At 41.4% G+C, this 129213-nt stretch overlaps 12 protein-coding genes and 1 long non-coding RNA gene across 20 annotated transcripts in view; 10 read left to right on the plus strand and 3 right to left on the minus strand.

The window, feature by feature from the left end:
* The window catches only part of znf385c (zinc finger protein 385C), a 142859-nt gene extending 141499 nt beyond the window's left edge, over nucleotides 1–1360 (plus strand). For all 3 annotated transcript variants that reach the window (XM_034711044.1, XM_034711047.1, XM_034711045.1), the window contains one exon: nucleotides 1–1360. This exon is cut by the window's left edge and continues 2130 nt beyond it. The gene's annotated coding sequence lies outside the window, so the exon portion shown is untranslated.
* A 5306-nt stretch (nucleotides 1361–6666) lies between these two features.
* nkiras2 (NFKB inhibitor interacting Ras-like 2) lies at nucleotides 6667–10559 on the minus strand. Of its 2 annotated transcripts, none has more exons than XM_034711082.1 (4): nucleotides 10062–10559; nucleotides 9542–9658; nucleotides 8378–8619; nucleotides 6667–8135 (listed from the first exon to the last, which is right to left on the minus strand). In XM_034711082.1, exons 2-4 carry the CDS (start codon nucleotides 9633–9635, stop codon nucleotides 7893–7895), a joined length of 579 nt encoding a protein of 192 aa, XP_034566973.1. In that variant the 5' UTR covers nucleotides 9636–9658; nucleotides 10062–10559; the 3' UTR covers nucleotides 6667–7892. The 2 variants fall into 2 exon arrangements, with proteins under 2 accessions (XP_034566973.1, XP_034566974.1); XM_034711083.1 differs by lacking the exon at nucleotides 10062–10559 and adding an exon at nucleotides 9833–9959.
* On the plus strand, nucleotides 10087–20292 carry dnajc7 (DnaJ (Hsp40) homolog, subfamily C, member 7). 2 transcript variants are annotated; one of them, XM_034711078.1, is made up of 14 exons: nucleotides 10087–10211; nucleotides 14816–14904; nucleotides 15023–15147; nucleotides 15269–15382; nucleotides 15634–15708; nucleotides 15815–15933; nucleotides 16354–16507; nucleotides 16703–16867; nucleotides 17830–17921; nucleotides 18077–18150; nucleotides 18246–18392; nucleotides 18503–18655; nucleotides 18793–18864; nucleotides 18963–20292. In XM_034711078.1, exons 1-14 carry the CDS (start codon nucleotides 10138–10140, stop codon nucleotides 18998–19000), a joined length of 1491 nt encoding a protein of 496 aa, XP_034566969.1. In that variant the 5' UTR covers nucleotides 10087–10137; the 3' UTR covers nucleotides 19001–20292. The 2 variants fall into 2 exon arrangements, with proteins under 2 accessions (XP_034566969.1, XP_034566970.1); XM_034711079.1 differs by having other exon boundaries at nucleotides 18793–18855.
* Nucleotides 20293–20431: 139 nt separating this feature from the next.
* ttc25 (tetratricopeptide repeat domain 25) lies at nucleotides 20432–25788 on the plus strand. The gene is made up of 11 exons (XM_034711081.1): nucleotides 20432–20642; nucleotides 20774–20905; nucleotides 23416–23569; nucleotides 23675–23736; nucleotides 23884–24034; nucleotides 24241–24456; nucleotides 24542–24749; nucleotides 24826–24912; nucleotides 25044–25240; nucleotides 25386–25486; nucleotides 25576–25788. Exons 1-11 carry the CDS (start codon nucleotides 20517–20519, stop codon nucleotides 25609–25611), a joined length of 1470 nt encoding a protein of 489 aa, XP_034566972.1. The 5' UTR covers nucleotides 20432–20516; the 3' UTR covers nucleotides 25612–25788.
* A 3129-nt stretch (nucleotides 25789–28917) lies between these two features.
* Nucleotides 28918–34504, plus strand: cnp (2',3'-cyclic nucleotide 3' phosphodiesterase). Its single transcript, XM_034710700.1, has 4 exons — nucleotides 28918–29046; nucleotides 30833–32812; nucleotides 32893–33020; nucleotides 33119–34504. The coding sequence occupies exons 2-4, from the start codon at nucleotides 30871–30873 to the stop codon at nucleotides 33575–33577; spliced, it is 2529 nt and encodes an 842-aa protein (XP_034566591.1). The 5' UTR covers nucleotides 28918–29046; nucleotides 30833–30870; the 3' UTR covers nucleotides 33578–34504.
* A 1715-nt stretch (nucleotides 34505–36219) lies between these two features.
* Nucleotides 36220–53512, plus strand: aclya (ATP citrate lyase a). Of its 2 annotated transcripts, none has more exons than XM_034711566.1 (28): nucleotides 36220–36451; nucleotides 39106–39285; nucleotides 40467–40589; nucleotides 43241–43303; nucleotides 43447–43637; nucleotides 44829–44908; nucleotides 45481–45611; nucleotides 46366–46484; nucleotides 46945–47081; nucleotides 47166–47227; nucleotides 47323–47440; nucleotides 47564–47718; nucleotides 48578–48671; nucleotides 49349–49490; nucleotides 49609–49777; nucleotides 49878–49982; nucleotides 50086–50282; nucleotides 50363–50444; nucleotides 50540–50650; nucleotides 50748–50875; nucleotides 50970–51063; nucleotides 51181–51335; nucleotides 51436–51586; nucleotides 51681–51824; nucleotides 52004–52117; nucleotides 52215–52297; nucleotides 52422–52498; nucleotides 52619–53512. In XM_034711566.1, the coding sequence occupies exons 2-28, from the start codon at nucleotides 39127–39129 to the stop codon at nucleotides 52711–52713; spliced, it is 3279 nt and encodes a 1092-aa protein (XP_034567457.1). In that variant the 5' UTR covers nucleotides 36220–36451; nucleotides 39106–39126; the 3' UTR covers nucleotides 52714–53512. The 2 variants fall into 2 exon arrangements, with proteins under 2 accessions (XP_034567457.1, XP_034567458.1); XM_034711567.1 differs by having other exon boundaries at nucleotides 36310–36451; nucleotides 39111–39285.
* Nucleotides 53513–57948: 4436 nt separating this feature from the next.
* Nucleotides 57949–63157, plus strand: LOC117832538 (kelch-like protein 11). Its single transcript, XM_034711709.1, has 2 exons — nucleotides 57949–58555; nucleotides 59973–63157. The coding sequence occupies exons 1-2, from the start codon at nucleotides 57996–57998 to the stop codon at nucleotides 61555–61557; spliced, it is 2145 nt and encodes a 714-aa protein (XP_034567600.1). The 5' UTR covers nucleotides 57949–57995; the 3' UTR covers nucleotides 61558–63157.
* Nucleotides 63158–64765: 1608 nt separating this feature from the next.
* Nucleotides 64766–69451, plus strand: LOC117831935 (cytosolic 5'-nucleotidase 3-like). The gene is made up of 9 exons (XM_034710844.1): nucleotides 64766–64916; nucleotides 65348–65446; nucleotides 66820–66889; nucleotides 67001–67047; nucleotides 68011–68096; nucleotides 68183–68272; nucleotides 68374–68536; nucleotides 68620–68820; nucleotides 68942–69451. The coding sequence occupies exons 1-9, from the start codon at nucleotides 64914–64916 to the stop codon at nucleotides 69050–69052; spliced, it is 870 nt and encodes a 289-aa protein (XP_034566735.1). The 5' UTR covers nucleotides 64766–64913; the 3' UTR covers nucleotides 69053–69451.
* Nucleotides 69452–69836: 385 nt separating this feature from the next.
* Nucleotides 69837–75244, minus strand: fkbp10a (FKBP prolyl isomerase 10a). The gene is made up of 10 exons (XM_034710843.1): nucleotides 74926–75244; nucleotides 74124–74269; nucleotides 73846–74035; nucleotides 73607–73752; nucleotides 71896–72085; nucleotides 71670–71815; nucleotides 71396–71585; nucleotides 71041–71183; nucleotides 70781–70944; nucleotides 69837–70668 (listed from the first exon to the last, which is right to left on the minus strand). Exons 1-10 carry the CDS (start codon nucleotides 75120–75122, stop codon nucleotides 70483–70485), a joined length of 1698 nt encoding a protein of 565 aa, XP_034566734.1. The 5' UTR covers nucleotides 75123–75244; the 3' UTR covers nucleotides 69837–70482.
* Nucleotides 74569–75651, plus strand: LOC117831937. Its single transcript, XR_004635108.1, has 2 exons — nucleotides 74569–74809; nucleotides 74917–75651. It is a non-coding gene; the product is annotated as an uncharacterized LOC117831937 (long non-coding RNA).
* Nucleotides 75652–77470: 1819 nt separating this feature from the next.
* On the plus strand, nucleotides 77471–82777 carry p3h4 (prolyl 3-hydroxylase family member 4 (inactive)). The gene is made up of 7 exons (XM_034710870.1): nucleotides 77471–78058; nucleotides 79072–79221; nucleotides 79314–79485; nucleotides 79560–79688; nucleotides 79784–79929; nucleotides 80347–80430; nucleotides 82234–82777. The coding sequence occupies exons 1-7, from the start codon at nucleotides 77615–77617 to the stop codon at nucleotides 82378–82380; spliced, it is 1272 nt and encodes a 423-aa protein (XP_034566761.1). The 5' UTR covers nucleotides 77471–77614; the 3' UTR covers nucleotides 82381–82777.
* A 782-nt stretch (nucleotides 82778–83559) lies between these two features.
* LOC117831960 (disintegrin and metalloproteinase domain-containing protein 11-like) lies at nucleotides 83560–103754 on the minus strand. Of its 2 annotated transcripts, none has more exons than XM_034710869.1 (24): nucleotides 103378–103754; nucleotides 102483–102673; nucleotides 99745–99821; nucleotides 99211–99277; nucleotides 97468–97550; nucleotides 97239–97302; nucleotides 97064–97124; nucleotides 96525–96724; nucleotides 94895–94966; nucleotides 94501–94667; nucleotides 94306–94390; nucleotides 93276–93366; nucleotides 92823–92874; nucleotides 91979–92078; nucleotides 91636–91707; nucleotides 91425–91517; nucleotides 91021–91101; nucleotides 90886–90936; nucleotides 90744–90807; nucleotides 90529–90634; nucleotides 89915–90034; nucleotides 89635–89803; nucleotides 87990–88101; nucleotides 83560–85380 (listed from the first exon to the last, which is right to left on the minus strand). In XM_034710869.1, exons 1-24 carry the CDS (start codon nucleotides 103436–103438, stop codon nucleotides 85271–85273), a joined length of 2349 nt encoding a protein of 782 aa, XP_034566760.1. In that variant the 5' UTR covers nucleotides 103439–103754; the 3' UTR covers nucleotides 83560–85270. The 2 variants fall into 2 exon arrangements, with proteins under 2 accessions (XP_034566760.1, XP_034566759.1); XM_034710868.1 differs by having other exon boundaries at nucleotides 83560–85574.
* Nucleotides 103755–107355: 3601 nt separating this feature from the next.
* On the plus strand, nucleotides 107356–110891 carry si:dkey-208k4.2 (uncharacterized protein LOC570186 homolog). 2 transcript variants are annotated; one of them, XM_034710872.1, is made up of 9 exons: nucleotides 107356–107617; nucleotides 108442–108542; nucleotides 108611–108707; nucleotides 108814–108902; nucleotides 109059–109132; nucleotides 109332–109421; nucleotides 109494–109723; nucleotides 110002–110055; nucleotides 110329–110891. In XM_034710872.1, the coding sequence occupies exons 1-9, from the start codon at nucleotides 107483–107485 to the stop codon at nucleotides 110590–110592; spliced, it is 1134 nt and encodes a 377-aa protein (XP_034566763.1). In that variant the 5' UTR covers nucleotides 107356–107482; the 3' UTR covers nucleotides 110593–110891. The 2 variants fall into 2 exon arrangements, with proteins under 2 accessions (XP_034566763.1, XP_034566764.1); XM_034710873.1 differs by having other exon boundaries at nucleotides 107359–107617; nucleotides 109332–109412.
* The last annotated feature ends 18322 nt before the right edge of the window (nucleotides 110892–129213 follow it).

Raw genomic sequence — 129213 nt, forward strand, 5'->3', positions numbered from 1 at the left:
GATGATCACTTTAAGACAAGTCTGACATTTAAAGCAATACATTCAATATGTTTTATTTATAACGTGTTTTCAGTGTGTCGTTGGCTTTATCTACTCTATACTGTACACACCTGTAACAATGTACGATGTACTTACACACAGCCAAGGGCCATTCTGAACAGTCAGCAGGAGGTCGTTTGAGATGTCCCTTGATGCTCGATGCTCACGGTCAGTCTCGGCGTGCTGGGACTCCAGCCGAGCTGTTTCCATTCATAGCTGCTCTCAGAAAGGGTGCTTCAGCGCCGTGTGACATTGCTCTTTCACTCTCAAGTAGAGCCGGGGAAAAAGAAAACTTTTGTATGACTTCCACTGAGCAAAACATTGTTATGTCAGAAACAAGTGTTTAGGATGAGTGTCACAAGTGCAACATCGACTGTCATATCGCTGTTCATGCTGTGAGCTGTCTCCCCCTCCTCCCTCCCACACAGGATATCGACTGACACGCAGTCCTCCCTCTGCCAAAAAGGACTCTTGGCAAGGTTTCATAAGGACTTGAAGCGTTACACATCATCCTCCCTTCATACCAAATCATGTTCTCTTGAATTACAGAGACGGAGCCAACCCTATACATCTTTCATTGTGCAATATGTATAGTCGTCTGTGATGCAGCAGTGCCATCTGTCGTAAAAACCCTTTTATTGCCATCCAGTGCTCGTGCTTGGATAAAATCATCATATCTATATTTCTGTTTTAAGGACCTCCAAGTGTTTCTGGGTAATCAAAGCCACCGGGTCCCCCCGCCATATCGATGTGACCTCCCCCCCCTCCCCAGTCGCACTACTCAGTGAACCAGCCAGCCTTTAATCTTCACTGTGTGTTTGTTTCTGTCGCTCAGTGGGAACTCTGACCTGAAGAAGTGAAACTTTGTTAAGATAAAGAATCTAGAGAAGGCAAAATTATATGTAGAAACCATAGAGTAACTATAGAGATTTATCAGAGTTGCTATTGTTATCTGTATCATAAAGATCATAGCAGAGGGTAGATTATGTTATTGTAGGCTCCGTGCAGCATACATGAGGAGGAAAAAAGCTTTCTTTATCTTTGTTTATTTACGTGGTTTTACAAACATGTTTTTTTAAAGTTCAAGAGAAAATATGTAAAAGCTTTTCTTTTCTCTCCTTGTTGATTAATAATATTATTCAAGGCCTTTTTTAAGACAATATCCTAAAGTCACATTTAGCCAGGCCTTCTCAGGGGTGACAGGTTGAGCAAAAGCTAACATGACCATCCATTCAGGGTATCCCTCCACAGCTCGGGAGAGCAGGAAACACTGTACGCATGGATGGAGTGACAAAATAAAAACTTACAGTGCTGTACCATAGAGAGTCAAAGTGGTGGATTTTGGAAAATAAAGCTTTTAGAACTTGTAAAAAAAAAAAATAATGATGTTTTTTGTGTGTGTTTCTCTGCATTATAAGTGAAAAAGAAAAACAGTTACATCCCAGAAGGCACTGCTTTGATTCAGATTGACATTTTTTGCAGTAACAATATGTGTGTGGGTGTGTGTAAAAAAAAGGATTCAGGCAGATGATTGCTGATGAATAAACAGCGACAACATGAATGCTCACATTTACAAAGATGCTCTAAACTGTAGTCTCTCTCAGTCTTTGATTAAATCATGTTTGGTAGGAGAATCACAGGAAGAAACAAGGGAAAAAATCTGTTTCAAAATCCTATTTAAATCAGATGAAATCTACTCTATATGTGAATGTTCTGGCTCCACACAGCACGTGTTTGTGTGGCGACCCACAGCCAATCCTTTCAGTGATTTAAGGAAACAACATGTGACAGCAGGACTGAAGTTTAGCATGGATACAACAAGCTGAAGCTGCTGTGTTTGAGCTCTGTTGAATGTGTGGCACACAGAGGACTGATAGACTAATACACCTGATTGGCTGCTGTTTATCTGCAGATTATTCCCCACATTAAGCCTTTCCAGGGTGCATTGTGCTCAGGATTGGATTTTGCTTCAGCAGACAGATTTTAGAAGGAACAATGCAGAGGAGCGTCTTGCTGTGTGATAAACGGTGACTTCATGCTTTTGTCTACCTCTCAGGATAATCATGTATTTTTCTCTGTCAGCTCTGTAATCATTTCCTTGTTTTCCCTTGGATTATTTATTGTCCTGTGCACCTCAGGCCAACACTCCCACCCGCTCTTTGTGGAAACAGCAGATAAGCACAGATCAAGTCCCGCCCCTCCTGCAGTGCCAATCAAAGGAAGGCAATTGGATCCTACAGCGCTCTGAAAGTGTGCGATGTGGCAGAAGGACACGATGACCTCGCTGAGCTGTGACAGCCGAGTATCCGCTGTATTGATCCATCATTTTATCAGGCTAAGTGATACCCTTATCTCCTCTGTGGTGGTCATCCCCACTCTAACCTGTAAGGGTGACCCCTCACACACACACTATGTGTGGATCTGTGTGGCAAAAAGGGAGTAGAGGCTGCTTTTAAAGTGAAAACAAATGAATTGCTTTCAATTAAAGGCCCTTAATTAATCAGCTAATTAGGTCTGCAAAAGATGTTACCTATCACGTATGCATGTTAAACTATATCAGTGCCAATATTCACATCATTAACATCACATTAACATGTTTAATAGATGATGTGACATCATGATTGATTGTCCTCAGTTACCCCTTTCCACTAAAGTGACTCAGGTGCTAGTACTGGTTCAGAGTTCTACTTGTGAACCCTCTAAGAACCAGCTTGCTTTTCCACAGGCCACAAAAGAGCCACATCATGACGTCAATGAATACATCTCGTATTCTCTGACACACTTACCCAAAAAACACCATGTTTATTTATTTTATTATTCTTAAATAAATGATTTATTTAAACAATCTTTGTTTAAACTTTAATAATATAAAATAAACATGTTTATGATGCTGCTGTTACCTGTAATTTAGTCATATTAACTCATAATATCTCGTACAAACTTAAACAAGTCTAATTACTTATTAACTCATGTTCGTTACGAGGTCACTAAGCTATATTGTTACTAATGCAGGTGATTATAAAATATTTGATGATAAAAAAAAATCGTCCTTATAAAACAGTTTATGTGATGTCACATTTAGCTTAATGTTGTGATTACATTAGCTATCTTGACTAATAGTGTAACATAAGGGATTCTGGGAAATTGAATATTGAATGAAAATAAAATAGTAGCACTGAGTGCAGCTGAATTACTTCTTATCTGAAATGTGTAATTAGAGGAAGCATCAGAGTAATTGTGCTCAGTATAACAAACTAACGTTGACTTTTAAAGCTCCTGTAAGGGGTTTTTAGCAGCTTATTTAATAGACTAAATTAACAATGATGACTCTTAATGATGCACAGAAGACCATCAGGGACTAGATTAATTATTTCTTTATGGTTGTTTTTAATGCCCGAAAAACTGTCGCCTAGGAGGCATCAAAGAAAGTGGTTCACAGCACGCTGCAGAGACAGACTGTGGTTACATTTCCCTCCGCACAGATTCACAGTGAGGGATACATTTGACTTTTCAAAGATGAGATCTTTCATCAAAGAACATTATTTACACAGAATAAGATCAGCAGAAAGATAAGCCAAACACCAATATGTCCTCACAGGAGCTTTAAAACCACGTGACAGATCGCTGCAACCATGTACAGTTATTACCAAGTATTTATTTCTATATTTCTAACTATTTTAGGGCAAAAGTAATTCAAAAAGTTCTAACTGTGGGTATAATAAGATAATAACCTCCTGCAATTTGCAGTCAAGTAAGATATCTCACTGCTAGGGATTATCTATGAAGTGTAATTTGTATAAAAAAAATACAAAAATAAAAAAGATGAGTGCACTGCAACTATATCCTTGATTGTTCAGGAAAAATGGCACAACAAGGATGACAGAAGGAGATGAAAGGATTGCAGTAGTTGAGCAGTAAATCAAATCAATTTATTTTTGTTGTTGATGTTTTTAACTTCCACCATAATGTTTGTCCTTATTTAGTCTTTTCACTGAACTTAAATTTTCTCATCCTCGACTGGTAGGAGACAATGTGTCAGCACGTCCCCCTGGATTACGACAAAGGTGACACTCGATCAGCACACTCACTGGATGCACAAACTGTAAGAAAGATCCAATTTGTGCCGGCTTCAGGATGTTTTCAGCCTGATTTATTCCAGATTCAATCATCCTGAGCTTTCAGGACGAATGAGCTGAGTCACAGGCTCGTGGGAAGCAGCATGACAACTAACATTTTACAGAAATGATGGCTTAAGGGTAGCTGATATATCAAGCCAAGAAGAAAAAAAGTGGCAGTGCCTGTAACACTACTGCGTGGGATAGTTTTGTTAATGTGGTGCTTCATGGCTGTGAAAAAGAAGGTCAGTGCAGCAGCTTTTATTTCTCCTCCAAGAAAAAAAATAACAAGTGGGGATGAACTGTTATCTGTGTTATGGATCCCTTGGGAGCGCCGGATGCTCGGTAGCAGTCATGACACACTGTCATGCAACAGTAAAAGAGCATTACTGGTGGCAACACAAGGGCGTCACCTTGTTGGGTCGTGACTGTGACTAGGAGAGAGAATTTCTCCTCTGTGGGGAGTGTAATTTGAAGACAGAGGAAGGATCATAAATCACACAGACGGTTATAAATCGATCCTTCACTCTTGCCCTCTCACTTTCTGTATTTCACATTTAGTATTGTGGATCTTCTGATTCTTGAGTAGATCAATACAGAAACAGAATATTGGCAACTTACACTAGAATCTTTATCCCTGTCAGACCATTGGGAGGTGGAACCAACACCACTGTGCGCTGTGATAGTCCAAACGTTTGATACAATAACTGAGTGAAGTAACAGCAGGCCCTGGCTCAGTTCTAGTCATTAAAGAGAGCATGATTGAAATGAGATGGTACATGATAGCACCCGCAGGGGAAACTAAGGTGAATGTAATATCATTTCAGTCGTGTTCCACTTGAGGTTTTCTCATTATCTTGCATTAACCTCCCAAATTAACGTGCCCACGTGGAGCTATAACATCATTTTCTGTGCCTAAATATATCTGACTTTGTCTGACACTGTTTTCACTACCTCTATCTAACATGCACCTGGCACATCTGATCAATCTGACCTTTTCAGTACAAATAGAAACTCCAACAAATTACATTTACAATGGAGTCTTTGTGCAGTTCTTACCCAATTATAGTTTCATTATCAGTAAATCAATAACACTGATTTTTTTTCTTTCAGGGAGATAACCACTCAATATTCAGTTAAGAATTATTTGTGCATTTTTATTAACATTTCCTACCATGACAAAAGGTGTTGATATAGCAGAGCAAATGTGCATTTGGTTTCCAATTAAACAAACATTATATGTCATCAGTACTATATCCAATCAAACCTAAGTTCAACATGAGGCTATAATATATACATGTGAAAATTATATTCTTATGGCGTTGTTTTTGATTAAATAGTAGAATAAAAACACTATTTTTAGCTGAGGTAAAATAATTGACATATACTACCAGTCAAAAGCTTGGAAACACCGTCTCATTCAACGTTTTTTATTTATTTTGATTAATTGAAACACTGTAGATTAATACTGAAGACATCAAAACTATGGAAGAACATATATGGAATTATTGAATTCACAGAAAAGTGTTAAACAAACCAGAATATGTTTTATATTTTAGATTATTTAAAGTAGCCCCCTTTTGCCTTGATGACACCTTTGCACACTCTTGGTATTCTCTGCTTCTGTTTGTCTGCCTTTACATACATATGTGCAACTCAATTATTAGTAAAAGACAGGAGGGTCACACTGGAAACAAGCAAAGTGTTAGGTCAGACTTGATGTGACTTATAGGGTTGCAGTTCAAAGTGTGGCCACTGGAGGGCAGTAAACGCATAATCTTCAGTACACTCTAAAATATAAATGTGCTTTTATCAATAAGTCGTTTGATAAACAACCTGACAGTTTTATTTATTTATTGATTTATCACTGACACCAACAACCAGTATTTGACTTAATGTAACACAGGCGTTTACATGACCGCTTCTTTGTAGAGACAGACGGTTATCCCAGTGTCAACTTTGTAAACAATTTCAAGGTAATTGTTGCATGATTAATAAATGTATCATGTTTTTAAAAATGTCCTATTTTCCAACATTTTTCAGAATAACCTTTAAATTAAAGGTTACTGTCTCATATATGTTTGTAGACTGATATAGTTAATGGCTTGTGTGGCAAACACATTTATTGCTGAGATAAGATGCAAGAGAGCTTCTCGCTAGATTTTTATAGTATTTAGTGTCTTTTGCAGAGATCCAAAACATACATTTTTTTAAGTTTCCTACAAAATAAAACAGGATGAAAACATTTGGTTTGGGTTAGTGGACAGTCAGAGACATCTAACCACTAAACACACCATTAACTAAAGTTTTTTATCAGCTGTTTTAGGAGGGCTCAGTTTGAATTTGTCATTCTTTAAAAACTATAACTTACCCCTCACATTGAATGGTTGGAAGTTATACAGCCCCCAAATTGTCAGTGCATAGATTTCTGGTGTAGCGTTGACTACATTCTGTTAACACACTACGCTTCTGTAGTTTTTACTGTATTTGTTTTCCAAAAATAAGAACTCTGTTTAGGCACAGAAACAATCACTTTATTTGTTTACAAGTCATGCAAACAAAAATCAAGTGAATAATATTCGATGATATGCATACATAAAAGCTTTTTTACAACAAAAATAGTTTGCATGTACGATACACAAGTCTGATCAACTCTGGTACAAACTCTTGATACTCCAGACAATAACAACACATTTCCCTTTCAATAAAACAAACAACAAAAGCTGCTCATGCCTTTAAGAGTGTTGCACCCCTGAATAGCGATCAGATTTGATTTTGCCTCTTCAAAAAAAAAGAGAAAATAGGAAAAGACTCAGCCTTGACCTCATCAGACATGTATCTAAATATATGATGAGCTGTGTTGTTAAAGCCAGAACATTTGACTATAATGATTTATGTCTTCAATGTGTCATAACCAGAAAAAGTAGCACCTGAGCCAGCAGAAACAATGATTCATCAGAACATCTTTTATATCACATATGACATTTTAAAGCCTGTAAAGATATACAGTTGATATGTGTAGAAGGAATGTCAATCATTTACTTTCAGTAAAGAATATATAAAGTGTAACAAACAGGTTCAACAAACAGCAAAGTTACTGTACATATTATAATCATTGATGAATCAATAAAATCCCTTCACCTGTTGTAACTTTTAAAACATGTAAAGTCCAGCATTTGTGAGATGTAATCATCAGGTGACATGAGTGATGTCAGTCTGTGTGTACTCATAGTGTTCATGTCAATAAAACTATCCAGTGTTCATGTGGGCAGGTCCTGATTGATCTTTACTGTCAGCACTACGAGTCTGTTTCTTTAAAACTGACTGTTAAAGTTGAATCCAAGATCAGAATGCTGACGGTCAGTAGTTAAAGAACTTCACTGTCATGGTCCAACATGATAAAGTCAACAACAATACGTAACTGCAAAGAATATGGATGAAACCTTTGACGGTCATAAAAGTTAATACAAAGGGAATAACAAACAGAGACACCTTGTATTCTTCAGTGTGTAGCTGATGCACCAAGAGATCAGAACCCTCACTCAGTTATGATAAAGTTGTATCAAGTTCAGATGCTGCAGCAATACCAAAAACACTCTCTATAAATGTTTCCATACAATCATCCTGCTTTCTCTCCATAACCAACTCCTGCTACCTCAAACCTTCACTATATCAAAATAGGTTGTTCCCTCTCCTGTCGCCCTCTCTTTCCTCTACACAGCACCCGGCTCTGCTCATTTAGCTGTCTGTAGAACCGCTTCCCTTGTTCTTATTGCGACTGAGAGGGAAGGTGGACTTGCTCTGGGGCTGGGTCATTTTGCTGGCCAGATAGACGAAGGGTTCAATGAGTGTGCGCCGATCCACCACTGACACCTCCCACAGACGCACCTTCTCGTTCTTCGCCCAGTTCTGGGCTATGTTAGCATCGACTCTCCTCTCGTCCTGCCTGTCCAGCTTGTTCCCCAACACAACAATGGTCACCTGTGGATCAGAATGAATAGGTTAGTCCAACATCAGTGTTGTCTCTAGTTCACATCTAAGCGTTACTGCTGCTTGGGGCGTAAAGAGAATCCGAAGGAACGACATACAAATAAATATTCTAAAGATCTTATTCTAAAAATAGAAAAAAGGAACTAGATATTAATTGTGTTCTCTAGACCGACACCCTCTTTATCAACCCAGCTTATTGAAGAACCTCCTAAACATGACGATTAAGTCCTCACCTCTTTCTTGTCTCTGTGACGGTCAATTTCCTTCTTCAGGGCCTCCATCCGCTTGAAAGACTCTTTACTGTCAACGCTGTACACAAGTACAAAGCCATCGGCAAAGGTGAAGTAATGTCGAGGAAACTCGATCCCATCCCGAAGCCCACGGGTGTCATAGAAGCGCACCTGCTCTCGTGTGCCACGGTCAGTTTCTATGGAGCCAATGTAGATATCCTCCAGGGTCTCCATGGGCTCTGAACCTAAAAGGGGACACACAATTACAGACACACATGTTGTCACAAAAGTATATACTTTATACATGTAACTAAGAAGTTAAATATAAATTGTCAGATTTGTGCAAAAAAAGCCAGTAAAAAATAATTGTGTGCATTACATGAGCTCAAAATTACACAAGGAGTCTGGGTTACAAACCTTATCATGCATTCTCCTAATGAAATTGTTATTACTAGCAAGAAGGTGTATTTTGTTTCAATGGATGAAAGTCAAACCACCAACAGTAACACAGTGGTACAGAGAACTATACAAGCTTATACCAATGGAAAGCCTCTCTGCGAAGTTAAAAAGGAACAACAGATATATTTTTTTTTATTTGGCAACCAGTCTTAGTTTATTTACCTTGTGAAATTACAGACTTGTTACAAAATGGTGGAGTGCCTCCCAATTTAAACCTTATTTCATAAATAAGAATTGAATTTTCCTATCTCCTTTTCCTGCTTTTGGCTGGATGTTGTTTGCCCTCTCCTTCTCTTAGGAGGGTTTGTGGCATGGTGCCATATGTCTGTTGACCTCTTTACCAATGTGTGTTTTACTACTTAAGCAGCATATGCTATGAGATATTACTATCTGGTTGTGAGTCTCGATCTCGGGGCTGTCAGGTCATTATCTTCTTGTTTTGTTTTGTTGTAATGTTATTTTTTTGTTGATGTCCACTTTGAAAATTAATAAAATATATACAAATAAGCTCAAAATTACACAAAGAGTCTGGGCTACAAACCTTATCATGCATGCACCAGATAACAGTTTATTTAAATATATAAACAAACTGTAGTAAAAAGGAATTGTATGCATATGCTGGCATATTCATGCCCTCTCCTTTTTAAGAACAATTAATGATTCAGTTGTAATGCATTTGTTAAATACAGTGCACGGGATGAGAGATACCTGCAACATGATTGGCATACAGCAGTTGTTCCAGTACTGCTGTTTTACCCACTGCAGCCTGACCACACACGACCACTTTGCAGCTTTTTCCCATGACCCTCTCTCTGGTTTACGAATCTGTTTTTGGACGCAGAGATGAGAAACTATTGAGTCAACACTTTAAACTTCACAGTGCAATTACAACGCAACGCATTATGGAACACACAGGCTCTGATTGGCAGCAGTGTTTATAATTAATCTGATGTAGACAGCTGTTAGTTCATTACAATCACGAATAAATAGGAAGCTCACATGAAAAAATGAGGATGACAGCAATCATAGCTCAATGCTAACGTCTTTAGCTTAGCCTTAGCTTTCAGTTGAGATATCGATATAACAAAGAAGTTAATTAAAATGAATCTGGCTGACTTGAACACAAATGTCATCTTCAAAACTAAATACACTGAAAATGGTGACTAATTAATAAAGGTTTATTTGCTATGAGAGTAATTTTAACATGTAAGCAAACCGCTTTCCTTACCAGGCGGACTACTTCCTGTTTACAGTGTACGTCACTGCTGCAGTATGAGGCCCCGCCCACACCCGTCCACGGCAAAATGGCGATGGAGAACTGTGATGCTGTGAACATGGACCCTGATATGGACCTGCTCAGTGACGAAGAATTAGAAAGGTATGGCAATTTCGGGCGCTGTTGACAGTAGCTCTAACACACCTGTATCGAAGTGTTATACTGACATGTTTCCTCTAAGGCTCCTGGGGTGTTAAATTCATCATCGCATCAAACGGTACCCGCTCACTGTTTGGCTGAATTCTCCCCCTGGTTAGCGTTTAGCCTGCTCGTCCTTCACTTAGCTAGCTTCAAGATTTTGGGGGATTTTTTTGTCAGCTTTATTGAAAGATGTCGTTGGCCGTGAAGTTAAACTATGGGGTCAAAAAGAAATGCTTTCACATCACTATGACATTCCAAGTATGGTAACCCTCCTGGCTGGCACCCCTCACTCACTCACTCCCTGTGTGGTCGTGATGTAAAACATGAACGCTGTCCAAAAAAAGTCATGGCAGGAGCCCACAGCATGGTGTCATATATTCCTGGCTCAGCCCCCTGGCTGCTTCATAAAATAGCACCGTGTCTGATTGGAGTAGACACTCCTGCTCTGACTCTTTCTATGTTTAGTAACTCAGGCCAGGAAGCTCCCTGTTACACCCCCCTGTCAGTCACAGTTTTGGACATGCCCTCTTTTCCATCAGATTGAATGTGAGGCTCAGACTTAAAGCTACTGTTGGGAGGAATGGTGTAAAAAAAAAGTTGCTTTTTTTCTGCTGGGTTTAGAGAAAAGGTCATAATGCCCATCGATACTCATCGGTAAGTGGAGTAATTTGAGACTATTGCGAAATCTCTGCATTTTCCAATGACTTTCTATCAAGCACTGTTATTATTCCCCTCGTTCCCGTTATGACGGACCAATCATAGCTAGTCTCTGATCCTCTGTCCTGATTGGTTAAGGTACGGCGCCTACTACGTCCTCCGATAGGTTATGAGTAAGGTTGCAAAATTCTGGGAATTTTCAAAGTTGGAAACTTTCCATGGGAATAAACAGGAATAAACCAGGAATTTACTAAATTGAAGGTTGGCTCTTAAAGGTGATATGTCATGCAAAATCAACTTTTTAATGGTTCTCTACCTGAAATATGTTTCCCTGGCATGTCTACAAACCCCCCGAAAATGAAAAAAATCCATTCTGCCCCTGTTCTGATTTCTCCACCTTTCTGTAAATGTGTGTGAAACGAGCCGTTTCAGTTTTCAGTGTTTTTCATACGTCATAACGACATCCGGTCTGTAACGGTCTAAGTCAGAGCTCGGAGCTTGTTCAGCCCATAGACTGTATAAAATACAACTAAACCCCTCCTCCATTTTTCATTCCCTGCACACATGTGTGCTAACAAGGAGCTTAGGAGGGAGGCATGCTAGTTGTAAGGTGTCTTAATAAACACAAAGGTCGGTTTTACTCCCCACGTCTGCAGATTTGAAGATCTAGTGGATGATTTTTATTTTTCATGGAAAAGTTCTAGCGCTAGTTAGCATAGCCACATAGCTACAAGTTAGTAGCTGTGTACCAAGACACACGTCGACATGCTGACAAATAAAACAACAAGAAACACAAAATCTGTGACCAATGGTTCAGAAAGATCCCGCTGCAGGCGCCTCTCCGTCAGGATCAGATTCTGGATCAGACTCAGAGGGTTGAAGTAACGCGGGTCTGTGAGCAGCAGTGTATATTCAGCCAACATGTAAACATTAGATCAATGTGCTGGAGAGCCGAGGGAACATCCACTTCCCGAGGGGGCGTGGTCAGAGAGCTCATTCTCATTTAAAGGCACAGACACAGAAAACAGCCTGTTCTGAGCTGAACTTAAAGAGGGGTTTACAGGCATGCCAAAATCTGATTTCAAAGTAGGTTTTTTTAGCAATAAACTTTAAAGACATGTTTTGGGGACCTCTTAGACCAATATATTTTGATGAAAAAGAGCGTAATATGTCACCTTTAAGATAAGATAAGATAAGATACTCCTTTATTCGTCACACAACGGGGGAAATTCATGGAGTTACAGCAGCAAACAAGAAGGTGTACAGTACAAGAATTTCAACAAGAATATATATAGAAAAAAAATGTTCATCAAAGATGACAGCTTGGCCATAATTCTCCTGTCAGCCACCACCTCCACAGGGTCCAGGACTGAGCTGGCCTTCTTCCCCAGTTAGTTCAGTCTTGCTCTCCTGTATCCTGTCCGCCCACAGCAGGTGAAATCCTTCCAATGTGGCGTTCGTGTCCGGTGCTAGCTCTGTTAGCATGATGCTACTCTGCCAGTATTCCCTCTGGTGCTGGGTTAGCTCGTTCACCTTATCTCTTAATAGGGAACTTAAATATAGTTGGGGAAAATATATTGTAGCATAATCCTGACTAAAACAACCAGATTTCATGCAAGTACAGTTGAATATGCTATTCCTCAATCACATGCACATAGCACACTGCTTACTGCAGGGCTATTGAGACCACGCCCCCTACATGCACTGTGCATTCCTCCATCCAGTTTGCCAACTTAGTGACTTTGTCGCTATATTCAACGAGTTTTCAGACCCCTCTAGTGACTCTTTTTCAAAAAAGCGACAAGTGACAAATCTAGCCACTTGTTCTAGTGTGTTAATGGAGACTTTTGGAAACCTACGTGTAAGCATGTATTGTTCTGAGTCCCTCCGAGCTGCATTCAGAGCAGGAGGCGTTCATCCCTCAGCATCCAGACTGCAAATGTATCAGGCATGTACGAAGACACCGCTGGCTGATCCCGCCCTATGTCTCTTTTTGTTCCATTCAGATAGTTAATGTAGGTTGTATACAATAAACATCTTGCACATGTTATGGTTGGAAAATGTAATGTTTAAGTATAGTTATATTTAGGGTGATTTTTAACCTCTTTTTGTCTCCCCCTCAACATTACACGTCTCTCTTGCAGCGTCCATTATAATTCAGATTATGCAAATTAAGTGATGACGTCATTTAGCGACTTCTAGCGACTTTTAGGACAGCCATTAGCTACTTCTTCAATGAGGAGTTGGCAACACTGCCTCCATCACGTGCACAGATTACTTTTAGAATCCTGCTGAGGCAAGGCTTGAGAAGCTTGAGGGAGGAACCTCTTTTATTTGCATGTTGAATGGGACTTTGTTGGAGGGAGAGGTGCTCTTTCCATTTAACATTTTGAATGGGACTTTGTTGGGATTGCATTTTTGTTAATTTTGGAATGGGTTGGGTCGGTGAGATGAGTAATATTTAACTCAACATTCATGTTTTTGTTCTTCAATAAAATAATTGATTTTTCAATAAAATATTTAACACTTAATAAAGTTCTACTTACAAATAAAACTGTCTAAAACTGTATAATTTTGGATGGATGTCTGCTTATAACAAAACAAATATTGAGTATTGGATTTGATACCTTTCCATTGAATTACCCTCAATTCCCACTTAATTCCCATAAATTCCCATGGAAAGTTTCCAATTTGGAATATTTCCAAAATTCCCAAGCTTAACTTCTTATGGAAATTTACCAGAAACTTTCCAACCCTTTTGCAACCCTAGTTATGAGTCCGGCACTATCATGACTGCACACGCCGATCTGTGTTGGGGGGCTAAGGGGAAATCTGGTTGGGAAGGATAGTGTTGACATTAGGGATGTACATTTGAAGTATTTTCCGTGATCGATTTTTGGAAATGCTAACGATCAATTATCGATTAATTGATAAGAAAAAACATTATTATTCTTACGTCAAAAACGATGCCAAATAGGTTGTTTTCCTCCTAAATTGTATTTTCTACAGCAACAAAATGCATATAACTGACGGGATTGAATACGGGCACACGTTTGACACGCAGAATATCAATGATCAGGCTCATTAAAATATTCTCCGCGGACATAATCTTATAAAGTGAAGGCTCATAATACTAACAGAAAAGTACTCAGACTCACAGTGTCCAGTTTTCCGTCTACTCGTTCTTATTGAGAAAAATAAACATGTGTATTCAATCAGGTGTCAGCCGGGAGCGCAACCGGGTCATAATCAGTCCCGCTGGAGAAAAGCCCAGACGGATCTGATGTTGCTGGTCTGTAAACGTAGCGTACCAGAATTTCCCACCGGTCTTTTGCCTTCGTATCCAAAGGTGGAAATATCCTGTTTAAAGTTGTCAACCTTCGTGTCCGTGTTGTTGTTGGCAGCAGTTTTGTATTGATCCTCTTTTAAAAAGCGCACAGGGAGACCTGACGCACAGCCGCAGCCGCCAGCTGAGCGTCTCCGCTGTGCGCAACACCTTTAACTGCTGATTCACATCGAAACATGCTTTAAACTTAAAACACCTCCCTGATAGATGAGTGTAATATACGACCACATGATGTTTGTTCCACGTGACGGAAAATTGATAACAAAAATGTGTGTTTCGAGTAATTTCTTAACAATCAATTAATCGATAATCGATTAATTGTGGTCATCCCTAGTTGACATTCAAAGTCCCTCTCTCTGAACAGATGTTTACTCTGTGACTACCAACAGCAGCTTTAATGATCTTACAGTGAATCAAGTTTGCCATTGAGTAGTCTAAGTGTGTAAAATAAAAGCAGCCTGTTGCCTTTCTGTGACTTTACAATTACTGTCATATCCTTTCTTAAATCTATTTCTTGTCTACTGAGCTGCTGCGTTCAACCTTTGCTCTTTCTGCCCACCAGGGAGGCTGAAGGCTTCAAAGAACAAGGCAATGCCTTTTATATCAAGAAGGACTACGCTGAAGCGTTCAATTACTACACCAAGGCCATAGGTAGTCACCCCGAAAGAGTTTTGGTGTCTTCCTGTGATTTAAAGGTTGTTTTTGTGTCTGATAAGGATTGAAAATTTAAATTCTGTCCATCCTTAACCTCTGTTTTCTGTTTTTACAGACATGTGTCCAAAGAATGCAAGCTACTATGGAAACCGGGCAGCCACGCTTATGATGTTATGTCGGTACAGAGAGGGTTTAGAAGACTCCCAGCAAGCGGTCAGACTAGATAACAGCTTCATGAAGGTAGGTCATGGCAAACAAAACAATGTCTTCTATTACAGGGACAACCCAAGCAATTGGTTACTCATGCAGTTTATTATAGGCTAAGCATGCACAACCTTAATCTCTGACCTTTAATACTCAGGGCCACCTGCGAGAGGGCAAGTGCCACCTTTCCCTCGGCAATGCTATGGCTGCCAGTCGTTGTTTCCAGAGGGTTCTCGAGCTGGAGTCTGACAACAGCCAAGCCCAGCAGGAGGTGAGATAGCCTCACTCTGACAAAGAGTGATCTGACAGCATGGACATGATTATCCACTATCAGATTAGCTTGATCCAAATTAGGTGAAAAGATCTGAGCGCTTTAAGAGGAGATCAGCTGAAGTCACTGCTAATTCCATATGAGGTTATTCATAGAGGCCTTGTGTTTATGTTATAATCATTACAACTGAAACAGAGGAGGATTTAAATGACTAATACATTGTCTCTCCACACCTCCTTTTCCTTTCTCAGCTGAAGAATGCAGAATCAATCCTTGAATACGAGAGGATGGCAGAGATTGGATTTGACAAGAGAGACTTTAGGATGGTGAGCTACACAGCAGTTCTACTTTGTGCTTCATTTTCTGACTTTGTGGTGTTTCTTACTAGGTCTGTGAATCAGCAGACCTCACGTGTGCTGTGGTTGTCCCCAGGTTGTTTTTTGTATGGATCGTGCCTTGGAGTCAGCCGCAGCCTGTCACAGGTTCAAGATATTGAAAGCAGAGTGCTTAGCTCTGCTAGGACGCTACCCTGAGGCCCAGTCTGTTGCCAGGTAGGAAGTGAAAAATGTGTCGATTAACTTAGATTTTAACATCATTGGAATTTGTCAAAATGAGTGAGAGGTGTAAACGGAGAGAGAAACACAGGCAGAGACAGAGTGAGTTAATTTAAGCACTCAGTTCACCTGTGTGTGTGTGTGTGTGTGTGTGTGTGTGTGTGGGCTGCAGAGAGTGGCAAAGTGGGCTGCCAAATATATTTTTGCTTCCACTTTCTTTTATTCTCGACTGTTTTTATTAGTCCATGATTAATCGTATTGACATTTTCATTGTTTAGATGAGTTAAACAAAGCGTAGTGTTTTGACAGGGCTTCAGGAAATCAAGTCCAGCCCAACATCATCCTCTCACAGACTTTTGGTGCTCTGTCCTGAAGTTGCTTGTTTGGCATTAACATGAACTATCTGCTCCTGTTAAGTGATATCCTGCGAATGGACTCCACCAATGCAGACGCCCTGTATGTGCGTGGGCTCTGCCTGTACTACGAGGACTGCATTGACAAGGCGGTGCAGTTCTTCATCCAGGCCCTGCGTATGGCTCCTGACCATGAAAAGGCTCGGCTTGCGTGCAGAGTGAGTACCTCACTGTACAAGTATGTCTGAATGGAGGCTTTGTCCTCCAGTGGTAGTTGTAAAATGAAATAGAAATAAAATATAATACAGTGTTGTGGTGTTGTCTCCCCCATTTTGAGTCTCTTTAATCCAGCTGTTAAGGCAGGCCGAGGTTCCTCTCATGGGTTTCCTAATTCCTACTCATTGTCTTCCCAGAATGCCAAAGCACTGAAAGCGAAGAAGGAGGAAGGGAACAAGTCCTTCAAGGAAGGAAACTTTGATGCAGCCTATGAGCTGTACTCTGAGGCACTAACAATAGACCCCAACAACATCAAGACCAACGCCAAGCTGTTCTGTAACAGGGCCACTGTTGGATCCAAGGTGAGCATGTGCAGAAGAGAAACGTCAACAAATGAACATCCTATGTGACTATTTGCAAAAAGATCCTCGGTGTAAATATGATGCATCTTGAGTTGACATCAAGCGACAACCTCAGGTCTAAAAATATGAGTCCAATGCGGAAGTGCTAAAAACTGCAGTTCATCAAGGATCTGCTTGAGGCCGGTTCCAGAAGTACCGGAAACCACATATACACCAATTCAAAAAGGCGATCTTTACAGCAGAATTAAACATGTTTACAGCCTGGTTCAAAAGCCCAGTGTAGTCTGGATAGCTCATTTCTCGATCGGCACACATTGTACCGGGGTGATTTTTTTTCTAACTTGGCAATTTCAAAGATACTGAGATTACGAGTCTTCCAATGAGAGGCACAGGTGACTTGATTGACAGGCGGGAACACTGTAGCCGTTGGCTAGGAGGCTCAAAGCCCGCCTCTTTACGTCACAATCGCTCAATATGGCTCCCGCCGACGATTGGCTTCAAAACAGAGCTTCAGAAACAGAACATACAGTCTATGGTTGACGTATTGAAAATTTTTATATTTTTTTGCACATATGAATGAAGCTAATTTATCATTAAAAGACAAGGCAATAAATCTGCCAAAATACAGAGAAGAAGAAAGGAAAGGTTACTGGAAACAATGAATTCAACATCATGAAGCACAAAGATAGTCTTGATAATTTTAGATCATTCCTCAGCTTGTTGTCTAATAATAATAATAATTAACTTAAAGACAGGTATTGTACACACACACACTCACTCAGACACCTCACTTAGTAATTCCTAAGTCAGCATACACAGCCTGGTAAAAGTGCTTCGTCTGTACCTCTGACAGTGTACAGTTTTTGATATCTCCCCCCATGCTGTTCTTTCTACTGCCATGTCAGGAGCTTCAGGCCTCGACTCGTCTCTCTCTCTGACCTTTTTTTCTTTTTCTTTGAAAGCTGAAGAAACTAGAACAGGCCATTGAAGACTGCACAAAGGCCATTAAACTGGATGAGACTTACATCAAGGCCTATTTGAGGAGAGCGCAGTGGTAAGTCCCGGTTATCCAGCTCGGTTCTTAACATAGATAGTTGGACACCTTGTATTTTGGTGAGTTGAAATAGTGATTACTATCATCTGTGAATATGATGCATTGGTAGACCTGGATTAAGAGACAAATACAAACATGTGCTTTCTGTGCTGCAGCTTCATGGACACAGAGCTGTATGAAGAGGCAGTGCGGGACTATGAGAAGGTTTACCAGACAGAGAAGACAAAAGGTGAGAAGTGCAGTCTTGTGCTGTGGCTCTTACAAATATTTCACCCTATATTCTGTTTAAAGTGTGAATAACTTTGTATGTTTTGTATTCCCTAGAACACAAGCACCTCCTGAAAAACGCCCAGCTGGAGTTGAAGAAAAGCAAGCGGAAAGATTACTACAAAGTGCTCGGAGTGGACAAGAACGCCACAGAAGAGGAGATCAAGAAAGCTTACCGCAAACGCGCACTTCTACATCATCCAGGTGACGAGATAATAACTGTGTCAGTCTACATAATTATATGTACAGCTGTCCTTCAGTCCAAATAAATCCTGTGGTGTTCTGTGTTTTGTTCTCCTCCCTTTTGCCTTCAGACCGTCACAGCAGCTCCAGTCCTGAGGTTCAAAAGGAAGAGGAGAAGAAGTTTAAGGAGGTGGGCGAGGCGTTCAGCGTACTCTCAGACGCAAAGAAGAAGGCTCGCTACGACAGCGGTCAGGATCTTGAGGATGATGGCATGAACATGGGAGGTGAGCACATGGGCAAGCCTTGGGGTGGGAAGTCTTCAGGGTGAAAGTATATGACATGTCTAAGCCTGTTTAATGTGACAGGCATGGCTTTAAAGTGTTCTATGTTAACAGTGATTCTTATTTTCTGTCTTCACCAGATTTTGATGCCAACAACATATTCAAGGCCTTCTTTGGAGGCCCTGGAGGCTTCAGCTTTGAAGGTAACAAATGTATGGACAAACTTCCCATTTTTTCTATCAGATATTTGAAAAACATCCACTCTTGGTGAATAAATTGGTTATTGATTTGTATTTTTTTTCCTTTTCAGCATCTGGACCAGGAAATTTCTTCTTCCAGTTTGGTTAATTTGAGGACTTATCTTCCTAAAAGTTACAACATCAGGACTTTTCAACAATGTCAACCCCCTGACCCACCATCCATATTTAATGACTGACTGATTGCAAGTCAGACTTGTCTATGCCATTGACTGAATGAATGCAACCCAATGACCACACGCAGCAAATCTCACATAGCTATGGCACCAAGACGGCTCTGAGTTGATAGCGGTTACTGGTTTTGGTTTTGGTTTTCTTCTTTGCAGGATTAAACAAACTACCGAAAGTCGGTAATGGCTAACAACTGCTCCAAATTTCCTCTTCTGTTTGAGATAGGAGAGATTGTGCAGCTATTGCATCAGAGCTTATAGGGATCCATGCAGGAAGTGACATCCTGGGAAGCTCTTGAGATGCAAATTCAGCAACCTGTTACCCAGCTTGTCTCAACTTGATGCTGAGGAGGTTTTTCTCTGCATGAAAGTTGGTCACTTGCTTAATGATTTCTGAAGAAAATCACTCAGCAAGCAGCTTCCCACTCATTCTGAAGAATCTATCAGACCGGCTGCTATGAATTAGCATTGCACACTACAACCTTAAAAGTTAGCCAGTAGGATGATTTTTAATTTACAGTTAAAACCTAAACCTACACGATCAGTCCGGCTGAAGCACATGAGAAAGACGTCAGTGGAGACTGCTGTGCTGGCTTTAACGTCAGCCGAATCCACTTTCCTCTTATTGTCACAAGTTTTATGTTTGATGTTGCCATTCACGGATTGCTGCATTGTACATTTTACTGGAATGTAAAGTGTTGATTTGTGATGATAGTTAAATATTTTTGTCCATTTTTTTTATTTTGATATGTATTTTTATTGTACATTTGCTGTCTGATAGAACTGTCGGTCTGAGATGAGGACACTTTTCTGTCATGAAAAGGTTATGAAGGAAGAGGCGCTGACACAGATTAAGGGAGGTCATTTGTTTTTTTGCACAGAAGCAGATATACTAAGCGTGTGTGTGACTGTGATTCCAGCAGTCTAATTTTATTCAATGCAACAGATGGACAAATGAAGAGAAACAAAGTGGACACATGATACGTGTTGGCTTGTTAACAAAGAAGGTGAAGCACTGTGCGATGATGAAAACTTTAAATGTTCTGTTACTTCTTGATGAGAGTTGTTCTCCGTGCACTTATAATGAAGAAAGGAGAAGTGTCCTCATCTTTTTGCTCATCGTTTTTAACCTTCTGGTGAAACATCTTCTCTTTACCCCTGAAAAGTACCAGCCCTGTCAATAAAGTTGACCTCCTCTGGGTTTCCCCTTAAACTGTTCGTGTGCTGTTTCTGTTGAATAATGTCAGCATGAGAGAAAAATTATAAAAACTTTCCCAAATGTTGTTTTTATGAGTAGATATAGGATACGACCAGAGGGGGGCGCTGTTTCTCACTCATGGTTTGTTAGTGTGGTTGCTATGATACCAGCAGACTGAAGAAGCTCGTTTCTTTGAGTTAAACTCTTAAAACAGTTTAAGAAGTAAAGTTTGATTAAAAATGTCGGACACCACCATGGACCAGGAAAGTGAAAAGTCAAAGGGTGTTTTCTCCACATTAGTGGCTGTTGGAGATTCCTTGTACCTTAAAGGAGTGAATAACAAAGCTATAGACAGTTACACCACGGTGAGTTCAGCGCTTCAGTCACCTCTGCGTAATGCCTTCACTGAAGTTTATTATCCCATGGTGATAAAACAGAACATATTTCAATATGTTGCTGATGCATGTAGAAATGTTCTACTTTGGCTCTTTTGCAGGCACTGTCCATAAAGCCCGATGATAAGACATGCTTGGTGGGTCGATCCAAATGTTACCTGAAGATGGGACAGTTTGGAAACGCTTTGTCTGACGCAGAGGCTTCACTTCAAGAAGACAAGACATTTTTTAAGGTATATAACAAGTTACAAAAATGTTGGTGACACTGCTCAGAATTAAAATAAATTCCTTGTCTTACTAAATAATTCTTACTAATATAAAAAATATATAATATAGAGCCTCTGATTTGATTGCAGTGGTGGACAAAGTACACAGCTTCATTACTTAAGTCAAAGTATAGATACTCCTGATCAAATATTATCAATACAAGTGAAAGTTGCTTTGTCAGATTATTACTTGAGTTAAACGCCTGAAGTAGGGGAGAACGGGGTCGGTTGTCACACGGGTTGGTTGGCACCAGGGGCGTTGCTAGCTATAAAGCTCTACTTGGGCACAGGGCCCTTACTATTTCCCCTTCCTCACGCACGCACGCACACGCACACACACATACACTTTTTATGGGCAGGTGTTTTTTGTGCCCTCTAAAGAGATCCAGGGCTTTTTGAAACCAGTGCTCACAAATGTGTCATGTTTCATGTGTTTACCAAACATCCTACATGAGAAACAAAAAGCTGCATCTCTATTTACAGAATATTATAACCAGGGAAAGCTTTCAAATCATTGTGAATTTAATGATGATTTCTTTTAACCCAAAGCAGTGCTGGGGATAGTGGGACTTCACTTGTTTAGGAATTAATGAATGTATGGGAAACACTGCGGTGGATGCAACACATTAACAACTGCGCCTTAAGTCTTTTCCTTTACTTCCCATGGCCAGTCCGCCCCTGATACTGGGGCACAGCTCATTTATACTGAGGCATATGCCCCAGTAAAGGGGGTCTGGCGACGCCCCTGGTTGACACTCGTTATATCTCGCCACCAGAGGACACTATCGCTCAAATTGGGGTATGGACATTTCCAGAATTAGGATCAAAGCTCACCTACATAGTCTTCTCTGGAGTAAGACAGCTGAACTTGAGGTGAGACGACTTTGTGTGTTTTTCATGTCAAATATAGAAATATTCAGCTCCTCAGTATTTTTCTTCTAGGCTTTTAAACGATGGGTTTATAGCAAAACAAGTGTTACCCTTACAAAGTGTGAGGGGAAAGCTATAGTTTAGATTTTTATTAAGTAGCTAAGTAGTTGTTAGATGGTTGTTAGCCTTGATGCTAGCAAACAATTCCAGTTGGGGTTGGTTGTCACATGTAACAACCTGAGCCCCTATGTTGGCAAAATCATGCATGGTGAAATGAGTTGGAGTGCACAGACCCTACATTTGCCATCACTGTAACTCAGGCAGTGACTGCATGTAGCCTAGTTGAGTAGACCTTTATTGTTGGGCCTATTTGTTTTGTTCTTTATGTTGTTTTATAGGCTGGCCTAAAGATGTGTTTCCTGTTCATGCATTAAGTTATGTAGGCCTATCACCTGTCAATTAAATTAAACTTTCAAATTTAGTTCTGCCTTCTTGCCTTTTTTAAAAGATTTTTCCCATTGAAATACCATTGTGTCAACCAACCCCATAGTGTGTGACAACCTACCCCATAGTGTGTGACAACCAACCCCATAGAGTGTGACAACCATCCCCGTGATGGGGTTGACTGTCACAATGTGTCTGAGTGTCTTTGATAGTTAATTGCCTCTTTGTTACATTGAGTTGGAAAAGGTGAGGGATACACATTTCAAGCCAACACCTTAAGCTTCAATTTAATGTAGGAATGACTATTGAAAGATGTTTTGATGATGAGCAATCATCAAAACAGTAAAAAGTGTGACAACCAACCCCGTTCTCCCCTACTTGCTTTTAAAAATACTTAAGTATTCAAAGTACTTCTTAAAAAATATTAAAACATTGTATTTTCACAATACATAAATACAGGCAAGAATACATAGGAGTACATTCTGTTACATTCTGTTTATTTAGAAACCATTACTTGAAATCTCTAAAAACTATACCATGGAATAGAAACAGAAACTAAGTTACTCCAAGCACAGACAACTTAGTTTGAAATGTTCATCTGGAATGAAACATGTTAAGTAGCTCAACACGCTTTCTCAGGTTGGACAGTGAATTTTTGTACGTTTGAGCAGAGTGGAACATTTCAAACAATAGGTATCATTCTTCATTTCAAAAACCTCCAACACGGGCTGAAGATATGGCCATGAGTGCTCAGGAGGAGAATTATAGCCATCATTACCACCTCTAAATGAACTGCCTGATCTGAGTGAAGTTTGCTCTGTGTTTGCTCCCCGTGGAGACGCACAACATACAGGTATGGCTAAACAACCAAACTGAACTACACAAACACATTTTACTGTCTTTGGGATCAGATTTCAGAAAAGAGAAAGAAATTCATGAGCTGACTTCAAAGCAGAAGTAGTGAGTAACTAGAGCACTGATATTAATGTAGTGGAGTAATAAGTACAATAATTGTCTTCTGAATGTAGTGGAGTAAAAGTAATAAGTTCCCCCCAAAAATAATACACAAGTTAAGTACAGATACTCAAAAAATGTACTTAAGTACAGTATTCAAGTAAATTTACTCTGTCACTGTCCACCACTGTTTGATTGTGACCTCTCAGGGATTGTACCAGAAGGCAGAGGCCTTGTACTACTTGGGGGAGTTTGAATTCGCACTGGTATTTTACCACAGAGGACAGAAGCTACGTCCCCTAATGCAAGAGTTCAAACTGGGGATTCAGAAAGCAGAAGCAGCTATAGAAAATTCTGTTGGCAGTAAGTATATAAATCTAATATTATATTTACACTTGAGTCCAAGCAAATTAAAACCCTCCTAACAGTTCAACTCTTCACAATCTGTTGTTCTCTGGTGTCCTCCAGGCCCTTTATCTGTAACGCTGGAAATAAAAGGAGACCTAACATTTTTCCAAAAAGATGAAGAGGTGAGTTTATATACATTACAGTGTTAAACAGGAGTGTTATATTCTAATGGAGGTATACAACATTCAAGATTTTGCAGTCATCTTAATTTCAACTCAAGCCACCATCTGATGTTTGATATTATGTTTCTGATTGGCTGACCTGCAAAGAGGGAACAGCCGATCACTGCTATTCAGCACCTGACCAAGGGGAAAAAACAGCAAACCCAGAAAATCCCTAAGAGTGAGAAGACAACCAAACAACTGCTGGGAGAGTTTTACAGTGACAGGAAATTTCTGGAGAACCTGCTTGATAATAAAGGTAATGTGCTACTTCACTTTTTTCAAAGTTCCCTATGCTTTTGTTTCTCTGTATCTTTCATTCACTTGTAGATTTAGAACAGAAACCATTTTCTTGCCTCTCTGTTTACTGCCTTTCTTTTTTACATGTTTACATAGGCTTCAACATTGTGTTTTCCCTCTTCCTGACTCACTGTGTATTCTTAACCGTTGAAAAATGACCCACAGACTTGTCGAAAGGTAAGACAAAGGGCGGAGAACGAGTGCAAGACGTCATTCAAAGCTGTCTCTCATCCCTTGACACTTGCACTAAGTTCTTAAGTAAGGAGAAACCGATTAGTGCATCAGGAAGGAAGCATCAGATGAAACATAACAGGCCCTATCATAGCCCTCTATCTGACCCGGCTCAGTTTCTGTTGAAGAGCCTGGATGAGATCGATGCAGGTAAGGCAGACCTCTGGCTGAACTCATCACTTGTTTTTTTTATTCTAGCCTTAAAGATGCTCACTGGATGTTTTTTTTGTCATAGAGTTGACATCTGGAAATGCAGAGGGTAGTCTCAGGAAGGCGTTCGAAGTAATGAAGACTGTGCAGGCATGGTCTGAGAAAGATGTGCCCAAAAAGAAAGAGGTTTTGGGAAGCCTGCACAGTTGCATTGGAAATGCTTTGACAGAACTGGGAGATATAGACAAAGCGATGGAGCATCATCAAAAAGACCTGGAGCTGTCCACACAGTGGTAAGAATGAAGAGGATAGGGTGAATGCATTTTTAGAGTAATAGATGAAGTGTTCAGTAATCTCTCTTTTCAACAGTAATCTCCCAGATGCAATGTCACGGGCTCTGGACAACATAGGGGGGCTTTATGCTCAGGTTGGACAGTACACACAGGCCATTGAGTTGTAAGTAAATAATGAGGAAATGGCTGCAATTATGTTATGGTTGTCCCGTGTAGTCTCACTTCTCATCACGAGCTTTGGCTTATTTGTGATTGGCTGATGCCGGTTCCTCTCCCTGTTTGTTTTCTGTTCAGCTGGGAGAAGAAGATCCCCCTGGTCTGTGGTGGTTTGGAGAAGTCCTGGTTGTTCCATGAGATCGGTTGGTGTCACCTGGAGCTCGATCACCACAAAGAATCCAGAGACTATGGCGTCCGTTCTCTCGCTGCAGCTGATGAGATTGCTGATTGGAAATGGCAGATTAATGCCAGTGTTTTGGTGGCACAATCAGAATGTAATCATATATCCTAGATTGATTGAAGAAAATGATGAATTATAACTGATCTGGTCAGTTTATTGGTGTGATACTTCTGAGAACGTTTGAGCACTGCTGCTGTAACAGTTTCGACTTTGTCCACTTTCTTTCTGTTACACTTCAGTGAAACTCGGAAACTTTCAATCCTGTGTCTCACACTTCGAGAGAGCCTTGACACTGGCCAAACTGGAAGAGGATCACTCTGCCACGAGTGCCATTCAGAAGGTTCCATCATGTTTTATTAATTTCTTCCCTGAGGAATTGGCTTCTAAGAAAACATTTTTGATTAATGGTATTTTTAATTCTGGTTTCAGGCGCTTGATGAAGCGAAGCAGCATCTACAGCAGTGAGGACGTCCTGCACAAAACCACGATCATTAAATTTAAGTTAACAGAATAAAAGATGAAAGTCTACTCCTTCAACAATAAGCATTTTAAATAGTTTTTTTTCACATATAGAGGTGCTACAAATGTGTGATTGTGACATTTATCTTAGGCTCACAGTAACAATAAAAAAATACACCCTGATGTAGTCTAGTATGGAGTCTTGTTTTTTTTACTTAAACTGGAGCGTTTGGACAATTCATTCTAATTACATTTTTTACACTCAAATTTTAATTTCTCTGCTCCTAAGTTGATGTAAATAATCAATAAATGATAGACTTATTTTCCCCTTTAAATCAGATGATGTATAAGACACAGTTAATGCTTATAAGCTTGCAGCACAGATGCATGTTTTTCATTGTAATCGCCTGAAGGTAAAGATATAAACCGTCCACTATGAAACACATTACAAGGATAGACACAAGATCGCCGGGTGATTCACTATGAGATCATACCGTGAATTTCACATCAGAGGCATTAGTCTCAGAGTATTATGGACAGTGGTGAATTGTTCAAATAAGTTCACTTTTCCCTGAACAGTAAAAATATGTATGAAGGGATCTGTCTTACGTCATTGCAGAATAACCTTTGAACAACAAATGCTACTATTTTCACTTTTGTAATATTATTAGTTACACTCTTGTATATCTTTGCAGATTTCTACAAAATACTGAATCATCTATTACAAAGAAAATGAGTCACTCTGCATTCAAAGTACAGAGGAATCTTATCACGCATTTTTAATACATACTGCATCTGCCAAACATGAAGCCGTCCTCTCTTTTAATAATCCAAAAATCCCCAATAAGGGGCTCTACAAGCTGCAGGGGAGTCCCCAATGTCACACCTTCACACTTGTCACATGGCATGGCCTCAACATTAACTGCTACCTGCAGCACACAACCACAGTGTGGTACACTTTTATCAGTTCTTGTGTGTTATTTGTGTGATTTAAGAGATTAAAAGCCGCAAGACATGAGAATGAAAGTAAACAGTATGCATGTTGACCTTATGTTTGGGGACAATATCTGCAAGGGGGCCTTCGTGGATGAGCGGATGGTCAGTGAAGTGAGAAAGTGTGATGTGGTGATGCACTCTAGCAGAACCTTCCAGCTGAAAAAAACACAACACTGCTCTAATTTGTGCCCTCAAATGGGGAAAACAGAAGTACTTTCCATATGGTTGATAATAAGGTAGTTTCCTGCACGTTGTTATCAGAGGTGTAGTGATTATACTTAAAAGGTGAGTTACAAAATAAAACAAATCTTAGCCATATTTTTTTTTTTTAAAGTTATGTTTTTGGCCTTTTTGCCTTTATTAGATAGTACAGCTGAAGAGAGACAGGAAATGTGGGGAGTAGAGAGTGGGGGAAGACATGCAGGAAATGGTCAACTGGCTGGGAATCGAACCGGCGACCCCTGCGATGAGGACTGCAGCCTCTGTACATGGGGTGCTTAGACCGCTAGGCCACCAGCAACCCCATCTTAGCCATATTTGTTTCAAACACTAACACTTTTTTTGTTAATTAAATAATTCCATATATGTTCTTTTATAGTTTTGATGTCTTCGAGTGAACCTGTATCGTGTCTGTATTGGTGCTGTATTGTGTATTTCTAGCTTTGTTTCAGGATTACATTATTGATTATCAAAAGATAGAATAAAACTGCAGTTTACAGATACTCAGAATAAGAATCACAAATCATCATATAGAAAATGTGCACAGATATGAAGAGATGTTAAAAAATGTTACAAGTGAAGGTTGTGAAGGATTTTATCAGAATTGATTTGTTGATTGATATGTTCTGTAAAAAAAAAGTTGTTATAATTGTGATCAAACCTGTCTCATAGGGGAGGGCAGATGTGTGTTTGTTCGTTTAAAAACAGAAAAAGACTGTTAACTATTATACTGTATTGGCTGTACTGGAATGATTCTGCAAAACAAAATAAAAAACAAACAAACAAAAAAACTCTCATAGGTGCACAATGTTAATTGGCACGCCATCAAGTAGTGTATGATCAGCCTAATATTCTAACCATGATGATCATTGATAGTACTTTATTAATCCCATAAATTCAGTTGTCTGGTAGATAAAATTATAAAAATCACATAAAACAAGTAATTCAGGTGTCAGCTCATCTCCCATTGGCTAGAGAGTTATGAAGCCTAATGTCTGCAGGGATTAATTATTTTCTGTATCTCTCAGTCCTGAAGCGCAGAGAGATGAGCCGTCCACTGTCGCTGTTTCTCTGGTCCACAAAGAAGTTGTGAAGTGGATGATCTGTGTAATTTAGAATGGCCTCTAGCTTCTTCTGTGTGCATCTCTCCACCACAGCCTCCAGTGAGTCCAACCTGGTTCCAATCACAGTGCCAGCTCCTTGTGTTTTATACTGCTTCCCCAGCAGACTGCAGCATAGAATATCACACTTGCCGCCACAGACTGATAAAACATCTGCAGCATCTTACTGCAGATGTCTAAGGATCTGAGCCTCCTTAAGAAAAACAGACGGCTCTGCCCCATCCTGTAGAGCAGGGGTACTCAAACTTTTTGGAGCCAGGGACCCCTTACAGATGAGAAAATCTTCCAAGGACCCCCTCAATTACAATTATAAGCACATGCTTACTACCATTTGCACTCTTAGATGCCCTTGGAACTATTTGTATTGTAAAACCTATGAATCTAAATACGTCAGACCTGTTCCATAGTGATAAACAGATAAAACTTCAATTTGAATCATGTAAATACCACTTGTATACCTTAAAACAGAGGGTCATTTCATTCCTTGTGGACTCAACATGACAGCATTTATACTTAAATTAACAGTAGCAAGACTCACATATCCCTTCGAGCCACTAAATGGTATCCTAACATTGGTGTATATGCTGTTTTTAATGACACAGCACAATTTTATAATTTATTAGAAATGTATTCTAATTATTTCATGGACCCCCAAGCTATGGTACATGGACCCCCAGGGGTCACAGGACCCCACTTTGAGAACCACTGCTGTAGAGTGCATCTGTGTTAAGGGACCAGTCCAACTTATTGTCCAGGTGTACGCCTAGATATGTGTAGTTTGTCATCAGAGCTGCAGGGTTTGCTGAATTTTAAGGTGATGTGAATTTTAATTTCCTTCCTCATACTTCCCTTTTTTTTTTTTAAATCATTCATAAATGTACTTGAACTTGTACTGAGCTTAAAAGCCTGGTGTCTGGTCCACACTCCAGAGCAGCAGGTGGCGGTAATGCACCAACAAGCTTGATGGCACCACTGTAATAAAGAAGAAGAAGAAGATTTCCTTTTGAAGCGGGTGTGTATCTGTGCCAAGGATTGCCTTGTCATTGTATTCAGAAAGAAACGCGTGGTCAGCGGCACCACCGACAGCTCTTCTGCAGCCTCACTGGTAAGCTCTCTCTTAACAAAAGCGCTCCACACAGCATGCTGCAGCTCCTGCTTATTCTCTTCTTCACACACTAACTTCAATTAATTTTCTTCTAGAAAATATTATTTCATCTAATTATTACAGAAAAAAACAGCTAACTTCCAAAGTGATGTGTTTAAATCTCCTTCACAGACTGCTTTATGAAATGTTTTTGTCTGGCGTGCTGCGCGTTAGGTGCACGCCACTCCCCGTCGTGCCACATTGTGTTGTTAATACAACAGAAATATTCCCACAGTGGGGACTTTGTGGTTAAAACAACAATCTGAGCTCACTTGGACGCGAATGTCTGGCTTCATAGAATAAATCTTTGTCAAAGTGGAATGTATGGGTGATACATGAAGTACAAACTATACCATTAAACCATAAAATAACCCTTTAAATCCATGCGTCATGCGCAAAAACTGCGCATTGTGTGCGTAAAGTATAGGATTAAGTTCAATACTGTAAGGAAAAGGGGAACTGGTCATTTAGTTTGGTCTCTGGTACTGTCTCTTCATTGCTGTATAAGTACAGTGCTTTATGGTTCGCCTGTTTTCTTTGTTGCTTCCGCGGGTTGACTTGTTATTGAGAGCTTCCCCTTCTGTCTCATGACACGTTGTAGTTTCACTCATGTTTTCTCATGTATCACACATCAAATCTCACATTGACATTTAAAAACTGCTTCACAGTCCAGGTCTGAATCCTGTAAAGTTGACTGTTCTCCGTGGAGCCCCTGTTTACTGCTCATCCCTTTGTCTACACGTAGTGCTGAGGGTTTGACGCAGTTACTTTCACAGAGGGCAGACACTACTCTGGAGTCATGCTTGTGTGCCTTTTGTTGTTTTTCAAGAATGGAAACTGAAATTTGGAAAAACAATAGTGCCAAAATGTTGCCATCAGCTCTTCGGTGTGGGCAAAATGGACAATATACAAAGCAGACTACTTGCTGAGCAATATAATCTCTCCACCTCCTGAACACCCAGGAGGTTTTCATAAATGGCACTGTGTACTAAATAAAAAAAGATCTACCCTCTTATCATTCACCTCTCTTTCCTGGATATTAAGTAACATCCTGTTCGAGACATCATGACCGCAATCCACATAAAAGTATTTGAACTTGCCCTGCAGCAGGGTGTGTGGTCTGTGCACAAATACTTCACTAGTGATACTTTTCAGGAGCATAGTTAATTGGTTTTCCCACAAAAAACTGAGTGTTTGTTCACTTTTCATGATGTATTACATGCACGTCTACAGAAGCTGGCCCTAGAGTCTGATGTGATCTAAGCTTTCCTTCAGTTCCAAGAAACGGAATAATGACTCGACAATGTTAGAGATGTTAATTTAACTGTACATGTACTGTAGAGGTTTTAGTAATACAAGATTTATTGGTATTTGTCAGGAATGGAAATTAATACACTTGTAATTTATAGGCGGAGCAAAGCATTGAAGATATTAAAACGTCATGCATTCCAGTTCAACCCCACCCACTTAAACCTTTTATAAGCAACATAAAGTCACTGTTGTTTAATGCTTATAAGATAGATTTCTTCTTTTATGTGCTGGAGCAGGGCATCTTTAAATAAAAAATGAAAATTACCCTTCACCAGCTTTGGTATTCATCCAAACTTTCTGACTTCATTTTATGAGTGTTGAAATACCAGATAAAGCTTTTATGGATACATTGCCAAGGGTTGTTTGTGTTCAGAGGTTTTCCACCAATAATGTCCCTGTTGGTTTAAATAAACAATGTTTCTCTTTCTTTATTAAGGTACATGGTGGTGTCTAAAGTCAGACTTTGAGCCAGATATGGATTTAGAAAAAAGTGGTGAGCTTTTAGATGTGTCAGTGCCTCCACAGCACGAGGAGAGTGTAATGGAAAAAGAGGTTGTGTCAAAACTGGAGGCACCAGAGGAATCCACAGAGCCTGAGAAGCCACCAGCTGCTGATGAAGAGACTGAGCAGCTGCCTGTGAACGGCCACGATACAGAGGTCTTAAACTTGAAAGAAACAGGGGAGTTGATTGTGACAGAAACTGTTACTGTGTCTGAGGAAATGACAGAAATGGAAATAGAGGACAGCCTGCCCATAGAAGAATCTGAAATGGAGTCGGAGCCTGTTGCGGTGGCTCCACCAGAACTAGATGAGTCATCTGAAAAGATCTCTGACCCAGTGGCAGCTTTAGACACAGAACCAGAAAACGCTCAACAGCAGCCAGAGCCGGAGAATGACCCAGAACCTTTGCTTGTGCAAACACCTCTGGCAGACATTGCCCCTGAACTGGAGCCAGAGAAATTGTCAGAATCCGTGTCTGAAGCTGAAATACAAGAGCAAACATCGCCTGAACCAGCAGCTCTGCAGCAGCTGGTAGATATATATCCACCCAGCCACGAAGACAAAGAGTCAGAGCAGGAGGAAACTGACACAAAACTGCAGACTTCAATGGATACTGAGCCAGAAGACGTTACCAAGGAGAGTGTGGAAGAAAATGATGTGGCAGCCGAGCCTATGAAGGAGGCAGAAGAAGAAAAACCTGCAAAAGAGGAAAAATTAGTGGAGACTGTGTCAGCGATGGAAGTCCTCGCAGAGCAGCCAGCTGAAACTGAAAAAATAGTGGAGACTGTGTTTGTGACAGAAGTTCTCCAAGAGAAGCTGACTGAAACTGAAAAAGTAGTGGAGTCTGTGTCAGTGATGGAAGTTCTCCAAGAGAAGCCGGCTGAAACTGAAAAAGTAGTGGAGGCTGTGTCAGTGACGGAAGTTCTCCAAGAGAAGCCGGCTGAAACCGAAAAGGTAGTGGAGACTGTGTTTGTGGTGGAAGCTTCCCCAGAAAAACCAGTAGAATCAGAGAAAGTAGTGGAGACTGTGTCAGCGATGGAAGCTCTCCCAGAGAAGCCTGCAGAAGCTGAAAAGTTTGTAGAACCTGTGCTGGTGGCAGACATTTCCCCAGAAAAGCCAGCACTGACCCTAAAGGAGGAGGCAGCAGCAGCTGAAATTGAAACTGTAAAGCCTGCAGAGGAGAAGAAGGAAGCTGAACCAGAAAAACCATTAGGGGCTGATGCTCTTCAGGGAGCTGAGGCTGCAGCAGAAGGGGAAGGTGTCGCATCTGCGATGAAGGATGCTGAACCTCAAAAAGAAGAGGAAACAGTCCCTGCAGCCGGCTCCCTTGCCTTCGCTCTTCTGGAACAAGAGCAGACCAAAAACTCCCTGCGAACATCTCGCACGATGGTTGTCCTAAGAGGCCTCCCAGGAAGTGGAAAAAGCTTCCTGGCGAATGCTATAGCTGATACTTACAAAGACCACTGCTCCATCTTCTGTGCTGATGACCATGGTGTAAAGCCAGAGAGTCCAGAAACATCCACTGATGGTTTCAAAGCTCTGGATGAGGCCCTGGTATCCTGCTGCAGTGCAGGGGCAGCTTCCTCTGTGATGGTGGTGGTGGATGACACAAACCACACCCAGGACAGGCTGGCCCATCTTGGGGAGCTTGCAGAGCAGCACCATCTTGTTGCTGTGTTCCTGGAGCCACGTACTGAATGGAGCAGAGACCTGTCACGGCTGATCAATAAGAGCAGGCGTGGTCTGGAGGAGGCCCAGCTGGAAGCCATGAAAGGCCCACTCGCAGACGTGTCCCTCCCTCTTTACTTCGGCTGGTTTCTGCTCTCCTCCGTGCAGGACAAGGTCAGGTGCACTTCCATGGACTTCCTGAAGACACTGGACACAATGGATGCATTTAAGAAGCACTTGATTGACTGTGAGTACACTGAAGCAGATCATATCTAAAAGCTTTGACAAGAATAACATCTAACATTAATGTTTCCTTTTTATTTACAGTCACTGGGAAAGCAGAGACGGAGGTGGATTTGGAGCAATACTTTCATGCCAAAGGAACCCTCCACTGCACTACAAAATTCTGTGACTACGGGAAAGCAGAGGGTGCCAAAGAGTATGCAGCAAATCCAGTAAGAAACCATCATGTCAAGTGAATATGCAGGAAACATAACGTCCTGGCACTAACTGATTCATCTTTTCTCTTAATTTTCTCTTTCCCACTCTGCAGGCGGTTACAGAGTCCTACGGTTCTGTGTCTGAGCTCTCACTGAGTGCTCTTTTTGTCACTCCGCGCACTGTTGGAGCAAGAGTGTCCCTTACCGATGAGCAGCTTCTGCTGTGGCCGGCCGATGCCGAGAAGGAGGCAGATGTCCCGGCAGCTGCCTCCTTCCCCCGGGGGAGCCGCGCCCACGTCACCCTGGGCTGTGCAGAGGGTGTCGAGCCGGTTCAAACAGGTCTTGATCTGCTGGAAATCCTGGCCCTGCTGGAGGAAGGCCAGCAGGGGGAGCTGAAGGAAGAGATGGAGCTGGGCTCGCTGACATACTATGGCAGTGGAAGGTGGCTGCTCAGTCTGAGAGAGCCCATCTGTGCCCCAGCGTGCTTCTCTAGCTACTACGGGCGCAAGGAGCCTGGGCCACCCAAAAAGGATGCAGAGAGGAGGAAGAGGCCAAAGTGCACCATACTGTAGATGGCAAACATAGGGGTGTGTGGTTGGGATGACTGATGGGTTAGAACTTGGGCTTACTCTGTGAATGGTTTGTGTGTTTGTGCAGCGTTAAGGGTTTCAGCTGGAGCCACCTTAAATCCACAAGCTGTGTGCCTTTTTTACTATTGATTTGCACCACGACCCAAGATGCCTTTAAATCCGGTTAGGTTTGCTGTTAACGTTCAGTATCTTGTTCCACATATTGGCGCCAGAGTTTCACAACCTGGCTTTCAGCGTTGGTGTGATTAGCTGCAGTTTTAGACTACGGTAGTGTAACCTCCTCCCACAGCTCCACAGTAATCATATCTTTCATATACTCTTCTTTCTGTCAGTGTATCTCAGTAAACAGGTAACAGGTTTAGATACTTTCATTGCATGTATTACAGGGAAATGGTACCAACATATTCACATGTTTTCAACTCGCTATAAGTTCCTCTGCTGCTTCATCACTCTGTCTGGTGTCTCCTTTGTCCACGCTGTCACTTCTGTGTAATGTTTATGCAGCCTAGAGAAAAAAGTAGCATATGGGCCAAAGTTATCAATTTGTTTAAGTGTATTAGAATGATTGTCATTAATAGAGATCCTTCCACTCTAAATCTTTGCACTGTGCATTGGTTGAAGGGAGACTTCTGATGATTTATGTATTTGTTCCAGCAGCTAGCACTTATTATCAAATGCTGTGAATATTCCAAGTAAATGTTTTGCTATCTTTTCTACTGCGCAGAACTGCGCCGTTTATCCCTTTTATCCTTTTTCAACAGCACTTCTAGTATTGCATTTCTCTTTGTATCCTCTGTCTGTAATTTTTGAAGGACAAGTCCTACTTTGTGTAGCTCTTCTGAATCACTATTTTTGCACTTGTTTTGTACACTTAATAAAAAAGAAGATGCTTTGCTCCAAGGAACACAACTTACTGCCTATACGGTGTTATTGCAGTTTGGTGTCTTGCATGCCATCATATCTGTTCATGGCCTTTCCCCACAGCATGCACTTGTAGTGTATGTTGTAAACCAAGAGAGGGCACCATTCCTCATGCTTCACTGGCTGTCACTTTAGTAGTCTGGTACTTTATACATGTGGCCTGCTCCATGAGTCAGAAATGGATTCAGCCTTATTCATACAGTCAAGGGATTTAAAAAAATCTGCTTCCAAGTTTTCTTCATTTCACTGCATTGCATCACATTTTGGATCTCTGACTTTTGAAGATAAAAACTTAGATGGTTTATACTGTGCAGTGCAGAATAATCAAGAATATCCTATGATGTACCTCCACAGTGCTCCTTATTTCTGGTCTATATCTGGTGCATTATACCTAAGGTTATTATCCCATCCTGTATTGCATGAGGAATTTTGAAGCACAGGGTAACAGTCATTTAAGCAACTTAAACTACTGCTGTCTGGAAAGATGTACTTGTATGTTTTTTATACCCAACCGAAAGTAATTACAAGGCTGTATCATGTAGAGTTGATGATACTTTATCTGTAATGATCAAAGAACAAATTATATTTTAGTTGTGACAAATTTGGGGAATTAGAAAATTATCTAATCTAAAAACAAATAGGCTACAAATTCGGCCTTCACATCATATCTCAAACTAAAAATAGAAAGCACTAATATGGGCCAAGGACAGGTCAAAGACCACCAACAACTCAGGTATGACAAAAGACAAACTTTATTACTCTGTTCACCTGTATGTACAGGACCCCCGATGCCTGAGTTGTGTGCAAATCAAGCCATTTTCTCATTGGCTGCTGCACACAGAGTGAGCAGTGTCGACCAATCAACACCCACGGTAGATAATTGACCTGTTTTCCTCATGCGTGGTGCGTGTGAGGACCCCTGGAAAAACGAACGATTCTTTAAAGTCATCCTCAAAATGGCTCAAATAAACTCTTATAAATTAAGCAGTGTGAAAGTGAATTGAATGTAAGTATTTACAGAAGATCATGTTGGTTAATTGAGCCAGCATTGTAAAATACTTGATTATAAGTTGACTTTAAAGTGAGTTAAAGTAATTCGGACCAATGCCCTGTATATTGCATTTTGGCATTGGTAGTCCTGAACATCAGACTCACAATCAGAATCAGAATCAGCTTTATTGGCCAGGTATGCTTGAACACACAAGGAATTTGACTTTGGTAAACTGTGCTCTCTTTGTACAAGGCATAAGAATAAGACATACAAATAAAAATGACAATAACATCAGCTATAAATACAAAAGAACAACAAATAGGCATGACTAATATGTACAGGCTAAAACAATATGATAATAGTGCAGTGGTGAGTAGCAGAGGTAGTTTCTACATTACTTTAGAACATGCATTAGTGTGTAAGCAACATTTAGCCATGGTTGATATAAACCAAACTATTTATACTGTTAACAAAGAGAATTATCTTGAATCTTGTCCACTTATGTCCTGTTTTTGTACATTATTTTTTGTGAATTACCTGTAACAGAAGCAAAAAAAACTGCTCCTAGTGAATGCAAATATATATATTTCGCATATGCATGATACAGTATCTAAAATAATATAAAAATTCCCACATTCCCAATGTCTCTGACCGATATTTACCTCTGTTTGTTCAACTTTGTGATTACGACAATTCCTGTATGACCCTGAAGGCGTCAATAGAGCATGGTGTAGAATGAGCCAATCAGAAGCCAGGAAACATCAGCCTAGCCTATCGGCAGATGGGCGATGGACACAAAACTCACAGGAAGCGCTCTTCTCCACTTCGGCACCTCTGGCCAGCACGGACGGCGAGAGTGAAGCAGCACTGCCGAGAAAAAACACACATCAACCCATCACACATTCCTAGAGCCGTCCAAAGAAGGAAAACAAACCTTAAATCAGGTAAATTACATATCATCATTTTAAAACAAGCGTGTACTTCTTTTAAATCCTCCTCTTTGTGCGTCTCTCTGTGTAATTCTTTCAAACCAAAGCATCAAAAAATAAGTTGAACTTCTTTACTTCTTAAAAACTAATTTAAACTGCATTTCAGCATCATGCATTCTGTAAAGTCTGAGTTCATTTGTTGAGTGGTCATGTGGAAAGAGTGACACTGCTGTGACGGTGCCGTCTGACCGGTTTATGAATGAATGAAACTGAGGGCTGAATCCTTATCTGTGACTGAACACCTCCACACAGGCAGGTTTAGTAGATCAAACTGGATAAAGTAACAGTGAATATACATTTTCAACTTTTAGGGTTGTTGGATGACTTAAGCCTAATTATAGGATGGAGTCTGCTGATTGGATCTGCACCTCCTCCATCCATCACCCTCCTGCTTTGAGATGTTATTATGCCTCCTCTGAACCAGTGTTATTGCTAGAGTAAATCAATTATATTTAATACCTCTGACAGGAGAGTGGATGATATATGGTGCCTGAATCAGCTTGTCCTGGCCTGGAACCAGCACTGTAGTGACTCAGGGACATGGATGATCAATAGTTAGAAAGATCCATGACAGACCCATTAATCCATTTAAGAAATAGCTGCCCAGGCTGCAGTGGACAGCGGAGATTCCTGTTTGAGACAATGCCAGGGCTTTTAGCTTAATGAAGCACATAGAAGGGACACACAGAGCGGGTACACCATCCCTGCAAGGTTACATGACACACTGTGCTGGGATTTGACACAGGAGAGATGACAGGCAGGGAAGGACTTTGTGTTTAATAGCCTCTATAAGTTACGTCTCACAGTATTGATTCGTGATTAATGTTGGCTCTAAGAATCCGTCATCTGTTGGACTTTTAAACCACACCTGTTACCTTCAGTCAGTGTGACGCATCATAAAATGAGAACAAATACAACAGTACAGATCCAACTAATTAGTTGGGTTAAATCTGAAACATCTGTGTGCGATCAAAAGCCGTGTTTCTGCAAGATTTGCTGCATAACTTTAGATCAGAGACTAAGAGAGAAATGTAGATTAGGCTCATTATGCTCATTATTTTGTGCTTTCCTGATCTTGGAATTTCAACTTGTGGTTACTGTATGTTAATCTAAGATAATAAACCTCAGTGCAATAAAAGGCAGAAAATGAATTAGCAGCTCTTATCACATTATGTTTTATTGGTTTATGACTGTTTGTTTACATGAGTGTTTGTTTTAAATGTATCTTTGCACTGTTTTTTAAAGATACTGCAATATGCTGATGCATGTTTAAAGGGAAACATTTTTTATCCCAGTGTTTAGAAATACCCTGATGTTTTATTGTGGGCTGCATTTCCTGGTCTCGTTGTAGTTGACCTCCTTTAGTGAATCTCATAGCCTAAGTATAAAGGTCACACTTCATCCCTTCTGCTGTAAAATTTATTGATGCTGGCGTATTTTCTTTCTTTACTTCCGTCACATTCTGTCACGGAAAGGATCCTGAGCCTTTAAACCTCCTGTCTCTATGCTACTTTGAAATTTAACAATTAACCCGATCACATCAAATCAATAGAGATATCGTGTAGACTTTTTCCCTGCAGGGGCTCCACTTCCTACACTCCATACACTTTGCTGTCACTTCAAATCTGATTGTCTGAGTGGGAAACAAGTGCCAATTACCTCATTAGTGTGCAGGTCAGACAGACAGAGGTTAATCATGTTGGATTTAGCATTACAGACTCTGTCTTTGTAGGTTTAGCATGAGACAAATAATTAAAAATCTGACAGTGCAGAAGAAGAAAATCTGATATTTTGCAAGACCTGTAAATTATGGATAAATCACACTGCAATAGTTTGACAGGTGTGACAGTGACAAAGGGAATGAACATTTTTGCACTACACTCTTTTTGACTGGAAAATAAAATCAGTGTTGTGATGATGTAACATTCACTGGGCACTCGAGCCCTGGATAGACACGCATCCATACCCTTTATTTACTCTTTTTTAAAATTGCATTACAAAGCTAAGTTTCCTATCATTAAGACATAATTTATGTCTATGGATAGTTAATCAATTGTTTCCATAGTTGGGGTCTGTACCGAACAAATATTTTCTCTGACATCTGGAAAGGATTTGTAGGCCAGGGTTTCACTGCTGCACAACAATCCTTAATGTAATGCTTGTTTGTAACACTATTTACCTTTAGGGGAAAAACAGTCTCATTTTTTTGCATTCATTTTTTGCATAATTAGATTTTGTCGTAATAAAATGTGCTGCCCCATTGCATATTAACTGCAGTGCTTCTTTTCCATCTCTGCAGTTAATTGCATTAGTTTGTGCAGTTTTTTTAATCCGTTTTTTTGTATAATTTATGGAAACCACAGACCACAAAGCTGTCTTTCCTTTGCTTGTTCACCAGACCATTTCTTGATTGTTCTGACAACAACACACTGAGATTTTTTTGCATAAATTTAGAAAACCATAAAAGGATGTTATCAATTAAACCCACTGTGCATGTCTGCTTTCATCTATTCATCCATCTCTCCTCATTTTTCTGTCCACTCTCAACCTCTCTGTAACTCTCCCAATCTCCCCCCCCCCCTCTCTCTCTCTCTCTCTCTTTCACCCAGACCAGTCCAGTCTACGCCGTCATGTCGGCCAAAGCCATCTCTGAGCAGACGGGAAAGGAGTTCCTGTACAAACACATCTGCACCTCTGCTGCCGTGCAGAACAGATTCCGATACGCCAACGTGACTCCTGAGACCGACTTTAATCGGCTGACAGTAGAGCACCCATGGCTGCTCACAGAGGTAAGGTAGAAGAACCGGTGTGACAAAAATGTAATATTAAATGCGGATAAAGAAGTAAGATATTGCCAAGCTGAATGGACAGTTAGTTATTGCAGCACAAATTTATAGCCCATAAATGCCTGAAACAGATTGTCCCTTAAGCTTCTGTCCAATGCTCTCCTCTGTAATGAGACAATTACTTTGTCTGGGTGCAGAGTGGTCTCCTGGCGCCTGTTAGCTGGTGTCAAGAAAGCAAAGTGATCCTGCAGCTCTTTCACACACTTGGTGAAAAGGCACAAGATGTAGAAGAAGGATGCTTTATACACTTTGATTCTTGTTAGGTAGGGAGGTCAGAGTTCAGCTAACGTAGACATTTTGGTCCTATTGTTCCCCAGGTGAACATCAGCCTCCAAGTCTTAGCGCCATGCTTACAGATCAGCCCTCCGAAATGCAGCAGTAGCAGATAGATGAGCATAAATAGAAGTTAAATGAATTAGACTGTGACTCATCTTGCAGGATGAAATGTCATTCCCCCTGTGTCTCCGTCTCATCTGAAGCTTTTAATCTGGAAGGTAAATGGAGGATGTGGAGGGCAGATACATGGAGATTTGCGCTACGGTAGAATTGATTAGGAAATTGCATTAACTTTCACCCTCCACCCTCTCTTACTTTGCTCACTGGCGAGCACCCAGATTCTAATGGCTCCACTGTCATAAGTGATTCTCTTTATCTATGGTGCAAGAGAAAGAAGGAGCAGGCTCTGTCTGGGGGGGATTGGAGGTGATCTAGCTTTTGTATCAGAATGTGTTTTAAGAATCTGTCTTTATGTTGTTTATTTTTAGCTTTGGAGATAAATGTCACTCAGGAATTTTAGATTTTCATTTGGACACAACAAACATCACTTCATATCTGTAAGATGTCCCATTCTGACAGCTTGTTGCATGAAGTAAATACCATAAAAAAATATCGTCACTATCAGAATGCAACAGATGAGAAACCTTGGACAATTTATTGTCTCACATCTGCTGTATTCAAATATTACTGGTGGTATTGCAGGTAATCAATATTCTTAAAAAATGTAACAGAGACTGCACCACAGACCCTGCAGCGATATTTAAAAAGGAGAATCAGTTTGATTCATGATATATAAAGCTCTGCGTAAACGAGTTGTTCTTACATACATTTTTATCTTCCCCCTCCAGAGGCTCGTGGTGAAGCCAGATCAACTTATCAAGAGGCGAGGGAAGCTGGGCCTGGTGGGCGTCAACATGGATCTGAATGGCGTCAGAGAGTGGCTCAAGTCCCGCCTCATGAAAGAGACGACAGTACGTCATCCCCCCTCTCCTTCTCTGCTGTTTTTCAACCAATTACCATCACCCACCCTTCAGTTTAAGAGTGCACATTTTGCAGAACACTCCTTTAATCAATATTATCCCAGAGCTTAATTCAGAGACTCCTCCTGTTGCCCTTTCCTTCAACCTCTTGCTCTATTTTTCACTGATGCATTTGGTTTGTGTGTCTCTTGTCTGATGTATGTTTGCCTAAACAGACTGCTGAGGCGTTCAGTGTTAGTGCACTGGTGGTAAATCAGTCCAGTCAGCTGTAGCGCTCGCTGCTCGAGAATAAACAGCCAGTCTATCAATGGAGTCAGCATGAAGATCCATCACTGTGCCACTGAGACGTTGCTTTGCCTCATAAACCAAATACCCAGTTATGGAGAGAGAGTAGGATGGTTCATAAAGCACTGAAGAAGAGTGTTAGTGTGTGTCGCAGCACTTGAATTGTGTAGATGTATGTCTTTTACAGATGAGATGAAACCGTCTGCAACTGTCAGAGGAGGTTAATAAGAATAAATGAAGCCACAGTTGTGATACATGAACAGGTTAGGGCAGCGTTTCAGCTTTTTTTTAACTATCTTTGAAAAAATATTAGTTATTAATTAGAGTGAATGTTATCATACAGATATGTAACCATTAGGGTTGCCAACTTTCTCACTACTAAATAAGGGACAGGTGCCATGGTGGTGTGAGCATGATGTGTGAACTCAGCGTATATTCATATTCTGATTCACCTGGAAATGCAGAAAGTGTGTGTATATTCCCTTTAATCCTTACTGTATCATTATGTAACCTCATATGAATGAACCTCAAAGAAACCCCAATGTGGCTCTTTACATCAAAAAACAGGCAGAAGAAAAATGTAATGCAAAAGAGGAGTAAAACTCACCAAATTTACTTTTTCCATGGATACTTTTTGCTGCTCTTGACTGACTCAAGCAGTCTTTTGTTCTTTTACACAGTCAGAGAGAAGTCCTTACATGACAAGTCACAGTTTATAAATATTTGAAGTTCATTTTTGATCAGCTCTGTGCTGCATCTGTTTCTTGAGTCTGACCATTTAATTGCCATCAGAGAGAAAATCATCTGTGATTGGATGACAGGCTGTGTGATTGGCACATGATCTGCCACTGCCATTTATCTGATGTAGGATCTGTAGAGTGCAGTCTGCTGTATTGACAAGAGTTAATAGTCAATATACGGGACAATTGAGGTCCTGTATCAAACAAACCAATTTAGCCCAATATAAGGGATGTCCCGGCTAATACGGGACAGTTGGCAACCCTAAATGTATTTTAAACTTTAAATATTGAATATATTAATTCAGGATGGGTCATTTACTCAATATAACACTCTTGTTATGATATAATGGTTAATTATGAATATATTAGTGGTGATGGTGAGTGTAGTTGTAGTTAAAAACTGTGTCATTAGCATACTGCTAGTCTGCTAACGTTGTTTTAGCTAGCTGTACTTGTGGCTAATTGGCGCTGTACTTTGGTTTCTGATGATTACAGCTAACTGGTGATTGTAAACATGCTCTCACACTTAACTAAGACTAAAGTAAATCAGTCAACCTGTTGGAGATGTTGCCAATGTGCTAACATCAGCAATAAGAAATGCTTAAAGCAATTGATTGCCAAATATAGCATCACTTAGATGCTAGCTAGTTAGCATGGTTGATAGCTGAGTCATTTTTTCTTTAACTCTGGCATCCTAAAATTTGCATTGTGTAGGAAGATATGAAACGTGTTTAAACTTGAGTACAACCTTGGTCTTGTAATAGTTAAGAAGGTTTTAACATAGTAGTGAAAAAGTGACCTGTCTAACTGGATAAACTCACCAGCTTGTTAAAAGCAAACTGTACAGGCAGTAATTACCAAAGGCATCAGAGTGGTACTTTGAGAGGAACAAGTTGTGTTAAAACCAGTGGCCATTAATAACTTGAACGTTTAACACATCCTTTAACTTCCTTCCCTTTTGTTTCTCACAACCTACTCTGTGCTTTTCTGGGCTGCAGAAGCTTGTTGTGCTCCACTTAATTACATGAGTAACTCAAATTCAGTTATTATGTTACCTTAAGTGGTTAAATTAAATCACTTGCGTACAAATTGCATTCACAACATTAGTGTCTTTCCTGTTGAGGCAGTAACTGAAGTGTCGGTTCATTTGTCTCATTCTGCCTGAGCCTCTTGTGGTATTGTGATAGACATTTATTCTCGCCTTTTGTTTTTGCACTTGTATAAAATGGCACCTCCGTCTCTCCCTCTTTGCTTCTGTGTTTCTCTCTGGCTGGCTGCTCTCAGCCAGTCCCTGGTTACTCTGAGCCTGTTGGCCTTTAACAGAGGAACAATGACAGCCTCTCTAAATGAGCTGTGGCTGTGCGGGGGCTTTGCCTGGAGTAATACATGGTGACATTTTCTTTTGTTCTCCACTCAACCCTTTTCCTTTTTGGTTTTGAAATGGCACTTCACTTCACCAAGAGGTCTTCTTGTGTTATTTTTATGAAGTATAATTTAAATGAATATCTTCTTTACTTCTTTTCACCATTTTAAGAAGATTGAAATCATCTAATACATTGTTTTGTGTGTGTTTTTATATCCTTATCTTAAGAGAAGTATTTTCTTGATCATCCTCAGGTTGGAAAAGCCAAGGGCATCCTAAAGAACTTCCTCATTGAGCCATTTGTTCCCCACAAGCAGGTAAAGTGCTCCCATAATATTAACTATTAAATGTCCAGCTCATCCTGCAGTTTTCACTAATACAAAGCATAACTAGTGATCATACAGGATGTCTGGTTATTAAACTTCTATTGATTAAGTCCTTGTCTCGGTCCATTGTTTAGGAGGAGGAGTTCTATGTGTGCATCTACGCCACCCGAGAGGGCGACTATGTGCTGTTCCACCATGAAGGTGGGGTGGATGTGGGAGATGTGGATGCTAAGGCAAAGAAGTTGCTAATTGGGGTGGATGAAAAAATCACCGAAGACTCTGTGAAGAAAGAACTGCTGACTCATGTCTCCAACGACAAGAAATCGTAAGTTTATTAGACAAAGTGGTGAAAATTTCATCTTTAACCTCAGGCTGGGAAGTTAAACCTAATTAAACTAACTAGTTAAACTAAAGTATTACAAAAAGACAGAAAAAGGGTTTGTGATAAAATCCATTCTGTAATAAAAATCTTGGCTGAAGGAGGGAATAAAATTGTAGCACAAATGAAGTCACTTTGATAGAGGCAGTAAATGTGGGGGGAGCAGCAGCAACAGGAGGAGGAGGGTGGAGGGTTTCCATTACACAAATGACAAACTCCCTCCACTGCTTCGCCTTTTTTCTAACCTCCTCCACCCCGAGCCTATTCTACAGTCCACCCACATTCACAGCATGTCCATTTATTTGATGGGTATGATACAGCAGCTCACCCCCTTCAACCCCTCCCCATCCATCTCTCCAGCCAGACTCCCTGTCTTGGCTGACATTGGAGAAGCTCCACTCCTCACCCCTTTCACTCTTTTCCTCACCCTCATCTCACTCTCAAGATTCAAAACAAGATACCCCCCTGGCCTGTTATCGTGCCCTCCCGTCAGAAGTAGACACAGGAAGAATGACTCACTGGAGGGTTTTGGTCATAGTTTATTCCCAGCAGAGACCTGGCGACGGGCTGACGTGGCTACAGAGGCTACAGAGGCTCTGAGCTGCCTGCAGAACTGACAGGCAGGAGAGGAAAACAAAACACAGCCTCCCCCATCTCCTCCAGGAAACCTCTGCAGCTCTCTGCTCTGTTTTGACGTGAAGGAGGACGTTAATTAGATTTTTATTCTGTGCAGGCAAATTACAGGTGGGCTGGTTCCTGTCCAGCTTATCCTTAGCAGTCCTCACCTAAGCAGCATGTGATTTATTGAGGTTTGAATTATGAGGAAATCATAACAGCTGTGTTTTTTTGGCTGCTGTTTTAATCAATAGGTATTAGCACAAGGAAAGATCATGAAGTGTCTATAATATAACTTCCAAATTAAAAAAAAGCCTACTCATTCAGGATCAAAATTTAAATTTAAAATGATATGAAGCAGACCAAACTGCTCTTAGCACTAGTGGCTCAGTGGTTAGTCAATAATCATAACTGTTACAGATTATTTTTTGTCTATCTACTAATTATTTCTTCTGAAATACGACAGAATGAACAGAAATCTATAGCCAATCTGAGTTTGATTTGCTGATTCTCTCCCTGCAGAGTCCTGGCCAGCTTCATCGTTGGACTCGTCAACCTGTATGAAGACCTGTTCTTCACATACCTGGAGATCAACCCAGTTGGTAAGTTTTCCTGTTTGTTTTTCTTCTCTTAAATCTCTGAAACCCTGATCTGGTATGTCCAAACAAGAATCCTGGTTGCATGTAAACTTGATACGACCACTGGTTCATAAATACGTTATAGGATTATGTAATAAGGAAGGAGACATCAAAAGGAAACTGGAAATAATAAAACATCCGTGCATAATAAAACATCATCTTGCATCCCATAAGTTGATTTTTCTCCATTTTTTACACCGTGGGAGGAAAAAACTCAATAATTCATGCTCTGGCTGTTTGATGAAGGCAGCTTGTGTTTATAATGGAGTAATTGGGCACCAGCACATGCCCTCTGGCAGCTGTTCCTGTGGAAAGAACATGGTTGCTGAGACCAGTTCTCTGTGCTTTGATGTCCCTCTTCTCCTCATCTTCACTTTCCTTCCACCTCCTGCAGGGCAGCTGTGGTCACCTGTTCCTGAACATGGTTCTTCTGTGACTTCTTTAAACCTCTGGGTCTTCGCTGACACGTTGATTCTCAGTAGGAGGGTGTCTGTAAACCTTGTTTGGGTGTCTCACTGCTCTTGTTTCTCTCTCAGTGGTTACTAAAGATGGAGTTTATGTGCTGGACATGGCAGCCAAGATCGATGCCACAGCTGACTACATCTGCAAAGCCAAGTGGGGCGATGTGGAGTTCCCTCCACCCTTCGGCAGAGAGGCCTACCCTGAGGTGAGAGAAGAGCAGAGAAACAGGTCTAGAAGTGGATCAGATTTCAATCTATCAGCGTCAAATATTGCTGTTATTCTGGAAAGACGAAAAAAGCTCCCTGGTTGGGTTGAGTAGAAGTACATTGAGAAAGAAGACTCTGCTATCTCTGCTTTGTAGCACTCCTCACATGAAATTCATTTGTGGTTAATTTAGGAAGACTTGGAGACTGTAAGGCACCCGTAAGTTAAGGTAGTGGTGGTGATTTTAGTCATTATTTATTTGTTAGACTTGTATTATAATGATGTTTACTGTGCTTTGGAGTGTTTGTGTTGTTGGCCATTTAGTCTGGTGTTGACAGATTCATGCAGGAGCTCGTTTCAGACAGACTGACGGTGTACCAGAAGGGTTGCTCTAATTGGGCTGCTGTGAGTCTGGAGTGTGGATGAGGGACAGCGGGTGTCTTTGATTGAGTATTTTTACTCTCAGCCACCAGCTGTGGGCCTGACTGTCAAAAACAACAACTGATGCACATCACGTACACCACCTTTTTTTTCACCACCAATATTTGTTCAATATTTCCAATTTATGGCACTATAACGTCAATGCAAGCACAGGCTTATGGATGAGGCCAAATTGAGAGATGCTTGTGAAAGTACTTCTCTGGTTATGGCTGCAATCACACACAAACACACACACACACACACACACACATACACACCACTCCACTCTGTAGCAATCAAATATCTTCCCCTCACTTTTACTTTGTCTTTTGCAGGAGGCTTATATTGCTGACCTTGATGCAAAAAGTGGTGCCAGCCTCAAACTGACTCTGCTCAACCCCAGAGGCCGGATCTGGACCATGGTGGCAGGAGGAGGAGCCTCAGTTGTGTACAGGTACACAATCACAGCCTATAAGAAAGCCTGAATAAATAGGACACCAGCTGCTCATCGGGACTGAGATCTTCTCTTTACCTGGCTTTAACTACGTTACATTAATTTCACTCTCCTTAAGTGGGTTTAGCATTAGGGGAGTGTGCCAGTGCTGCAGTAGTGAGACTGATGGTGCAGCAGCTCTGACTCTGTCTGCTCAGCATCATGTTGCTAAGTTGCTGTCTTAGTAAGAGTCTGGTGGAGTGAGCATGTCTCCCCTAAGCCTCCGTCTGCTGAGGTGTAGAGCGTGACGTACAGAATTCTCATCCATGACTAATTACCTCCTCTGTGCTCTCTGAAGTTGTCTGTTTACAGTGCAGGATAATCAGAACAGATGGAAAAGAGCATTATCTCATTTTCTGACTCTTCACTCGTGTTGACGTTCTTTTCTGCTCTGTGGGTGACTGATGTTAAACTTTTCCAGTGACACAATCTGTGACCTGGGCGGTGTCGACGAGTTGGCCAACTATGGGGAGTATTCAGGAGCACCAAGTGAACAGCAGACCTATGACTACGCTAAGACCATCCTGTCTCTGATGACTAGAGAGAAGCACCCTGATGGTAGGAAAGCTCCCTCACTTTTTGTGTTTACTAAGAGATGTGTGTTTCTTTCTAACAAGATGTTTCCATTGTGTCGTTTTGCAGGAAAGGTTTTGATCATTGGAGGAAGCATAGCAAACTTCACAAATGTTGCAGCAACATTCAAGGTATAGGATCATGTTTTTTGTTGATTTAGTATCTTTGATATCACAAACTAAACATTGAGTAGCCTAATGACTGAAATCATTCTTATCTTTCTAAGGGGATTGTGCGAGCTATCAGAGACTACCAGGTCCCGCTAAAGGAGCATGAGGTCACCATATTCGTCCGCCGTGGAGGCCCAAACTACCAGGAAGGTCTCAGAGTGATGGGAGAAGTTGGTATGTTCTTACTTAATGCTGATTTATACCCCCATCTACTAAGAATGAAGGCCCATTTTTCTCTGCAAGCACCTGCTGATTTTCAAACGTCACACTTAGTTAAGCTCTGCCTGCTCTCCACAGGAAAGACCACCGGGATCCCCATCCACGTCTTTGGCACAGAGACTCACATGACTGCAATTGTTGGCATGGCACTGGGCCACCGACCAATCCCCAACCAGCCCCCTGTTGCCGCCCACACTGCCAACTTCCTCCTTAACTCCAGTGGAAGCTCAACGGTATGACACTTCTGACCCAACAGAGACAAATTGGCTGTCGTGTTATTGTGTCAGTTCTCTGTGCGGTGACATTACATCATCAACTTCACCTATTGTGTGGTGCAGATGACTTAAATGCCATCGCCTTTGTATCTGTCCTAACTGTCGTGTCTCTTTGTTATAGCCCATTATTAAAAGCCCAAAGGCTCCTTTATAAAAGAGCATTGAGAGGCATTGTGGAGTGCTCTTACTCAAGAAGTCTTGAGGTTGAAGTCAGAAATGCTCTGTAACTGCCCAGAGGCATCCATTAAGACTGGGCTTTGAAGAAAGTGCGTGTGCATGCCTGCACATGTGTGTCCATACGAACATCCATGTATTTGCATATTAACTTCAGATGCAGTGAGGGATATGAGATAGAGATGTCAAGATAAAGGGAACATTATGTAAACTGCTTTTAGCAATATACTGCAACACAGTACGAATAGAGCAAGTGTTACAAAATAATAGTCCCAAATAAAAATGATGTATTTTTATGAAATTGTGATTTATTTCTAAGCTTTTTAAGCTTTGAATGAAAGTTTTAATTCTTAATCTCAAAGTACTACAGTTCAGTTCAAGTAGCCATGAAATTTAAAGTTGTTGGCTACACAAGAAAGGCTTTGTGATGACAGTGAGCTTATGTCTTAAAAATAACCCCGCAGGTTCCCGGCCACTGAGCACCTCTGTCTGAAAGAAGAAAGAGCACTGTTTCCTCAGTTTTTACAGCTAAAGTAGATCAGATGTCAACAGAGCTGTCCTGATTATCAAACACACTCTTTTTTAAAATGTGCTCAGCAGAGTACAGAATAAAAAATGGATGACTTCTTTTTTTTTTTTTCAGACCCCAGCATCCAGCAGGACTGCTTCTTTCTCTGAAAACAGACCCAATGTTGAGAGCTCTCCTGCCAAGAAGGCCAAAACAGGAGGCCCTTTGGGTAAGAAGACACAAACACACACACTGACACACACAGACACACACAGACACACAGATACACAATGACAGACACACAGACACACACAGACACACAAACACACACGTACACACACACACATACACACACACACACACACACACACACACACACACACACACACACACACACACACACACACACACACACACACACACACACACACACACACACACACACACACACACACACAGACCACTGCATTGTGAGTACTGCGATGTTAGAAGCCTTGTGATCAACAGTGGCTGAGTTCAGGTGCATAGCTCCCCCTGTAGATGGCAGGAGTGCCCTGCAACTTACTCACAGGTAAATCTTTGCATGCGACGACTTGTTCCATACAACAGTAACATCAGAGTTTCTTTAAAATCAGTTTCCACTAACTTCACTGTGTGGAACAGACATATAATGGATTCAAAACTTTAGTGAAGATCAAAATATATTTTTCTTTTTTAAGTAAAATAATACATTTCTTAAAATATGCAGCAATATTTACACTCCCACACCTCTGAAGCACCATAGACCAGATATTTGGTCATTCCTGTATATACATTTAAAAAGTTTGGAAAGAGTTTGAAACAGAATCACTTTAACTGACCTTGTATTCAGTTTATTTACCTATAACAGCTTTAATTTCCTTGCAGCCAAGGCAAGTACCCTCTTCAGCAAACACACCAAGTCCATAGTGTGGGGTATGCAGACTCGAGCAGTGCAGGGTATGATGGACTTTGACTATGTGTGCTCCAGAGAGGAGCCATCTGTCGCAGCCATGGTCTACCCATTCACGTAAGATGTGTTCTCTTTGCTCAGCAGCTGTCAGTGTAATGGATGTAAAGTGTAGATTAAATTCAATAAAGACCTCCGTTCACTGAGTGATGAATGTTTTTGTCTGGCTGCCTTTCAGTGGAGACCACAAACAGAAGTTCTACTGGGGCCATAAAGAGATCCTCGTCCCTGTGTATAAGAACATGAGTGATGCCATGAAGAAGCACCCAGATGTGGATGTGCTGATCAGCTTCGCCTCCTTACGCTCAGCTTTTGATAGCACCATGGAGACCATGCAGTACCCACAGGTAGATGAATGAACCATCTGCACCATCTGCAAAACTCTTAACAGCCAAAAAGATCATGAAATGGCTCTGAAACTCAGCCTTTTCATGGAATTGCTTTCAGATTCGGGCCATTGCTATCATTGCTGAAGGAATCCCTGAGGCTCACACCAGGAAGATTATCAAAGCTGCAGATGAGAAGGGCATTACAATCATTGGACCAGCAACCGTTAGTCCTGCTTCACTTCTTTATAGATTTATCAGAATTTCACTCTGTTTTCTTTTGTCTAAACAAAGCAGCTAATCTCCATGTGTGTGATTTATATGTCCAGGTTGGAGGAATCAAGCCCGGCTGTTTCAAGATCGGGAACACAGGAGGCATGCTGGATAACATCCTCGCCTCCAAGCTCTACCGCCCGGGCAGTGTGGCCTACGTTTCCCGCTCAGGAGGCATGTCCAACGAACTCAACAACATAATCTCACGCACCACTGATGGTGTCTTTGAAGGTGTTGCCATTGGTGGAGACAGGTATGAAACATTCTGTAATCTGCAGCGTGTGCATGTGCGGTTGAGTTGGTGTTGGTGTGTAACTTTGAAGTTTTCTTCAGATACCCCGGCTCGGTGTTTACTGACCACGTGCTGCGCTACCAAGATACGCCCGGAGTGAAGATGATTGTTGTGCTGGGAGAGGTGAGGAGTGAATCCACACAGACAGTGACGCCTTATGCTTTTATAGTTTTGTTTTTCTACAACCTATATCCTGAATCTGTCTCTGATTTATACAGATTGGAGGCACAGAGGAGTACAAGATCTGCCAGGCTATTAAACAGGGCCGAATCACAAAGCCAGTGGTGTGCTGGTGTATTGGAACCTGTGCCACCATGTTCTCCTCAGAGGTGAGAGGGCAAACGTAGAACTTCAAGGCATCATTATGGCTGCTGCGTATTTTAATGACATATCTGACCGACGCTGCACCTTTTGTTTCACCCTCAGGTTCAGTTCGGACACGCAGGCGCCTGTGCCAACCAGGCCTCTGAGACAGCAGTGGCTAAGAACAAAGCTCTGAAAGAAGCCGGAGCCTACGTCCCCAAGAGCTTTGATGAGCTGGGAGAGATCATCAAGTCTGTTCTTTACAATCATTTGTTTTTAAGTATTACTCTATAGAGATTTGCCAGCTGATCTTATGGTTGTTTTTGAATTTTTCCACCCATGTAGATCTGTTTACGACGACCTTGTAGCCAAAGGAATTATTCAGCCAGCTGAAGAGATGCCTCCTCCAACTGTGCCAATGGATTACTCCTGGGCACGAGTGAGTATGCCTTTGGGCACACAAAAAACAGATCACTAGCTTACATTTAAAAAAACAAAAAACATTAAATAAATCTTAATTGTCATTAAAAAAAGCGTGTCTCTGTTTACTCTGCAGGAGCTGGGTCTGATCCGTAAGCCTGCTTCCTTCATGACGAGTATCTGTGACGAGAGGGGTCAAGAGCTCATCTACGCAGGCATGCCAATCACAGAGGTCTTCAAGTCAGAAATCGGCCTGGGAGGAACCCTGGGGCTGCTGTGGTTCCAGAGGAGGTCAGCCTCTTAACCCTGTAGCTGTGAGGAACTAACTCTGGAGCAATTCTTGAGCATCTTCACCATTCTTCTTTACTGCTGTGTGTGTGCGTGTGTTTAGGCTGCCGAGGTACGCCTGTCAGTTCATCGAGATGTGCCTGATGGTGACTGCTGATCACGGCCCCGCTGTCTCTGGTGCCCACAACACCATTGTCTGCGCCCGAGCTGGCAAAGATCTCATCTCCAGCCTTACCTCCGGCCTTCTCACCATTGTGAGAATCTTAAAGCTGTGATTCACAAACATAAATGACAAACCTGCAGAATTTCCCCATAAGCATATATATCTTTCTTATCTTTTTGTTTTAGGGAGATCGCTTTGGAGGTGCTCTTGATGCTGCAGCAAAGCAGTTCAGCAAAGCTTTTGACAGCGGCATGTTGCCCATGGAGTTTGTCAACAAGATGAAGAAAGAGGGCAAGCTGATCATGGGTATCGGACACAGGGTGAAGTCTGTGAGTACTGTGGTTTCTTCTTATGAATGAAGCCAGTGTGGACAGCAGCTGAATGATCTTTGAGTCAGTGATAAGCTGTTTTATAAAAACATAGATTTAAATCAAAGAGGTAACAAGAGATATTCTGCACATTCAATATAGATCCATAAGATTAAAGCAAATTATCTGTGCTTTTTCAGATTAACAATCCAGACATGAGAGTGCAGATCTTGAAAGATTTTGTGAAGCAGCACTTCCCCTCCTCTCAGCTGCTGGATTACGCTCTCGATGTAGAAAAGATCACCACGTCCAAGGTAAGATTTATGTCTTTATGCTGTCAATAACAGACTCTACCAAAGCATCCAGGAAACAAGACATGAGTCTCCTTTACTTTGTGTTTCTTTGTGTTAGAAACCCAACTTGATCCTGAACGTAGACGGCTTCATTGGTGTAGCATTCGTGGACTTGCTCAGGACTTGTGGTGGTTTCACAAGGTGAGCTGCTTAAAAGCATCTGCTTGCTTTGTTTGAATATTTATACAGAATAAAGAACATTTTGCCTTCACTGTATGCAGCCATCTTTAAAATAACTATATTTTCAACATCATTCTCACAACAGGGATGAAGCAGATGAGTTTGTGGAAATCGGAGCACTGAATGGCATCTTTGTTCTGGGACGAAGCATGGGATTTATCGGTGAGTCATTTGAAAGGAGAGACACAATGCTCACATGTGTCTGCAGTAAGTACCGTGTCTATGCTAGATTGTAAGAACTTCCACCCTGTTTGACAATCTGTCCTCCTGGTATCTCCTCAGGACACTACCTGGACCAAAAGAGGCTTAAACAGGGTCTGTATCGTCACCCCTGGGACGACATCTCCTACGTGCTCCCAGAACACATGTCCATGTGATCAGAGGGAGGAAACTGGAATCCCAGCAGCCATTTCCGCGCCCATACAATACTGTGATTGTCACCTCAAAGCTGTTGCATAATATAGAGAAGATGTTACTTATATATAGCTGCAAATTGCAAATAATGAAAGGAGGACTTTAAGAGTATTATTTTTAGTTTTGGAAACCTGTCAGTGCTGCAGTTCTGTGTGTTAGCAAAACCTGCTCAACTGTGAATCTCCAGTCAGAAGAAGTCAGAGTCTGACAAAGTGTCTAAAGATGAATCAGTCATACAGTGGAGGTACTAAAATGTGGTCTTTCAACTCTTAACCACCAACGCTCATGGCTAGTTGAAGTCTTTTTGCTTATCTTATGACGATACTTCACTGTTGTATTAATCCAGCATGTGTGTCTGTATCGCAGACCGTTGTGTCTATGTGCAACATTGTGCCGATCAAAGATCATGACTTTGCAACAGGGGATGAACATTTTGTGCAATAATGCTAATAATAATGATGATAATAGTAATAGTTTTAGAACACACTGTAGATCAGAGCTTGAGTCATGTATAGGTTTGTTCATGAAAAAATGTAATGGTGCAAAGAGTTGTATTTTTGAAACATCAGTCTGTTCACTGTGGTAACCATTTTTATGAGTCATTCCCAGCAGGAGCTGCTGCTGTACCTCCCCTCCTCCCACAAATACTCCATATTCTCTCTCTTAGCTGGTGGGAAATGTGGGAGTCATTTCTAAAAGGATTAAATGGAAGGGAAGAGTTATTAGTCATGAGAATAAAAATAAATGGATCATTTTAACATTTTCCTTCCCCCTGTTATTTGAATGAACAAGTTATTTTGGTCATAAGCCATAATAAAGAAGATAAAGACCTTGAAACTATCCCATTCTTAGGCCTACTCTGTCCGGATTTTATTAACAGAGATATAATCATTGTAACAAACACTCAATTTATGTGAACATTTCTGCATCTGCCCCTTAAAAAGCAAGAGTTTAAACTAATAATGCCAGTATATATTTTATATGTTCTTATTTTCAAATTGTTCATATGTTAGGTACGTTATTGTTAGTTGTTAAAACATGTTTTTCCATGACTGGACTTCTTTTTATTAAAAAAAAATCATTTATATGTCACAGGCATCGTACAGGTCTAAACAGGATATTTGACTTCAATTTCAATTGTTTAGTAATTTCTCCACTATTGATGCAGTCTAAAGGAAAATGAATGGAAGCCATAACAATTATCATCATTAATGTGAATGTTAGAAAACTATGAAAATCTGTGGCCAATCAGTACCTTCACCAGTGTTTTCTCAATGTTTTTGTTTTTAACTGTTTAAGTGTGAACTTAAGGTGCCTCTATATGGACTTATTGTATGTTGACAACTGTGTAATTGAGTAAAATAAAATGTAATTAATGGGATTAAACGTTAAGTCTATCTCTTCATTATACAGTTCACCTTTGGCCAGATTGATTTAAAGGGTGGATGTTTCAGGGTTGGGTTGTACAGTCATGGCCAAAAGTTTTGAGAATGACACAAATATTACATTTTCACAAAGTCTGCTGCTTCAGGGTTTTTAGGTGTTTTTGTCAGATGTTTCTATGGTATAATGAAATACAATTAGAAGTATTTCATAAGTATCAAAAGATTTTATTGAGAATTACACAGAATTCATGCAATAAGTCAATATTTGCAGTGTTGACCCTTCTTTTTCAAGACCTCTGCAATTCTCCCTGGCATGCTGTCAATCAACTTCTGGACCAAATCCTGACTGATGGCAGTCCATTCTTGCATAATCAATGCTTGGAGTTTGTCAGAATTTGTGGGTTTTTGATTGTCAACCCGCCTCTTGAGGATTGACCACAAGTTCTCAATGGGATTAAGATCTGGGGAGTTTCCTGGCCAAGGGCCCAAAATCTTAATGTTTTGTTCCCCGAGCCATTTAGTTATGACTTTTGCTTTATGGCAAGGTGCTCCATCATGCTGGAAAAGGCATTCTTCATCACCAAACTGCCCTTGGATGGTTGGGAGAAGTTGCTCTCGGAGGACGTTCTGGTACCATTCTTTATTCATGGCTGTGTTTTTAGGCAAGATTGTGAGAGAGCCCACTCCCTTGACCGAAAAGCAACCCCACACATGAATGGTCTCAGGATGCTTCACTGTTGGCAAGAGACAGGACTGATGGTAGCGCTCACCTCGTCTTCTCCGAACAAGCCTTCCTCCAGATGCCCCAAACAATCGGAAAGGGGATTCATCAGAGAAAATGACTTTACCCCAGTCCTCAGCAGTCCAGTCCCTGTACCTTCTGCAGGATATCAGTCTGTCCCTGATGTTTTTACTGGAGAGAAGTGGCTTCTTTGCTGCCCTCCTTGACATCAGGCCTTCCTCCAAAAGTCTTCGCCTCACTGTGCATGCAGATGCACTCACACCTGCCTGCTGCCATTCCTGAGCAAGCTCTGCACTGGTGGTGGCCCGATCCCGCAGCTGTAACACCTTCAGGAGACGGTCTTGGCGCTTGCTGGACTTTCTTGGGCGCCCTGGAGCCTGTTTGGCAACAATTGAACCTCTCTCCTTGAAGTTCTTGATTAATTCGATAGACGGTTGACTGAGGTGCAATCTTACTCGCTGCTATAAACTTCCCTGTTAGGCCCTTTTTGTGCAATGCAATGATGGCTGCACGTGTTTCCTTGCAGGTAACCATGGCTAACAGATGAGGGACAATGGTGTCATGCACCATCTTCCTTTTAAAGTGTCCAGTCACTCAATCATGACAGATTGATCGCCAGCCTTGTCCTCATCAACACCCACACCTGTGTTAATGTGTGTGACACCTGTGTGTCATTGAAATTATGTTAGCTGGTCCTTTTGTGGCAGGGCTGAAATGCATCGGAAATGTGTTTTTGGTGATAAAGTTAATTTTCAAGGCAAAGAGGGACTTTGCAATTAATTGCAGTTGAGCTGATCACTCCTCATAACATTCTTGAGTACATGCAAATTGCCATTATAAAAACTGAAGCAGCAGACTTTGTGAAAATTAATAGTTGTGTCATTCTCAAAACTTTTGGCCATGACTGTACACATATAATCTCTTCAGGCTGACTCTCCAGCTGTTCTATAGTAAATGCAAATATGATTCAAACACAGTTAATTCTCCACTGTGCAAAACATTATAAAAACGACTCATCTGATATCCACTGCTATCACACAGTCTTTACAGTGGGGTGTGATGTTGAGTGACCACTTGTCTCAGGTGTGGACGGTCCGACCATGCCTGTCAGTGCAAGTTCCTCATGTGCAGAGATCAGCAAAGGGAACTGCAACCGACGTCATCGACGTGGTCACGCCTTTCATCCACTGCGCAAGTCAGAGCTTGTGTCTGGTTAGCAAACTGAAGTCGGTTTCTCATTCGTAGTTTAGCATTTTAATCCATTTAGCGCACTGAACTGTGGGAAATGGGGTAAAAAGAAGAACGGTGAAATTTAAGAAGACTACAAATTGTGTCCTCTGCAAAATAAAAGCACAGCAATTCTGGATTTTCACGTTCTTATGATATATATTTCGATATTAATTTAACCCTCCTGTTGTGTCAAATTGACCCTTTTTAAAGTCTATTTAAGGCAATATATGCCTTCCAAACCTGCTAAATGCAGCATAAAAATCTGCATGTGACAGAAGAGGTGTCGTGTTAATTTATCAACATCACTTCATAAAAATAACAACTTTAAAATAAAATAATGAAACAAAAATATGTCACGTAAAACTATTGTATTTATATTAAGGGCTTTATGTACATTAAAAATAATTTAACATGGATTTTAATTAAAGAAAAGAGAGTTATCCTCATTGGACCATGATCTGTGAGAATTAAAAAACACCAATGGACCAAATCTTGATTTAAATGGTTAGTAATGGATTTAAAAATGAGTGTAGCTGGATTTTTTGGGGTTCTGACACTTTTGGATAATTGAATATGCCCCGGGTCAAATTGACCCAGGAACATTTCTGCTGTTCCAGAGAAACGAACATGACAGAATCAGAATCAGAATCAGAATCAGCTTTATTGGCCAGGTATGCTTGAACACACAAGGAATTTGACTTTGGAAAACTGTGCTCTCTTTGTTCAAGGCATAAGAATAAGACATACAAATAAAAATAAACATATAAATATATATATATATATATATATAATAACAATAACAATAACATTAGCTATAAATACAAAAGAACAACAAATAGCTATGACTAATATGTACAGACAAAAATAATATGATAATAGTGCAGTGGTGAGTAGCAGAGGTAGTTTTTACATTAAAAAAATAGTAGTTAAAGGCACTATGAGGAGTTTTTCACCAGCTGAGAAACAGACTTAAACCAACAACAACACTGATACCTTCTCTGTTGTCATTTTTAATGCCTTAAACCACCCAGAGGGGGTAGGTGTTAGACCACATGATTGACATTTGGCTTTAGAAACATCAATTTTTGGCTGTTTTCATGGCAAATAATCACATTGATTGATAAATCTGGCTGTTAAAAGACAGCAGGGTGAGGTTTTTGTTGAAAATGCTACATTTGCATGTACAGAACAAGAGATAAGAGGTATCACTTTGTCCACAATGGGGCACCAAAACTGATATAAATCAAAAGTTCCTCACAGCAGCTTTAAATAATAAAATAAATAAAAATATGTGAATTCTGCTGGAGGGTTAAGTGATAATGTAAAATGAGCTGGATCTAGCTTTTACAACCCAGACGAAAAAACAATCACAGGTGTTGTGGAACAGTAATGGGTGATTTTAAAAGTAAACTTAAGACTTACCTTTTTAATCTAGCTTTTAATTTGGAGTAGTTTATTTTAGACCTGGACTGCATTATTATTATTATTATTTTTATTATTATTTTTACTATTTCTATTATTTTGATCATTATTATCTAAACCATTGTTTTAACATGTATTTATTTATCTTATCTTATTTATTTTGTGTTCATCTGATCTCTACCTTATTTCTATTTTTTATCATGTCTTTTATAATTTTACCATTGCTGTTGTTTTCTGACTGTCTGTTACTCTGAAGCACTTTGGGCTACATGTTTTTATGTATGAAAGGTGCTATATAAATACAGTTGAGTTGAGGTGAGTTAATGGTTTTAATGTTGCAGTTAAAATGTACATTTGGCGATTTAAGACGACTCCCTAATCTAGACATGTGGCCCCTTTAAGACGCTGGTATTAAACTACGAATACGAAACGCACTTCACTGTGGCTCTCTGTTTTGACTCCATGTATGTGTGGCTGCGTATGTCGCCTCCTTTCCTCCACTAGTTTACTTCATTTTCCATCACTGCGCACGTCCTCCAGCGCTGGCAGCAGAATGGCAGCGGCGGCTCCCAACCCGGAGGACTCCTCCAGAAGCAGCGGCAGCGGCAGCAGCAGCGGCACGGGGACACCCAGCGCCCTCGCAGGAGACGGGGACGCGGAAGAGACGGAGGACTTCACCTCCTCCTCGCACTGCTCGGAGCTCTCTCGGCGGCAGAACGAGCAGAGGAAACAGGGCTTGTTCTGCGACGTGACGCTGGCCTTCAGCAGCGGGGTGGCGACCGGGAGCGTCCAGAGCTGTGAGTTCTCAGCCCACAGGTCTGTCCTGGCTGCAGCCACCGATTATTTCACCCCACTGCTGGGAGGACAGTTTTCTGAGTCCCTGTCCGGACGGGTGGAGATGAAGGAATGGAGCTCTGAGCTGGGGCCCGACCCAGACACGGTGGAGAGTGTCATCCAGTACATGTACACGGGAGAAATACGTGTTAGTACCTGCAATGTGCATGAAGTGCTGGAGCTAGCTGACAGGTATGGTCTGATTTCTGTCACAGTTCTGTGTGTGTGTGTGTGTGTGTGTGTGTGAAGAGACTTTGACTGTCAGAGCATGAGGCCTTCAGTGCATGCTCTGTAATTGTTGTTTTGGTGTTCTACTTGCAGAAAAACGAGCCTGCCCTTCTTTTGTCATCTCTTCATGCAACTACAACATCTGTACAAAAGTCTTACACACTCACACTCTACTTAGTATTATACCTGATATATTAATATGGCTCTGTTTGTTGCTGTGAAGCCTCAACAGAATAAGAATACATTCAAAAGGCTGTCAATCTTAAAAAATGCTGTAGACTAGTTTGCAGTTTCCCCTTCAACAGTTGTTTGTATAGATGTTGACAGTTTTTGTTGCTCATGCCATGTTGAGACTATATTGCTCTTTTTCCAGGAATTTTGAAGAGATGAAAAAATGAGAACTGTGATGTTGAAAAGATGTGACGACATGTAATGAAATCATTCCTGATTTATTTAACATTTAAACATTCTTCAGCCACTGCAGCCTGCCCTTCTTTTGTCAAAAAACAGTAGTCTACTTCAGGGGTTCTCAAAGTGTGGGTCAGGACCCCCTGAGGGGTCGCAAAACAGGTCCTGAGATGTCTCCCAGAATGTTTATTTTTTTAATTATCTAAAAATAGTACATTTGGCCCATTATAGTAAAAAAATATCAACAAAAATAGTTGCTTAACTTGAAATAAAACCCTGAAAGTAGAAAATATAATGAGTTTTCTTCCTTTCTTTCTTTAAATGACTCCTAAGTTTAGGGTTAGTGAACAGTTAAAGCTCCTGGGAGGAACTTTCTGTTTGTGTTGACTTGTGGTGCCCCCCTGTGCACTGTGATCTTACTTATTTTGTCCTGTACATGTGTAAATTATATTATCTCCTCCTGCTTTCAACTAACAGTCAACTATTTTACTCATTAAGAATATTTACTGCAGAAAAAGGGTTTTTCGTGGCATGCTGTCCATCACCTCATCTGACACCTACCCTCTCACAGCGATTCAGGCTTTAAAATAACAAAACAGAAATGATCAATACCTTTTCTAAGAATCTTGTTTGCTTTTCTAGGTCATAAAGAGGCATCACTGTTCATTTCAGTCCATTTCATGACCACTCAAAAACTCCTCACAGGAGCTTTAATTATCAAAAGCATCAGTAGCAGCAGGTTAATTCATAACGGCACAGGAAACACAGACACATGCTCATATAGGAAGGGGCATTTTCTGCAGACAAGCTAAATGAAGCCACATTAAATCACTTTGAGGGACAGTGGGGGTCACAAGACTTTGGCGCCAATATTTTGGGGGTTGCAGGCTGATAAAGTTTGGGAACCCCTAACATGAACTTCTCATTCTCTCTGACACCATGCACTTTGTTTTGTCTCTCTCCTCCATATTAGATTCCTCCTGTTGCAGCTGAAGGATTTCTGTGGCGAGTTCCTCAAGAAGAAGCTCAGCCTGACCAACTGTGTGGCGGTGCACAGTCTAGCCCACATGTACACTTTGGACCAACTGGCTCTACGTGCCGCCGACATGATCCGCCGCAACTTCCATAAAGTCATCCAGGACGAGGAGTTTTACACTCTGCCCTTCCACCTGGTGCGTGACTGGCTGTCTGATGCAGAGATCACAGTGGATTCTGAGGAGGTTCTATTTGAGGCCGTGGTAAAATGGGTGCAGAAGAACCCAGAGGAGCGGGGCCGCTACTTTGAAGAGCTCTTTCGCCTGCTGAGGTTGCCCCAAATCAAGCCCACCTACCTGACCAGGGTGGTAAAGAATGAGCGTCTTGTGTCTGCAAACGAGGCCTGTCTCCGGCTGGTGTCAGAGGCAGTGGAGGGCCATGCAATACGCTTTGAGAACCTCAAGTCAGCTGATATGGAGTTCTGGTCTTCACACATGGCCTCCTTTCAGCCTCGCTTTGGCCAAAACATGGACGTGATCATGGTAGTTGGGGGTGTGTCCGAGGGAGGAGACTACCTGAGTGAGTGTGTGGGCTACTTTATATACGAGGACAGATGGGTCAACCTGCCACACATCCACAACCACCTGGACGGCCACGCCATCGCTGCCACTGAGTCCCACGTCTACGTAGCTGGCTCAATGGAACCAGGCTTTGCAAAGACAGTTGAACGTTACAATCCTAACCGCAACACCTGGGAGCAGGTGAGCAACCTGACCACACGCAAGCACTCCTTTGGACTCACCTGCATTAAGGATATACTTTATAGCATCGGTGGCCATGGGAACTTCAGTCCAGGTTTCAAAGATGTCAGTGTGTATGAGCCTGAGCAGGACAAGTGGCACAATCTGGAATCTGCCCCCAAAATTCTGCGGGATGTGAAGGCAGTGAGTGTGGAGGACCGATACGTGTACGTCACGGCACGCACGCCCGTGGACACAGACAATGAGGATGGACTGAAGACAGTGACCACACGCTATGACACAGAGAGCCGTCAATGGCAAGATGTGGACTCCCTGCCTCTTATTGATAACTACTGTATCTTCCAGATGGCTGTGGCCTCCACTAACTTCTACCACACAGCTTCTTGTTGCCCCAAGAGCTACACAGTGCGGGATGAGGTGGCCAAGCAAAAGATCAGCGTGCGCATCTCAGATGAGATCCTGGAGAGCCTGCCGCCAGAGGTTACCAGCATCGAGGGCGCTGCTATCTGCCACTTCGATGAGGACGTCTTCATCATCGGAGGCTGGAAGAACAGCGACGACGTGGACAAGCAGTACCGCAAAGAGGCCTACCGGTACTGCGCTGAGAGGAAACGATGGATGCTGCTGCCTCCCATGCCTCAGCCTCGCTGCCGAGCCACCGCCTGCCACGTCCGCATCCCCTACCGATTCCTGTACGGCTGCCAGCGTTATCCCATGCCCCAGAACCTGGCCCGTCAGCGAGACCGCATGCAGCAGATGCAGCAGCTTCACCGGCGCACGCTCACCCTGCGCCGGCAGCTCCAGTCGCAGATAGAATGCTGAGCGAGATGGGGCCGCTCCAAGGAACTATGCTCATCAGTTCGAGGACATTCCATTCCAAGATGCAGACATCTTCATCAGCTCCTCCATTCATACATAGCACACTGCAGCAGGTCTTGAGTTGCTCCCATTCAGGATTTTATCAAACTGAACTCTGTGCCATCAGCTCCCATGCTGTGTTGTGTTAACTGCTGATTTGTTGAAAACCATGAAATGTGACGGCAGGCCTGGTCTGCTTGGAGAGATACGGCGAATGTAAACATGTGAATAAGAGTGTTATATAGCAGCCAACAACTAAATATTCTTGTCAAATATGTTGGTGTAGATTCTGTTTATCTGTTTGTACATAAATAATAATATGAAGCTGTATATGTAAACATTTATATGGATATTTTACATTCCTTTATGTATGCCTGTCCTGCAGAGGCAATGTGACATTACTAGCTGCATTCCAACATTCAACCCAGCTCGCTTAAATGAAGTCTTATTTCATTGTAACACTGTGACAATCTCTTCATGCAACTACAACATCTGTACAAAAGTCTTACACACTCACACTCTACTTAATATTATACCTGATATATTAATATGGCTCTGTTTGTTGCTGTGAAGCCTCAACAAAATAAGAATACATTCAAAAGGCTGTCAATCTTAAAAATACTGTAGACTAGTTTGCAGTTTCCTTTAACAGTTGTTTGTGATAAATATAGATGTTGACAGTTTTTGTTGCTCATGCCATGTTGAGACTATAGTGTTCTTTTTCCAGGAATTTTGAAGAGATGAAAAAATGAGAACTGTGATGTTGAAAAGATGTGATGACATGTAATGAAATCATTCCTGATTTATTTAACATTTAAACATTCTTCAGCCACTGCATTAAGCACCAATCATACGCAGTGGCTCAATCATTCCTTTTCTTTTGCACTTTGGCAGTCTATTGCTCAGTGTGTTCCCTTACAAGCAAGAAAAATACAAGATGTGAGTTTAGAGGTGTGTATGATTTATGTTGAGCAGAGCTCTATATCTGCACTTTTTTAACACCAAATGATTTGTAGAAAGGAAGTATTTAATTTGCCTCTGCACTTTGCTTATTTCATATCAGACAAGGTGATTGTATTTTGGAAATGTTCTGTTCTAGCCAGCGAACAGCAAGATGAAAGATTTTATCATTATTTGCAGAGTTGTCTCCAAAGTTAATTGTTTATTAAAGCCTTGTATTATCGCACTTCCCTTCCATCTGGGTGTACATTTGGAGATCTGCTTTGTTGTTCTGTGCTCTCCTTTCACCATTCAACAACACCTAGAAGTAAGATGAGATGAAAGGAACCAAACTTAAAGGCAAAGGATTGTTATATGAATGTGTTGTGACTGACATTCAGAAATTCCCACTGTACTTGCATCTATCACAGAAAAAAAGGTTATAGAGAAAATAAATGATATTCATTTCCCCTTTGTGACCAACGTTAATAGCACTGCGAACATCAAGTGGATAAGCTATGTAAATTGCTTTGCATGTGATAGTCTGACCTTGTATCCTAATATTGGATGTAAGCTAATGAAATGCTAATATCATCACTTGCAATTAAAGTTGTTTTGTAATTCAGCTGCTTGTGCGCACAGTGAATGCTTTATTGTTTTGCCTGCTTTTCCGGTTTGTTCTTTAAGTCTTGATGTAACATTTAATAATTAAGAAAGTTGTGTTGAATTGCTTCAGCTGTTATTTCAGAAGCAACAAAGTTAAAATGTAATAACTTAACGCAAAGCATGGTACACACTTTTAAAATCTCAGTCGTATTTACTTAAAGCTGCTGTTGGTAGTCACAGAGTAAACATCAGTTCAGAGAGATGGACTTCAAATGTCAACACTATCCCTCCCAAACAGATTTCCTCTTAGCCCCCCAACACAGATCGGCATGTGCAGTCATGATAGTGCCGGACTCGTAACCAATCAGAGGACGTAGTAGGGGCCACCCCTTAACCAATCAGGACAGAGGATTGGAGATTAGTTATGATTGGTCCGTCATAACGGGAACAAGGGGAATAATAACATTGCTTGACACAAAGGCATTGGAAAACACAGATATTTCGCAATAGTCTCACATTACTCCACTTACCGATGAGTACCAATCATAGACTTTAAATAAAAATGGACAGCGTTGCTCCGCCTCTTCCCGTTGTACGGTTCTGAAGCCAAAAAATCCCGCTCCTGGGCGCCGCCATTGTGCAGCCAGAACCTGCGAAGTCACTGTAACGAGCTCTGCCCTACAGCGTAGCGTCATAAGACGCTGTGTGTCCTTTGAAGTTTCCCTCTACGGCGGCTGTGAATGAAAGGAAACCCGGAAGTAAAGCCCCATTTTTTAAACTCGAATAACTAACGAAAAATAAACTTTTCAGGAAAAAGAGGCCTTGGACACAAAACAGTCAAATAGTAACTACATATCACCACAGCATACAGATGTGAGAAACATCCGTACATGGTGTATTTATTTTTTAAAGTTTGACTGCTCCCCAATTCAAATGAATGGGGAGATGGATTTTTTTACCTATACTGCAGCCAGCCACCAGGGGGCAGACACTCTCCTGAAAGCTTCACTTCCAGCCGAGCGAGATGCACCCCTGCTATCAATGGGCAATATGACCTTTTTTCCAAACCCAGCAGAAAAAAAGTAACGAAGAAGAAAGTTGTGTTAATTGCTTCAGCTATTATATCAGAAGCCACAAAGTTAAATTTTAGTGGTAACTTGTTGCAAAGTATGGTACGCACTGTTAAAATCTCAGACCTATTTACTTAAGAGTTTAAATCACTGTTTTCTTGTTATTTTTTTACAGTTAACATTTATTCATCAGCTTTATAAAGAGCTGTTTTGGTCTGTATTATGTAATACACTGGGTCCCACAGAGAAAGCCTGGGATAGAGAGGATGGGAACCTTTCATCAGTGCCTGTGAGAGGGGAAGAGTACATACCGTCCCACCTCAAGTTATACAAGAAGTAGTGCTGCATTCACGTGTTATTGACATGCTCGTACTTCTGACAAACACAGACTAAAATAATAAATACACTAAATATCTCCACTTAACCAAAGCTTGTGTAGGTAGTTTTTAGTTTTTTGATATTGATGCCACATTACAGCATCTATGAATGTCACTTTCTTCCACTTTGTTTCTCGTTTAAGTACAATCTTTTTAAAAAAAACGACACTTTTGAGAGTACCCTGAAGGCAGCGGAACCGCTGTAGCTAACAGATGATTCTGTTGCGATCATAGCAACAGTCCATGTGAAAGGAGACTGACCACCGACCACTAATGATACAACCTCTGTCAAGATAACCTCAACAGAGCAGCTACTTTATTCAAGAAGATGGTAAAATATTACTGCAAATGTTTAAAGAGAGAGCTAACACCAACTAACTTGCATACAAGCTAGCTAACACCATAGACAGTAACACACTTAGCATAGATAGCTTAGCCGCATAGGTTACCATTGTAGTGTGGTTATGTTATTTTCTAAAGTGGTATTAAACGAATGTCTCTATCTTATATATGCATGTCTTTTATATTATAGCACAATACTCAGATTTAGGTTATAGATTCAGCGTCACTCCTGCATAAAGATACACAGGAAACGCCAGCTAGCTAAAGAAGGAGTGTCATTAGCTAACCACCCTTGCAGACAACAAGAACATGCCTTCATGTTGTAGACTTTAAATGTGTTCAACGTGACATAATGTGTGTAATACTGCTTCTTGTTAGACCCATAACACGTCTCATTGTTGCACACATTGTACTGCTCAGATTCCAGAGTTGTCCAACCCGTCTGTGTGCATGAGGGACCCCCAGAGGGTCCAGGAGATCCTCGAGTCCATGGTGAAGGCTGGCTCCAACACCGTGCAGGTATGATATCACCAGTGGTGGACAAAGTACACAGCTTCAGTTCTTAAGTCAAAGTAAAGATACTCCAGGTCAAATATTACTCCAATACAAGTGAAAGTTGCTCTGTCAAATTATTACTTGAGTTAAAGCTGCTGTGAGGAACTTTCGATTTATATTCATTTTGGCGCCCCATTGTGGACAAAGTGATACCTCTTATCTCTTGTTCTGTACATGCAAAAGTAGTGTTTTCAACAAAAACCTCACCCTGTTGTTTTTTAACAACCAGATTTATCACTCAATCTGATTATTTGCCATGAAAACAGCCGAAAAAGGATGTTTCTAAAGCCAAATGTCAATCATGTGGTCTGACATCTACCCCCTCTGAGTGGTTTAAGGCATTCAAAATGACAACAGAGAAGGTATCAGTGTTGTTGTTTAAGGTTTTGTTTGCTTTTGAAGGTCATAAAGAGGCATCAGTGTTGGTTTCAGTCTGTTTCTCAGCTGGTGAGAAACTCCTCATAGTGCCTTTAAAGCACTGAAGTACTTGCTTTTAAAAATACTGAAGTATTCAAAGCACTTCTTAAAAAATCTCAAAACATTATATTTTCACAATACATAAATGCAGTCAAGAACGTATAGGAGTACATTATTTTACATTATGTTTATTCAGAAAAAAATACTTGAAATCTCTAAAAACTATACCATGGAATAAAAACAGACACTAAGTTAGTCCAAGCACAGACAACTTAGTTTGAAATGTTCATCTGGAATGAAGCATGTTACGTAGTTCAACACCCTTTCTCAGGTTTGACAGTGAATTTTTGTATGCTTGAGCAGAGTGGGAAACAGGGAGAACTTTTCAAACAATAGGTATCATTCTTCATTTCAAAAAACTCTAACACGGGCTGAAGATATGACCATGGGTGCTCAGGTGGAAAATTATAGCCATCATTACCACCTCTAAATGAACGGCCTGATCTGAGTGATATCTGCTCTGTGTTTGCTCCACGTTAAACTGTGGAGACGCACGATATAAAGGTACGGTTAAACCACTGAGACAAACAGAACTACACAAACACATTTTACTGTCTTTGGGATCAGATTTCAGAAAAGAGAAGGAAATTCATGAGCTGACTTCAAAGCTAAAGTAGTAGCTAGAGCATTGATAGAAATGTAGTGGAGTAAAAAGTACAATAATTGTCTTTTAAATGTAGTGGAGTAAAAGTAATAAGTTTCCTCAAAAAATTATACTCAAGTAAATTTACTTTGTTACTGTCCACCACTGGATATCACATCCAGATCTACGACTGGTTTAAATGTGTTTATCCTACATATGTGCCGTACAGTGATCACAATTTAATACTGTTTTTTTATTTTCTGTATTTTTCTTCCAGGTGATCTCAGACTTTGACATGACCCTCACAAGATTTGCATACAATGGGAAAAGGTGTCCTACTTGTCACAGTAAGTACACTGACTTTAAAGCTACACTTTAGGGTAGCCCATATGTGAAGGTTGGTTTTGGTGGATGTATTTTTGTGGATGTATCATTTTGTCCATGTCTTGTTTTTGCAGACATTCTTGACAACAGCAAACTCATCTCCAATGAGTGCAAGGAAAAGGTGAGAATGTTATATATTATAACCTTTATTATAACCTTTATTATAACCTTTGTTTAAACTTGAGAATTCACTGAGGTTGCCCTCATTTACAGTGAGATCAAGGGACACAAGACAAACACATTTACACAACAAAATACCAATTGCAAGGTAAAAACAGAGGATGTTTCACAAATGCAAAAGAAATGATAAAAATGGAGAAAATCCCATAAAATACATGATAAAGGTATACATTCACTTAAAATAGTTGTAGAATGATGCACATTGATTTGTGATCGTGGTTTTGAATTGTAAATTGGAAGGCTACTGATCTTTACATCATTTTGAAGTTGTTCCAAGATCAGGAGCACTATAGGAAAAGCAGGGGTTCTGTTGGTAGGACGCCTGGCATCAATTAACTTTAAACATACATCTTGTTTAATATTCACATCAAAGCCACAGCTAAAACATCACATTGTATTTGTACTGCACTTTAGACTTTTGAAGTGAACTACATATGTGTATTATTTATTCAACTGGGAAAAATGAGTCCAGATTTCTATTAGTTGAGTCTCTTTTTAATCTAAAAGTATTCAACCTACAATCTATATTTTTGAGTCATTCATTCAACAATTAATTTTGTCTTTACTCATTTCTTTTGTCTGTCTGACCTCTAGTGGCCAGTAAGCATAACAACAGGAAAACATCAACAATAACAAAAACACATCAGATGACTGACTGAGTAATATGCAGAAATGTGAAGCCTCTTTGTTCCACTCCTGCTCTTGGTTAGGCATTATTTGGGACTCACATTTAATTGTTTAAGTGATTTCTGGAATTTTTACTCTCACAAACCTTTGACAGAAATATTTCATCACTGATGTGTACCCTTATTATTTCACTCTGAAACTCTGATTAAATATTGTAATAATATCATCTTTAAGTTTAATTTTGTAAATCTTTTGGTTGTGTTTCTGTTCATGTCAGCTGAAGGAGCTTCTCAACACATATTACCCCATAGAGATCGACTCTTCAAGGTCAATAGACGAAAAGCTGCCCCTCATGGTGGAGTGGTGAGTACACCAGCACAGCTTATCTCATAATTATAATTTTCCACTCTACTGTGTTTATAAATCTGTTCTCTGCCTAAACCTTAAAGGTGGACTAAAGCCCATGAAATCCTGGTTCAGCAGGAGATTAAGAAAGACATGCTGGCCACAGCGGTGCGGGAGTCTGAGGCCATGCTGAGGTCAGAAAACCTGCTCCATAAGGAGACCTGAAATCTGTCTGATAGTTTACATGTTAGAGAACGTTGTTCAAATGTGGTTAATTGCAATTTATTTTCAACAGGGAGGGCTACCCGCTCTTCTTTAACCACCTGCATGAGCACAGCATCCCTCTGCTCATCTTCTCTGCTGGAATTGGAGACATCTTAGAAGAGGTTATTCGCCAGGCTGGGGTCTTCCACTCCAACGTCAAAGTGTTCTCCAACTACATGGATTTTGATGAAACTGTGAGTAGCTGCATCAAAAGCTATGATTTGATTTCACACATCAGGGACTGAAATAAAGGGTTTCACTTGATCTGCTGGTACAGGGAGTATTAAAGGCTTTCAAAGGAGAGCTGATCCACATCTACAACAAAAGGGAAGGAGCACTGCTGAACACCGGCCACTTTCAAGAGCTGCGGACGCGGCCTAACGTGCTGTTGATGGGAGACTCTCTGGGAGATCTGACCATGGCTGATGGGGTCCAGGACATGGAAAACATCCTCAAGATTGGCTTTCTAAATGACAAGGTAAACTTTAAGAACATGCTCCATGTTGACTGTAGGGATTCAAGACAATATGTGACACCTGAATGTTACAAATCAAACAGTGACATCTTTAATTCTCTCACTTCTCTGTTTTTTCTCTCAGGTGGAGGAGAGGAAGCAGTCTTACTTGGACTCGTATGATATTGTGCTGATAAAAGATGAGTCCTTGGAAGTCCCTAATGCTGTACTTCTCTACCTCACTGGGAATAAGTGAACTGAGAAAACCCCGAGCCAGTTGGTATTTGACACTCCGGTGCCGTCAGCTCAGGAGGGCCCGTTGAAGGCTCATCGCCACCCGTCTAAGATCGGCTCATGATACTTTGACAGTCATCCGTCACATTCACCGCGTCTCCCACTTTAAGATTTTGTCCTTTCGCCTTCCTCTTGGTTCTGTGGTTAAAACTGCTGTTGGACTGTGTGATTGAGGCCATGAGCAGCATGTAACGTTTGTGTGTTTTATTGTTTGGGGAAGATGGGTTTTGTGTAGTTTTGGTCTTCACATAGGAAGTAATGATAAAGGGAAAGAAAATGGCAGCACGCGTCAACATTCGGTATGAAACTGATTTCCAGCCTCTAACAATAAAACTTTTTTAAAGCGAATATTAAACCAACATTTTAAATGTGTGTTTTATTATTGTGTCACGTCGTCCACCTTCTGCTCACATTTTCTAACAGGTGGATGTTTTGTGGAACCATAGTTTTTAAATGTAACACAAATATTTTGTGGTCAAACAGGATGAATGTCATAAGATAACATAAAAAAACAGAAGTCTTTTGAAGCATGAGAAAAGTCGATGGCATGATGAAACTAAAAGCTACCTCAAAGTGTCACAGTATCACATACTAACAGATGTCAGAGTGTTCCTCTACATGAGATCCTTGTCTTTGTCATATTTTGGTTGTGAGAACGGTTCATTCAGGAGTCTTCTTTCTTTCTGCACGGGACATCTAGAAACCCTACAAACTTCATCTCAAGGGATATTTTCACATGTCATGTATTAACTTTGTGCCATGTCACTCCTTTATTTGTCATCTCTTCCCAACACATTACCTCTTCATGTGTCCCAGCTTTTCTGGAATAAAAAGTGGTTCCTTATGTTTGGATGTTTTTATGGATTTAGCATCATTCAAGTAAAAAACACTGAATCACAAAACACTCATTTACAGCAACATGTCTTCACAGAGCACACAGGGTTTTCATTCATATTACACAACATACTTTCACTATGATGTTAGATTTTCTGTCACTTTACACACTTGTCTTTATCAGATATACTGTACAATCAGTGGTTTCTTTATTTTTAGGGGGCAGTTGTTCACACTGATTTAATTAAGGGGATAATTCTAAGAGGACGGCCCAGCCTGGATGTTTTCTAAGAGTAGCTCAACACCCATAAATAAGCTTCTTTAAGAGAGTAACTTTCCCTTTCTCTTCCTGTCACATTTTAAAACACCCGTTTCCTGTGCACAACACACTGACCGCCCACACAGATGTGGTTCAGCTCCACTTAAAAGAGTGTTAAGTTGGCCTTCATCTGAACAGAAACAACAAATCTTTATCAGAATACAGCTAAACAAACAGACTCAGCCCACCTGGGGATGTCCGGCTCTTACCATCTCTTCAGAAGTGGAAAAGTCCTTCTCTTATAACTCATCTCTTGTCACTTGTTCAGGCTCACTTTCCTCAGCTTTCAGTTCATCTTCTACAATCTTCCCATCTTTATTTCTGTCCTGGTTACTGAACATGTCCTCAATGATGGTGTCCGCATTGAACCCAGGTCGAAGACGTCCCCTGCCTTCCTTAACTTGGAGCATGATGAAAGCTGAAAACTGGAGAGAACAGTGATGGGATATGTTTGTTAGAATTTCACCATCTTATATTTGTACTTTTTGTCTTTAACATAAACTTCAGGCCTGGATAATGACTGGTTTGTACACTCACCTCCTCTAGAGGGACCTCTTTGTCACCGTTGAGGTCCATAGCAGGAAAGAGGAGGTCAGGGCCGTCATCTAGCCACACAAACATGTAGCCCTCAGGTACCCCCTTCTGCAGCTCCACCAGCTCCAGCTCAAAGAAGAGCACTGCACTCCTGGGAACTTCTCCCGCTGAAACACCAACAAAGAGGGAAAAAAATCATGATTCATTTCAGGGTAGAAAGATATTGAGTGCAGAGAGTGATTTCAGCAGATCCACAGACTGACCTCCATTTTCACCGTGTCCCCAGTGTGGTGGGACTATCACCTCTCTCCTCTCGCCTACACACATGCCACTCAAACCTTCCTGCAGACCTGAGATCACCGTGTTTTCGCCCAGAGTTGTGATGGAAGGCGAGTCGCTCTGGTCCCTGGAAATGTAGGAATAACCTGTGACTCATCTTAAACACAGTTCAATGCATCAAAACTTCAAGCCATGCTGTTGTATGTGCTCTTGACTAAATGTTGAAGTATTTGCAGTTCAAAGCCCATTGAAATGTGCAAGCAATGATTACATGCATGAACCAGGAGGAGGAGAGGAGGAGGATGCAGTGTAGCTGAGTGAACAGCAGAGGGTGCTCACGAGGAGTACAGCAGGGTGCCATCCATCAAGGAGCAATTATAGCGATACTGGATCAAATCGTCAGCTTCACTGGTCTGGCTACATTCCTGAGGCTTGTGGGTAACTGTGATCTTGACTGGGTCTTTGGGGTTGTGGAAGTCAATGACGTGGATGTCAAAAACCAGCACAGCAGAGCCAGGAATGAGGTCTCCTACAGCAGGATAGAGAGACAGAACAAACAGTGATATAAACAGAAACTTAACACTCTGTTAGTGCATACTCATCCAGGACTTACCGACCCCGTCTTCACCGTACGCCATGTGAGGAGGGACAGTGATCCTCCTCTTCTCCCCAATACACAGCCCTTCCAGAGCTTTGTCTATCCCCCGGATCACATATCCCATCCCGATGTATGTGTTATAGGTGCTATTCCGCTGGTAGCTGTGAGAAGAGGCTTATTAGATCAAAATTCTGCTGAGATGTTTTTGTTGTATAAGAAAGGAGAGAGGTAGAGAGTTCACCTGGAGTCAAAGGCTGTGCCGTCCTGGAAGGTGCCGTTGTAGTGGTAGCGGATGTAATCTCCAGTCACTGTCCTGCGGGTGCAGCCTTCAGGCACCTCCTTCACTTCCACAATCAGATCGTCCTTAGGGTTGAACATGTCCACCATCAGCACCTCGAACACCAGCGTGGCCTGGGGAGGGACCAGAGTGCCTGTGGAGAGAAAAAGAAGAGTGACTTTCTAGACTATATATACACACACTTTACCTCATTTTGGACCACTTTCAAGCATACTCTGACTTTTGTAACTGGTCTCATACCTCCCAGGCAGACCTCTTTATAGGAGTTTCAAAAGAGCTGCCTTTTCCATTACACTGTGGTGACATGTAGCAATACAGTGACCTGATTCAGGAGGCCAATAAGATGAAAGCCGGAAGCAGTAGAGGAACCATCTTTAAACCATTTTCAGGCTGCATGGTGCAAATTTGCTGGCAAGTTTATTGTCAGATCATACTGAAATAAAGTGAAACCAATTGTTGCCTGTAGTTCGCTTTTTTGCACAAACAGTAAATTAAAGGGATATTTCAGTTTTTTTGAAGTGGGGTTGTTTGAGTTGTATTGCACCAGTACTCCTGCTAGCCACAATGAGAAAATTCCCAGATGATCGGCAGGCAAGCTAGGCTACAATTTTCTGCAGATGTGGACACCTCTTTCGTGTAATTTAGCTAAATAATAATAATAATTCATAGAATTTATTTAGCGCTTTTCTAAGTACTCAAAGTCGCTTTACATAAGGTGAAACTAAAAAATAAAACATATAAATAAAACAAAACCGGGACAGAGGTGGGGCAGGGGGAGAGGTCATGTGTTGTAAGCTTTTTGGAACAGGTAGGTCTTGAGGTGGTTTTTAAATATGAGGAGAGAGTCAGAGTTGCAGATGTGTGGAAGAAGAGAGTTCCAGAGAGTGAGGGCAGCGATGGCAAAGGCTCTGTCCCCCAAGGTGTGGTGCTTGGACTTGGTGATAGGGGACAGGAGGTTGGCATCTGATGATCTGAGGCGGCGAGATGGGTAGTGGCGTTTGAGGAGGTCGGTCAGGTAAGAGGGGGCGAGGTTATTGAGGGCTTTGTAGGTGATGAGGAGGATCTTGAAGTGGATTAAAGTGAAGTGGATTAAAGTGGCTAAAGTTGAGAACATATGGTCCAGGCACTCATCACAGTGCAATTAAATGCTCTACTAGAAAAAATTGCAGCTCTTGACTTTGCCAAGAGAAACCCCCTTTGTTTTGGCACTATTTTCAGACGCACCTTGCAGACCTGTGTTCTTCCGCTGCATGAACACGGATACACGCACATCAGCTGTTTGGAATTGTCTGCACTTTTAGGAACCTGCCGGTCATCTGGGAATTTTCTCATTAAAGGGGAAGAGCTCACCAGCACTCATTGAGGCTAGCAGGAGTACTAGTGCAATGTAACTCAATTTAAGTTCAGCTGCCACACTTACTGAAGACTTCATATACAGTCTCTGGTTCTTGAAAGTTATGTGAGGATACTAATGTAACTCTGACACTTCACAGAGTGAATCCAGATCAATCCCATTAGAGCATAAATGAGTCTAAAACCTGAAACATGTATCTGTAGTTTGTTACTATAAACTGAAATGAATCACTTCCTTTAAAAGGTTACACTTTGGTTTGTTAGGTTGTCAAACATTCACTGTTATGTATAACATAATTACCATATCCGCTCTCTCCGTATGCCAGAAAGGGTGGAACAATGATGATCCTCCTCTCCCCCACACACATGCCCAGCAGACCCTCGTCCATGCCTTTGATGAGGTCACCCTGTCCCAGGTAGGTGTCATAGGTCACATTCCTCGAATAACTGAAACGAAGACAAACGAAAGTTCTTTCAACTGTAACATGTTAACACCTGACCTCTGACCCTGCAGCAGCAGTAACCTGCCCGCAGCCTCACCTGGAGTCAAATGCTTCACCTGACAGCAGGGTGCCGTTATAGTGGTAACGAATGTAATCAGAGGCCACAGCAGAGCGGTTGCAGCTTGCAGGTTTGCTGAGAGTGCGGGTCTGGACCTTGTCCTCTTCGTTCCAGACGTCCAGCAGCAGAACATCGTACACTAACACAGCATCAGGAGGGATTACACCACCTGTCAGAGAATATCAGAGATCATAAATAAACCAGCACTGATGATGTATCCATCACTTTGCTGCTGAGACATTATACATGTTTCTAACCTGTTCCAACGCTCCCGTACGCCAGGTGTGGGGGGATTGTGATCCGCCTGTGTTCATTTACACACATGCCCAGAAGACCTCGGTCCATCCCCATGATGAGTCTGCCCAGACCCACCTGGCTGATGAAGGCTTTTCCTCGGTCATGACTGCAGAGAGTGAAAGATGGAGGGAGGGGGTTAAGAGAAGGAGAGTGATGCAGAGGTTAAAAAGTTATCAAAAGTTAAAGTAGTCTAATAAAAGGTTTTTAAAAATCAGCATTAAATATTCAATCCTCAGCTCTAAGGTCTCCCTTAGTTTAATATGAGTCACTATTTTATTTTAATTATTTATTTAGAAAACAATTCATTTACAATACCACTCTTTCAAAGAAAAACTTAAATATTTTGTATTTAAAATATATTTATATTAAATCACTGATCATTCTAACCTTTGTACTTTTGAAAATTAAATAAGACAAGGTGATTAGGATGGACACGTCTGCAGTTATCACAGCTGAAGTAAATTAACTGTGAGTCTGAAACATTACACAATGTGTTTGCAGGAGTCTCATACTTTCTATGCATTTAATCATTGCACTAAACAACTCTGCTGTTTGGAGACTTTGGAGATGTAGTTTGCATCATCTCAAACTGCAGCAGGACTTTTATTCCTTCAGAAGGTTAATGTTACTAAACGCTGGTTTACATGTGAGTTTTGATTTCTCAGCTCATCCATTATTCAAAGAAGCTACCACTCCTGTCCAAAGACTTTTAATAAGTATATCTAAACTGACATTACATGATGTGTTTGGCAGTAACCTCACCTGGAGTCAAACTTCTTCCCGTCAGTATGGAAGCTCCCGTTAAAGTGATATCTGATAAAATCTTCAGTCTGAACTTCTCGAGGACAAACTCTTGGGATGTCGTACCGATCCACAACCACATCCTCCATGGGCCCGGGGCTGCTTCTCACACAGACTGCATGGAGGAAAAAGAGGACTGAAGTGACTCTTGGATCCATTTGGAAAAGTTGCAAATAAGTGCGGAAGTTCGCTGCGCAGAGATCCCGTCTGCCAGCGGGGAGATGCGGCTGGAGTGAAGGGAGAAGGACGGCATCAAGTTCTGGACAGAGTAGCACTGTCAAACATACAGGGATAAGATCATTCACTTCCGCTTAGAGCTACAAAATAATTACCATATAAATAACTTAGAAGAGGAAAGCCAAATGTGTTCAACAGGATGCAATATCAACCTGAGAAAAATGACTCCTCTGTTTGTTCTCCTCAGTGCACTTTGCATGAATGTTAAATCTACAGAGACTGATAAAGAACCAATGTGATATTGATCTGACAGCAGATTTATTTTTATTTTTACAAACTAATAGCTACTTAGTGGCAAATGAAAAATGAGCTGTTTCTTTAAAACTGTGTCCCTCTTTAGTTTCCATTTTTGAAAATTAAAACTGCCTTTCTAAATGTTTAACATGTAACAGAGACTTTTATGTAACTAAACATATTGATAAAATCTGGCTTTTATGAAGGGACTAACAATTGTATTACTTAAATGTTTTTATTGGTTTTAATGTTGTTTATTATTTTATGAATTCTAATTATTATTTATTATTTATCTACTCAATGTTATTGATATTTTTAGCCTTTATTTTATCTTCAACTCTTATCCTTAACCTTTTTTATTTATTAATTTGAAATGTTCATATTCTAAATGTTAATTTGATGCTTTGACTTATTTTAATTACACATATTGTATTGTTGTTGGTGTGCATTCGTCTCTGTTTTAAAATCCAATTTATGTTTTTTAATATGTCTTGCCATTATTTTATTTCTGCTTATTTCTTGTTTAAAATCGCTGTAAAGCAATTTGAATTGCATTTGATTTTTATGAAAGGTGATATATATACATAAAAAAGTCTTGATTGATTGATTGATTGATTGATTGATTGATTGGTGTCAAAACTAGAAAATATTATAAGATTTTTAATTAATAAATTCAGGGAAATAAAGAGGATCAAATGATTTTTTTTCAATCACTATAGGTCATAATTAATAAGGTTAATCAGGATAATCTTTACTTTCTAAAAACGGTAGGTCTGGAACTAGAATTGATCGTTTCAATGCAATGTGATTAATTTATTTTGTGAAAACCTGTGCATTTACTTAGGGCTTTTATTTTTTATACAAAATTACACTATTTCCGGCGTTGTGCTGTCTCTTTGTATCCCACTTACCGTACGCTTCGGGTCATGTACTCAGCAGTGGGAGGAGTGGCCCCTGGGCCCCCACCCACTTTTAATGGAATTCTGCAAACGTGTAATGCCTGGCTCAGAGGCCCGACCCTCTGACTTCACTCACGTATGAGATGAGGTGAAAATTATAACGTGCATTCACATAATCTGCAGTTTGCCTTTCCTGTCACAGTCAAGAGTAGCAGTGTCGTAGCCTACTGCACGTGTGTGACACAATTTAGATTTACAGTTGTTTATTACAGAGAGGCGCATCTATCCAACTTCTTCAGAAAAAAAGACTCTGGATCCATTTAGAATAACCAGAATCAAATAGTCAGAAAGGAGTCTAACATTATTTCTGAAAGGTTCCTGATATGTCTCTGGCATCACAGGTCAGATTTGGACACAGATGTAAGAGCTCATAAATCCATGTCTCAGCTTGTCTGTCTTCTTGGAATGTACAGGTAAACGCGTAATTTTAAACATCCAAGCAGAAACAAGTGTCCACTTAGTGCGTAAAAGCTGGAAGCAAAAATAACTACATTTTAATGACTAAAAGTATCCTGTCATCCTGTTCTATTTGTTTCATGAACAGTTGAGAGTTATGACTCTGGAAAATACTGGAAAAAGTTGGACCCTCTCGCCTGTCTTGGGGTCCAAACACAGTGTCATGTGTGTCAAGCTTGAAGGAGTTACTACCATTCATACAGGAAGTAGGAACGTTTCCTTTCAAATTACGGTCCAGAATTGATATCACGCATGGCTGCAGATCAGACTAACTTTGACATTTTGGTAAATATTCTCTTAAGATCTTGTTTAAAGATAAATGCTCAAAGTTACAGGAGACAGTTATTTTAAAGTGCTCATCCATAACCCTATTTCATACATGGACGCAATAAAAGAAGTGCAAATGATGACCTCCAGAAAGCTACATGATTGAAAGATCCTCACTATATCTCTTGGTGAACTGTAGGAAGAAAAAACAAATTAATCAAAACTAAAGCACTCCATGACTTTAAGATGATAGTGACTTTAAATGATGTTCTATATTTCAAGTAAATGGGCTCAGCTCCAAAAAGAGAGCCATTGCGCACATCAGGGGACTTTAATTTTGAAAGTTTGGACCAGAAGTCGGTGAGTTCAGCATCTGGTTGGACGCAGATTTCCCAGCCTACGTGCAGACAGACATGATCATTCTCTGCTGAAGAAAGGGGGACGTTTCCTGACCCATTCAAAACAAGAGCAGCGACCTGCTGGAGCCGGTGGAGGTGATGGTGCTCCTGAGAAGCTTGGTTGTGGCCTGTCTGATCCCTTTCCTGGTGGAGGCTCAGTATGAGAAGTACAGCTTCAAAAGTTTCCCTCAGAAGGAGATCATGCCTCTGGACTCTGCGTACAACTACGCGCTGGATCAGTACGCGGCGCAGAACTGGGAGGAGAGCATCAAGTACATGGAGCTCAGCCTGAGGCTCCACCGGCTGCTCCGGGACAGCGAGGCTTTCTGTAGCCGCAACTGCAGCTCGGTGAGCCGGGACAACGATAGTCTGTCTGCGGACAGCACCCTACGCGTCGTGCGCCACATCCTGCTGAGGGCTGCATGCCTTAAAAAGTGTAAGGCAGATTTTCCAGTGTTTCAGCTCACATATCCACGCAGGGATTTACTGGAAAACTTCGAGAAAAGGACGCCGTATCGGTATATACAGTATGCGCACTACCAGGTGAGACTAAAGGCTCGATGATATCTATCAAAGATTGTGGTCCAGAATGAAAGCAGGCCTTTATATGATGCTAAAACTTTACAATTTACCCAAAACTGTGACCCAAACCCCAAAACTCCATCAGAGCGCAGAGGACAGATGTTGTGAAAATATGATATGAACTCATTCTGGGACATGTAGGAGCATTTGGCCATTATACAATGATGATAATATGGTCAACAGCTCAGGGACTGACAGCTTAGCATCAACAGAACTGTGCGTATAGCGTGTGCAGTCACTCAGCAAACGTGTCTGCAGTCGGTTCCTGTAGCCAGATCGACTCTGTTTGACTCACTGAGAGGAAATTTGCAGGCACTGAAACATGCAGGATAACCCCCCTGCTGCTTTGTTGCGCCCTCCTGTCGACCGAGCTTGAGTTGAGCATGTGCCACGTCTCTTCAGTGTTCCCCTGAAAACAATCCCCGTACTCTTCTCTGATTCAGGACTGGGTTCACTCTCAAGCAGAGTTGGTCTCACAAAGCGTAAAATTACATCCAGGTTAACTCCATGTTGTTGTTCTTTCTTCAAAGAATCAGCCACAGGCAGAAACACCTACAGAAGCTGGATGTGTTATTGTCAGTCACCACATCACAGGAGTGGGTCTGAAACCTTTAAATTGTGCTCTGTCTGCTTTTACCAGACTGCAGATTAAAGGTGAAGTACAGCAGCTCTTTGTGTCATCATCAAACTACAGCTCAGCAAACCTGCAGAGATTTGAACCATGAAAATAAGGCAGCTGTCAGCATCAGAAGAAGGATCTACCCTTCTCTTTAACAAATGGTACTAACCAGCTCATCTAACCGAGCAAAAGAAGGGGTCAAAGGTCACATTATTAAACAATCAGGAGTAATGGCAGTAGCTGGAGTTCTAAAACCCCTCTCTGTCCTTAAGAGATATTGTTTTTCATATTTTAAAAGAATAAGAATAGCCTTCTGTTCTGTGATTTCCCCTCTATAATGTCTCTTCTTTTCCAGCTCAACAACCTCGAGAAGGCCGTCGCAGCAGCCCACACCTTCCTGAAGAAGAACCCCACAGACCCCCAATTAACAAAGAACATGAACTACTACAAGACAATGTTCGATGTGGACGAATATCTCATCGACCACGAGGAGCAGCCGTATGAAGTTTGTAGATTAACACTGTCGTCCTTAATTCAAATCAAACGCACACTAAGCTGTTCAAACTTTACAAAAACCCATCTCTGTGTCTCGTGCAGAGTGTTTTCCTTAAGAGTGTGACGCTTTACAACAGCGGGGACTTCAGCAGCAGCGCCCGAAACATGGAGCAAGCCATCACGCAGTACTTTGAAATCTACACTATGTGCTTGGCGGCCTGCGAGACTTCGTATGAGATCTTAGAGTTCAAAGACTTCTATCCCACGCTGGCAGGTAAGAGGAGAAGAAGTTCAGCACACTTTCACTGAAGTATGTTTGAGAAATAATGTGTTCTCTTCTCTCCTCAGATCTCTACACTGATGTGCTCAAATGTAAAGTCAACTGTGAACAGAACCTGACACCCAGCGTTGGAGGCTTCTTTGTGGAGAAGTTTGCAGCCACCATGTATCACTACCTGCAGTTTTCTTATTATAAATGTAAGATACATGCCACAGACTGATGCTCCAAATTCAGCCTTATGACTGCAATGTGTCACACTATATGACATGTCCTGTTTTGTCATCCTTTCCAGTGAACGATGTGAAGAACGCTGCTCCGTGTGCAGCCAGTTACATGCTCTTTGACAGTAAAGACCAGGTGATGCAGCAGAATGTAGTATACTATCGCTTCTACAGGGAGCAGTGGGGACTGGAGGACAACGACTTCGAGCCTCGGCCCGTGAGTGACACACAGACTTCACAGTTAGTCGTGTTGGTTGTCTAAAGGCAGCTGTGAGTGACTGCAAAGTTCACACTGGCCGTATCAACCCAGGAAGGAGAACTGTAGCATGAAGCGGTTTTGGCGTGAACATTAACACAATCTCAGGGCGGTAATTTAAACCTCATAAAGACAGAGCAGCAGCTGCAGTGTACCAGCTTCGTATAGCACGGCCCATAAAACATCTTTACCATCTGAAGTTGCCCAAGTTTCAAAATAAATGTGGTGCTCTTGTATTTTCGGGTTTCCACAGTGAGCGCCACAAGAAGAAGTAAACAACAACAAAAAACAACTGACGACTATAAAACTGTCAGAAAATGGTTTGCTGTCTCCCAACCGGCTTCTCTCACAAAAGCTGATGTCACTTTTGTTTTTCAGGAGGCGCTGAAGTATTTTAATGAGACGACCAAACAGAAGGAGATGCTGGAGTTTGCACTTAACTACCTTCAAACAGACGATGAGGTATGTTGCTGCTGTGTGTGTCGCAACGCTGAGATTATAGTGAAGGGCTTTGGTTTTGGGTTGCAGTGACAAAGTCCAGTTTCAATCCTATTCAGTCTCCATTTTCTGCCATTAAGGATCAAACATCATGCACTGTATGATTGAATGTTTTTCACTTTATGTGATAAAAAAGGAAAAAAAAAGAGCTGTAATCAGTTTTTGTAAAAGAATGTGTCTGATGTTTGCTCAAGTCATAGGAAACCAGTTCTGGATCCGGTTGCAAAAACTCTTATTCTCTGCAGAGGGTCTGATCAGCCTGTGCATTAAAATAGATCAGCAAAAACTAAGACACTATGGACTGTTTAAGGGTTAACTCTGGGACAGTTTTCCAAGTTGACTTGTGTAGTGTTCAGAGTTAATCAATGCAACAATGAGGGATGGAAAAACTGCTCGTGCCTAATAAATGGACTCAACTGTTGACATCCTGATCACACGATTCACTCTTCTCTTAGGAGACAGGACAACAAGTGAGGGAATCTGGAACCTGGTGTGACTCAGAGTATGATATGCAAAACAAACACAAGAATACAAAATTAGATAAATAACCTAATAACCTGCACCTCTCTGCTGAAGTTGTTTGAGGGCAAAGTTTGGGCTTGATTTACAGCAGCTCACATTTGATTGGCTATCCAGACAAATAGATGCACAGGGGGCTTCATGTAAGCTGTTGCAGAAAATTAAACTAATCAGATTTTATGTGGACTTTGAAGCAGGCCTACATATGTTTTTTTCTTAACAGTCCCACTGTGTCGAATAGTGACTATCATAGGAAGTTGTTTCATGCTTAAGGAGATAACAGCAGGAGCAGAAGTAGAGAAATAATGAATTTATTGAAGAGACTCAGATATGTCGTAAGAACTGCATCTCTACAGAAAGAGTGCCAACAGCACTTTGTATTTTTTGACAGTTCTTGTAACAGACTTTATTGTTGGGGCACTCTAAAGATTAAGGACCCGTTCCTCCATGCAGACATGTTTTCTTTACTCCTGGTGCCTTCCAGTTTCGCTGTTTTCATCTGATGAGGTTTTGAGATAGAAATCGCTGACATTTTTTTTTTTTAAATGATAAAAAAAAATAAAAAATTCCACCATCCTTAATTATGCAGGGGCGACTGCAAAGTTTTCAGAGATAAACATCTTAAAACCTCAGCAGTTAACACCCAAACCGCCGGCATGACCAGACAACCCTGAGGATACGAAAGAAGAGAAATATGTCGGTTCTGAACTGATACTTGGCTCAAAAACACCCAAACCACCTGATGCAGTGGGAGTTTGCGTCCTTTTTTTTCCAAACACATATTTTACTTTTTAACCCCAGAACATTGCAAAGCATATTTAGGAATAGAAAATCACCAGACTGAGTGCAAGCTGTTGTTAAGTTAATGGAAAAGGGAACGGTAAGAAAAAACAAGTCTGCAAGGATGAAAGGTAGAGAGAGAAGGAGGGGATGAAGGCTGCGGAAGAAAGAGCAGGAGGAGGGCTGTTTTCCGCCAGCAGCGTGTGGTATGTGGCTGGGAGGTGTTGGCCACTGAGACTGTGCCACATCCATTTAACTCGGGTCAGCCCCTCCTACCTCCACAGGCTGCCTGGACCTGAGCACAGGGGAGGAGGACTGAGGGAGTTTAGGCTGAATTACAGGAAGCACAACAGACAGATTTATTGACCATATGAAGGAAAAAGGGATCAGCTTCCCAGATAGCATGGAAGGAAGATAGTAAGATAGTGAAATGCTTACCTTTGACTGAGTGTTCTGTGTGTCCTCTAGGACTTGGTGAGCCCAGAAGAAATGGCCACCTCTCATCAGCATCCCGACACAGAGTTTGAGGGAATGGGAGACTACGAGGAGTCCTTCCTGGCTGAGTGGTGGCAAGAACCCAAAACTAAGTGGGACACTGGAGAAGTGTCAGACTGACATCTGTCCATCGGTCCAGTGCAGACAAACGACTAAATCCCCAAAAATATTTAGGAGAAAAAAAGCACAGCTCACTCATCTGTGTCGATCCCCCCTTACTGGAAAACCGGTCCAAGGAACAAGTCTTCCATCATGTTGATCAGACCAGAGATTGACATATTCCACCTTGGCTGTCGTCAGCCTTTAAAACTCTTATTTCATAGTAAGACATTGGACTGTATGACGACACTTTTTACTGACTTTTCTAGTTTTTTATTTAATGAAAGCTGAGTGTCTCTGGGTGAGGAAGGTGACGTAGCTTTTCTTGCGTTAAACGATTTGTCAACAATCTACTGGGTTGTTGTTGTTGTTGTTGTTTTAATTAACGGATTATAATTAAAGTTGTTTTTTAAGATAATTTAAACTTTTCCGTTCTTTTTAAGATCATCAGAAATGCAAGAGGAACATCAAACCAGTGGTGTGTATGGAGTTTATCAAACATTTAAAGCTCCTGTGAGGAACTTTCTTGGTGTTGATTTTGGCGCCCCCTGTGGACAAACCGCTACCTCTTACCTCTTTACTGATTTAGCCCTGTGCATCTATAAGTTGTGTTTTTAAATGAAATATTTGATTCGGGTTTCTTTTAACTATACAATGAGCCGCTCATCAAACAGGTTTTTCCGTGGAAAATGTAATCAGATAATTTTTCAGCAGCATTTATAGCACCTACCCCATGGCAGCAGTTTCAGACATAAAAACAAGACAACTGAAGTAACATATCTCGTCAATTATGTTCTTGTTTGCTTTTGTAGCTCATAAAAGATAACAATATCAATTTCAGCCCTGTTTCAAAAGCAGCTAAAAACTCCTCAGAGGAGCTTTAAAGTATTGATATACAGAAATAAAAAGCCAAAATCTTTAAGCAATCTTTTATGTTAGGTTTTTGGAATTGGTGATTTTCTGTTCTTTTATCAGTCAAATCATTAATTTGGAATTTTTATGACAAAGAAAAAGCTACAAGTACTACAACTATTATTGTCCCATACTCAATCTAATTTAAATTGAAGACTGTCATTGAAGTAAAAGTCCTTATGAAGCAAAAAGCGAGGCATGAAACTCACAGGTGTAAGAGTACTGTTAACTGAAACTATGAAACATACATATCCAATCAGGAAGGGAGCAACATCAGACAGTGTGAGGTGTAATTGAATGTTTTAGTATTTTATTCCTTCCATGTCAGTTCATCTACAAGCCTTAGATCATCTCTTTCTTTTTGTCTCAATTCAAAAAGATAGTGTCTAAAAATATGGGATAGGATGCTTCTCATTTTCTCTTTTTTCCTCAGAACTCCAAATCAAACAGAATGTTTTTGATACCATCTCTGTACATGTTGTAACAAGAACAGTAGTGCATCTGCCATAGTGCAAAGCTCAAATGAACCAAACTGACCTCACACACGCGTACAGTTTCAGACAAGCTGCCTCCTGGACCCAAAACCAGATCTTAATCTCATAACAGAGTGAAGGGGCTCATCACAAAACCTCCAGGCTGAGGCAATCAGCCAGGGCTCAGGGCTATCAACAAATGTACAAAAAGATTTCGGACATTTCTGTGATAGCTGGAATGATAGAGAGAGATGCCCGGCAGCTAGCTTAGCTGCTACGCCACATTTAAAGATGCGTGGAGAGCGTTGACTACAAGAGAGATTTGCAAATGCAGGCTGTCATCAGACTGACAGCTGTATGTTCACTGAAACAGATAAAAGTCAATATTTTAACATAGCTTTTAAATAAATCTTCATACAGTGCATTTAACATTCAGTATATCTTGCACATATTTACAAATAGGTGTGCATACAGTTGGCTAGTGCTCATTTTTATCACATAAAAACTGTTGAATTGTTTATTAACGCGCTGCCTTTATGGTGCCATGGCTTCAGCGCACAACAGTTTGTAGAAAGAGACAATAATCTAGAGGTAAAAACCTGCCTATCTACCTGTGATAGGAGGAGTGTTAAGGTGTACACAAACCAAACAGCCCCTAACACTGATGTAAACACGCATACATTCGTCCTTTAAAAATCTCTTATACATTCACTCGTGACAGACACACAGATTTAACCTCCTACACATACAAAGTTTGGGCCTGAAAGAAGTGAGCACGCACACGGACACAGATCGTGGAATGTATGTTTGTCAGTCAGTAGTTGAAAACACTAAGTTACGGTCTCTGCTGCTTCAAAGCTCAGTGGTTTAAAATGATCCCAAAACCAGTTCACCCAGCTTCCTTTTTTTTTTTTGATGTCCTTTTTTTGTACCTGAAAACTCGTGTAGGAGGAGGAGGGCAGGTGGGACGCCTTGAGTGGAAAGAACGAATAACAATGAACATAAATTCAGTTATTAGTCTGGTCTCTGGCTAACGGCTGACCGGATTTCAAGCCATCACTTTGTGTGAATAGTTCATCCTAACTTCCTCTTGGGAAAACATGCTAACAATCCAATGTAAGGTTTCACTCAGTTGTTTCCATGTTGCCAAACTTTTTGAATGTTGTCCGCTTGATTAAAGGCCTGGAGGAACTGTTCCTTCAGTCATCTTCTTCAAAAAGGAAAGAAACTCCCTGGCTCCTTTTGATTTTGTCTAAAATTAGAAGGCCAGTCTCTGTGCTAGTCCAACAATTTCACTGTGGACTCAGTTGGTGGCCACTGTCATAGAGTGCAGGCAGGCAGGCATTGGAGAGACGAGTCTCATATTAACTTGGTCCACCGTTGATATGTTCTGTCAAACTGTCCAAGTTGTGAGAACAGACGAACATGGACACCGAAGCACATTCTCTGAGACACCATAACGGCGTAAGATTCAGGTGCTTCCTTCAGGGAGAGCCACCTGCTCACTCTGCGGCCCGGTGTGGCCCTCACTCAATCCTCAGCGGCCTGCTGGCAGCAGCCACATGAGAAGGATTGGGCTGGTATGATGGGGACGGTCCACAGGCCCAGAGGAGGACAGTGCAGGCAGGAGGACAGACTGAAGGGGTAAACAGGGAGCATGGAGGAGACGACAATCAGAACAGGTTTGGAGAGATTGTGGGACAGGAGTGGAAGACTTTTTTTTTGTTCCCCTCTTCTCCGATGTGGAAATAACACAGTGCGAGGAGGAAGACAGAAGTAGACAGGACACAAGGACAAAGAGACAGACAGATGTCTTATCCTCCGCCAGATCTGAAAGAGGAGAGGAAACGGGGAGTGTTAACAGACAGAAAACCAAGTTAAGACTGTTAGGCGACACAAGATAAGGATGCTGGGGAATTGGAAGAAGTCATTCTGCCTCACAACAATAAACTGAAAATTGTTGGAAAGGGAATATTCGAATAAGTGTCAAAGTAAAGGGAGCTCTGTGGGGATGACTCTTTTGGATGCTGGATGAAGGAGTTAAAGGGTGCTTTGGATGAGATGAGATGTTTTTAGATGCTACCCTGCCGACAGCATATCTCATGGTCATAGTCCTGTAATTATCCTGTAATTACCTTCCTCGTCGAATGTTCCTGCATCCCCATGAGCACACAGTGAGAGAAAAGACAGTGTTAAAAGATATCAGAAGGAGAACAGAGGACTGTTTTAGAAGCAGAATGTGAAGCTGATCATCTTGCATTCAAATCTGATTAGGATTTAAAGAGCAATTGTGAAATGACGGCATAAAACAATCATAAGCAGTTAGAGTTGTTTAAAGCTAGATTAAAGAGACTTTGATGTGACACGAGGACCTAAAATCTTAAAATGTGAATCATTTGATTCCACGTTGGACTGACTGTAACCCCTCACACTGTCAGATTACAGCATGTTAACGTATCATTCAGTTATTTAATCCATTATTCACCATGTAGTCCTCTTCAAAATCTGTCTTGCCAGATTAAAGTGATGACATTACATGCAGCAGCTCTACAGTCAACATAGCAATGACCCTCTCCGCCCCACAGAGTCAAACAAGGCATGACACCAGAGACTGAGTGGGGGGAGAAAACTTCCCTTTTACAGCTCATGCAGGCATGCACAAACATTTACCTCTGACCCTGAAATGACTGACTACAAACTTTAAAGTTGAAGTTATTCAAATGTTGGTTCTCAATGTAAATATTTTTCTTCATTTGGGGATTTCAATCATCCTATAAATAGAGAAGCAGTCCTTTCAGGTCAGTGTATAAGGGGTGAACAATAGCGAGCATGCACAGGTGGAAAAGAGCAAAAGAGGCAGTTCAGCAACTGGGGTTTGGATGCTATCAATAAGAGACAAACAGAATACTGCAGGCTGAAAGAGCACCAATGATAGAACATCTTAAAAAACTGTGTTCATGTTTCTAATTGGATGTATCAGTTACATAGTATAAAGGCTAATACACCTAACAGACGTCAGAAAGATGTTGCAGTGGTTCCTGGCGAGTTAACATCCTGTATCTGACCTGTCGTTCAAAAAAGGCGAGGTTTGTAGTAACAGGAAGGGAGGGAAAGTTGCAGGATGGAGCTGATTGTGGTTCAAAGATTTGATCTTAAATGAATAATGAATAAAAATCAGTGTGACGCTCAACGCAAATTCAACGCAGAGAAATTAGCTCGGTCAAGCCCAAACTCCACTCCCCATGTCCCCTCTCCCAGTTCAGCGATGATTTGCATACGGCGTCTAATTCAGAGGGTGAGAGTGGAAGGGGCGGGGTTTCCTCAAGGTAGAAGCAGACAGGTACACAAAGGCATGCCAGAACTCTTACTTAAATCCCCATCCTGTTCCCCCTAGGACTATAGCTGCCAGGAGAATAGCACCTGCGATGGACCCTATTATGATATTGGTGCCACTGGGACCTGCGCAGAGGAAGGAGGGGGGGGAGGAAAGGTGCGGAGGAGGAGGAGTAAGGGGAGGAGGGAAGGAGGGGCAGAAACAAAACAACACCACTAAAGAACACACGTCAGAGGACAGCATCTACACTGTACATCAACAACAACAACTAGAGAAAGAGAAAAGGCAGAAGGTGAAATACCTGCGGACAGAGAGAGAGAGATGAAGAGAGAGAGGAGGACACCAGCACGTGGGGTGGAGGTGGGAGAACAGGCGGGTGAGCGAGGGAGGTCAGGGAGACAACAGAAACAAAAACAAAAGGAGAGAGTTTGATTACTTTGTTCTCAATCCCCCTCTCCTGCTCTTTCAGCGAGTCACCCTCCTGCTCAGGGGGAGAGCTATGAGCTATGAGAGCAGCTGCTCAAATGCTGTGTCAGTGGCTGACTGCAAGAAAGTAAGGAAGACGCTTGAGGATGGCAGTGCCTGCAACATATACAAAATCACCACACACACACACACACACACACATACACACTATCGCAGTCTTCACACACACACTGTTTGCTCTAACAGATGAATGTGTCGCAGCACACATCCACTCTCATCCAACATCCAAACAAAGAGTCAGCAGGAAGAAAAACTCAACATTATTCACTTTCTCAGAACAATAAGGTGAACCACTCTGAGGAGTCATAGTGTGCTCCACGTTAAGTACACAGAGAAAGCTACAGTGATGATGGGTGGAGACTATGAGGGGGAAATGAGAGGCAGACAGAGAGAGAGACGTGTGCATGTCAGGAGGTGCTATCGACCTTTCTTCTCTGGGCCTGTCGGGACTGTCGGCTCGGGGATCGGATCAAAGACGCTGCAGTCCTTCCCTGTGTAGTCCCTGTCGCAGATACACTTCACCTCGTTGCTGCAGATCTATGACAGAGACAGAGATGTGAGGATCAAGAGCTACAGCTTGAGGGCCAGTTAGTGTCAGTTAGGTCAAAAGACTATGTTCTTGGTAGCTTGATTCAACAGTCTTCAAACAGTCTTACAATGAGAGCAGTTACATATGTTTTCTGGATTTATGGACTAGGGGAGAACAGGGTTGGTTGTCACATGGGTTGGTTGGCACACTCATTATATCTCCCCACCAGAGGACACTATCTCTCAAATTGGGGTATGAACATTTCTAGAATTAGGATCAGAGCTCACCTACATAGTCTTCTCTTTCATGTCAAATTGTAAATATTCAGCTCCTCAGTATTTTTCTTCTAGGCTTTTAAACGATGGGTTTATAACAAAACAAGTGTTACCCTTACAAAGTGTGAGGGGAAAGCTATAGTTTAGATTTTTATTAGCTAGCTAAGTAGTTGTTAGATGGTTGTTAGCCTTGATGCTGGCAAAAAATTCCAGTTGGGGTTGGTTGTCACATTCTCTTTGGGGTTGGTTGTCACATGTAACAACCAACCCCTATGTTGGCAAAATCATGCATGGTGAAATGAGTTGGAGTGTGCAGACCCTACTTTTGCCATCACTGTAACTCAGGCAGTGACTTCATGTAGCCTAGTTGAGTAGACCATTATTGTTGGGCCTTTTTGTTTTGTTCTTTATGTTGTTATATAGGCTGGCCTAAAGATGTGTTTCCTGTTCATGTTCCTTGCTCAGTTTATGTTAAAATGCATAAAGTTATGTAGGCTTATCACTTGTCAGTGCAATTAAACATTCAAATTTAGTTCTGCCTTCTTGCCTTTTTTATAAGTTTTTTCCCATTAAAATACCATTGTGACAACCAACCCCACAGTGTGTGACAACCAACCCCATAGTGTGTGACAACCAACCCCACAGTGTGTGACAACCAACCCCATAGTGTGTGACAACCAACCCCATCGTGTGTGACAACCATCCCCGTGATGGGGTTGGTTGTCACAATGTGTCAGAGTGTCTTTGATAGTTAATTGCCTCTTTGTTACAATGAGTTGGAAAAGGTGAGGGATACACATTTCAAGCCAACACCTTAAGCTTCAATTTAATGTAGGAATGACTATTGAAAGATGTTTTGATGATGAGCAATCATCAAAACAGTAAAAAGTGGATGAAGCTTCTTGGTTTCACAAGTTGCAGCAGTGCAGAAGTGCATTCTTTGTAATCTTCAGCACAATGACTTCACTGGTATTTGCTCTGTAAATGAGTTAATGGTCGGTAACACTAGCTTCCAGTCTTCTTTAATAGGTAATTATGGACTTTAGGGCATGGTTTTCTGGGATTGACAAGTCCCTATCAGGGGGCTCTGTCAACTAGCATGGAGGTGAAGCAATTAGCCTCCATCCTCTTGTTGAAATGTTGTTGCTCCTTGCTCCCAAAAAACAAGATTGTGAAGACAAGAAAGCCAAACCCCAATCTCTGAATGTATTCTGACTCTGACATCTCCATGCAAACGCATGAAAAGAAGTCATGAGCTTTTTTTACCCCGTGGTCTGAGCAGATGCGCCCAAAGGTGGATCCTGAACAGGAGCTGAGGTTGAATGTGGCCACAGGGAGGCAGCGTCGTTCCAGACACATCATGTTTGGACCGCAGGGGGTGCCATCCTCCACATAGCCGAGGTCTGAGCCATCCTCCAGCAGAGCGTGGCCACCTCTGATTTAACCAGGCGAGGAAGAGAGAGTGGGATCAAAGGAGACACTTAGGGACACGTTTATGCTCAGACACTGCTGGTTCAAGCGGATCAGACTGATGTGTTTCTCTTACCTGCAGTCCAAGTATTTGTTCTGGTGGTAGAGGGTGAAGCTCGTCACCTCACCCTGCAGGTCTCCAAATTTTGGCTTCATCGTCACATTGGCACAGAAGAGGAAGCCGCATAAAACATCCCTGAACAGGAACAAGTCAACAACGGTGAATGGTGAAATCAAACTGCTGCTGAGTTCACATTATTCAACATCTCTTCCTTTTCAAAAGTTAAACTTTGGAAGTCAAGAACACGATTTTTGGACCATTTTTGGGGTGATTCAGTTCTGACAAATGATTTCAGGATTTTATGCAACAAAAGCTGTTGACAAAAACACGACTGCAGTCATCCTGTTTTCGCTCAGAGGATTAAGCCAAATTCCCTTTACTCACAGAAACCTTACATAAATGAATATGTCACTGCAATGCGACAGGATGGCTCTTAACTGTGTTATATAAAAATGTTCATTAATAATGACATTTTACGGTTAAAGTTATGCACTCACTTCGCAGAGATGAAGCAACTGAAAACACTTTTTTGGCTTTGGTTTTGTTATCATCGTTGGTTTTATGAGAAAGAGGTGGTTTTTAAATACCAGAGCACAGGAGATCTGGGAAGGTGTGACAAAGTGACTCACGGCTTGTTGCACTGCAGCCATCCCTGGCCCTCAGGACCGGGACCACAGTTGCCTTTCTCCGTCCCCTCAGCATTCAGCTTCTCATAACAAAACCTGTCTGCTGAATCTGAAGCAGCGAACAAACATCCAAAAGAGTACATCTCAAGATAACTGCACTCCAAAGAGAGGCAAAGAGATAAAGCATTACAGTTATGAGTTGTGTGTTCCGTACTTACTGTAACCCCAGAGTCCTCGACACTGTCCATCACGAGTCCTGCACCGTCCACCGTAACAGCGGCCCTGAAGAAATGAGACACAAAGATGAAGAACAGCAAAGAAAGCTGCAGACAAATAACAACCATACACACTGACCCTTACCTGAGTGCTGTCACACACGTAGCCATCCAGTTTGTGGACGTTGTGAGGGCACTGCAACAGAAGAAAGGTGAAGATGTTTTTGGATGCTCTCATTGATCTCACAGTTTTATTCCTGTCTCTTTGAGGCACTCTTACCTGGCTGGAGTCTCCAGTGCAGGTCTCTGGGATATCACAGTCATTTACTGCATCTCTACAAACCACTCCTCTCCGCTCATACTGGGCAGTGCAGAAAAAAAAAGCATGTCAGTGTTAATGCACAATGACAAGTTTCTAAAAGTGTGAAAATGTAAATAATAGTTGAATTTTGTTGCATTCTTATTGTTCATATATTTATTCATATTTATAAATATTAAAATATCTGTATTAGGAGAAAAGTACTGATTATATTCCCAGACAATTTTCAACTTGAACATTTTTATCATCACACGTATTTTGGCTCCACAATTTATCATCATTATATCACTTCTCTCTTTCATATAAAAACAGTAACATGGACATTTGGTCCACTTTTAGGCTCCTTGTCACATCAGTGGACTCACCTTACAAAGACTGCAGCAGAGCCCATTACTGCACATGGCATCATGGGTAAGTGTGCACTTTTTACAGCAAGCACCTCCACTGCGAGCACACTCCTGTTTCAACAAACAGCACACATTAATCTTAGGAAGACTAAAGGTGTCCCCAATCAGCATAATAATCTGATAATATTTGTAATTATAATAATGCATAAATATCCAACTGGATTCTCACCACTTGGGATCCACAATCACACTCCTCTCCAGGCTCCACGAAGCCATTCCCACACTCTGGAGGGTCCAACAGCTGAGAGAGGCAGAGAGGGAGACACATGAGCACATGAGTGGAGGACAGATGGAAGAGTGATTACATGTGTGAGCTCTTTAGGAGACTGTTGGGTGGAGGAATACATACAAAGATGGAGGCCTTACCTAACTGAGGAAATGTTAAAGCTACAGGCCTGTGATGAAAATGTTTTGGCATTTGACTTGGACTGTAAGAGTAATTTATCCACCTGTATATTCTGCTTCTTATCTAATGCCTCTTACCACATCCTAATTGCCCACATAACCCTCACCTTGTTGGGCTTGTTGAAGAGGCAGCTCCCTCCCCCTTGAAGCAAGAACTGGGTGTACTCATCCACACTGCAGCGAGAAAACTTTCTGGGCAGATAATATCTGATGACACACACACACACACACACACACACAAACATGCACACACACACACACACACACACACACACACACACACACACACACACACACACACACACACACACACACACACACACACACACACACACACACACACACACACACGTACATACACACAGACACACAGACACACAAAGATCAAGACCAGGACATGACCAAAAAAATTAATTAATTGAGAACAGTTCAAATCTTTGTGCCAGTAAAAAAAAAAAAGCCAGATCCCTCGTGGGTGTCTGTGCCGCCAATTTGCAATCTGACAGAAATGTTACCATCTGCAGTAAGACATTACTCAAATGAATAATTAAAACCTGTATTGTTCCATCTGGTAAGGAGAGCCAAATCCAAATTACTCATACTGTACAGTAAATACTCCTGATTCCATTTCTCTCTTCTAACACTGTGATTATCGGCACTCTGATGTCTGATGTTTCAACAAATTGCTTAAGGCATCAAATACAAGCTGTGATTATCAGCAGTTTGGCTTTCTGAAGACTTGGTAAAGTGAAAGCCTCCCTCTGTTCCAGGTGTGTAATTGTCTAATTGAGTGAAATGAACGGAATAAATCGCAGCTTGGAGGGAGTGCTACGAGAAAACAGTCCTGCTGTCTTCTGTTGAATCGTGTCTGCAAACAGAGATGTGTCTTTACGGGTTTGTTGTGATTGTTTTTTTTTGTTGTTCACAGTGTGCTGCGGGGTGGAGATTTACCCTGTGTCTTCCATGATGCAGCCAAGCCAAGCATCTGGGCACCTGCAGTCTCCTGGGATAAAGACATGGAGGAAGAGGAGCACAGATTAGAGATGGACTTACAGGAAAATCTTGTTTTTGTTGAAATATTTGTGAACAAGACACAAAAAAGACTCTTCACACCACAGATAGGTCGTGACAGAAGTATGGAGGCTACACTGGTACACTGAGCTCTTGTCCTAACATAGAATCATAGACCTGACGGCTCCTCAACATTAATCATTGAGCTCAGTGTTCAGCGGCAGCGATGCTCTCCTCACCATCCTGACGCAGGTGACTAATCACCTCATGGAGAAGATTCATTACAGAAAGAACTTCTGGACAGGGTTGCCAACAACAAACAATCTCAGATCATAACCCCCAAACCTCCACCACCCACTTTCTTCTTCATCATGCTTTCCTTTCATCTGTTACCTGCAGAGTTGCGTGCGTTGTTCCACCTCATGCCGATGTTCTGGCCGAGACTTTGGCACAAAGTGATGGCCATTGCACCGACATTCCCAAACTGGAGAGAGAGGACAATGTAGAGCTTCACTGCATGATGAAGAATCCTAAATGTCTCTGACTACAATGTGCTTCAAGCACGAGTAAAAACAGAGTCTGATATAACAGGAAGTGAGCTCTTAGTTCAAGGCGAGAGCTAACATCACACAAGCATGGAGAAGCAGTGAGTCTATCTCAGTCCAAAGCACCCCTGAAGCGGATCAGTTAACATGGTTACACTTGTTTGCTAAGGTTTAGTTAGCAGACTACTCCTCAGCTGGTATGATGTTTAATCTGACTCTTTACCTTTGGACAGAGTCAGGTGAAGTAATTCATAATATTATGTGTTACTTGTAAGAAAAAACAAACCTTTTCTTGCTCTGGCTTCATATTATTTTTTGGGCGGGGTTAAAACCTATTTTATAGAGGAGAGGACAGTGGATAGTGTAGGAAACTAGGAGAGAGTGGGGGAATGACATGCGGGAAGGGAGCCACAGGCTGGATTTGAGCCTGGGCCGCCCACTACATGGCGCGCAACATAACCAGTAGGCCAAGTCTGCGCCCCTGGCTTCATGTTTAATGTACAGACATTAAAGTGGTGTGAATCTTATCTAAATCTCTCCAAGGAGACAAGTACGTATGTTTCCAAAAATATCTAACAAGTCCTTGAAATTTATGTTGTGCTGTTCTCCATATTGGATCTAAGCTTACGTTAAAAACCTCTCTTTTTACCTCGGTCTCACCGTCCTGAAACCTTAAAATCAGCCTCACTACTCAAGATCTTTAAATTAAACTTTTCATCTGGTCTACATTTAAAAATAACAATAAGAAAGTTCAAAGTTATAGTTTTTTAATAACAGAAAATCATTTAACTTATTTGACTTCACAGCACAGAGATATTTGTTTTAAATGTGTCCCTGTTAGGTCGACAGCAAACGCATCCTCTTGAATTTGTCCTCACCTCATTGATCCCTCCTCCCCTGGTGAGAGAGCACACCCCTCCTGTGAAGGCAGTCCCACTCCGGCTGCTGTGAAACGTGCGTCCTCTGAGGTGCACAAATAAATAAAAGAATAGTTGAAGAAAACATCTGAACTAGAATCTAAACATCCAAACATAACAACAGAAATTTTAGGATTTTAATTTGCACCCTCTTACGAGAAAAGATGGACAACATCACTCTGCTCTTTGATGTTGTCTTTCCTGTACTTCATGAAGTTCTGCAGTGTTATCAATGGATCCTCCTCTACCGGCATCTTGTTATTAGAGGACCAGGTCTCCATGGCAACCAGAACAATCCTGGTGTTCAGCTGTTCCTTGTAGATCTGGGGACCAAAAATACGCCCATCAATCTACTGCTGTGCTGGCATGAAGCCTGCACTGTGAATCCTCTGTGGAGGCAGAACTGAGCGCTATCTGGGATAAAATATTTCCTAATGCTGAATAAGACACACACACACACACACTCACACACACACATAGCGTGGCAGGTGGTGTGTGTGTGAAGAGTTTAGCAGTAGGAGGAGAATAATCCTACAAACAAAGCTCTTACCGCATCTGCCATGTTGACCACTGCTTTGGCAAAGTTCTTGGTTTGGCTGCTGGAGCGACGCAGCTGTACAAACTGTGGAGGCACAGAGATGCACAGATGGTGTAAAGGATGGAGCACGTTCACGCTCTCACACACAGATAACAGCCACGTTTGTATCTCCTACAGAAATATGTAACTGATAATATTCCTGTGATCAGTATTTCCTTTAGAATCTCACAATGATGGAAAGCTCATGAGGAAACTTCTCCTTTATATTCTATCTGACATTTTGGAAATAAGAAAGTAAATTAAATAGGAAAAGAGTTCATCTAGTGAGACTATGCACTTGTTAAAAAGCTGGTTCAACAATTTCAGGAGGCTCCACACCATATAAACACTTAACTCTTGATTCATACCTGAGGGCAATCATAACACTCTTATGTCAGTGCATGCATAAGTATATGATCAGACAGGCTCCCTCTGTTTAAAGCTACACTACCAGTCAAAAGTTTGGACACACCTTCTCATTCAATGGGTTTCATTTATTCGAATTATTTTCAACATTGTAGATTAATACTGAAGACATCAACTATGAAATAATCTGGTTTTGCCATAATCTGGATTACAACAGTAGTCAAATGGGGTTATCCATTGTGTACTAACCCTACCTCTGAACAACCCAACTGATGGTCTCAAACACATTAAGAAGGCAAGTCATTCTACAAATGAACTCTTAACAAGGCTCATGTTAATTTGAAACCATTCCAGGAGACCACTTCATTAAGCAGACTGAGAGAATACCAAGAGTGTGCAAAGCTGTCATGAAGGGAAAAAGGGGGCTACTTTACAGAATCTTTGTTCCAAGACGGCCCTGGTACTGCGCTAGGCTGTCACTCTGATGAACACTAAACCAGAACAGTGTCATACCTGTCGGATCAATACTCACTGTAAATAAACATGTAGATATACAATGTATATTTTTTATTATTTAACTATCACCTACTATACTCTTTTAATGTAAAACTACCTCTGCACTACTCACCACTGCACTATTATCATATTATTTTGTAGCCTGTACATATTAGTCATACCTATTTGTTGTTCTTTTTGTGTTTATAGTGGATGTTATTGTTATTATTACATTTATATTTTTATTTGTAGCCCTTATTCTCATGCCTTAGTACAAAGAGAGCACAGTTTACCAAAGTCAAATTCCTTGTGTGTTCAAGCATACTTGGCCAATAAAGCTGATTCTGATTCTGATTCTGAATCTAAAATATAAAACATATTCTGGTTTATTTAACACTTTCTTGTTAATTAAATAATTCAATTTTTGTTCTTTCGTAGTTTTGATGCCTTCAGTGTTAATCTACAGTGTTTCAAATAATTAAAAACAATAAAAACCCTTGAATGAACATGTTTCCAAACTTTTGACTGGTAGTGTACATAAAAATAGAAGTTGTGCAGCCTTTTTCCGGCTGACCTCTGTGCATCACTCAAGCATGCAAAAACAACCAGGAGTATTCATGCATGCATCCCTCAGCTTGACCTTTAGATGTTCCTTAGCCCAGATCATGCTGGTAGGTCTCTATGAATGAACCACTGATGCAGATCAAACATTTATTAGCAGCACTTTCAACTTCTGACTCACCATGTCGTTGTCGTTGACCACCATCAACTCAATATATTTGGTCTCAGTCTGCACGGAGGGCTTGCGGACGAATCTCTTCGACCGCTTCAGCCCCCCAGACTCCTGCTGCTCCCTCATTTGGTCCAGTTTGTCGTCATCACCGTCACCATCACCAACACCATCACCTCCTCTGCTCTCCCACTCACTGTCCTCTCTACAGTCTGGACACACAGAAGAGCAGAGCTGCAGCCAGTCAGAGCTGTATGACTGTGTTCGCTCTCTGTGCAGGTGCAGTGTTAATGCTAACAACTATTTCATTCACAAATCAAAAAACCTGTGACTCTAATTATTTTTATTGCTAGTGTTGGGGATGCAATGAATAATATCATCAGCAGTAAGCAGGGAATAAAAGGAACATAGACTGTGAGATGATTCTGACTGAGAGTGTGAGATTGGGTGTTATCTATCCTGAAGAGGGAAGTGTGTTAATCAGTAGGTCAGAGAATACTTAAAGTCAATATAATTATAATGCAAATGTATATTTTAATGCAGTTATGTACCTGGGCAGTGAGGGGAAAGCCTAAAATCAGGCATCCTGCGGATTAAATGAGCACCACCATCCTATGACAGAGTACAACAAGAAGACATTAGACAAGTCAGGACTTGAATATCAATTAATGCTGATCAACCTCACTCAGCCATCAGCTCTGCAGCTACAGTCCACTCACTATTTACCTGATCGCTCCGATTGTGCACAGGCTCAATCCCGTAGGAGAAGAAGCCGTCAGAGAACATGCCGCTAAGACCCAACAAGAAAAAGACAGAGGAACGCAGACCAGAAAGCAGAAAACGTATGAATTAAGCAGGAATTATCAGTGCAGAAACAATATGTATAGCTTAACCTGGCAGCACATGTCACATCTGTATGATGTATTGATGTTTAAAATATTGATATCAGGCTCACCACAGGCCATGGCAAGTGGAGAGAGCGGCCCAGGACTCTGGTAAACCTCGTAACCTTCCCTGGTAGTAGCAGTGCTCCCCTCCCTGTGGACACAACTTCTCATGAAACAACCTCTACTGACACACTTCAGGCTTAACAAGCACACAGCTCTGAGGAAAACCCTATCGCAACCTGCAAATGCAAGCCCCCCCGCCCCCCCTTCCCACAGCTGCATTTATGGCACACTTTGTGACCTACTTGTTTCCCATGCTCTACTCCACCCTACACCGTTTCTCTCATAACAGCAGAGCAGGTAGACAATCATAAAGGCTCTGATCAATAAATGAACACTCACATGAAACAAATCCACATTAGGAAGGCTGCCACTGACTATCTCATGATGTGAGGAAAGCAGGCACAGGGCTTTGCTCTCTGTTGCCCTTGTCTAAACCAACGTGGACTACAACAGAGCCCCAGGTGTCTTTTCTTGCTAAAAGCGGATTGGCAACTTAACAAAGCCACGGCCGATGACCACCTGGATTAAAAAGTGAGAACTCTGATTCACCTGGATCACACTGAGCTCAGCAGGGTGTCTTGACCCTGCTGCTTTAGAAAAAGAATTATTCTGATGACAGAGCTCCCTCTGATGACGCGCTGCCTCGATACATCACACCTGTCATGTCCAAAAGCAGCATCACAGGCTTCACGTGAGGCCTCCATCCAGCTGAGCGACAATCTGGCCTGACTACAGGTCTCCATCCTCGGCCCTGCACGCCTCCTCTCCCTGCAGCCGATCTGAGAACAAACTGATTGTCTTTGATCACACACACACACACACACACACTGACTCCTCCCCTAAACCAAACTCATCACGCTATTATAATAACCGGCATTTTACTCTTCACATTCCCTCCTCTGCCTCTCACGCCGGCTCTGCTCTTCCCTCCCTCTTGCTCTTCTTTCATTCTCATCGCTGCCAAGAACTTAATGACACTGCTGAGCTAACTTGTTGCTATGGAAACAAGCTTGTGATTGGCCAGGGGGACTGAGGGAGAGTTTGGAGCGATTGTGGGTGGGGACGTGGATTGCGGGTAGGAGGGTTGGTGGTGGTGGTGGTGGGGGGCTGGTAGTGTGTCACAATAGTACTGAAAAAAAACCATTAGTCATCCCTCCTGGCTCACAGGATGCACAAACATTCCTCTGGTCCGACCTGACGAGCCAACGTCACAGAAGATGTCATGGCTTTCATCCTTTTCTTGTTATCTCTGAGCTCTTTCTCCTGAGCTAAAGAGAGGCATGCATGCTGACGTGGATGCAGAGCACAGAAACATACAGAATAGTAAGAGTCACATGGCAGCCTGCGTTTGAAGCAGCAAGACAGCAAAGCCTTTTCCATAAACAGATAAAAGAGGAAACTGAAATAGAACATCACACTCGCAGCCTTAAAAGACAAAAACAACAAAGAGCATCGTTAATTTATTTAATTAAATTTGAACTCAACTAATCTTAGTAAGACGTCTTTTAAATTTGTACATTGGTAATGTGATGATTCCAGACAACGTGAGGCAACGCATCTGACAAACAAACTTTGTAATTGTTCTGAAGTTCCCTGGCATCAGTACCAGTGTAAAATGTGACAAAGTCTCAGTTTCAACAGCCAAAAAAACTCATCTCTTTAAGATGCTGCCTTCAGTGTGCCAGAACACAAGTACACTCAGCAGAGTCCTGATCGTACATGTCTCTGCACCTCACACACACTCTTACCACTGACTGAGAGGGTCTGCCGTCCTTCTTAAAGTGCCGTTCCACATAATCTGAAGACAGGAGGTGACTGAAAAGAGAAAAGAGAGACCACCATCCAGCAGCTGTATCTTTAAAGACAGTAAATAAGATTTATATTCATGATTGTGTCTGTCAGTATGTCATCAAAGCTGGTTTAATCCACCCTTCTCTATCTCCTTAAATGTATCTCACAGAGAATAAGTAAACATTTAATGTGCTTTAATAAAGTCAGTGGAACCTCATAAAAAGCTGAAGTGTGTGTGTGTGTGTGTGTGTGTGTGTGTGTGTGTGTGTGTGTGTGTGTGTGTGTGTGTGTGTCTGTGTGTGTGTGTGTGTGTGTGTGTGTGGCACATTGGTATTCCCCATCTTGTCACATAACATAATAAGGGTGCTAAGTGCATTAGCTTGAGTGCGGGGGAAAGGCTAATGAGAACAGCTGCAGTAAATTAAGAGTACCTACTGATACCAGCGTGCACACAGAGGCAGATCAGATAGTGTTTGGACTGTAATACTAACTGGTTGAGCTCCAGGTCCAGAGTGAAGGTGTGTCCGAAGGCTTCTACTTGAAAACAGCTGCGTGCCAAGTGGACAGGCTGGGGAAAGAAACGACATTGACAGAGACAGATTAGATAGTTGATAAATCAAAGTGTGACAGTGTAACTGTGGTTAAGTTTGCCGCCCTGTGAAAGCCACAAGAGTGATTTTGAGAAGTGAATATGAATAATTCAACAGAATCGATAGCGAGTATAGTCTAAAAGCATCTCAGCAGCTGAAATACCGTGATTGATAAAGCCTTCATTGATCTGCATCGGCAGCCAGCATTCAGGGCCGTGTCAGCAAAGAGCTATGGCTGCTTAAGAGCCAGAATGCAATTTGGTGATGGAGATGGATGAGGAGGAGGAGAGGAAAACTTGACTGATATGGTCTGTGCTGTGCAAATGTCCCCGATGGATAGCTGCCAATGGAGGTGAGGAGACAGCAGGACCAGGAGAGAGAGAGAGGTAGAAAAGGAGAGAGAGAGAGAAAGAGGGAGATATTTACTGCAGACTAAACAGAGCCTCTCCGGCTGTGCCAGCGTGGCTTTGATCTCAGTCTGGAGGAAACAGGCTGCAGTGAATCACTGGGCTTTTACAATAAATGCATCACCATCCAGGAATCGTTTCCTCACATGACTATGGACAACACATATTTTACTACTGTGCTGAAGAGGCTGAAGCATGGCGTCCACATCAGTGCTCCAAATATGTGCGGTAACAGTGATCCTCACATCACTGGTTGCATTCACTTGAATGTTCCACTCATTATGCGACTGCTCTTCAGGTTTAGAAGTAGCTGCTCTGATGTTTTCAAGAGGATCACATGATCTGAAAATAAAAAAGGTTCACGGGAGCTCTGTTATTGAAATTTTATTCTCCACAAAAGAATCAGGCTAAAAGGTCTTTCTCGTAGGTGTTCTATGTTTTTGATCATGTTGCATCACCAGTTTCCTCTCCAACAAATTTGACCTAGCTACATAACAGGAGCAGTCTCCAGCACCAAAACTTCCATCCTGTTGAGAATGCATATAAACTGAAGTATCATGTCCCAATGCATGCATGTCAAGAGCAGTACACCAAACCTACAGACCTGCCGCCTTTCCTCATCCAGTCATATCTTGCATTTTACCAGCTTGTCTTCTATTTTGTTCTAATCTTAACAATAATCCTCTGCACAGCAAAAGTTACATCATAGTGAATAGTTTGGCAAACTGATGTAAAAATGGAAAGTATTCAAGGCAGGATGTTGAACCACCAACATACCTAACCCTGGATCAAATAAATCAACCTCAGCACCTCGAACCTTAAAATAACTAACATCCTGTTTGTGTCAGAAATACAGTCTCTATGCAAAGATACCTGAAACTTTCCTCTTGCAGTTTGTCTGTTGGTGCCGACTGAACACAACAATAGAGAACAACAGATGAAACAAAATAACAAAGTCAATGAGGCGAAAATGCTGCATCGCTTTATTTCAAAGCAGCTCGATGTGACAGGAAAGAAAGAAGAAGTTCAACTCATCCCCAGCTGCTTCTAAATTTATGTTGTCCCTCGTTTTTTGTGTCTTAAATATTTTAAACAGCAAACACAGCAGGGCTGGATGAGTGTGGCAGCTGAAAGAGCGACTTCTGAACCCTGCTGTGCCTGAACCGTGCAGAATGCTCCAACTATGTATTTCTATTTATATCAATTATATTTAACACGGCTTCTCCTCCAGGGGCAACAACAAGTAACTCAGCTATGTGTCGTGTAAGTGGCTTAATGTACTCTCTCAGTTACCATCCTACTAACATGACAGAGAGGAAAAGGCTGGGGGGCAGGGCTGGGGAGTGCTCAGCCTCTTGGACCATGCAGCACTTCTGACACAGGCCTCTTCTATAATTAATGGGGACACACTTCAACACATCTCTGAATTATGAAGAAGAGGAGCCGGATGATCAGGCATGATGACTGAATATTTCAGGAAGAGGCTTAAGCTTTGTCATGTGAATATAAGGACCACCACAAACGTGCACACTGCAGCTCTTATATACAGAGCGTTTACTACAATGCTTACACAGCACAAGAAGCTGGTCACAAGGTTTTAGATCCAAAATTGTTGCTGGGTGTTACACAACTTGAGTTTAGGCGGGAGTAAAAGGCTGGGAAACAAAACCTCTTGGTAGCTGACATAACTCCTCAGAGTACATTAGAAAGGGTTTTGAGTAATAGCGACTGACAGGGTGGATACCGCTGCAAGGACCCTGCACTGTCATCACTGTGTAGCAGGAGCAGCGTGAGCAGCAGAGAGCTGAGGGATGCACAGGTACAGCGTTGGAAAAATCAGCTGAACAGCTTGTGATGTTGCTGTCACCCTCTCATATGCCCACACAGAGTTACACTGACACCAATGTTGGATCGTCTTTAGTGAGGATTCGTGCCGAGATCTAGACTTAATATTTTAGCAACAAAACCTGAACCCACTGGTGAACACATTAAGCTGAACACCACCATTTCAAGAGATCAGTATCTACCTGTGATCATAAATCATTGATTTCAAAGATGCATTCTCCTCCTGTAGATTGTTTTCACTAAAGCTTTTCCTTATTTTGCTGGGGAATCATGAACCCTTTTTAAGCATCATTGTGTCTTTCTGGACCCCAAACTGGCCTGACAATCAAAAAGCACAGAGTGTTTCAATGACAAGACAAACAGAGTCAAACTTTTTGCACAGCTTACCAAATCGTCCCCCGTGCTGTTCTTCACTCTGGTATCCAACTGCTCATGAGCCGTTTCCTCCTCCGACTCGATCTGCTGCACCAGTCGCTTTGGGTAGATGATCTCAGGTGCAGTGTCCCCACCGTCCAACAACCCTGCTGGGGTGAACCAGTTCCACAGCCCTCCATCTTGCATTGGACTCGTGTTCACACCTGTAAACAGAACAGCAGAGACACAGACCAAAAGCTCACAGGTGTGCAGAAGACTTGGCCCGGCAGGGGAAACACCCGAGTCTAACCAACAGGCACTTGTTTGGGTTGTAGAAGCACAGCTGATGGAAGTTATCAGTCACAGTATTCAGATGAGTGAGTGTGGAGTTTGTGACCTAATTCATCAGACTGACCAGTTTATAACATCTCATTATACTCTATTCTATTCTTTTAATACATTTAGTGAACATAAATGGTATTTGATGTTTTCATGGAACATAGCCTGATAGATGTAGAGATAGTAGGCTGGGTAGTGTAGTAGACTGACGCCCCTTAACAGGCCCTATACTCCTTAAATTGTCAGCATTCATCAATCGGGCTGAAACACACGTCGCCTTGGTGACGCGTTAGATCATGGTGCTCTTAGATGTTTACTGGATAAATGGTTCAGGGAACATTGCCAGTTGGGCTGCGATGGAAATGTGTTGATGCAGCAAATCTACCGCAGCGGAGAGTGCTGGCCAGTGGGCTGGTTGGCACCGAGATCCCACTACAATAAAAATCACAGCCAGCCAGCACCGGGGTTACAAAAGTGCTGGTGCAAGGGGAAAAAATTGTAGATGCAAAGAAAAACAGAAAGGGTGCTCCCCGCTCCGTATCCAAATCCCCCCCTCTCTCCTCTCTCCTCTTCTCTCTCTCTCTCTTACCTGACACTGCAAGCCTCTCGCCCACTGCAGCAAAGACCATGAAGCACCACACCGCCAGCATGATCTTCACATATTCCCCCGGATTACAGCATCGAGAGCCGGGGAAATGTCACGAGCCCGGCTGACGGAGGGATGGAAAAGAGCAGGAAGCGCAGAAGAAGAGCGATGGCGAAAATCGAGCGTGAATCTGCTAGACATTTGATGCTGCGCGTCCTCTCATCTCCCCCTCTCTCTCTCTCTCTCTCTCTCTCTCTCGCTCTCTCACTCTCTCTCTGTCGCCCTCTCAGCTCCGGACAACACCGACGCTGAGGATGATGATTTGCATATCAGAATGATGAAAAATGAAAAGCAATGTGTATGGTCAATACAGGCCTAAAAGAATGATCGATCAGGAAATGGAAGTATGAAACTGGAGAGAGCACCACGGACGCATAGCTCCGCAGGGCTGCGCGGGTGCGTATGGATGAGCCTCTGTGTGTATGTGTGTGTATGTGTGTGTGTGCGTGTGTGTATTTGCGAATCTGCGGTATGCGGAAACGGAGGGATGGGAAAGCAAAGAGAAATGCGTTGGGTCTGCGGTGAGGAGGACACGTGGGACCGTGGTACCCTCCCCTCATCCCGGGCAGCCTCCTTCTCTCCCGTTGCCATGCAGCTCCGTGCATGCAGGGAGAGGCTGCGACAGCCCGCCTGCTGCTACTGCTGCTGAGTTACACGGCTGAGAGGAAAATCATTAAGATATATCTGTGTAGATATTTTATCAATGTGACAATGTGTGTGAATGTAGGAGTATCTCAGAATGCATTGACATGAAGATGAGAGGTCTGTAGAGGATGAAGGTGTGTCCTGACAGAGAAAAACAAGAGGCCTTTAGATGATCTATTTCTGTGTTAACCCACCCAAGCAGTTCAGGATATATTCACATATCTACACTTTGATGATTTGTCATTGTGTTCTTTTTATTTTATTTTACCAGGAATAGTCCCATTGAGATGCAAAGTGTCTTTTACAAAGGAGTCCTGGCCAAGACAGCAGCATAAAAAGTTTCACAAAGAGAACAAGACAAAACATACAGTGACAAGTAACTAGTACATCAATTTATAAGTTAGCAGTGTTAAGCTCTAACATGTGCACGAGCTGATCAGATGATCCCTTATTCAAGTTTTAAAATCCTCCAATCGAATTAAAGAATCCAGTTTCAGGTGATCTTAAAGCTCAAACCAAGAAGAGGGAGCAAATACATTAAATGCACTTCTACCAAAGACAGAGCGAGTCCGAGGAATGACACAAAGAATTTGTCCATGGGATTGAAGATTACAGCCACTGAAAACTTTAGGAGTCAATAAGGAGCATAAATAAGACGGCAGCTCTGGAGTACGGCCTCATAAAGAAAGACATACCAATGTGTGGTTGCACTTGCAGTAAATCTCAGTCTACTCCTGCTATGGAATAAAACTTAACACTGTTCACACAAACTTCATGTACAAATCATAAATACCATCTCCAAAAAACAGCTCTGATTATTCTTTTGATTATTTGAAATCAGAGGATTGATGAGCAATACAAAGCTGATACTCTTTGCATATCTAAAAAACCTTTGAATATATCTTTGCATCCCTAAAATCATTAAAAAGTTATGTTTTCCCTTTGAAAGTATAGTCTTCACTTAATGTAACAGTGTGGCATTCAACTGCTCTTACACGGAGGCTTTTAAGGATCCTCATGCTGCTGGAACACTAAACAAAAAGTGAAATTAAATGTGTCTTAGTGTCAGCTTAGCAGCTTGTGAGTTACCATGCTCTTCTCCTTAAGTGAATTCAGAAAGAAGCAGCAAAGTCCAATGTAATAAAGCTTTGCAAACCAATTTTTCAAGCTTCATCACTTGAAACAAGCTTCACACAGCCAAGAGTTACAGCATGAACTCATCACTGAACACTAGACACTTGCACTATAGATACAAAACAATCTGTGATACAGGTTAATGTGAGAAGTCCTGGGTTATGAATTAGTTCAGTTAGAAATGTCTGAAAGGCAGATTCCCAGCATACACCATTGCCTTCTTGTATAGGAGCCATAAACAGAGAACAATTCAGCATTGTAACTGATGATCACTATAGTGCTCCATATGTTGCTGTATCAATCCTGTGACCTGCACCTTCATGCAGTTAGGCCCTCGGTAGCAATCTTGCAACACGTCTCTCTAATGGAGGCACATCGCACACTGACAGCCCCCTCTGAATATTTCATCTACCTCCGTTTGAGACAACCAGGAAGTAAGAGACAGAGAGGAGGAGATGGATGGAGCAGCAGCAGCAGTGAGAACACAGCTTCAGATTTGTGCTTGTCATGTTTCTTCTGCCAAAAACAGGAAAGACACTGATGTTATTTTTTGCTCTTAAACTCAGCACCTCAGTAAAAAGTAGTCTTCATACAGGTCCTCAACAAATCCACCATCCCTTTTTTATCACACACAGGATGGCTGCTGATCAGTGCAAATGGAGTCAATTAAACATTCAGCAAAGAGATCAGGGAGGAGTCAGGCGGCTTTGATTTACCTCAAAAATATATTTAGATCAGTGGTTCCTGGGGATATAAGGGGATTGCAGGGAACCCTGATGAGAGCTAAAAATGAACACAGGAACATAACACAAAGACTTAAATAGATCTCCATTTACAGAAGTGACAGCAAGAAAGTATCTTCAGATAAATATTTGGTTGACATTTGTGGCATCTTTGGAAGTTAAGGAAACAATTAGGAAAGTGTCAAAAAATGAAAAAGTGTCTCTTATTATAAGCCGAAACTGTCATTTCAAATTAATCAGGGACACCATGTAACTAAATATTTCACTGCAGAGTGAGGGGATAATGGTGGGATTAAATCCTTTTACACGCCTACTTAAAAATGAATGTGAGAACAGGCTGAATTAAGGAGTTTTCAGAGCCAGAGACACGTCGCCCTCTGCTGTCCGGAAATCAGAATCACACTTAGTTCACAAAAAGCTGAGGTTTACTTCTGTGGTAAGTCTGAGTAAGAATGAATGTGAACTCCTAGAGATGTTCCCTTTAATGATGAATTAAGGATTTCTAAATGCTCGCTCCTTAAAATTCAGAACATATCAAATCCTGAGTACAGACTGGAGAATATGGCTTTTCAGTTATTTCCAGTTTGATTTGGTATCAGAAGTGTCATATCCTTAGAGCCTGTGATTAACCAGTACCAAAAGTCTTTGTTTTTGTCTTCAGATCAGATCTGACTTACATCTTGAATCATTTTCAACTCCTCCTAACGATTTTTATAAACCGGGGCTTCCCAAACTTTTCAGCATAGGACTCCAAAAATAACAGAGCCAGAGACTCTGGACCCATGCTGTTACTTAGGGTGAGTAAACATTACTTACAGCCATGGGCAAGCACTATAGGCCAATCCAAAAGCAGACATTAGAAACTGAAAGCCAAAATCCCATAATTCTGTTTATTTGAAAAGGGTTGAAAGCAGAATGTGAGTAATCTTCATGTTTAGTCTGTAGCAGCGACAGGATATACAGATTTGGATTTGCATGAATTTGAACTGATATCTTCATTTATATTTTTATAAGAATGGATAAAATATACAATTTTAGATATTCGGAAAAAAGAAAATAAACGTTGGAAAGACACACTTTCGAATGGGATCTCGCGACCCCCCATCAGTGCCTCGCGACCCTAGAAGGGGTCCCGACCCCAACTTTGGGAACCAGTGCTATAAACTTCTCCACGTGAAATTTGCATCATCACATTTAATAGAGTGCAACACTTTATTAACTCTCCCAGGTAACACCTGTCTGCTTCGGGCGGTTGGAACTTTTAATGGCATGCCCGTTTCAAGCTTCTCTTCCCCCAGCTGGACTCTGCAGGGTAATTAGTTTAATTAGTATCAGCTTTCCATCTTGAAGATTGCAAAGTGATGTATCGATGAACAATGCGTGCGCAGTATGACTCACAGCCTGTTGACCCCACGCTGCCAATTAACCAATTGTGTCCTTTCGAGAGGTTATAAGACAGGCTGACAAAACCGGCGGCCTCTCGTTTACATGTTTTATGTTGGAGAAGAGTTCACACATCGAAGACAATGAACGGAATCCGCACTGCGAAACCTGCTGGCGGTCCGCCGCTGCAGCTGTTCAACTGCGCCCACGCAAACTGTGGAGCGACTTTCACCAGACAGTGGAGGCTGAAGGAGCACGAGACGGTGCACACCGGGGCGGTGAGGAACCGATTTACAGTTGCAAATAGCAATGTATTGAAAAACGTATAGCATAAATGTATGATTTATTGATAAAGGACATTATTAAGTACCTCAAAGTGCAGGTATAGAAAAATTTAAGGAATAAAAAAAAAACCTTAAAAAAATATGAAACTTAAAATAAATCATTTAAAATAATAATAAAATAAATTAAAATATTAACTTTAACTACTACTATAACTTAAAATAAATTGTTATATACAATTATAAAATAAAAAAAAACTTTGAGCAAAGCATAAATACCTGATTTCTTGATAAAAGACAATATTAACTACCTCAAAGTTCAGGTATAGCAAACTTTGAGGAATAAAAACAACTTTTAAAAAATATAAAACTTAAAATAAATTTAAAAAATATATTTTAAAATAAATTAAAATATTAACTTAAACTACTTACTATAATTTAAATACATTTTATACATTTATAAATTAAATAAAACTTTGGGCAAATCATAAATGCCAGATTTTTTGATAAAAGACAATATTAACTACCTCAAATTTCAGGTATAGCAAACTTTGAGGAATTAAAAAAAAAAAAAAAAAAAAATAGAACTATTTAAATAAATTATTTGAAATAATAATAAAATAAAATAATATTAACTGAAAGTACTTACTATAACTTAAAGGAAAATTATTTTCTAAATGTATAAAATAAAATAAAACTTTGAGCAAATCATAAATGTCTGATTTCTTGATAAAAGACAGTATTAAGTAGGCCTACCTTTTTATAGTGCAGGTAACATTTGTAAACATGTCAGCTTTAAATGTAATGCCACATGTCCACAGCGCCCGTGTCTGTGCGCCATTGCTGGCTGTGGCCGTCGTTTCACCAGAAAGGCCCACCTGAGCCGCCACATGCTCCAGCACAGAGGAGTCAAACAATTCAAGTAAGTTCCTGATCTCGGTTTTCTCTGCTGCTTCTTAAATTCCACAAGCTCATTCACATTTTCTGCAGGTGCAAACTCCCGACCTGCCCGATGACTTTCCTCAACACAAGCCAGCGCAACAGGCACGTGCGCTACGTCCACGGGGATAAAGAAAAGTACTTTAAGGTTTGTCTCAATACAACAAAGTGTCCACGAGATGGCGCCAAAGTGCCACTATGTTCCTGACAGAGCCCTGCCTTGTTTTAACCACTTGACTTTTCTCTCTCCTCAGTGCAACCAGCCGAGCTGCTCCTTGACTTTCAAAAAACGCAGAATGTTGAAACTGCACTTAAAGCAACATGAAGTGCCTGCTAAATTCAAGTATGTGTGTAGTAGTACAACATTGTCTGGTTTGACATAAAACATGGCAGAGTGTAATATTAAACTCTGCTTTGTCCTGTCACATAACAAAAGCCTGTCCACAGATCCAGCTGCTGTATTCATTTTTACCTCTGATTATCTCCATGCGATACTTAGGTGTTTGAAGGACGGGTGTGCTGCAACTTTTGACTCCCATATTGCACGCAAAGCCCATGAGAAAAAGCACACGGGTTGGTCTATTTAAGTTTTGCTCATGTTCTTTTCATCTTCATGTTTGTGGGGAAAACAGTCATAAAGCCCTCAAGGATAAACACATGGATATCTATGTTGAACAGACATGGACCTTAAAGGAGCTAGGGAGAGTGCAAACTGCTGGCAATCATATGATTAAATGATGAACTCACTGGCCTTGTTGTTGGCTCCCTGCAGGTTACCGTTGCCCTCATGAAAACTGCCAGGTGCTTGAACACACCTGGGGAAAACTGAAGAAGCACATGGTGAAACACTCAGGTAAATCAGGTGTGTACAACATCACTGAAATGTATTCCAATTTGAGTTTGTTTTTTTTAACATGTCTGAAATGTGTTTCAGCCACATTCACATGCCAAGCATGTAAGAAGGAGTTCAAGAAAGCAGACGCTCTGCGGAGGCACAAACGGATCCATGCTTCCCATAAGCCTGTGCTGGTTTGCCCCAGAGACGACTGCCAGGCCTACTTCTCTACGACCTTCAACCTGCAGCACCACATCCGGAAGGTTCACCTGGAGCTCCTGAAATTCAAATGCTCCTTCCCCGACTGCCCACGCATGTTTGCAATGCGGGTAAGAAACGCATCACACAAGGAAAGAGTTTTCCCTTTTCATGTAAGACTTTGTGTACTTAATGCAGAACCGTCATTTTTAAAAGGATTATTTTTCTACTGTACGAAGCGAACATAAATCCTCTGACAGGTTTAAACAAAACGCCAAATCTAATCTTCAAGTAATTAAAAGCCTTCAGCATTAAGAAACTGAGTGACATGAATTCTACATGCCGGTGCCACTTTTTGATGCACAAATATTCACACAGTGTATTATTATCTGCTTGTTCTATTTCACAGGACAGTATGACCAGACACCTTCTCCGCCATGACACAACCGCCACAGCTCTGAAGGTGAGTGACGTTCGTAAGGCAGAGTGAGATGTAGATCAAAGCCATGGCACAGTCGAGGTAAAGCTTCCTGGCCTGGGGACTATTGATTTTGGATTTCTCTTTTAACTTGTTGAAAGCTGACTCCCCTGTGTCCTGGATGACCTGCAGGGAGCAGCCGGCTTATGAGCAAACAGATGATTTAATGTTCGGGCACGTTCGATATCTGCTTTGATTGTTTAAAACCAGTGAGTATTTACTGACATCAAAAACTTCAACTTGTATTCATGGCAACAGAAACGTCAGCGTCCTAAGAAGTCTTGGCAGAAGCGTCTGGATGGACATCATCTGCCCCTCGTGGAGGAAAACCTGCGCCGCCTCTTCGCCCTGCGCATGCGGATCTCCCGGCGTACTAAGGTGGAAACCAATCTCTCAGGCCTCTTCAATGAACGCAAGATCCCTCACTATGTTGACCCAGAAGTCAACCTGCGCAATCTGTTCGGCCTCAAAAAGCCTCGCACATTTGAGGAGAAGCCTGAGGTTGCGCCACCTCAGGGTTGAATGAAATCCTTCTGGATTCACTGGAGTTTTGATTTTCAAGTTTGAACTTCCTGAGAACTACAAATGCTTCTTTTAATTTGGAATTTTTGGTTTCTTTAATTTTGAGAAATGAAAAATTGGGTCCCCTTGGTTGAGGTATAATAATGTAGCTGGAATACATTATAATGTTAGAATTGAATGTAATGTATAAAGGTAGTTTAAGGATGATCTCATTGTAATTCTTTGGAAACAACAGTTCTTATTTAAAATGTTTGTTTTGTAACATTGCACTTGACCCAATAAAATTTAGTTGCAATCAATCCAGTGCCAGTTCCATGCTGTTTTCCCTAACATTTGAATGTAATATGTGGCACTGAAAGGTATCGGCTGCTGGGGAAAATAATCACCAGAATACATCTGTCTTGTTTCATTGTTGTGAGCAAGGCACACCTCCATCGCTGGCACATGCAAACAGCTGTTATTTCAGCATCTCTCCTCCTTAATTTGCTTTAGCCTCACATATTGCTTGACATTTACTGAACATGTTGGAGTTGATTAAATATGAACAAAGGATTGCACATGAGTAAGAGCTGACTCACTGAAAATATGACACTCTGGGGGTGGATGAGACTTGAACCACAGAGATGAGTATCAGCTGTCAGATCTGTTCAGATGAGGTTAAGTTATATTGCATTTTGTCCTTAACATTTAGAACATTTATTACTTCAGTAAATTTCACCACTTGTTGCAAATCTAGGTTTTCATAGGAGCAGCACTTTTCATAATTAGGATAGTGGCTCCATTAGTGTTAAAGCAAAACCTAGTAGCTTCAGGTAGATGGATTTATTTGTTGTTGTGGGAGTTGAGTGGGAGCTCTGGATGTACAAACAAAATACAATTGCAATGGCTACACTTAAAGGCTTTAGTGCTCGAATCATTGCTAGAATGCAACATTAATCGTATAACATCACAATCAATGTGGAAGATACTTGCAGCAGAATTAAGTTGTTGGTATTTAGCGGCTTAAAAACGTGTCAGCGTTTAGCCGAAGTTTAAAAAGTCAAATGAAGAGGCCTGCTCTGATTATGCAGGGAAGAAATTATCTGGCAGTCTTAATACTAAATGTACCATACAGATTCATCTGAAAATAAACGTGCAAAAGAAACACAAAGACGCACCTTTCCTCTGATTTGATTGACTTGACATGCGCAGAGAGGTGACTGTCTGCGACTCAATTTATGCATGGTGGAAGACATGGAGAAGGTAAGTGAACATTGTAGACTTCATACCTGGAGGCCCTGCTCTGCAGACAGGGAAGCTGATGACTATTTGTTTTGTTAGGGAACGTGTGATTATGTAAACCAGGGGCGTCAAACTCATGTCAGTTCAGGGGCCACATACAGCTGTAGTTGATCTGAAGTGGGCCGGACCAGTAAAGTCATAACATAATAACCTATAAATTATGTTCACATTTAATAAACTACTATCTACAAAAACAGCTGTTCTATTTTTGGCCATGATGAGTGTCATACTGGGGCCAATTATGATATTCTTTAAGGACTGAAACCTGCTGCGAACACACCAAACACACAGGTTTCCCATTCACCTGACACAGAGGCTGTTTCTGAAACCGCCTACAGTCATGGCCAAAAGTTTTGAGAATGACACAAATATTAAATTTTCACAGTCTGCTGCTTCAGGGTTTTTAGGTGTTTTTGTCAGATGTTTCTATGGTATAATGAAATACAATTAGAAGCATTTCATAACTATCAAAAGCTTTTATTGAGAATTACACAGAATTCATGCAATAAGTCAATATTTGCAGTGTTGACCCTTCTTTTTCAAGACCTTTGCAATTCTCCCTGGCATGCTGTCAATCAACTTCTGGACCAAATCCTGACTGATGGCAGTCCATTCTTGCATAATCAATGCTTGGAGTTTGTCAGAATTTGTGGGTTTTTGATTGTCCACCCGCCTCTTGAGGATTGACCACAAGTTCTCAATGGGATTAAGATCTGGGGAGCTTCCTGGCCAAGGGCCCATAATCTTAATGTTTTGTTCCCCGAGCCATTTTGTTATGACTTTTGCTTTATGGCAAGGGGCTCCATCATGCTGGAAAAGGCATTCTTCATCATCAAACTGCCCTTGGATGGTTGGGAGAAGTTGCTCTCGGAGGACGTTCTGGTACCATTCTTTATTCATGGCTGTGTTTTTAGGCAAGATTGTGAGAGAGCCCACTCCCTTGACCGAAAAGCAACCCCACACATGAATGGTCTCAGGATGCTTCACTGTTGGCAAGAGACAGGACTGATGGTAGCGCTCACCTCGTCTTCTCCGAACAAGCCTTCCTCCAGATGCCCCAAACAATCGGAAAGGGGATTTATCAGAGAAAATGACTTTACCCCAGTCCTCAGCAGTCCAGTCCCTGTACCTTCTGCAGAATATCAGTCTGTCCCGGATGTTTTTACTGGAGAGAAGTGGCTTCTTTGCTGCCCTCCTTGACACCAGGCCTTCCTCCAAAAGTCTTCGCCTCACTGTGCGTGCAGATGCACTCACACCTGCCTGCTGCCATTCCTGAGCAAGCTCTGCACTGGTGGTGGCCCGATCCCGCAGCTGTAACACCTTCAACACCTGCTGGATAACACCTGCTGGACTTTCTTGGGTGCCCTGGAGCCTGTTTGGCAACAATTGAACCTCTCTCCTTGAAGTTCTTGATAATTCGATAGACGGTTGACTGAGGTGCAATCTTACTCGCTGCTATAAACTTCCCTGTTAGGCCCTTTTTGTGCAATGCAATGATGTCTGCACGTGTTTCCTTGCAGGTAACCATGGCTAACAGATGAGGAACAATGGTGTCATGCACCATCTTCCTTTTAAAGTGTCCAGTCACTCAATCATGACAGATTGATCGCCAGCCTTGTCCTCATCAACACCCACACCTGTGTTAATGTGTGTGACACCTGTGTGTCATTGAAATGATGTTAGCTGGTCCTTTTGTGGCAGGGCTGAAATGCAGTGGAAATGTGTTTTTGGTGATAAAGTTCATTTTCAAGGCAAAGAGGGACTTTGCAATTAATTGCAGTTGAGCTGATCACTCCTCATAACATTCTGGAGTATATGCAAATTGCCATTATAAAAACTGAAACAGCAGACTTTGTGAAAATTAATAGTTGTGTCATTCTCAAAACTTTTGGCCATGACTGTACTATACTAGCAGTACGTACTGATTTGGCCAAAATCCAGTATGTAGTAAGTAGTATGTGAATAAGAGCAAAATCTGCAGTATGTCAAAACTCCCCGGATGCCTACTGATTTGGGAAAATTTCACAGCATGCATCAGACCAGTCTGCCTCGCATACTGTTTCCCATAATGCACAGCGCTCGTTCTGCTTTTTCTTTTTCCTTCTTTTTTGACCGGAGGGGATCCGTTTTTGGGTGCTGTGGAAGTTGTCAAATTACATATAAACCACTTGCTAACTTTTTAAATCATAAATGGATGCTAAAGAAGCAGTTTCTCTATTGGCTTCACCGTGTTTACTTCCGCTTTCCGAAACCGGAAATTTAGTGACGTCTGGCCCAGCGTACTGCAACCAAGCGGCAAACTCCAGTCTCAAACGATGAAGCCAATGCGGAAGTGATATAAACTGCAATACATCGAAAATCCGCTTGAGGCTGGCTGCAGAAACACCGGAAACCACACAGATATGAATGGGAAAAAGACGATCTTTGCAGCATTAATAAACATGTTTACAGCCTGGTTAAAAAAACAGCTTGGCCCTACAAAGCTAATCTCTCTAATGGCACACACTGTACGGGGGGTGAATTTTTTTCTAACGTGACGGTTCAGAAGATATTAAGATTACAAGCTTTGCCCAAATAAGGACATGACTGACATGACTCCCGGTCGGGAACACACAGCCATTGGCTAAGAGGCTCACACTACGTCACACTCTGCCTAGTTGAGTTCCGCATTACCAATATGGCTGCCGCCGTCGATTTGCTTCAAAACAGCTCTCAGGAACAGATGGGTGACGTCAGGGATACTACATCCAATATTTATACAGTCTATGACTGCAACACAGAACAGAACAGTCATGCTACAGACTAAATTCAAACGCAGTAGGTAGTAGGCAATACCTATTGCCTACTACATTAGTAAGTAGCAGGCCGTTTCGGAAACAGCCAGAGTGTAATGTTAACTGCAAAATAACAGATAGATTATAATACTGATAATGTTACAATGATACAATGTTACAATGTCATTTAGCAGACGCTTTTATCCAAAGCGACGTACATACGAGAACAAGAACAACACAAGCAAAGATCTAGACAAGAGGAAACAAGATCAGTACGAGTAACAAAGTGCTTCAAGTCAATTTGGGTGCAGGTACTGCCAAGCAGTGTAAAGGCAATGCACAAAAATAAGTAAGAATTATTATTATTTATTTATTTTCCCCGAAATAAGGAACATCTACAATGAAGCAACCAAACCATTTAAGACCTTCCATTATCATCATCAACAATTAACATCACCACAATAATGACCAAAGTACCAAGTGCTGGGTCACTCAAGAGCTGAACACAGCTCTTGTAAAGTTGATTATTTTGGACCCCTCAGCTCCAGCATGAACAGTTTGCTAGCTGGACAGTGTTGTATGCAGGGGTGTACAGGTAGTGCTAGTGTTAGTAGTTAGTGCTCTAAAAAGTATTTCTGAATCTCAATGGTAAAATGCAAACAGCAGTTAATCTATATTCTATCTATCTATTTTCGGAAAAAAAGTGATGTTCAGGTGGGCTCCGTCAGCACTATGATTGTATGCGACCCACAGTGGACACATTTGTAATAGTAGTTACTTTTATTTAAAAATCGCAGGTAATTTCGCAGGTATTTTTTCACTTTGCAAAGTCGTTCCGCGGGCTGGATTGGAACCTCTGGTTTTGGCATGTTTGACACCCCTGATGTAAACCAAAGTTAACTGAGCAGCAGTTGTGGTCACATTTGGATGAACGTACAAACTCTCCTCAGAGTTTCTGTCTGACTCGTTTGTTCTACCGTCTGTAATGCATAATCCACTCAGTGACAAAAAACAGAAACACTAGTCCATTGTGGACGCTGGAAATCACCAAATAGTTTGAATATCTGCTTTTGAAATTTCTTGCACATTAATCAATTATCCAAATATCTTCCAGTTTATTTTAGTCTACTTTCCAAGATCAGACACTGAGCAGTGAAGAGAGTCTAATTTTGCTGCTGTTGATGATAAAGAGGCTTTGTGGGCTATTTTGGTGGTTGGATTTAAATAACTGGATTTGATGTTGCTATTTTTGCTAATTAATAAATAAGTCTGCTCCTCAGATGATTCATTTTAAATTAAAAATACTTCCAACTTTCCCTTGGACTTCTGTTAAACGTCTCCTTTTTGGTGTTTACAATTCTGTTTTCCACGGCCCACTGGAGCGAGGCAGAGTCCATTTCAAAGCTTCAGCTAAGCTCTGATACAGCTTGTCAGTTTGAGTTGGGACAGTGTGATGGCTGTGTTTTTCATTTCTCTGCTGAAGGTCATTCTCTTAGCTTTGATGCCTCAGGCTTTATTCCCTCTTTCCTTCATGAGCTGCTGCTCTGCTTATAGGTCCCATACATTAACCTGTTGCTCAAAGGCAAACCTGAGTGCAGAGCTGTGCATCACCTGGACAATAAAAAGGTATGTCTCAACAGCTGACCCTGTGTGGGTTCCATTCATGACTCTCTTTCCTGTAGCACGTCTCATTCCTTCTGGAAATGTCATTTACAAAGCGCAGATAACAGCATAAACCCGACTCTGAGCACCCGCTAAGATTGTGATATTTCTTTGGATGTTCAGCAAAGCTTTCGGAGTCAGCATGTCACCATCTAGCAGAAACGTGACAGGATGTTCTTGTTGGTGGTGATGCATAGTAAACAAGGTTTACTCAGTCTTTGCCATGTTCTTGGTTGTGTCGGTGGGGTTTTCAGAAACAAATGGGCCTGTGTTTGCAGGTGCTCAGCAGGTGTAGAAAGTGTTGAAGTTAGATGTTCCTTGTTGACTGCAGAGTTGATAATTGTTTTCCGCTGGTGTCTCTTGAGAGTGATGACGCTACCTGTTGTCATAGAGGTATAGAGGGCTGTGAACCACAGTGCAGCTTCATAAAACTGAAGCACGTTCAGCTAATTACAACCTCTACCTCTCTGTAAAGGCCAGACCAATTGCGCACACGGTGAGCGTGACCTTTGGTGGAACATGTGGAGTAACATGGACTTCACAGAGCAGCAACAAGGATAAGCCACATAATACAAATACACATTACACATCCATGATTCCCTGATTGGTGTATAAGAAAGCATTCAGTGGATTCTTTGTTCTAGTTGTCAGTTCATAATATTGGTTTCAATTGATGTGAAAAAAACCAAACTATTGTAACATTTCTATAAGAGGTGTTTTATCAGCTCCTGTGATTTTTGGCTGCTGATATCATTTATGATCTGCAGGAATGGATCGTTGGTTTCCTCCATCGACTCATTCTGCTACACTTTATGACTCATATGAAAAACTTTGTCAGGTCTTGTAAATCTTACCTTTGAAGAATTAATTGCAGGTATTACAAATTTTCCTGGTTACTGTTTCCACTCAAGGGGACAAAGAGTAGCAGCAAACCGTTTGAAAGGCAATGATTTCGTAGTGATTCATCCATATCCAAGTGACAAAGCCTCTCGCTGAAATTGCTTTGACCTGCAGGCACAAGTACTTACAGAGTAGCTCGGCAGGCAACAAATGATTCAACAAACTCCAACAAAGAACAGCACTTTTGTTTCTAACACTATATTAGCAAGAAGTAACGCAGGAGCTCTTTCACAGACCTTTGAGGTAATGGTTGATTGATTGATTCTTGCGTTTGAGTTGACTTAGTCTTGGTGATGTAAAGATTTGTTTCTGAGTGGAGTTTTGAAGCCTAACATCGGTTGTCATATTAGAAAACCAAACTTTCAGTCAGTCCAGCGAGCCTTTGGCTCATCTCTAGCAGCCACTGTGTTCCTGCCTGTCAGTCAAGTTAGCCACACCTCTAATTATACAAAACTGGTAACTTTAATATCTCTGAAACTACTACTTATAATAAAAATATCCTCCTCTTACAGTGTGAGGTTAGAGAAATGAGCCAATCAGACCCAAATTGTTTTTGCACCGGGCTGTAAGCATGTTTATTTTTGCTGCAAAGATTGGCTTTCTTGAATGTGTGTGTATGTGACTTTTGCTACTTTCAGAGCCAGCCTCAAGTGGACACTCAATGAACTGCAGTTTTGCATTGGCTTCATTTCTCACAGCTGCTTGGGACATACAGTGAAAATGAGTGAGGTAGCAGCATCAACCACCAAAAGAAAAGTGCAAATATCTACAATTCATTCTTCCCATGAAACATAACAACGATAGCAGGAAAACAGATACAATAGCACAGTTTGTTTTAGCAGACAAATTCAACATCTCTGAAGCTTTGAGAAGCTCATTGCAGTCATCTCATCCTGTAGTCCACACAGGAAATACTTTTCTAATTTAGGAAGTAACCCACATTTCTCTTTTCCAGTCTCATTCACAGAAAATAAAAAAGGCAGTCAGAGAAGAAGGGAAAAAAAATCGCCTCAGAAAATCCCGAAACATGGAGATAAACTGAAGTAGGTTAACCATACAGTCGTCATGCCCTGATTTAGTCTGCTTCCTCCAGAATAGATGACCCAAAACCTCCCCCCTCCCCCCCACCCGCCCCTTTCTCTCTTTTCCCATGGCCCTGTTTGAAGAGAGCTTTTCATAGCTGCAACACAACTGCATGCTTGCTGAACCGACAGGATTAAGGAAATAAGCAGAAGATAAGGAGCCTTGTGTGCAGGTGTAAATATGCTGAGCCCCTCTGCCTGCCTGAAACCGTGCAACACTGCAGTGGTTTGGGGAATTGAGTATCACAAGCTTGAACAACTGTTGTGACAGACATGCATTACTTTAACTGTAACGTACACTTTCTTTAAGTAGCAGGGCCAGATCTGAAGTAAGATTTATATGTTTCATTGTGAGGTTATTTACAAGGGAAGCACAAGAATACAGTGAAAAGAACCTTACACTTTTATTTCCTTTACATGAGCCAATATTCTCCTCTAGTGTTTGCAAAACTTTTCCTTATATCCCTCTGTTAGTTGTAGAAATATTTTAGTCTGGTGGACAGACAGACAGACAGACAGACAGACAGACAGACAGACAGACAGACAGACAGACAGACACACAGACAGACAGACAGACAGACTTATTCTCCCCAGAGACATGCTGCTAGCTCAGCTTTAAAAAAAAGTGTCACTTTGGGGATAAAGATTCAGCCTCTAGCCTCTGGCGCTGTACTCACACACAGATGAGATGCCTGAGGTGAATACGAACGGATACATTCATCCTGTTGTAATATTCTGAGAGGAAATCAGGAAGTCTAACATGACCTTACAGTTCCTCAAATTAACCCTTTTACTCCCCTCCATCCTCAACACTGACCTTTTGTGTGAAATTAATGCATATGGGTGTGCCTTAGGATTGCCTAAGCAATCATGCCAGTGCCTCTCACCTCCCTCAGCTCGTGTTTAAGATGATTTAATATTCCTCATGAATGAACAGTATGAAAGGAGAAGTTTTGCGCCCCCCCGCCGTGTTCCTTCTCCTTCTGCTGACAAAATCAATCAAGTTAAAGATGCATGACACATTTTAAATGAGCTATTAAACAAAGAACAGATAGCCACAAATAGCATCACTGTGTATTTTTATCAGTCTAACGAAAAATAATTCAGCCTTCAAAATTGACTATCCAGGCGGGAGGTCCTGGTTCCTAGGAAACTGGCGCAGGCACAGCAGCGTTCAGGACACTCAAAGTCATCCTAAAGTGCTAAATTGATCGTATTTTGTTTTAAGACTACTTAGACGCTTTCTCCTCAGCTGGACCACGGCTTAAAGGCCAGTACTATCCGGTCTGTTTCGGTCTGTTGGCATCATCCTCTTATAGTAAAAGCCCCTCTGTGACCTGCCATCAGCGACTGAAGACTGTTTATTATCTTCTCTTGATTATTGAATCACATTACTTCATACATCAAAGCCCCTCTTTGCTCCTCTGCTGTTTGTCTTCAGGACTCTCTTTGTCTTTGGAGGGTGTCATTTTCATAGCAGAACATTCACTTGCAAATTTTCTGGTGCCTCCTTTGTTGTAAAATGTCATTTGTAATCCTTGCGGTTTCCCTTCTTGTCCGCATAAAAAATAGTGCACACATGAAACCATGAAAAGTGCATAATAAGGTTTCTTTGTCTGCGACAGAGATAGTGACACTGGGCATTTATCTTTGTGCATAACAAATAGCTTTGTGTCTTGGTTTGGTTCAGGTTGCATAGTGTGCTGCAGTGAACGGTTCATTTACATGCTCAGAGGCTTTGGAGGGATTGATGATGCAGGTGAAAAATCGCCAGTTGGATTTGCATAACACAATCACAAATATTCTCTCATAAAGGCCTTGTCATGATTTATCTTGGCATATATCAGAGTCATTTTGGTCAGATTAAATGTGATTTTCTCAGTCACTGATCTGCATTTCCTGATTACAAGAAATGACAGTCAGGGTTGATTACGCTTCCTTTTGTTGACACCCAAAGTTGTCCTTATTTCCTCACATTCACCATGTTTTCCCCTTCATCAATCAAAGCTTTGCTTCTGGTAAGTGCGTCATGCTCCAGTCAAGCTGCGGCAGTAATTAAAAATGCTGCAAGCGAGCAATCAGCTAATGTGACAGCCACCTTGTTTTACAACACCTTGAAGTGGAACACCAAATGTCTGGCCTTTGTGTCCATTTATCAAAGCTGCCAAACAGTGAGAACCTGATCATGTTGTTTTCGACACACACCAGATCCCCCATCCTGGTTACAGTCATCTTCCATTAGCTGGAGTTTGTGTGTCTGTGCGTCTTCCATGTACACGTTGTTAAAAGAGTCACTGATTGATTCTACCCTGCTGTTTAATCATTGTAAAGGAGAATACACACAGGGCAGCGGGTGGGCCAGACTTCAATTAACAGCCATGTAATCCTCAATGATTAGTTTTCATAAGCCCAGCAGCATGAGAGGAGAGAAAGGTTACAATGACATGAAGCAAAAGTTTGAGAGAAGCCTGATTTATATGCAGTTTTCCATGAAAGAAACTTTATAGATCCCTTCGGGGAAAATGAGGCGCAGAGTGGAGAAAGTAATTCAGCGGGGATCAAATGCAGAGGAAGCTAAGCACAGAACAAAGTAGAAAAGGTAGAACAGAAGACAGTTCTGCTTGAACCCACCGGAATACAGGGACTGGTCTGCAGGTTGTACATTTGGGGGTGAGGAATATATTTGTGGTTTCCATAATATTTTATATAAGTGTGTCAAGGTTTTATTCTTTCTTTGAGACATTTGGGAGCTGAGATTGTAATGTTTTTCAGATATTTCAAACAAAACTGCTGAGTTTAGCCTTTTTTTAAATGCATGTGCTGAGGTAAGAAGATCTGAACGGTTTTGATCTGTAACTTGCACAAAGCATAAAAAAACACAAAGATTAGAAAGAGGAGGAAACAGCTAGTGGGCTCAGGTCAGAGGTCAGGAAATGTATATGAAAAAAACCTTCTAATCTAAAGTTTAATGTCATGTGTTTTAGAACAAAGACTGTTTTATAAAAGCAACATGATGTGGTTTTCAAAGCTAGATTCTTATATAGATGTTGATTCATAGCTTAATGAAATCATTAATTGGCATTTAGATTGTGTGTAAATGCCCAAGCCAGAGCTTCAGGCGCTAAGAAACACACAAGAGCTTCTTCATGTTCTCCTTCCTCATCACCCTGCTCTCACACTTTCATTTCATGTATCTGTTGACTAAAGAAAAGGTCAGCTTTGTAGAAAGAAAGATGACGTGAGTTGCTCGCTATAACAGCTCATGTGTGTGTATGTGTTTTGGATGTGTGTGTGTGTGCAGAAGCTCCAGCTCATAGAGCAGCACTTCACTGCTGGTGATGCCTCTGGCTGTAAACTCTTGAAGAGAGAGAGAAGAAGAGTAACAGGAGAGACAGAGGGTGAGTAAGCCCAGTGGGGCTGGTGAGCCTCATGTTTCATTAATAGAGCGTATCATGTAGTTTGTGTGTGTCTCTACGTGTGTGCATGGGGCGATACAGGGCCACAGTTGACTCTAATTAGAGTGAGAATGTTCAAAAAAAATGTAGGGCAATCACTGATTCGAAGGAGCGCAGCCTCTACATTAGTCCACATCTAATCAGCGGTGATCAGGACGAGCTGAGCGATGCTAATGTCAGGAGACGCTGAAAAAGAGTGATGAGCAGGAGCTGGTTTCAAACATCAGTCATCGTTACTGACTGAGTGCTGAATCACAGTCAGACCAACGTCTCCTGGTAGTTTCCTCCTCTGAGGGGCGATGAAGCTATAAGCCACCCTGCCTATCTCCCTCCCTGCCTGTCAGTCACTTCCAATCATTATATCTGTAATAACCTGTGACTCCGGTCTGGTCATGGAGAGACTGACCTCCACTGCCACCTGTCTGTCTGCTCACCCTACCTGACTCTCCGCTTGCAGACTGGGCTGTTCTCAGCTGTGGTTTTTTGCAAGAGATGACAGGAAGAACAAGAATCTAAGAAGAAACATTTACATTTTTCAGGAAATGGGCCCATCTGAAAAGGGCCTGCCTGTTGATTGAGGATATCGTTCTCAAAGCTTGCATATTATCATATTGTCTGTCAGTTAGCGTTCCAAAGGGGTGGAAAAATTCTGGTAAATTTCCATGGGAAGTTAAGCTGTGGAATTTTGGAAATATTTCAAATTAGAAACTATTCATGGGAATTTATGGGAATTTATGGGGATTGAGGGTAATTCAATGGAAAGATATCATATCCAAGCATAAACATTTGTTTTGTTTTAAGCAGACATCCATCCAAAATAATACAATTAAATCAGATTTATTTGTAAGTAGAACTTTATAAAGTGTTAAATATTTTATTGAACAATCAATTCTTTCATTGAAGAACAAAAACATGAATGTTGAGTTAAATATTACTCATCCCCCTAGACATAACCCATTCAAAAATTAACAAAAATGCAAACCCAACAAAGTCCCATTCAAAATGTTAAATGAAAAGAGCCGCTCTCCCTCCAAAAAAGTCCCATTCAACATGCAAATAAAAAAGCATCTTCCCTCAAGCTTCTCAAGCCTAGCCTCTGCAGGATTCTAGAAATCATCTGTGCGTGTGATGGAGGAATGCACAGTGCATGTAGGGGGCTGGGTCTCAATAGCCCTGCAGTAAGCAGTGTGCTATGTGCATGTGATTGAGGAATAGCATAAATATTCAACTGTACTTGCATGAAATCTGGTTGTTTTAGTCAGGATTATGCTAAAATATATGTCCCCAACTTCCCCTATTAAGAGCCATCCTTCAATTAAGAAAATTCCTGGTTTATTCCCATAAATTCCTATTAATTCCCATGGGAAGTTTCCAACTTTGAAAATTTCCAGAATTTTGCAACCCTACTGTTGAGTGAGGATGTCGTTCTCAAAGCTTGCATATTGTCTGTCAGTCAGTTAGTGTATCACTCCTGAATAATCTGGAAACCAGCAAAGAGGTGGACTTAAGGCCAGACCCTCACCTCCTGGCGAACAGCTACAATGTGCCTACTTGTCATTTCAGCCACATCCCCAATTATGCAAAATTAATTAGGCAGAATTGTTAGCCTTAAGAATGAGTTGTCAGCCTCCATGTGACCCGGTCAGGCTCAGCCCACAGAAACAACATTAAGCCAACACCCTGTGGGCCAACCACCCGTAGGGACAGGTGTAGGGGTCAGGTGTAGAAAGCCGGGCAGCAGTCGAGGCTGTGGATCTGTGTGCTAATCCCAGATTGCGTTTGCTTCAGTGGAGCAGCCTTTCATCTTTTCCTTTTTGTGAACTCTGTTGCATGTTTCGTTTTTAGATGTTGTATCAAATTGGTTGTTGTGAACGCAGCTGTATTGTAATTTCTTTGCTTAGTACATCCTCACAGCTTCACCAGCCTCATTAAAGTGTGGATGCTCACGTTAAACTCCTTGAAATATATCCATTAGTCAGTGTCCATGAACAATTACTGGTAATATTGAAAGTGAACTGACCCTTGAACAACAGCTCAGACACAGCTCTTTGATCTCGCCGGGTGCAGGATCTTTAAATGTCAGGAAACAGATAAAATGTCAAAACTCTGCAGCCAACTTCGCTGTACAAGCATCTTGCCAGAATGTCTCTGCAAATTGAGGTAAGACACTTCGCTCTAGTGCAGCAACAATCCAGATCTCTTTTTCTTCATTTACAGATAGTCACCGGCTGTCTCTTAACATGATATGTGCTCAGCTGCAAACACAGGGAGCACAAGAGCAAACAACCTATCTGACACATGAATAATGATGTTTATATTCTCTTAAAAGTGAAGTTGACCAGTGGTCCAATCTTCTCACTCGTTTCTTTTATCTCTCTGCTGCTTCTGTGCTGCTTTGTCACACAGCTCTCCTTGATCCCTGATTTAAACACCATCCTGCTGGAAAGACAGAGGCATCACGTCTTCTCTGTGCTCTCTGAAAAAGACTGTCAGGGATCCTGAGAGAAGCAGCCTGGATTTTGTCTACCTCTGATTTCTCCCCTGTGTGTACTTTTTGCACCTCAGTCCTCAATTTGTCATGTTGTGTTCCTTTGAGGTTTGATTTACTACGGATATTTGCATTTTTGTCAAGTCTTTATGCCGTTTTTATCTTCTGTTATTCCGAGATGAAAGCAAGCTAATACAGCGGGGATGTAGCACATGAATGAGATGATGAACCTCTACACCCCTGTGCCATCTCTCAAACTGCAAACATGTGACAGCGTTTGGTATTGCTTTTGGTCTCTGTTTCTCTGTATTTACTTCAGAGTGTATGTGCATTAGCTTGATGTCAAAAGCCAATGATTGCATTGCATTTATTCCTGTGTGGGTGAAGAAGAAAGGGTAATAGTATGTTGCTCTCGCAGCTGACAGCCAGTATCAGTGACAGGTGTGTGTGTGTGTGTTTTAGCAACCTGTGATTACCTGCTATTTCTAGAATAACCGTTCATTTAATCAGCTCTATTTTTGCAGTTGGATTCCCCTGACAGCAGCTTTTGTCGTTATTTGGTTTTCTTCAATGATTGCTTGTATCCTCCTCCTGAAAGAGAAAGTAAGATAATTACATACTTATAAAAAGAATCATCAGTTTGTGTGTGTGTGTGTGTGTGTGTGTGTGTGTGTGTGTGTGTGTGTGTGTGTGTGTGTGTGTGTGTGTGTGTGTGTGTGTGTGTGTGTGTTTGTGAGCGCTTAGGAGTTAAAGCAAGAAACAATCAGACTGTTTACTTTAAAGAAATAGTTCTCTGTAAAGGAGTAATGAGGTCTGAACTCTTCTGTCTCTGTATGAATCAGAACAACACTTCTAATGTCTTGTGAGCTGAGCGTCAGACGTCTCTCAAGTGGATCTCAAGTGGATAGCTGTTACCTTTAGATAGAGCCAGGCTTCCTCTGTTTCCAATAACTGTGAGTCCTTACTGGCTGACTGCAGCAGTTTCATATTAACTGTACAAAGTGGAGTGGTCTAACTCTTGGCTTAGGAAAAAAAGCATCGCTCCAAAAATGTCAAATCAACAAAATCAGTGAAAAAAGCCAACGTTTGCTTCCTCTTATTGTAAATGCTTAAATATCTGTGATCAGGCTGCACATGTTTTGTCTTTTCCACTCAGGAACATTCCTCACTCTCCATCAGAGAACTCTTTGCAGTGTCCATGTTCAGCAAATCTGGAACATTTACACTTAATCCTTTCACTGTTGCTGCCGATGAATGTAAAACCCTCCTGTTATGTTCGTTTCACTGGAACAGCAATAGTGTTCCTGGGTCAATTTGACCCGGGGAATATTCAATTATCTAAAAGTGTCAGAACCCCCAAAAGATCCCAAAGCACATTTTTTTAAATCAAATTTTGAACTCCATTACTAACCATTTAAATCAAGATTGAGTACATTGGTGTTCTTTAATTCTCACAGATCATGGTCCAATGAGGATAACTCACTCGTTTTCATTAAAATGAATGTTAAAACTTTTTTTGAAACATTGGAAAGCCCTAAATATAAATACAATACTTTTACATGACATAGATTTTTTAAAATGTTATTTTAAATTTATTTATTATTTATTTTTATGTAGTGATGTTGATAAATTAACACGACACATCTTCTGTCAAATGCTTCCCAGATTTTTATTCTGCATTTAGTTGGTTTGGAGGGCATGTATTGCCTTAAATAGACTTTTAAAAGGGTCAATTTGACCTGCAACATAACAGGAGTGTTAACATAAAGTTGGGCTTGGCTGTATCGATTAGAATCCACCTGTAAGACCCACCCACTGATTCTCAGACTCTGACACAGACACACCCAAAAGGACTGTTGCATGACCGTCAGGATCGGCAGCTCTGAGATAAGTTAAGGGTGTGTTACTGTCATTGGATGCTGTGTTTATTCATTTATTTACCCATGATTCTAATCAGGGCGGTCAACTCTTCGCTCACAGTATGTATACGATCATCTGTAGTGAGCTTGTGGCTCAAATCTGTCAAATGAAACTAGGTTTAGCTCGCTCTTGTCCCTGACATTGTGTTTCTAGTCCACGCTCAGACCACACAGTAACCTCCAAAAAACCTGCAACAACAGTTTGATGTTAACTCAAAAGAACCACATGGAGGATAGAAATCAGAAGAGGAACACAATGTTCAGAACAGCATCTCTGTTCTCTGTCTCATCCCCCCCCCCCCCTCTCTCTCTCTTTCTCTCTCTCTCTCTCTCTCTCTCTCTCTCTCTCTCTCTCTCTTTCTGTCTGTCTCTATCGATATAACGTCTCTCTGTTCACCTGATTGGGGATAGAAGGCAGTGAGGCTGTTAGTCCTGACACTCGCTCGGAGGCACCTCGTAAAGGTCATGAGACGTAGTAATATCACCAGGGGACATTCTGAATAATGATAGTGGACATTTATTATACAGGAGCAAAAGCAAACCCCTGCAGGCTCTGTGCAGGGTCAGCGCGGCATGTAGCTCAGCCACATTTCAGAAATAAGCACATTTACTACGAGCCTTAATTGTCGCCCTCCTGTCGCTTTACTACTGTTGTGGCCGAGCGGAGCATGAGCAGGCGGCAGAAATGAGGCCTTCTTAACGGGTAATTTCGCTTTCAGAGGCCACCTTACATGTGTCTTTGTAATCCAATATGGAGAGTCGTTACTAAAACTGAAATCATACATCAAAAACAAGAGCAAAGGACATAGTCATTCCCTTGTTTGTGTCTCTAAAGTGTAACTCTGAGCCAGACTGATACAAAGAGAGACATCAACATGAAGGCGGTGATGGAAACAGAAGGAGGAGAGAGATAGAAAAGTGACATTGAGTCAGAAGATGAAGTGAGACAGTGAAGGGGACAGAAAAGAGAGATGGTCTGTGTAAAGTGAGAGAGAGAAGGAAAGAATGCAGGGGGAGATTGAGAGTGGGACATAAAAATGAAATTAGAGGATCGAGGAAGGAGAGATAGATTGGACGGTTGAACAACCCTCTCCCACACTGGCAAACTTTCATCAACTTGAGAGGACTCTCTGTCCTCTGAGTCACAGCAGATGGGCAGCTCTGTTGAGTGTTTATAGACGTCCAGCAGCCGCTATTGATGGTGAAACTCAGCCAATTCATCGACCACCAGAGATCCCTGCTGTCAAAACACAGGCTATTGTTTACCTGATGCTAGCTGGTGCCAACAAAAACAAGTTTGAAACCTAAAATCAATAACTCGGATGAGAGAAGTTGGACAAAGATATAAGGGAGCTAAGCCAAGAATGAAAATGGTTGTGGTGGATATTTTTAATGAAGCCTCAGAATGTGAACTATTTCTTCAGAACTCCAAAAAGCTCAAATAAACATTTTCAGAACCAATCAGCAGCATTATCCAAGTTTTCTGAGCAGTAAATGATCAAAGTTAAAAGAAATGTTAAAACTAAATCCAAAGATTGAGCACTGTCCTATTTTCAGATTCACTCACTGAAGGAGAAGTTCATGATCAAAAACACAAACTCTCCTCTCAGAGAAAACTGTACTCCACACGTGAACATCAAAAGAAGTTAATTTTTCATGATCATCCGCTTTAAAAACTACCTCTCCTCAGCTGTTTAAGAAGCTAACCTGCTGTGTTGAAAACTCACTTTCACACAAGGACGACTTTTTTTGTGTAACGTAAAAAAAACAAGCAAACAAATCAAACAGAACATTCAGTTCAGCCCTGCTTCATTTTTCTGTTTGATAAAAAAGTCATTACTTTTTCTCCACTTTTTCCCGGTGTGTGATTAAATAAGAGGTCCCAATCACTCTTCCTCCTGCAGAGCCCATTACCAGGTATTTTTACAGCAGCTGTGTACATTTTGTGATTCCTTAGAGCTCAGGAGACTGTCTCTGCTTGGAGAAATGTATTATGCCTGAATGCTACTGAAGCTAACCATTAGAGCTGGGGTTGGTAGTCAGATTTAGATACACTTTTTGTTATACTGGTTAAAATGATCTTTATGTCCCGATGGTAATCAATACATAATGTGTTCTTAAAGAAGGGGGCGAAAAAAAGCCGCTATCTACACCCGGAGTAAACCTGGGAAAACACCAACCAATCCCTGCCTTTAGGGTCCAATTTATGAAACCAATCAAATCCTGTTCTGCCGTTCTGCCCGCCTCCTGCGCGTACATTTCCCCAGCGTGCACTAGTCCCCGTCTCCTGCCTCTGCTTCCCCTGCCTCTATTTACTGCCCCTCTCGCTCGACCTCGGGCCTGTCCCCTCTGACCCGATGAGGTGCTTTGCTCAGGACTTTAGTCTGGATCAGAGTCTAAAAAGCTCTCACCACGGGGGCTCTGACAAGCAAAAGAATTAATGACATTTAGTAAGTCCTACAGAAATGTATATGTATTGTAGCATCCATCCAGACGCTGTAGGGATGACGAGCCGGTTTGTGAACACATTAAACTTTACTAACCGGTCACTGTCAGCCGTGAACACGCCAACCAACAAAGCAACAATCAATGTTTGAATGAAGGAAAACCTTCTCCTGCCCGTCTCTCCTCTCTCCTGCTCCCTGTGAGTTGTGAGTATTAACAGCAGCCATGTTTGTTTGTGTTTTTAACTTACACTATGATAATATTTTGGTGTTGTCTTAGGCTGAGTGAGACATGAGTTGACGTAGTGCAAAACACCAACGATGTGCTGAGGACCAGTTTTAATAATAATAATGCATTTTATTTATAGGCGCCTTTCTTGGCACTCAAGGTCACCTTACAACATTAAAAACAAACAGAGTTTAAATAACAACCAGTAAATAAAACACAATTTAAAAAGTTTTAAGTGAATGGACAGAGGAGTTGTGGTCAGATGGAGTAAGCCAGTTTAAACAGATGGGTTTTGAGTTTGGATTTAAAATGTGAGAGTGAGTCAGTATTACGGAGGTCAGGTGGGAGAGAGTTCCAGAGCTACCCCATGGTAACAAGGCGAGCAGG

Source organism: Notolabrus celidotus, chromosome 20, assembly GCF_009762535.1.
Source record: "Notolabrus celidotus isolate fNotCel1 chromosome 20, fNotCel1.pri, whole genome shotgun sequence".
Classification (NCBI taxonomy): Eukaryota; Metazoa; Chordata; class Actinopteri; order Labriformes; family Labridae; genus Notolabrus; species Notolabrus celidotus.

Bases quoted from the DNA above. Each gene is read 5' to 3' on its own strand.
- nkiras2 (XM_034711082.1), bottom strand. From the start codon at position 9,635: ATGGGAAAAAGCTGCAAAGTGGTCGTGTGTGGTCAGGCTGCAGTGGGT. The intron at 8,620-9,541 runs GTATCTCTCATC...GTCCCCTTTTAG, and splicing joins GTATGCCAATCATGTTGCAG to GTTCAGAGCCCATGGAGACC. The intron at 8,136-8,377 runs GTGAGGACTTAA...TCTGATCCACAG, and splicing joins GTCACAGAGACAAGAAAGAG to GTGACCATTGTTGTGTTGGG.
- dnajc7 (XM_034711078.1), top strand. From the start codon at position 10,138: ATGGCGATGGAGAACTGTGATGCTGTGAACATGGACCCTGATATGGAC. The intron at 15,148-15,268 runs GTAGGTCATGGC...TTTAATACTCAG, and splicing joins TAGATAACAGCTTCATGAAG to GGCCACCTGCGAGAGGGCAA. The intron at 15,709-15,814 runs GTGAGCTACACA...GGTTGTCCCCAG, and splicing joins ACAAGAGAGACTTTAGGATG to GTTGTTTTTTGTATGGATCG.
- ttc25 (XM_034711081.1), top strand. From the start codon at position 20,517: ATGTCGGACACCACCATGGACCAGGAAAGTGAAAAGTCAAAGGGTGTT. The intron at 20,643-20,773 runs GTGAGTTCAGCG...GCTCTTTTGCAG, and splicing joins CTATAGACAGTTACACCACG to GCACTGTCCATAAAGCCCGA. The intron at 20,906-23,415 runs GTATATAACAAG...GTGACCTCTCAG, and splicing joins AAGACAAGACATTTTTTAAG to GGATTGTACCAGAAGGCAGA.
- cnp (XM_034710700.1), top strand. From the start codon at position 30,871: ATGGATTTAGAAAAAAGTGGTGAGCTTTTAGATGTGTCAGTGCCTCCA. The intron at 32,813-32,892 runs GTGAGTACACTG...TTTTATTTACAG, and splicing joins TAAGAAGCACTTGATTGACT to TCACTGGGAAAGCAGAGACG. The intron at 33,021-33,118 runs GTAAGAAACCAT...CCCACTCTGCAG, and splicing joins AAGAGTATGCAGCAAATCCA to GCGGTTACAGAGTCCTACGG.
- aclya (XM_034711566.1), top strand. From the start codon at position 39,127: ATGTCGGCCAAAGCCATCTCTGAGCAGACGGGAAAGGAGTTCCTGTAC. The intron at 50,445-50,539 runs GTGAGGAGTGAA...TGATTTATACAG, and splicing joins TGATTGTTGTGCTGGGAGAG to ATTGGAGGCACAGAGGAGTA. The intron at 52,499-52,618 runs GTGAGTCATTTG...GTATCTCCTCAG, and splicing joins ACGAAGCATGGGATTTATCG to GACACTACCTGGACCAAAAG.
- LOC117832538 (XM_034711709.1), top strand. From the start codon at position 57,996: ATGTGTGGCTGCGTATGTCGCCTCCTTTCCTCCACTAGTTTACTTCAT. The intron at 58,556-59,972 runs GTATGGTCTGAT...CCTCCATATTAG, and splicing joins GTGCTGGAGCTAGCTGACAG to ATTCCTCCTGTTGCAGCTGA.
- LOC117831935 (XM_034710844.1), top strand. The intron at 65,447-66,819 runs GTATGATATCAC...TTTTTCTTCCAG, and splicing joins CTGGCTCCAACACCGTGCAG to GTGATCTCAGACTTTGACAT. The intron at 68,821-68,941 runs GTAAACTTTAAG...TTTTTCTCTCAG, and splicing joins TTGGCTTTCTAAATGACAAG to GTGGAGGAGAGGAAGCAGTC.
- fkbp10a (XM_034710843.1), bottom strand. From the start codon at position 75,122: ATGGATCCAAGAGTCACTTCAGTCCTCTTTTTCCTCCATGCAGTCTGT. The intron at 73,753-73,845 runs GTGAGGCTGCGG...TCTTCGTTTCAG, and splicing joins GGTGAAGCATTTGACTCCAG to TTATTCGAGGAATGTGACCT. The intron at 72,086-73,606 runs GTAATTATGTTA...TTCTCTCCACAG, and splicing joins ATACGGAGAGAGCGGATATG to GCACTCTGGTCCCTCCCCAG.
- p3h4 (XM_034710870.1), top strand. From the start codon at position 77,615: ATGGTGCTCCTGAGAAGCTTGGTTGTGGCCTGTCTGATCCCTTTCCTG. The intron at 79,486-79,559 runs GTAAGAGGAGAA...TTCTCTCCTCAG, and splicing joins CTTCTATCCCACGCTGGCAG to ATCTCTACACTGATGTGCTC. The intron at 80,431-82,233 runs GTATGTTGCTGC...TGTGTCCTCTAG, and splicing joins ACCTTCAAACAGACGATGAG to GACTTGGTGAGCCCAGAAGA.
- LOC117831960 (XM_034710868.1), bottom strand. From the start codon at position 103,438: ATGCTGGCGGTGTGGTGCTTCATGGTCTTTGCTGCAGTGGGCGAGAGG. The intron at 97,303-97,467 runs GTGAGCCTGATA...GTTGGGTCTTAG, and splicing joins TCCACTTGCCATGGCCTGTG to CGGCATGTTCTCTGACGGCT. The intron at 90,808-90,885 runs GTAAGGGTCAGT...TCATTTCTTCAG, and splicing joins ACGTGTGTGACAGCACTCAG to GGCCGCTGTTACGGTGGACG.
- si:dkey-208k4.2 (XM_034710872.1), top strand. From the start codon at position 107,483: ATGAACGGAATCCGCACTGCGAAACCTGCTGGCGGTCCGCCGCTGCAG. The intron at 108,903-109,058 runs GTATGTGTGTAG...TGCGATACTTAG, and splicing joins GAAGTGCCTGCTAAATTCAA to GTGTTTGAAGGACGGGTGTG. The intron at 109,422-109,493 runs GTGTGTACAACA...AATGTGTTTCAG, and splicing joins GAAACACTCAGGTAAATCAG to CCACATTCACATGCCAAGCA.